This window comes from Anas platyrhynchos, chromosome 18 (genome assembly GCF_047663525.1).
Source record: "Anas platyrhynchos isolate ZD024472 breed Pekin duck chromosome 18, IASCAAS_PekinDuck_T2T, whole genome shotgun sequence".
Classification (NCBI taxonomy): domain Eukaryota; kingdom Metazoa; phylum Chordata; class Aves; order Anseriformes; family Anatidae; genus Anas; species Anas platyrhynchos.
Genome location: NC_092604.1, coordinates 10,039,060 through 10,174,732, shown reverse-complemented (window position 1 = coordinate 10,174,732; position 135,673 = coordinate 10,039,060). Strand labels below are relative to the sequence as shown.

Below are 135,673 nucleotides of genomic sequence, written 5' to 3'. Positions count from 1 at the left end.
TTTTTTTATGTTTTCTTTCCTTTCTTTTTTATTTTTTTCTTGCAGGAGATGTTGCCTTAAAAGTCACCGCTGGCGATGGGGGCTGGGGTCCCTGCCCCTTCTGTGCAGCACGGGGTGGCCGTGGGTGCTCGGCTCTCCTGCCGCAGACCCCACTGAACCCAAACCCCGCTCCCCGCCCTGCCCTGCTTTGCTTTGGGGTGCTCCATGGCCTCACCCGCACCTTGCCATTGCTTTGGGCTCTCCCAAAATGAAGCCAAACCACTCCGGGAAGCCACCATGAGGTGCACCAACCCCAACACCAACCCCATCCCCATCCCCGGACCCTCCTGGGGGCTGCCTGCCACTCACCTTCTGCCTCGGGCGATGCCCAGCGCCTGGCCCCGCTCTGCGCCACCCCAGCACCTGCCCAGACTGAGCCGCCTGGCCCCGCTCCTCTCCCCATTAAATACCCGCGGGTGCTAATTGCTGGCAGCGCATACCAGAGGCCGGGAGGCTGGCGGGGAGGTGGCTGCAGAGGCGGCCGGGGGCACGGGGGGGACGCTGATGAACGCGCCGCCTTCGTGCGCTGCCTCGTTTGGGGGGGAGGCTGAGCAGGAGCAGGGCTCTCCCTTGGCTTTGACGCAGCGGCGATGCTGGTGGGCAGCAGGGGCTGGTTGGGGACATGAATGTCCCCCACCCCTGGGGCTGTGCGTGCCCACCTGGGGCTGTTGGAGGTCCCGGAGGTGTGCGCAGACCCCACAGGGTGCGTGCGCGCCGGTGGAGGCCCCCAAAGCCCCCATGTGGAAACACACCAAGAGCCCTCCTCGGCACCGGTGCCAGGACGTGGTCCCAACAGGGCTGGGTTCCTCCTTCCCCAAAAAAACACAGCAGCTCAGCACCATCTCCCCCTGGGCTCGGGGGCCCTGTGGGGTTTCAAAGGGTTGCCAGGACGGTGCCACCAAGTCCCTTTGTGGGGCTGGGACCCACCCGATGGCACCGCAGGGCGGTGGCCCCGCAGCGCGAGGTGGGCACGGAGGCGGAGACGCGGGGTAACGATGAGTTCCTTTTATTAAGGAGTTCCCAAAGTCCACACGGACGGCGCTGGACACCACTCACACACGATGGAGACTTCACGGCACGGCAAAACAACACGACCCCGCGGGGAGGGAGGTGGCGAGGCGCCGGCCCCGCGAGCCACCCGCGCTGCCCCTTCCCGTCCCCAGCACGAGGCCGTGGCCGTGCCGCCCCCACTGCGTCCCCGCTGCCCCCCTGGCCACCCCTTGGTAATCCTGGGGAATCCGGCACCTCGGGGGGTGCCATCCAAACCAAACTCGTCCAGAGTCCTGGGTGAGACGGGCAGTTACACGGGGAAGTGTTACTGACACGCTGCGCACACCACGGCCCCCCCCACAGCCCCCAGGAGCTCCCCACGATGGGGACACCAAGCACGGGCTCCGGATCCTTCTCCCCGGAGGCAAACGCTATAAAACTGGCTACGTCTAATCCACGGAAATAAACGAGCTGAAAGCAAAGGTGGGGCACGGCCGCCTTGCTGCCCTCCCTGCAGCCCCTTCCCGGGGATGCCGGGAGCCCCTGGGGTGCTGCTGGGGGGCTCCTGCCCCCCGTGTTGGTTGGGGAAAGCACCGCGGAGCTCCCCAAATCGCCTCGGTTCAGGCACCCAGCCCGGCTGGCTGCCCGGGTAGGGATGGAGCTGGGCTGATGGTGGCTGCTTGTGCTCGGAGCTCGTCCCCATCGAGTGGGGAAATGTCCCCGGCAAAGGGCAGAGTTGGGGGGGGCCGAGCACTGAGGGTCCCCGCTCCCCTGGCGGGGCAGGGGGATGGAGAATCGCCTGGCGGCTGAGAGGGCTCGTCCAGCTCGTTGAGGGGGAAGATTTAAAAAAAGGAGCACGTAGGGAAGTGCAAAGCTGCCGGGAGGACGAGGCTTTGATCTCACGGTGCCCGCAGTCCCCAGGCAGCGGGGGCAGTGGGGGCAGCGGGGGCTGTCCTCCCCTCCTTGGGGTGCTCCGGGTGCGCTCCATGGGGCAGGGTCCGGTGCAGGGGCTGCTCTCCTCGTTGCTTCTGGAAATATCACACAGGGTGCAGGGGTCCCGGCTTCCCCCTCCCCTCCCTGCTCCCGCACAGGCTTTGTTGGGGGCTTTTTTGGGGCAAAAGCCCCCCTGGAGTCCTTGCCAGAGCCTGTCCCTCTCCCCACCACCACCCATGCCCAGGGGGTCGGGGTTGCTGCACCCCTGGGTGGGTCGGGGCTGAGCCTGGCTGCGGCGGCAGCCCCGTTATCAGGGCCCTGCAGATGCTAAGCCCCACTCAGGGCTGCTTTCCGCAAAACCTTAATGGGATTTGAGGAAACGAAAGGCTTTGAATATCTGCAGGTGCAGAGCCGTGGCTCATCGGGATGGAGACGAACGCGGGGCCCCGGGCTGGGGGCTCGCAGGGGGAGGCGTGTGCTGGCCGAGGCGGGGGGGATTTGGGCAGGGTCACAGCTTTTGGATGGGGAAAATCCAACGTGAGGCCCAGCAGGTCCTGTCGGCAGGGAGGGGCTGTGTGGGGCAGGTGCTGGGAGGCGAGCCTTCCTCGCTCCCTCCTCCTCCTCCTCCTCCTCTCTGCTTCCCCAGTGCCTCCAAAACGGCTCCGTGCCGTGCTCGGCTGCAGGCGCCCGTCCCTGCAGCGCCGTGCCCGTGGGTTCGGGGTGTCCGTGGGCAGGGACAGGCGGCCAGCCTGGCTGCACACCCCAGCCTGGGGGGGACAGCGAGGTTTGGCCGTGTCCCCCCCTGCTGCCAGGACCAGGGATGGGGAGAGGGGAGCGTCCACGGGGTGGAGAAGGAGCCGCAGGCGCGGTGATGTGGGCACAGGGGCTCCAGCCCAGCAGCGCCCTCCCCATCCCCAGAAGCGCTGTGGGGGCTCTGTGGGTCCCCCCGAGTGGCCACCAGGTTGCCCATAGATGTCCGTGCCCACCGTGGGGACAAGCAGAGGGGACCAGCCTGGCACAACCTCACCGCTCAGCCCCCCCAGCACCGCTCCCCAAATCCCCGCTGCACCGCAAGCGGCTCGGGGAGGGGGCACCCATCTCGGCGGGGAGTGGGGGGCACGGGATCAACACAGACACCTGGGGAAACAGCCGCCAGCCCTGGGGGATGATGCTCCTGAGGGACCCCGGGGGAGGACGGCAACCTGGGGTGCGCTGGGAGGACGGGGACACAGGGACACGGGGCGCTGGGGAAGGGCAGGGGCTGGGGGGGGAGCTCGTGCCATCCCCTAGTTCTCCTCCCGGACAGGCCGGATCTTCATCTCGGTGAACTTGAGGGAGTACTGCCAGCCCGTCCAGGAGGACCACTCGATGCCGTCGGCGTAGGAGCTGTGGTGGCCCTTGAGGTACTGCCCGTTGAGGTTGGAGGTGTGGCAGTTGCGGTACCACCAGGCGCCGTGGTAGAAGGACGCGCAGTTGTTCTCCGAGTGGTCGTTGTCCAGGTCCTTGGTGGTGAACTTCATCCCGTTGTGCTTCAGGAAGGAGTCTCCTGATGCAGGGGAAAGGGGCCGTGAAGGGCTCTTCCCACCCCTCTCCCTGGGGGTCCCACACACCCCCCCCCTGTGGGGCTCCCCGGTGCCGTACGGGGCGCTCGGGCTCACCCGCTGTGCCGATACCCAACCGGCAGCCGCTCTCCAGCTCCCAACCCTCTGCAGATGCAGCCCCAACAAGGGATTTTGGTGCCCTGTGGGGCCACGCACGTTCCCGACACCCTACCTGCCGTCCCCGAGTAGTCGGCGATGGACACGGGGTACCCGTCCTCCTCGGGGTCGACGGAGAAGAGCCCCACGCCGAAGCTGCCGTAGTGCGCAAAGGCGGTGCCGTTGTCGAAGTCCTCCAGGTCGATGCGGAGCTCGTAGGTGCCCTGTATGGTCAGCACGTGGATCCGCTTCAACCCTGCAGCAGGGGGACGGGGTGAGCGGGGGGCACCCGGGGGGGATCCCCCAGGAAAGGGGCACGGGGTGGGACGCAGCAGCTCCCCCCCCAGCCCCTGCTCCGCTTGCCAAGGGCGCGCATGCAGCTTCCCTGCCTGCTGCTGCCCCTTTGCAGCCTCCCCGCGTGTTGTGTGTCCCCCCCCCACGGCCAGGCAGCGTTTGGGGGTTTGGGGTCAGCCCTGTGCGGAGGAAATCCGGCCCCAAAGGGGCTGCCACCCCACGCACCTAACCAGTGCTCCCCAGTCAGCTTGCCGAAGCCGTCCCGGTACGCCTCCCAGCCACGGAAGAAGTTGACTGAGCCGTCCTCCCGCCGCTGGAACACCTGGGGAAACACCGGGGGGGGGTCAGCCACAGGGTGCTCCGAGCCTGAGCTGCTCCCGGCTGTGCTGCTCCTCGTCCTGCTGCCTCATTAGGCCCAGGTACAAATTAATTCCTGCCCAAATTAAACCCTTCGGGCTCGGTTATTCCATGGGGATGCCGGAGCGAGCAGATCCCAGGCGATGCTTGGTTTTTATCCCCCCCTGGGGACAGGAGGGTGGCTTCAAATAGGATTTAACCCCATGCCCCACCTGGGGGACACCTCAGCTCCCCGTGCTGCCCAGACCCAGGCCAGCTCAGGGCTCAGCCTGTTTTTTCTGTCTGGAGCCACCCCTTTTCCTCTCCTGTCTGCTCATCGGCGTTTCACGCCCCGTGCGTTTCCTCCCCTTTTATCATTATTTTGAGTTTGATTTATTGACAGCAAGCCAGAAAACGCTGCTCCGTGTCCGACCGCTTGAACGTAATTAAGCCTCCAGCTCCAGATTAATTGCATTAAACTTGGCCGCCCCAGCCTGCCTGCGGGGGAATCGAAGCCGGGGGGACGGCCCCACAGCGCTCAGCTCCCCAGGGTGCTGGGGGGCTCGGGGGGCTCAGGGGGGGCTGCCCAGGGCTGAGCCCCCAAGCACGGGGGCTGTCCCCACAAGCAGTGCCACCTCTCCAGGATGCTCCCGTCCTTCTGTGGCTCGCTGCCATGGCACACGTGGGATTTTTACCCCCCTAAATTGGTCACTGCACATCCTGGAGCTGCTCTCCACGGGGACGGGCCCCCAGCTCCTGCCCCCTGTGCAGTTTTGGGGCTGGGCGCTGCCAGAGCCGCCCTGCGCAGGGGCAGCGCCATCCTCGGCGCGGCGCTGATCCTGCTGTACTTACCTTCTAGAATTAGAGCCTTAATTTTTATCCCCTCGTTGAGCACTTGAGAAGCCGCGGCTAAGCCCGTTAAAGGGGCTTTCTGGGCGCTTGGCAGGCGAGGGGGTGGCGCGGCTGGCTGGGGGCCCCCCGAGCTGATTTTCCCCGGCCAAGGCTGGCTCCGAGCGTTGCCGCGTGGGGAAGGCGACAGCGATGCTCCCGTTTAATCGGCTTTGACCCGAGGTTGTAACTAGGCCAATTGTCCGAGGGGTGCTCAGGAAGGCGTGCGGGACACGGCTTCATTAGCTGAGCCTCGGCGCGCTGCGGTGATTACCGAGGTGCCTGCAGCTTAGGGCTGGCACGGGGCTCTCCCGGCACCGGAGCAGCCCTCGGTGCCCCACGGTCCCCAAAATTGGCTTTGAGAGGCTCCAAACATGCTGGGAGGGCTGGGGAGGGGGTGCCAGATCTCCCGCAGATCCTTCTGGGTCTCCTGCGCCCTCCTCGTCACCTCTTGTCCCTCCTGCTGCGTGCGCCCACCAGGCAGGGATGCGATGGTTTTGGGTGAGCAGCTCGGGGGGATGCTGCCAGGGGGGACGTGGGGACAGCTCTGGGATGGGGGCTGGGGTGAGAAATGGGCTGGGGGAGCAGCCTCACTGCGCTCACAGCGCGGGCTCCCTGCTCTTTTCCTCCCCATGAAATATGCATCGCCCCCTCTTAAGCAAAAAGGATTTCCTTCCCCGCTTTAAAGCCCAGGCTGAAATATTCATCGCCCCGGCTCGCTGCCTCCTCCGGTCACTGGGAGCTCACCGGAGCGAGGCAGACCCCGGGAAGGCACGGGCCCAGAAAAGTGAGTGAAATAAAGAAAAAAGGAGCACCAGCCTCTGCCTGCAGCCGGGCTGGGAAGTGTCCGTGCTGCAGCCCCGGTGCTGCTGCTGCGAGGTTCGCTCAGCCCGTGGGCATCGCTGCAATTAAACCCAGCTCTAAGCACAGGGCACGGGGGACAGAGACCTGGCCACGCAGCACAGCTGGTGGCAGAGGTGTCCCCAAGGCTGGTGGCACCCCCAAAATAATGCTGTCCCCACCCACATCTCCACCTTCGTGCTGCCCTGCTGACAGCGAGTGCCCCCCGGTGCTGCCAGCTCCCTTTTCGGGCAGGATCTACTTTTCAGCTGTGCAAAATACACGGGAAACGGCCCCAAATTGCTGCCATCGCTCACAGCGAGCTGGGGAAGGTAGGGAGTGGAAAAAGCATCCCACGTCCCCTGGGTGCCCAGCCCCGGGCTGGATGTGGCCGTCACCTTGTGCCGCGGGGCGCAGAGCCGTGGCACGGGGAGCTGCACAGAGCTGTCCTGGGGACGGGGAGCAAACGGGGACCCTCAGGGCGAGGGGACGTGGTGGTGACCCCGTGGGGACGGGGAGATGCTGGTGGGTGACCCCGTTTGGGGTTTAGGTGCAGCGGGGCATCGGCACGGCTCTGCCCCTGCCCTGTCTCCGCAGGCTCCGAGCCTCCCTTGCAGCCTCGGGCTTAGCTCAGCAGCTCCTGAGTCAAAATTGATTCAGCTGCTTCCACCCACCCACCCACATGCAAATAAGCCCAAATGTCAGGAGTAATCGCTCCAGAGGAGGAGGAGGAGGAGGAGGAGGAGGGGAGGGAAATTTCCCAGGCTCTGCACCACGGCACCCAGCCGGGGCTCACCTGGAGCCCCCCGTGGGCGCGTGCCCGTGGACCCCAAAATGTCCCCAGCCCCAGGGGAGATGGGTGGGATGTGTCCCCCCCCCCCAGACCCACGAAAAAGGGAGGCGAACAAGGCTGGTGCCGTGCCTCGAGGCAAGGAGCCGGGGCGAGTGTCTCGGTCCCTGTCCCTGCGGTGCCGGGACTTCGGCTCCGTTGTCCCCAGCTGAGGCCAGGGCACGTGGTGCTGCCTGGGGTAAAATCATTCACTTTGCACCCTCCCCAGCCCAGCTGGAGCCCTCCCAGCTGCAGCAGCTTTAAATAAACCTCTGAGTGGCTGCCTAATCACCTTGGGCTGCTCTTCAGGCAGCTCCTGAGCGCGTGGCTGGGGGAGGCTGCGCGTGGGGTTGGCCGGGACCCCCTGCTCCGTGGGAAAGGAGGGGGTCCCCCTTTTCCTTCCGTGCACCCCCAGGACCCAGGGTGCCTGTGCCGTGCCTCTATTTTCCCCGCTGGAGCTGCTGCTACGGACCCGGCTGTGCACAACAAGTTGCTGCTGCCTGGGGTGGGCTCCGGGCAGAGCGAGGCCGAAGGCTCATCAGCCCCCCGAGGGCAGGGGGGCTAAGCTCCCTCCTGGCACCGCTCAAAGCTGCTTAGGGGAAGCAGATCGCGGGGATTTATTTCCTAGAGCGCCCAGCTGGAGGGGCTGGAGGGGTGGCTCGGCTCAGCCAGCGTGTCCTTGGGGGGGAGGCTGCCTGCCCCTGAGGGTCAGCACCCTTGGGTCCCTGCGGGGTGGCACCCCGACACCCCCAGCAGTGCCCCCCTGGATGGGGGTGCCCAAGGGGACCTGGCTGAGGAGGGTCCCTGGGTCAGGGGGCTGTGATTGCGTCCCCCCCGCCTGCTCTGTGCCGCATTACTGCGATTTTGGGGCTGTCGCGGCGCTGCAGCAAAGCGAAGTGGACAAGGCGAGCTAATCAGTGGTGCAGGCGCCCCGGGGTGCCCCTTTGTCAGCTGAGGCGAAACGAGCTGGGGCTGGGGGCGTCCCGGGCTCCGGAGGGGGCAGGGAGGGCACGAGGCTGCGCTCTGAGCTTCCAAAAATGCTGTGGAAAGCCCCGGTCGCCGCCTTTGGACAGGGGCAGGGGGATGTGGGCTGTGATGGGGGGCAGAGCAGGCGTTCGTGGCTCACAAGCTAATTTCTCCTGCTGCCCTCATTTTGGGCAGCCTGGTTTTGGGGAGCTGCCCGAGCACCCCACCTGGGGTTGGTGGCTCCCTGCTGCCTGGTTTGCCTTCACCGCCCTGCTCCGTGCGCAGCACCCAACAAAAGGCAGCACGGAGCCCGGCACGAGCTCACACCACCCAGCAAGACATGGGGATGGGGTCAAGCAGAGCCTTTTGCCCCATTTCATCCCATCCTGGGGCCAGCCCTGCTGGGAAGGACGGGCTCCATCACGGCACCAAGCTCCATCACCCAGCTCCAAACCCCAGCAGCGCGTCCTGAGCCGGTGCCAGGTCCTGGTGTGCAGCCAAGCCCCATCCCCACGTCCCCACGACGCATCTCGGTGCCGAGAGCGACATCTCCAGCCCACAGCCCCCTCGTCCCCGTGTGGGGACATGGCCCCGCTCACCGTCCAGCCGCCCCCGTCCGTCGTCATGTCGCAGTAGACCTGGAAGCCCGCGGGGTCGTGCGTGGGGAAGATGGAGTAAATCCCATCCTCTTGCTGTCCGCTCGCGTAGATGTCAAAGCAGTCCCGGGGCCGGGAGCCTGGAGCGGGGCGCAGGGATGGGGTGGGAAGGAAGAGGGAGGCTGGTTAATTAATGAGCTAATTTCATGGCTTGCCATTTCTTCCAGGCTCTTGACCGTGCTGCCAGCTCTCGTTGCCTCGCTCTTTCCAGCCCTTCTCCTCCGAGGCTCGGGGGAAGCAGTGCTGGGGGGGACACAGCCACCACAGGGCAGGGACCGTCCCCAGGACCCCTGCGATGCCCGGGGCCGGCGGGTCCCAGCTGGGGAGGAGGGAGCCAGAGGCAGCTGCAGGCAGGGCACGGACACGCTGCCGGCCCCAGGGCCATCTCAGCCTCATCCCAACCCACGGTTTGAATGCCACGGAAGGAGAAAGGTGACTTCTGCACATCTGTGGGGAACAGGCAGAGGTAAAGGGGCTTTGGGGCTGGTTTCACAGGCTGGATAGCTGGGGCTGCGTGGTGAAAACCCACCCTGGGCACATCTCCCTCCTGCCCAGTCCCCCCGCCGCACCCAGTGCCCTCCAGGCTGGTTTCCCCATCTCGGGTTTGTTTCCCCCTCCCTTTTCCCCAGGTAGGGACATGCTGAGGGCCACCCCATGGCAGCACCCTCTCCCCGGGTGGGACAAGGATCCCATCTCACCGTTGGAGCAGCCGCGGGGCCGCGCTCCCCGTGCCGGGGCTCGCTGCAGGTCGGCCTTGAGCCGGGGCCGTGCGCCGCCGCGCTCCTTCTGCAGCGTGTCCAGCACGTCGCTGACGGAGCTCACCAGCCGAGCCATGTTGGCCTGGCTCTCCGAGAGCAGCTGCGGGCGAAGGGGACACAGGGGAAGGTGACAAGTTGTGGTTAGGTGGGATTATTTTAGGTCCCTTCCACCCACAGCAGGGCGGCTCCTCCGTCCCCACGCAGCGCGGATGCTCTGCGCGCTCCCTTGGTTCTCCAAACGCCACCAGGCAGGGTGCAAGGTGGGGGACACAAAAGCCACAGCAGACCCCAAACAGCCCCTTTGGGTGCTTTGCAGCCTGGTGGGGTCTTCTCCAGGCTGGAGAAACCCCCGGCCCTTGGTGCGCCGGTGCTGCCGCCCCGCGGGCGCGCACAGGGAGCGGCCCTGGGGGACCTGGGGTGGCAGCAGGAGCCGTGTCCTGAGCCAGCCACCGGCTCTGCCGTCCCCCGAGGTGACCCAGCGGGGAGAGGCAGGCGAGGTGAGGGCAGGCGGGAGCAGGGCAGCGGAGCTGAGGAGGTGACAGAGGGATGGGCAGCCAGCCCTGAGCGGGACCCGCAGCATCGCGGCAGCTCTGCCCGACCCGGGTAAGGTTTTGGTGCCATCCAGGAGGGGTTGGGGCGGTGAATTGGGGAGGGCAGGGGGGTGGTTGGTGAGCAGGGAGGGGAGAACCCCCCAGCACGGTCCTGCTGCCCGTTTGGGTATGCCCAGGGGTGCTGAGCCAGATCTGGAGCAGGGAGCTGGGCACGGGGACCCTAAAAGTCTGCAGCCATCGGTGTGGCATCACCCCCAGCTCCTGTCCGCTGGAGCTGCTCCCTCCACACAGACCAGGGGCCGTGCCCTACAACCCTGGGGACACCCAGGTCCCCAAGCAGCACCGTGGAGCCGTACCCACCTGGATGAGCCTGCCCTGCTCGCCCTGCAGGGCGCTGAGCTCCTGCCCCATGGCGCTGTGCCCTTTCTTGAGGCCGTCGCAGTCGGCGCGCAGCTGGGCAGCGTGCGCCAGCAGCTTGGCCACCTCGTCGGCCACGGTGACCAGCAGGGCCTTCTGCTGCCCCTTGGCAGCCTTGGTTTCGGCGTCGTGGTCGGAGAGGGCGCGCAGCAGGGAGCTCTGCAGCCCCTCCAGGCGCCCGAAACCGCCCGCCTGGTCGGGGCAGTTGGGGTCGATGAAGATGTTGATGCGGGAGCTGTCGGCTTTCTCGATGGTGACCAGGGCGTTGGCTTCCTCGGGGTTGGTGCTGATGACGGGGGGCGGCTCGGTGCCGGGCGCGTGGTAGTGGTTGATGAAGAGGATGGCCCCCGTCACCGTCACCGCCAGGAGGACGGCCACCGACAGCAGCACGGTGCACAGGACGTACCCGCAGCTCATCCTCTGGGGACACACACACAGATGCCAGCGGGACCCATCCGGGTGGACCTCAGGACCCCCCCACCCCGCTGCCCCTCCGCCACGAGGTGGGTTCAAACCCTCAGGGGGCAGGAGCTGGGTTCACCCCTGGGGTTTGCACCTGCTGCAGGGCGCTTTTGGCCCCGTGCGAAGCCCAGAGGGGGAGCTCTGCCTTTGTGCCCCGTTTTTGGGCAGGCAGCCCCCCCCAGAAGACCCCCTGGGAGAAGTTGGGTGGCACCTAGGGGACAGCAGGGAGGCCAAGCTGTGGGTTTTTCCTGCAGGGTGATTCTCCACGTGGCTCGCATCCGTGCCCATGGGTTGGACCCACACCTCCGCGACGGGTCCAGCAGCGAGGGAGGTGACGCTGTGCACCGGAGGGGGGGGGACACGGGGACCCCAAGGACCCCCCGGGGAGCCCTGCGGCTCTGCCAGGGCTGGAGGGGGCACGGGCGAGCTCAGTGAGCAAAGCTGCTAAAACCGCCTGGGAGACGGGGGGGTATGAAATAATAACGAGAGCGAGCGGTGCCGCGGCCGCGTGCTGCCACTCGCATGTTTTATTGAACAGGCGATGCTCAGCCAGAACAGCCCCAGCTCCAGGGAGGTGCGTGCGGGCTCCCGGCTGCCCTGGGCGTGCACAAATTTGGGGAGAAACGGGGGGAAAAAACACCTCCTGTGAGCCCTGGGGAAAGCAAGAGGTAAGCACGGGGCGTCCCCAGCTGGAGCCACGCTGCGCACCGCGGGGACCTGCTCCCAGCGGGGAGGTCCCCGCTCCAGGGAGCCCCACGTTCCCGTCCCCTTTGCACCGTCCCTGTCCCCGGAGAGGAGCAGGGCAGCTCCCAAAGCCCTCAGCTCACGGGGAGAGCCTCTCCTCCTCGCACAGCCCCACGGTGATGCTGCCACCCACCCCATCAGCTCCCGTCCCCCCCCCACCCCGTTCCCATTCCACCTGCGGGACAGAGGCTGTGATTTTCCCCTGACCCCGGCCGCAGCTGTCAGAAGGAATTGCAGGGCTGCCAGAAAAGCCGCCGATTCGCAGAGACAAAGACGACTTTCTCCGGGAATGAGAGCAAAAATTGCTGCATCTGCAAAGATTTCCCAGGCCCTGTCCCCTCCCGTGCGCATCTATCTGGAGTGACACCTTCCTTCAAGCACCCTTCACTCACGCTCCCGCAACCATTTGCATTAAGGTGACCCCAGCTGCGGTGGATGGGGAGGGCTCAGGGGGGGCCCACGGCTGCCCCCCAGCCCCGGGGGATGCTCCGGGTTTGTTCCCTGGTGATGGGAACGGTGGGAGAGCCACCCCGCAGGGAGCACCGTAAGGAGGCAGCCCCAAAGCCTCCTGCTGTGTGCGTCAGGAGGAAATGTCACGGCATTAAGGGGAGCTTTCGGCAAGCTGGGGGGGTGCTGTGTGCTTCTGCACGGGGTGGGGACAGGGACAGGGGCTGGGGGGCTCATCCTCAGAGTGCTTCTGCCCACGGGATGGGGCAGGGGGCATCGCTGGCAGCCCCATGGGGACATTTGGGACCTGTCCCCTGCGAGCACAGAAGCAAAAAGGATGGGGATGGATGGGGGTGGATGCTGAGCACAGGCGCTCGGTGGGATATTTGGGGACCTGTGGGACGAGCAGTGACAGTGCCACCACGCCTGTCCCACCCCCAGCTCTGCACCCTCCTGTCCTGCACGCGACTGCTCCCAACCCTGTGTCCCCCCCCCCATTGCTGATGTCCTGCTGGGACCCCCGAGGGACCCGGCTGCCGGCGAAGGGCTTCCATCCACGGAGCCACCTGCATGATGTGCTGCTTCCCATGGCCACAAATCCCCCATGGGCTCCGTCGCCACAAGCCTGTGGCTCTGCCCAGGAGCTGCACCCACCCAGCTCCTCTCCAGCCTTCGAGCCCCGGCACTGGGGGGGCAGCAGGGGGGGGGGACGCGGCCCCTCTGCTCGCAGCCGTGCGGTGACAGCTTTACAGGGCCCCCAGCATCTCGCTGGCAGGTTGTGTTACCTGGCAACCTGCGGTGGGGAGAGGAAGGGAAACTCAGCCGGCGGCACCAGGAGCGCTCCTGGCCGGGTGGGGGTCCCCCAAGCCCCCACCCCCAAAACTCGGCAGCACCACAGCAAAGAGAGAGAGCTCCCGGCATGGGGCCCTGCAAACACCTCGTCCCTCAGGGCGCCGAGGGATTCTGCTGTCCACTGAGGGGCTTGGAGCTCCTGGAGCTTCTTGGTGAGCTTTTGGGCAGCCGTAGGACATCCCTCTGCTGGATGACACCCTGCTTGGTGGTGTCCCCTTGCCATCAGGCTGGAGCTCCCGATGTCCCCAGATCACTTCTTCCTAAGGAGCGAGTGGAGCTGCTTCACCTGCAAACCTGCTCCGGGTGCTGGGCTGCGAGGCCGTGGTGGTGCCAGTCCCTGCTCTGCCCCCCATGGGCGCAGAAGGCCGGTTCCCCTCATGCTGGATGCACGTGGAGCACGGAGGAGGCAGCCCCAAGGAGCTGGCGCTGAGGATCCTGCTCCTTTTTGGCCCTCTGAAGGGCTGAAGCACCCAGGAGAGCCAGCATGGGTGGGGAGCAAAAGCTCCTGCACCCCGAGCCCTGGTTTGGTGTCTCCACTCGTGGCCACTGTGCCCGTGGGGTGGTCCCAGCAGCACCAGTGCCCAAAAAGTGGCCACACTGGGCGCAGGGTGCACCGGCTTCAGCACACGCAGCCGGAGCAGAGCCACGGGGAGTGAAGGGCAGTTGCTGGTTGTCCCCAGGCAGCCGGGATGGGGATGGAGCTGAGGACGGAGAGCAGTGCTGGGAGAGGCTGAGCTTTGCCGTGGGGCAGTTTTTGGAGGAGGAGGCGCCCTTTGCTCCAGCAGCTGCTGCTCTTCGCTGTGGGCTCTCCAGGCAGGGCCATGGGGAGAGCTCTGGGATGGGGGCAGCGACTGCTGGGGGCTCCCCTGTGAGCTGTGCCCCAGCTGGGTCCGATCCAGGCTCCCAGGGGTGCTTCACAGCACAATTTCCATCAGCCAGCCCCTGCTGCTGGGGCAATCTGCAGCCCAGCCACCCCATGCTGCCAGGTCCATCTGGCCCCAGAGGAGCCCCAGGACAGTGGGGGCTGTTCCATCCCCACCCAAAGGCAGGGCTTGCAGCTCCTCGTGCATCCCAGCTGCTTGTCCTGCTCTTCCCCTGCCCCCCTCCAGGCTGAAGCAGCCTCGCTCCAGCCCCTCTTTGCCCAGAGCTGCTCCCCGTGGGGCTCGGGGCCGTGCTGGAGACATGTCCCAGCACCTTGTTGTGCTCCCTGCCCGTCCCAGCACCCTGCCCTGCTTCTCCCAGAGCCGGCACAGAGCTGAATCCTGCTACCTGCTCTCCTCCGTGCTCCCAGCCCGCTGCTGCTGCTCCTCCAGCGCAGCACGGCGCGGGGAGAGGAGCTGCCTGGCTGCGGGCGAGCGCGCAGGGACAGCTCTCTGCTGGAGCCTCGGGGAGCTGGGAGCAAACTCTGCCTCCTCTGCAAAGCCCAAACAGCTCCAGGCTGCGCCATCCAGCCCCGTGTGGGGCCAGACCCATTGAAGGGGTGGGCGAAAAGCAAGCGATGGACGTGGGGACGAGCGTGCCCCCGCTGTGCCTGCTCCCCGCAGACCCTCTCCAGGCAGCGGGGTGCGGAGAGAAGCCAGGTGATTGAGGCTGCTGCTGCTGCCTCCCTGCTCCCAGCTCCATCCCTGCCTCTCGGGCTGTGTCGGGACCATCTCCTTGGTTTCCCCCAGCCCTTTGCAGCCCCGCTCGCCCACGCACCGTGCGCCTTTGCCCCCAGCCCTGCGTGGTGTGGGGTGCGAGGCAGCCCCGTGCCCCAGCCGTGCCCCCCTGCCTGCCCCACGGCTTTGGGCTCAGCTGGGGGATCCGACACACGCGTGGATGCTGGAGCAAGCAGCATTTGGCACACGCACGGGCACCCGTGTGTCACCCACACTCTGCCACCACCGCCGGCCTGTCCCCCAAAACCTGGCCGCCTGCTGCCCAGGAGAAGGGGCAGGTTGGGGAGGGAGGGGAGGGGAGGAAATAAAGGCACGCAGCCGGCTCTGGCTGCAGCACGGCCGCCAAATCCCCTCCAGGAGGTGATTTCGGAGGTGATGGAAGCGGTGGAGCAGCGGCGTTGTGTGTGACAGCCCCGGAGCGGCCAGGGCGCACGGAGGGATGCGCCCCCGGCTGGAAATAAAGCACCGCGGGGGGGGCTTCACGGGAGGCAGCGAGCCCGGAGCCTCCTTTTGGGTCCTTTTCGGGATGAGGATGCTCGTCTCAAGGCGGGGGGGAGCCTCTCACAAGCGGGGCTGCCCAGGGCGAGAAGTTGGGGAGGGGGCCCCCCCCCCACCGTTCCACCTCCCCCTGCCGGGTGCCGTCCCGCCGCCCCCGGCTCGCCCCGTACCTGCGCTTTCTCCTGCTGCCCGTCCTCAAGTTGCGAGGCTCCTCCCATGGTTTTCCACCTCTCGTTCCCCATCGCGCCGCAACTTCGGGCCAAGTCCCCGAGCCCCCTCCCCGGGCGCAGCAGCCCCGCAGCCGCCGCCGCCGCCGCGCAGCCGGAGCGGGAGGAGGAGGAGGAGGAGGAGGAGGAGGAGGACGGGAGGAAGAGGAGGGAGGAGGCCACGGGCACGGACGCGGGGGTGGGTCTTCCCTCCCGGCAGCCCCGCCCGCCCCTCTTTCCCCCCCCCCTTCTCCGGCCGTGGGTAGGGGGCAAAGGGGCGAGCGGTGCCCCCCCCCCCCCTCACCACCACCCTGGGGTGCCCCCCTCTGGTCCCACCGCTGCCCCCCCTCACCCCCCCCCCCAAGGCACTGCTATGAGGGGGGCTCCTCTGTGTGCCCCCCACCCCGCTCCAGCCGCTCCGGAGTCACTCCGGATTGAAGCCCCCCCCCCTGGGGACAGCCCGGCTGCAGCTGGAGGAGGCGCAGCAGGTAAGGCAGGGGCTCGGAGCAGGGTGGAGAGGGGGGGTTTTGGGGTGTCCCCTGCCCCCTTGGGGCTATGGGGAGGGGCAGGTGCTGGGTGCGTGGCCCCCCCACCCCATTCCCAAGGCCATGGTGCTGGGGGCAGCAGCTCGGGGGGCTCGGTGCCACCCTGCCCCACGGGGGGGGGGGTGTCCCTTAGGGGGTCTGGGCAGAGCGGGGGGCATCTGGATCCCCCCCAGATAGCCTTGGGAGCTAAAGGGGACCTGCTACAAACCCCCAGTGCTGGCTGGGGGCGCAGCAGCAGGGCCCCCACCCTTTGGAGCTGCCCACCGAAGCACCGCAAGCGGGGCGTTTTGCCCAAACCTTGGCGTTTTCAGCCCAAAGCGGCAGTGCCGGCCTGACTTCCCGCCACCTCTCGGAGCAGGGCTGTGGGTTTTTGTTTTTTTTTTTTTCCTTCCCGTACCCTGGCGGCACCTCCCTTTAAATCTTTCATCCGCCGCTTGTCTGACCTGCGGGCAGGAGCGCTGCTAAGAGCTTCTCAGGAGCATCCTGAGAGCACAGAGGGCTCAGCCCTGCGTCAGGCCGGCTGGGGACCGGGGGGGCTGCTCCCTCCCTCACTGCCGAGAAACCCCTGGAGACCTCTGAGCAGGGGGGGCACAAGGGGAAGCACCCCCAGGCCGGTGCCTCGAGCCGTGGGTACCCGAGTGCCCGCTGTCCCCTGGCCAGGAGCAAAAAATGCCCATGGTCCTGGTGATGCTGTGCGGATTTACGGGGTGCTGCTGGTGGCCACAGCCCAGCTCCTTCCCCGCTGGTGGCTTCTCTGGCTGAGACCGGGCAGCTCGCTGCACCAGTGGCGGGTTCGTGTCCCCCCCCCCCAGTAAGCAGGGAAGTCCCCGGAGGCTGTTAGAGCTGAACTCCGAACAATAAAAACTTATCATTAAAAAGAAATGTGTCTTGGCTTCATGTGGCCTGGCAGCGCGGGGAGGAGTGATTCAGTGGCTTGTCAGCCCTCGGTGTTAGGCACGGCGAGCTGAGCAACTGGACCCTCTCCAAGTCCAGCAACTCATTTTCTGCAGCGGGAGCCGGGGCTGTGCAGGGAGCTGGCGTTTAATTTGCAGCCCAAACACACCTTGACACAACCCCCAGCGTCGGCACGGGTGCTCGGGAGCCCAACGGGGTTGGGTGCCCGTGAGGGTGCGGGCGCAGGGCGCATGGCTGCCAGGTCCTTGTAGGCGCGTGTTTTTTTGGGGAGCCCTGCCCATGCACGAGCGAGGGGCCGGTGGGGACGCTGGCCATGCTCATCGCTGACTCACGCCGAGCTGTGTCACCTCGTGTCACCCGTCACGGGCTCTGCCTGGAGATGTGGCACTGGGGATGTGATTTGGGGTGCCCCGGCTGGCTGAACCCCACGGCTCCATCCCCATCCCCTCCTGGGCTCACAGCCCTGCAGCTCCTTCACCCCGGCTCCTCTCGGGGGCACTGCATTTATCCCCAACATTTCATCTTTAAAAGCTTGCCCAGATAAAGTGGTCCTGGCCCCCACCCCCCAAGGGCTGTGCGGGGTGGGATGGAGCCCCCAGGGTTGGGGTGAAGGCTGTGGCCGGGCACCGTGGGGCTGGGAGAGCTCCGGGGGGATCCCTGTGGCACGGCAGCAGCTTGGTGAGGTGGGGAGGGGGCTTCTGCTGGCAGCCCAGCCCGGATCGATCCACGCAAGGAGGGGATGATTCATGTCTCAGGCTGTGGCCTGAGGGTGAAAACGGGAGAAGTGTTTGATGTGAGGATGCCGGTCCTGCTGGGAACTGCGGCTCCTGTTGGAGCTTCCCTGCCCCGAACAGGCTCTGCCCCTGCTGCCCGAGGGTCCTGGGCTCAGCCTGGGGCAAAAAAAATTACCAAAGGATCTTGGGATTAGCTCTGTGCGCTAAAATACGGTGTTTAAAGACAATTTTTTGGATGCTGTCTTGCATGCAGCTGTTGAAGGCGGCGAGCAGAGCTGCTGTGCGTCGTGGCTGGCAGGGGCTGGCTCCGTGCGGGGTGGCCGTGTCCCCGGTGGGGACAGAGACCCCCAGGGAGCGGGGGACACATGGGACAGGGCTCGCTCTGCGTGCCCAGCACAACACGGCACCGGAGACGGGGCTGGATTTTGGTGGGTCCCAGCAGGCTTTGAAACCTGTGGGTTTGGAGCTTTTGGCGAGGGGCTGCGGGGGGCAGAATCCCGCATCTCGCAGCCATTTCCCCACCGAGGTGCTGGGGTTGGGGAGGTGGGAGAGGGGGCTGCCTGGAGGCTGCCACCTCCCCGGGTAACTGCGCGCTTTCCTTGGCCGTGTGCCATCGGAGCCGGAGAGCCGTCGCTGCACACACACGGCGTCAGACATCATCATAATATTAATAATGAAAGGGCAGCTCCTTCAAAGATCTTCGCCCCTGCGCCGCGCGGCTGGCGAGAGCGCAGAATGCAAAGGAGCTGCGTGAGCCTCATCCCAAGCAGCTGCAGGGGGGGGGAGCACCGGGATGCCCCCTGCCCGCCTCCGTGCTTCGAAGCTGGGCTCGCCAAAACCCACCGGGAGCCCCCCCCCCCCCCCCGGTGCTCTCCCCACTGTGAATTTTGCTGCGGGGGTCCCCAGCTCCTGTCCCCCGGTGCCAAGCCTTGGCAGAGGTTGTGGCCGGAGCCTGTCCTGCGCCCTGCCCAGCGTTCAGCGGTGCCACTCGCCGTGCCAGGGGGATTTCTTTCCATCAATCGACGGCTCAGACAAGGAGGTGTCTGGGGCTGGAGGCACAGCAGCCCCCAGGGGGGTCATCTCCTGTCTTTCTGGGGCGCAGGGATGCTCTGGCACCCCCCTGCTGGCAGTGCCAGAGGTTTTGGTGGGGCCACGAGGAAAAGGGGGAACCAAAGCATCTCTCGGAGGGAGGCTGGGGTGTCCCCAGCATCCCCAAGCATCTCTTCAGCTCCACTGCCTGCAAGATATTTGGACTGCAAAATAAAACTCTTTTAGCCCCCAGTTTGGCCGCTCTTTGGGTGGGGTTTCCCCAGGAGGGTTTCGCTGTGGCTGCCCTGGTCTGGGAAGGAAGGAGCCAACCCCCTTGTGCTGGGCGCAGACCCCTGTCAACAATTCCCACCCATTCCCACGTGCTCTCCATACATTTTGGGGGTCCCGATGGGCAGCAGCAGGGCCATGCTCGTACACCCCAGGGAGCACAGCACCAGCAGGAGCCTGCTGTGCCCCCAGTGCCAGCCCTTTGTGCCTTGCTGTGCAGCCCTTTCTCAGTTTTGTTTTTTTTTTTTTTTTTTCCATTTTTTTTCCCTCTCCAAACACAACAAAACCCCCAAATCCTCCCCGAGTGAGAAGTCTCTTTTTGTTCCTTTTTTCCCACTGCTTGCTCTCGCCGCTCTCTGCCGCGGCAGAGTTATCGATTGGAGCTGATTCCCTGTAATCCGCCCTTTCTGTGAAGAGTTGGCATCCTGGAGCCCCCCGGGGGGGTGGGCCCAATCCTGCCCCCACGCAGGTCTCGCTCCTCTGCCAGGCTCGGGGTGCAGCGGGGCACCTGGGTCCCCCCCATCCCATCCAAGCAAAGCTGGGGGCCAAACGCCAGGTGTGGGGCTGGCACGCAGGGTCGGGCTGTGAAAAGGCTCTGATTTGGGGCAGTGCCATGGGGGACCCTATGGGGTGGGTTTCTGGGGCACCCTCCTGCCCCTCCTGTGTCCCCCAGAGTGTCCCCCCCTCTCGTCCCCTCCTCGCTGCCTCCCCATCTATAATTACCGCCAGCAAATGGGCCGCAGCTCCGGAAAGCGAGGAGGGAAAATATGTATGTACATAAAAAAAAAAAACACACCACCACCCAAACAGCCAAAAAAGCCTCCTGAAAGCACAGCACAGGCAAGGTTTTAATTTAAAACCTTCTCCTGCATGAAGAGCAGCAGCCCGGGCCATCTGGAGGAGCATCTGCAGGTGCCGGGGAGGCGGCGCTGCCTCCCCCAGCTCCCCGGGGAAGGGGCTCGGAGCTGGCCAGGAACAACCCCGGGTGCCCGCGCAGCCCTGGCCGGGGGCTCCCTGCCCAGCCACCGAGGTCTCTCTGCTTAATTGTTGTGTGCGCAGGAAAAAAGTGATTACGAGTCCCAGACGCAAGCTGCGATAGCAACCGAGTTTATTGCGGGAGATTAATTCCGGGGTTTTAATTGAAACTTCGGGAGCAGGGCAGGGAAACGTTGGCCAGGGCTGGCAGGAGAAGGAACGGCCCAGCCGTGCCCGCGGCCATCCCCAACCCCATTCCCGCTCCGAAGCGGCACTCGATGAAACCCCAATTAGCAGATTACTCGTCAGAGGACTCGTCCATTGGCTGAGCATCGCAGCCAGCATCCTAAAGCCCGAAATCTCCTAGCAACTCCCCTGCTTTGCCTCCCTCCACCGGGCCCTGCTTCCCCGGCCCCCCCTTTGGCGCACGCAGCACCCGGTGGCTCCGGAGACATCGGTGGGGGCCGGCAGGGATCTCACCCCCTGCACAAATCCTCAGTGATATGGGAAAGGTGCTGGTGCTGCATGGCTGGGCTGCACAAAATCCTCGGGTTTATGCTTTGATGGCAGAGGTTTGGTTTCTAAACCTGTATCGGAAGGCTTCGTCCTCCCACGTTGGAGACGCTGAGAAAAAAAAAATAAATCAGGGAACCCCAAATCGTGGCCAGACCTCGCAGCTCCTGCCCAGCCCCAGGAGGGGAAGGCAGCCCCCTGGCTTCAACACCAGGCGAATTCCAGCCCTTGGTGGGGAAGTGGATTAGCGGCAGCGAAGCGGCTCTGCTCCTAACCTCTCCGCAAATAAAAACGTCCTTGAAAGGGTAAAATCGCGGCAGGGCGCAGGGGGACGCCCAGGGCCAGGCTGGCTGTGAATCTCCTGCCCTCCCCGTTTCAGTCGGGATCATCAGTGCTTCCCAATCCGTTTATTTCGGGTTCAGAAGGCTGGAAACAAGGGCTGGAAAAATAGCATTTTGTTGGTTGGGAGTTAATATTTGATGTGGGGAAAAAGGGAAAAAAAAAAATAGATTTTTTTTTCTTAATGCCTTAATATTTACAGGCTGGGAAACGCGTCCACAGATCAGGGAGCGCTGAAAAGGATAAATCACTTCCCTTCCTTTAATGTGCTTTGTTGTGCTTTATCTAAAATACAGTCATAAAATTACCAAATTGAAATTTTAAATGGGGGGGGAAGGGGGAATATCTGGAGGGTTTGCTGCTGCTTCTGTTTTCTTATTGCCAAATAAAATACAATTAAAGCAACGTTTTATACGCCAGCCAGCTTAGCGAACACTGGCTTTCTGACGGCACTTTTTTTGTGTCAGCCAATGAAAATAAATGGTGCGGGATTACCAGCGAGCATCCCGCCTCTGGGGCTGGAGGGGGGATCGGGAGCAGCAGGCGTTTTGGGTACGAAACGGAGGGATTTGGGTCCCGCTCCAAGTGGAAATCTCCAGGGGTGTCCAGCCCGGAGCGATGCGCTGCCTCCCCAGGGCTCCCAGTCCTCACCAGCGCCTCCCAGTTCAGCCACTGGTGGGGGGGGACAAAGCCACACAGGGCTCCCAGTGACATCGGGGTGGCCCCAGCTTTTCCCCCAGGGTTTGTCCCCGCTCTCGGCTGAAATCCCTGTGGAAATGGGATCGGGCACCGCTCCCCAGGGGATGCGAAATCAGAGCCGGTGTGGGGCACCACAGAGTGGGATAAGGACACGGCAGATCACGTTATGGGGGTTATTTCCCCTGCTTTAAAGTCTAAGGTGTGACAACAGCTCCCGATTTGTCACGGAGCATCCTGCAGCAGCTCGTGTGGATGGCGAGGGCTGGGGGCTGTCGCCGAGTGCTCGCAGCTCATGGCGGTGACACCGGGCTGGGGGGGGTCATTTGGTGAACGAGGGGGCTCCGGTTCCTTCCCAGGGTTATGGGTTTAGCTGGGAATCTGTCTGGGGTGACCATCTGGTGGCATCTGTGCCGCTCAGCTGTCACCCCCCTCCTGGCAGCGGGGACACACGGGGTACCCCGTGGTATTGGGGTACAACGGGGATGCGCACGGGGCTCAGGACCATGGCACAGGGGGTAGGGGGCAGCCGTGCCAGGCACGTCCGTGGCTCCTGCCGCAGTGGGGACAGACGGACAGACGGACGGACGGATGGACAGATGGACAGGTGGGCTAGCATGGGGAGGCAGGGCAGGACGCACAGCTGAGCCTCCTTAGCAGACGAGGTGGCCTCAGGTGATGCCAACATCCCATTAAGGGGGTTTATCAAGGGAGGCCGCCCCTTTTAGCTGAGATGCTGCTTTTGGGCTGTGAGAGCCTCAGCTCCTGCTCGTTAATTAGTGAGGCTGCGGGGAGGTTTGTGCTGGTTGGCCTCAGCGAGCAGCCGTAATGTGATGGGTGATTAGGGACTCCCAAGCTCTTCTGTGGGGGTCGTTAAGCTACGGATGGACTCGGGCAGGGAAAGGGCATTTTTGGCTGTGCCCTAAAACCAGCTGGTCCTGCACTGCCCCTGCTCGTGGTCCTGATGTCCTGGGCCATCGGGAGGTGAGTGATGGGTGTGCGTGAGATGGAGAGCTGGCCAGGCTGAGAGAAGCTGGGAGGTTTCTCTTCTCTGTCTGGCAGGCGTGGAGAAAATCTGGGCACGGTCAGCCCCAGAAAGGGAGCGTGTCCCCATCCCATCCTCCTCTCGCCCCCTGAGACGCACAAATGCTACGGCAAGGCAGGGACCTGGCAAGAAATCAGCCAGGTTTTTGCCTCCCTTCTCCCTCCTCTCCTGCCTTGGCAAAACTTCCTGCAGTGCCGCAGCATCCTGCCACGGCGCGGTCTGCTTGGCATCGCCTGTGCTGTATTTATGGCAGCGTTAATTAAATACCCTCTGCAATCAGCGCCACGCACGACCCTGCTTCCCGAGACGAGGCTGGGCTGTGACGTGCCATCACCGAGCAGGAATGTGACTGCCGCCGTCCTGGGGAATCTCTAACGGAGATTTACTCATCCCAGGCCTCCCATTTCTCCGTTTCATGACATTTCGCAAAGTTCAGGTTTACAAAATAAGCCGCCACAACGAAGGGATGCTCCAGATGTTATTTACTCTCCATGCGCCACCTCCTGCTCGGTGGGGTCTTTGTCCCATTCCCTGTGGAGCCGAGGATGGGGTACCAGCCCAGGGCCACCACATCACCCCACTGCGAAGCCCCTGGTGCTGGAAATTCTCGCTCTGTGCCCACCTCGGTGTGCGCGGGGAGAAGCTGAGCTCTGCGCTGTGCTCCCTCTAATCCTACACCCATCACAGGGGGAAGGATGTGCTTGGAGCAGGAGGATGGAGCACGGTCCCGATGTCACCCTGGAGGATGCAGCACGGGGAGGTGGGGCTGCTGCCCCTCCAGTGGTGCCATTTGGGGTGCTGAGCCGCTCTGCTTTTAGGAGTAGACGAGGGCTAGAAGCTGGTGAGCTTTCTCCTCGGGGTATCTTGGGGTGCCAGAGCTTCCCAAGCTGCTCACAGCACCTGTTGGCATCCCGTACCCAAATCCTGGTGACCAAACCCTCTGTCCTCTTCCTCGGGATGGAGCTCACCACGGGAGCCTCGTACTCAGCTACGGGGAGGGCAGCTCCTCCTTTCTGGGGAAGGATCTGCTGGAACCCAAGCACTTGCCCGTGGTGTCCACCTCGTGGTGCCCAGCCCTTGATGTATCCCTCATCATCCCAGGCTGCCTCCTGGTGCCGGGGTCCCTCTGGAGGGGATGGAGCTGTTACAGGTCCCATGCTACAGAGCCATCTCTGCCCTCCAGGTGGTGGCACCAGGTCAGGGTGAAGCTTGTGCCCGTGTACAGGTGTCCCCTGAAGCCCTGCCACACTCACACCATCCCTGTCCTGGCTCTGTTTGGGGCCGTGGGAGGGACGGGGCCGCGGGGTCTCGCACACCTCGCTCCCAGCCCGGTGCCTGCCTTGTCAGGTCTGATCAGGAGGAGGATCAGTCGGCCCCGCGCGCTCTCTCCAGATTTAATTAACGGGCCTTTCATCTCTACCCTGAAGGAATCTGCTATCTTCTGTCTTCTTAATTAACGTTCATTAAGCAAATCAGAAGAACACTTTCTCCCCACCACCTCCATGGATCTTAACCCTTACGAGGTGCCAGGTCCGTGCCAGGGCAGGAGGCTCCTGGGCCGCGAGGCCAGCTCGGGTGGTGCCTGGACACAGGAGCCTTGGTCACCACGTCTCTACCTCGCTTGGACCAAAGAGAAAACCCTTCTGGGTGCAGAGGGCTTCAGCTGAGGTCAGGCCCTGCTCTACTGGGGGAAATGGGGAAATTCCCAGCTCTGGCTGCTCTTTTGGGCATCCCTGTCCGAGGCAGTCCATGTCCCAAATGACAAGGGGTTTCCCACAGCCTGCTTTAGCTCTTCATCCCAGCTGGGGTGAAGCTCTCCTGTGGGAAGGGGACACATCTGTGTGGTCGGGTTTTGTTGCCAGAAGTCACTGTCCAAACCTGGATGGCTTCATAGTGCAGGAAAGTTGGCTCCAGCATCTTGCTCTCAGGAAAAAAAAAAAAAGAGGTTATTTAGATCTGCTCCTGTTCCTGTGGCCTGAAGTTGGACGTGGTGGCTGTGGGGTGCCAAACCCACGCCGTGAGAGCCCCTCTCCAGCACCCAGCTGGCAGCCGGAGCGCACCTGGCGAGCCTCACCCATGCGGGCTGGTGGCAGAGATGCTCAGGGCGAGCACCAAGCTGCAAACCCTCTTTATTTTCTTCCCCAGAGCCCGGCAGTGGCTTTGCCATCGGCTCCCAGGCATCAAGGCAAGGCTCGGCGCTGGGAAATTCGCCCCCCCCCCGGCGGAGCTGTCAGGGCCGGGTCAATATATGTTAATGGGGCTTGGAAGCGGCGCTGCTGCCCGAGACCTCTGATTCACAGCTCCCCTCCGGTGCTTTCTCCCCGCAGCGCGCACGGAGAAGGAGAATAAAATAAATAAGAGTGGAAGGGAGAGGGAGGGAGCTTAAATTATAGATGAGGGCTAAGTTGCCCGTGTTTCTGTGGGCAGAGCGGGGGCAGTGGAGGGGTTCCCCTGCGCACCCCCTTTCTGCTAATGCACCCAGTGTGGAACGGGGCTGGTGCAGGGTGCAGGTGGTGCTGGTGCAAGCCTGAGTGAGGTTTCCCTGGCACAGGGTGTGTGTGCAATTGGTGTTCCTTGCTGAAGGGGTTCGGTGGCCATCTGGAGTCTGGTTTGGCCACCCCGTGGGGACGTGCCCTCGCCCTGGCAGCAGGCAGGGTGGGCCCCCACCTCTGGGTGCTGGTGTGGGGGCACTGGGTGGGTCACAGATTGGTGTGGGTGGGGAGCACAGGGGTGGTGCTGGGTCTGCTTCAAAGCCTTTCCCACACCTCCTCGTGGGTTTCAGGCTGGTGACCCTCCCAAACCTAAGGAAAAACCCCGTGTTGGGAGGGAATCCCCACGGGCTCACCCCCGGTGCTGAGAAACGGAGATGTTCAGCTCCATCTCAGCAGCCAAAGACCCAAACGCAGCCGTCCCCAAAGTGATGGGGTGGGGACGCACCAGCCAGAGGGGTCCTCAAGTGCCCAGCCCCACGGCCTGGGGACCAGGGTGGCGTGTGGGTTGCTCCCACCCCGCAGCCCAGCGTCGCATGCAAAGCTTTTGACATTCCCAGCAGCTTCCACAAGATGGACCTCGGAGCGAGAGGAGGTGCCGGGCATGGGGGGGAGCCTTGTCCCATCCCTTCCCATCCCATTTTGTCCCATCCCTCCTGCTCCCACCGTGCCAGCCGGAGGAGGCTCAGCGTCCTGCGAGGCGAGCCTGGGACATGGCACAACCCGGGGGGCTCTGCCTGCTGGCCCTACTGGGGCTGGGGTTTGGGGTGGGGGGCTCCCCAGCCTGCTACGACCCCCGGGGCCTGCCCCGTCGCTGCATGCCCGTTTTTGAGAACGCCGCTTTTGGCCGTGCCGCTTGGGCCACCAACACGTGCGGCTCGCCCCCCGAGGACTACTGCCAGCAGATGGGGGCTCGCCACGCCAGCCAGCTGTGCCAGCGCTGTGACGCCGCCGACCCCCGGCTGCACCACAACGCCTCCCTCCTCACCGACTTCCACAGCCAGGAGGAGAGCACCTGGTGGCAGAGCCAGTCCATGGCTTTCGGCATCCAGCACCCAAATTCCGTCAACATCACGCTGCGGCTGGGTAGGCGAGGGAAGAGGAGTTTGGGGACGGGGGGTGCTGAGCCCCCGGGTGCTGGGAGGTGGTGGTGGGAGGTGGTGGTGCTCCAACAGCCCGGTGCTGGTTTGGGGGGGGAGGTGGGATGCTCCACACCCCCGCTTTTTGGGGTGCGAGTTCCTCTTTGTAAAGACCGTGTATTTTTGTGGAGCGGGAGGCAGGCAGGTCCCCGTGCCCTCACCACTCACCTGGGAGCCTTCTGCGTTTTGGGTAAGCGCTGGGGTTCCCCATCATCCCAGCACATCACTGGGGGTGCCCCATATATCCTGGGGAAGTCACAGCTCTGCAAACACCACGCAGCCCCGGCAGGTTTCCCCAGCTGAGATCTGACCCCTCTGTTTTAAATATTGGGCAAGCCGCACGTTCAGGGGGTGCGTAAAGCCTATGGGATCATGCCTGGCATTTTAAAAAGTTTTTATCTTTTTTTTTTTAATTTTTTTTTTCCCCCTCTCTACATTTTGCTGCCATCTAAACTATCTTGGCTACCAGCCAGCTCTGTAAAATCTTCATTCTCTGCTGTCTCCTGCCATCTGCATGCTGAAGGGGGGTAGCGAGGGGCTGCAGCAGGAGCGGCACAAGCAAGGAACGGGGCCGGCCGAGCGCTGTGTGGGGTCGGGGGGTGGCGGCGGGTCGGTCTGTGCCCTGCGGTGACGCTGAGCTGCCCGGCTGGGTGGAGGTCACCCCGTTCCCAGCCCCCTGTGTGTGGGCAGACATCTGGTCTGTGTCCCAGGCTGGGCAGGGATCCCCACCGTGTGTGAGAAGTGAAGCTGGAGGAGCCGGCCCTGCTCCTGCGCACCCCGCAGGAGGGGACCTGCCAGTCCCTCAGCCAGGATGGGGTCACCCCAAAATTGGGTATGGGTGATCTGAATGCAGCTGGGACGGCCGAGCAAGCCCCTGGTGCCCCCAGGAGCCATCCCCAGGATGTCTGGGTGATCTTGCAGACACTGGTCCTGGCTCAGCACCCCGAAGCGTGCGGGCTCCTGGCACATTGTGCGCCCCAGACCCCAAGCTCAAGGCTCGCTTTCCAGCCTCTGCCTTCCCTCTGCCTCTTCTCAGCCCCTCTGTGGGCTGGCGGAGCCCTGGTGCACCCTCCACTCGTGTTCCCCATGGAGCCTTTTGTGGTCTCATATGAGGCCCTAATGCCGCACCGAGCTTGTCTTCAGCCCCCGCCAGCGCACCCTCTGCAAACAGACCTGGTGCCCCTTCTCCCTGTATGCCTCGTATATCTCTTTATGCTAAAAAGTGCCATTTTTGTGCCCAGCACATTGCTGTCTGACCTTTCCCAGTGCCGCTGGGCCCCATTCTTGTCCCAGCTGCAGACGATTTTCTCGTTGTTTTAATGCTTTCATTTGGGTTATGGAGGAAAAGCCCCAAAAGCTGTACCGAGCCCAGCCCCACACCCCTGGGACATGGCCCTGGACACATCCTCGCACCCATGGCTGCTGTGAGGGGTTTGTGACCCACGTGGCGTGTCCCCAGCAGCCCGTTTGTCCCACTCCGACGTGACCAGGCACCTTGTAGGGCCCCCAGCACCATTACCTGGGGAGCTTATTAAACAGGGTTTGGAATGAATTGGACGAGACGTGTGTTTACCTGTAGGCTGTTGATTGGCATTAATTAGATTATCCTCCCTTAAATCTCGCTTCTCGGCAAGGCTTCAGCTGTGCCGTTACGGTGCTCAGGCCTCCGAGCAGATCAATAACCTCAACTGCCTGTGGCTGTTGCGTTTCCCCTGGCAGGGAGGAACCCAAAATATCTGCAGGCTTGCGAAGGCAAAAGGCAGCAGAGCGCCTCGGGTGGCTCCTCGGCAGCTCCCCGAGTGTGGATGTTGGTTGTAGGTGTGCCTGGGGTAGGGAGCATCTTCGTGTCCGTGGCCCTGGTGTTGATTTTCTTACGGGATCTGAGCCTCCTGGAGCTGGGGCTGGGGGTGGCTGGGCGCACAAGGGGACGTGGCTGTTCCCTGAGCTCCTCTCCAAGCTCTCCCACCCCCAGCATTTCACCAGCTATAATTTCATCCTTAGAGGAGGCGAGCAACCACTTTGCTTGGAGATAAAGTAACTGAGAGGGGAACACGGGAGTCCTGGTGCCCATCCCCTCCCTTGGCCACCCGTGTCCCCATCCCATGGTGTCCCCATCCCACGGCGCGCCCAGCTCCGGGCTGTGCCCAACCTTCCCAAGCAGGAAAGTGACATCCAGCCTGCGGTCACGGGCTGTGTTTGGGATTTCTTGGGAGGAAGCGATCACAATTTGGCTGATTCAAGGGATTGTCTGGAGAAATCACGCGTTCAGCCAGGACAACTGCAGCGAGCTTTCTCCGCCCCAGCTCCAGACCCCGAGCTGGCCCCCCTGGCCCTCCCGTCCCCCTCCCTGCAGCGGGGCCGCCTGGGGCAGGGGCTGTTTATTGACACAGCTCCCAGCTCCGGCCCTCTCCCAGAGGAAAGTGCTCGGCGAGGTGACTGCCCCGACCCCTCTGTTTGGGTAGGCGTCCCCCGGGGCCGCGCTGTCTGGGAACCGGCGCCCGCTGGGGCTCCCCGCGGGGTCTGGGGCAGGGGGCACCCCACAACCATCAGCGAGACCAGGGCCTGGCAGGTTTGGGGAGAGGTGCAGGGGAGCAGAGAGGCAATGGGGTAGCCTGGCCGTGCTGTTCCATCCCCTTCCCAGCCGTGGTCACCTCCCTTTAATCCTGTGTCCCCCCGCATCCCTGATGGGAGGCAGCTGCTTTCCCCAGCGCCGGTAGCCGGGGCTGGCTTGGCTCCCCCACAGCCAAATCGCGGTACATATGCGACAGAATTCATATGGGCCCAATTAAAGGCTTGTTTTCCTAGTCCCGGAATAACCCCTCTAACATTCCCAACTCATTATCTTTTCAAATAAAGCCAAAACCTCGCAGCTAATTGTTTTGCACTGTCAGGAGCGGCGCTGTTATGGAGCAATCCAGTCTTTGAGCCGCTCCTTCATCTCTGGCAATTAAACGGTTCTGATGTTCGCTTTGGTATATTTTTCCCCCCTTTTGGTAAGACTTTCAAGTGATTTCAGAGCTGTGCCGGCCACTCTAGGGACTGGCATCCTCTCTTTGTCTTCAGCCCAGCAAAGCCAGCAGCAGTGCCAGACCCCGGCGTGCAGCTCCCTGGAGAGGGACCGGCCTTGACCCTCTCCGCCTCTCCATCCTGTCCCCAGTGCAGCTCTGGAGATGCTGACGAGTGCCGGGGGCCTGATTCTTCCCACCCAGCTGCTGGGCAGACCCCGGCTTTGCACCATCTCCTGGCCCACGCAACCTTCCCAAAGCCTCCACGCAGCGACCAGGAGGCTGCAGAGGGGGCGGGAGGAGATTTGGGGCTGGGCAGGATCAGGGCTGCATCGAGCAGAAGGTGGTGAAGGGCAGCTGGGCAGGAGGAAAGCAAATTCTGCCACTTTCTGCTGCATGGTGCAGCTCTTTGTGCCTCCGGAGATGCAGACGGGGAGGAAACGGGTGGGTTTCGGGTGGAAACGGCGATTGTAGGGGATGCGGGCTGGGGGTGTGCTCGCTGGGACCAGCACCATGGGGCCGTGCAACCCCTCTGGGTGCTCCCCTACCACTGCGGTGAGGAGAGGGGCACGGGACAGGGAACTGGGACGATTTTGCCCCTGTTCCTGGAGACCTTTGTGCCAACGGGGCAGGAGACGATGACGGTGCTTTGGGGGGGCGGGGGGGGTCTTTCCCTAGGCAAAGCTTACGAGATCACCTACGTGCGGCTCAAGTTCCACACCAGCCGCCCCGAGAGCTTCGCCATCTACAAGCGTGGCCGTGCCGACGGGCCCTGGGTGCCCTTCCAGTACTACAGCGCGTCCTGCCTCAAGACCTACGGCAAGCAGCCCAGGCACTACCTGAGGCCGGGCGAGGACGAGCAGGTGGCCTTCTGCACCGACGAATTCAGCGACATCTCCCCCCTGAGCGGGGGCAACGTGGCCTTCTCCACCCTCGAGGGCCGGCCCAGCGCCTACAATTTTGACGGGAGCCCCGCGCTGCAGGTGCTTGGGGTGGGAGAGGGGTGGGTGTAGGGTCACCGGGGTTTGGGGGGGGAGAATCCGTGTTGTTCTGTGCCCCCCGGATGGGAGGGGTGCTGGGTGAGACCTGGTTGGGGTGGGGAGCTGGTGGCCCCGACCCCTCTCCAAGACGCCTTCCCCATGTCCCCTGCAGGAGTGGGTGACCGTCACCGACCTGCTCATCTCCCTGAACCGCCTCAATACTTTTGGGGACGACATCTTCAAGGACCCCAAGGTGCTGCAGTCGTACTACTACGCCATCTCCGACTTCTCCGTCGGCGGCAGGTGAGGGGTGGCCAGGCGGGATGGGACAAGGCTGCAGGGTTGGAAACTGTCCCAGGAGCGTGTGTGGGGCTTGTGGCAGCTGCTCCCCAGCTCAGCCTTGTTTAATTGCATTTTTGGGGCAAATTATTTAGATGGGAACACAGATTCTCCATCTGCAAACTGGAGCTGGCAGTGCTGGCGAGTGCCTTTCCTTGGGCAGGGGGTTAGGAAATGGCCATCAGACACCACGCTCCACCCCGGTGCGAGCCGCCTGCCCCCAGGCAGCGAGGCCAGGGATGCTCCCAGCTGGCCGGGAGCCCTCTTTGCTTTCTGCCCCTCCTGGGCTCCAGCATCTGGAGCTGGTTAGCGTCCCGCATGGGCCACCCTCAGCGTGTGACCTCCCAGCTGGCCGGGCCGGCAGCACCTCAGGGACAAGGCGGGCGGCCTCGGTGCGAGCACAACCCGAGCTGTCACTGCCCCACGGCCCCAGCAGCGTGGGCAGTGCCCCACTGCATCCCGTACTGGTGCTCAGAGCAGCTCGTCCCCATGCTGGGGTCTTTTCACAGGTGTAAATGCAACGGCCACGCCAGCGAGTGCGCGCCGGACGAGACGGGACGGCTGGCGTGCGTGTGCCAGCACAACACGGCCGGCACCGACTGCGAGCGCTGCCAGCCCTTCTACCAGGACCGGCCCTGGGCTCGCGGCACCGCCGAGGCCGCCAACGAGTGTCTCCGTGAGTGGCACCGGGGGCTGCGCACAGGCTGGTGGCGTGGTTGCGCTGGGAAGGAAGCGCCTGCAGCGTTTTGCACGGCTGCTGCAACCAGGGAGGGTGGATTTGCACCCCAGGGCCCCCATTCACAGCATCACCCCAAGGACCCCGCAGCATTTTTTCACCCCATGATTGCAGCCATCAGCCCCAAGTGCGGTGCCGTGCCACGGTGCCACACTTTGAGCACCATCAATACCTCGTGCTGCTGCGCCGAGCATCCCCTCCACCCCAACCCACCCCCAGGGCTCATCCCCGTGGCCCTCGGGGTCCCAGCCTTTGCTGACCATCCCCTTCCTTGCCTTCCCCCCCAGCCTGTAACTGCAGTGGCCGCTCGGAGGAGTGCTTCTACGACCCGGAGCTGTTCCGGAGCAGCGGGCACGGGGGGCACTGCCGCCACTGCCGCGACAACACGGCCGGGCCCCGCTGCGAGCGCTGCCGGCAGAACCACTACCGCTGGGAGCCTCAGGCCGCCTGCCAGCCCTGCCACTGCCACCCCGCAGGTGTGTGGGGTGCTGCTGGGCACGGGGAAGGTGTGGGAGGGAAGGGTTTGGTTGGGGATGTCCCGTTGTGCTTGTCCCAGCGGTGTTGTACCACCGGGTTTGGGCAGGCTCAGCTCGGGGATGGGGTGGGACTCTGGAAAGGCTCAGGTAGGGGTTTATGCCCCGAGGAGTCAATGTGGCCATAATTCCCCATCTGCCCACTGCCCTGCAGGGATCTGTGCAGCTTCCAGATCATACAAAGCTGATTCCCCACACCCCCATCACCCCAAGAGGGTTAATCCACCCTACCCAGGGCAGGCTCCTCACCATAGCATGCGTCACCGAGCCTGGCCTCAGGAACAAGGTCCCCCTGTCGCCCCCCTGGGTCTCCCCTGATCTGGGGATCGCTCAGGCTGGCCGGGTCCCCGCAGGCTCCCTGCATCCCCAGTGTGACAGCTCGGGGACCTGCACCTGCAAGGCCAACGTGACGGGCTGGAAGTGCGAGCGCTGCAGGGACGGCTACCACAGCCTCAGCCAAGGGGGCTGCAGGTGAGGGGGAGCCCGGCCGTGGTTGGGGGGCACGGGATGGGATCGGGGATCGTCTCACGTCTTCATCTCACCCCATCCAGACCCTGCGCCTGCGACCCCGCTGGCAGCGTGGGCACCTGCGACCCCAACACGGGACACTGCGCCTGCAAGGAGAGGGTGGAGGGGCACCTCTGCAACAGGTCAGCACCGCGGCACGGGGGTGGGAGTGGGACCGTGGCCCCTTTCCAGGCTGGGGTCAGTGCAGAGTAGGGATCTTTGCTGCTGTGGGGCATCGCTGCTTCCCCAGCCCCTAAACACAGCCCCTTGCGGGGGGATTTGCAGTGGAAATCCTGTGGGGTCGCTCCTTATGGAGGCTGGGGGTGCATCCCTCTGGATCACTGGGACTGGGCTGACTTGGAGCTGCCACCACTGTGGTCCCCTGCCCCTGCCATATGTTTTGTCCCCATATCCAGGTGCCAGCCCGGCTGGTTTAACCTCCAGCCCCACAACCCCGCCGGCTGCACCAGCTGCTTCTGCTACGGCCACTCGGCTGTCTGCACAGCAGCGACCGGCTACGAGGTGACCCACGTGCGCTCCGACTTCAGCCGAGGTACCAGGGCAAAAAATGGGGGGCCCCAGCTCCACAAGGGCCCGGGCTTCTCAGGGCATTTCTCCATCCTGTTGTGCTCCTGGGGCTGGGCACAGCTGCTTTGGCACACTACAGGAACACCTTAAAAAAAAAATAAAAAATGGGTCAGATAGATAAAAATTAAAAGGACAGAACCCAGTGGGAACTTTTCCCCTTTCCCTCTCCTCTCCCTGCCTGCAGCCAGGATGGAGCAGGGGGGGGGATTTTCCCAGCCAGGGCTGTGCGTGGCTGCCGGAGCTGCGTGCGTGCGGGATGCTCAGGGAAACCCTGCCATCTGCCGCGCAGCACGGCGCGTGCAGCACGGGCACGCCTCGGCACCACCACCAGCACCTACGGGCACCTGCTGTGGGGTGCTTCACCCACACCCCAGTGCTGTGGGGACAGCGAGCCTTTATCCCGTTTGCAGTTAAGCCCCGCTGCCGGTTGCTGTCCTGCTGTCTTGCACAGCCTTGAAGAGGAGCCAGGCTTTGTGCCGCGTCTTCCCCGCTTCCTTCCTGCAGCAGTCTCGCCAGGCTGCTCGTTTAGGGACGGATTTTTCCAAACCTTGGGGCCAGGCTGCAGGGCTCGGTGCTGCCGGGTGGCAGCGATCGGTGCTCCCGTAGCTCCCCCAAACGCTCCCAAAGCTGCAGCTGGGCCGGATCAGCCGGAGGTTTCCTGTGCTGCGTGGAGGGGCCAGCAGCCCAGACAGGGGTGGTTTGATAATCCAGGGCAGCCCTCTTGATATCCGGGGGGGGAAACATCCAAGTGTTTGTCCCGGGGGTGCCAGAAATAAATAATCACCGGGAGTGGGGGAGAGTTGAACCCGTTTCCGAAGGGAACCAAGGTAACGCGATGACGGCCGCCTCGCTGTGCTTCCTGTGCTCTCCAGCCCACGGTAACTTCTGGACTGCAGCACAGGCAGGGGGGCAAAAGTTGAAAGATAACAATTTCCTCCGAATCTAAGAAAACAAACAGATGGGGAGGAGACAGCGAGGGCTGCCGTGAGAGCACAGAGCCCGAGCGGAGCAGGGTGCTGCAAAGCGCTGGCTCCTTACGAAACCCTGGGGAGGTTCAGGGGCAGGGATGGAGCCCCGAAAAGCAGCACCCTGGGGTGCTGGGCACACGGGGGGTTTCACCACTCCCTTTTGCCCCTGCACCACCGCTGTGCTCTTCCTGCAGGGCTGGAGGGCTGGGCGGCAGCAGCGGGTGCCGTGGCCGTGCCTCTGCGCTGGGCTGCTGGGGAGGTGAGCGCCGAGTGGGATGGAGAGGAGCCGCTGGATTTTCTTGCACCAGGTACGTGCTGGGCTCCTGGGGTCCTGCTCTGCTGCTGGGCCCCCCCGGTTCTCTCGTGAGACAACCTACTGCTGAACTGGGTGGGTTGGAGCTGGCCCTGCTGCAGGAGGGCGACCAGGCTTCACCTCCTGTTGATTCTGGTGGGAACAGAACCGTGCCAGGGGCTCCTGAACTGTTCCCACCCGGCATCATGGGCACGTCGCGGGTACATCCACATGGGTACATCCACGCCCTTCAGATTTTCCTCCTCTTTCCTCTTGCAGAGAAGTTTCTGCAGAACCAGCACCTCAGCTACGGGCAGCCCCTGACCCTGCTGCTGGGAGCAGAGGGGAACGGGACTGGGACAGAGAGCAGGGTGCCCCAGCTCCGCGTCCAGCTGGTGCTGGAGGGCGAGGGGATGGAGGTCACCATGTCCAGCAGCGAGAGCCAGCCACGGGATGGAAAGCAGGCTGTCACCTTCAGGTACCTGTCGTGGTGCTTTGGGGATTCTCGGGTGACTTAGGGGACACTTGGGGATCTTGCCAGGGCTACCTTGTGCTGGGGGTTCAGCTCCGCTCCCAGACCCCCTGGGGGTTTCACCGTGTGCCCCATCAGTGGGGGAGCTGAGCTGTCCTGTGGGGGGAAGCTGTCCCTCTGGCTGTCCTTCCTCCCACACTCCTCTCCAACAGGCTACATGAGGCTGAGGAGGGCACGGAGCCTTCGCTGTCGGCCTTCAGCTTCCAGCGCCTGCTCTCCAACCTGAGCGCCCTCCGCCTCCGCGTGAGCACCGGGCCAGGTGGGTGGCTCCTTGGGTGTCCTGTGGGGACTGGGATGGTCTGGGGACAGCAGAACAGCACTGAAACAGGGACAAGAGGCACCCACAGGGATATTTTGGGGTCTCCCGTGGGAGTCTGGAGTATTTCTATGCAGGATGGAGAGACGGGGCTGGGGCTGTGCCATCCTGGCCTCACGCTGCTGTCCCCTCTCGCAGGCAGGCTGGTGCTGAGCGAGGTGCGGCTCACGTCGGCTCGCCCCGGGCCGGGTGTGCAGGCAGGCTGGGTGGAGGAGTGTGCGTGTCCCCCGGGATACAGCGGGCAGTTCTGCCAGTCCTGCGCTCCCGGCTTCAAGCGGGACGTCCCCTTCGGTGGCCCCTTCGTCGCCTGCGTGCCCTGCGCCTGCAACCAGCACGGGGACTGCGAGCCCCGCTCAGGTGCGCACCCCCAGCCCCTCTGCCCCATATCGTGAGATGTACGGGTAACAAATCCTTGTCTCTGCTTATTCTGAGGGATGCTGGAGACTATCCTGGAGGTCACCATGGCCGAAATTTGCAAGCTGAATTGCTCTCCTGCCAGCAACGTGGATGGCTTTAGTCAGGGGAGGGGAGGATTGTCCTGGAGCTGGAGGTGGCCACACGAATCCGGCACCAGCCTCGCTGCGTGGCACACATGGCCTCATGGCCCTGCTGGTCGTCAGCTCTGGGGAAATGCAGATCAGAGGCTCATGAAATGCTGCCCTGCTGCCTGTCCATCCCTGCAGGAAGCAGCAACTGAGATCGGTGCTGGGAAGAGCTTGGAAAGGAGACGTTTGGTACCCGGACAGGGCCCCTGGCCCAGGCGCCCTCGCTGGCAGGCTCGCTGCGGAAAGGAACAACAATAGCTTATGGCTGGGATGGGAAGGGCTGCAAGAGGCGTTTTCTTCAGCAAGTGCCTCTGCCCTGCCAGTGGAAACACAGCAGCGGGGCTGCAAATTCGCCCCTTGTCCGGACTGGGGCTGGCACCGCCAGCTGCACAGTGCCTGGGGACAGGGCCAGACCTTTGATGTCCCAGCCCTTGTGCTGCCAGCCCGAGCCAGCCTCCACACTTCCCTTTGCTGTTTTTTTCCACTCCTTTCCGCCACCCACTTTTCCTTTCTTTTCCATTGCCCGGCTCCTCCCAAATGTGGGGAAAATGGAGAAATGCCCGTTCCCTCCCGCACCACCCGCCTGGTACGACCCAACCCCTCCTGCTCCTCTTCTCCCTCTCCAGTAAGCAAAGCAGCTGCTTGGAGGTGGCGAGTCCTTGAGCATCCTTCCTCCTTCTCCTCCTCCTCCTCCCAGCTGACTTGGGATGGCCGTGACTCACCGGCTCGGCTCGCAAGGAGACGCTCGCTCCCTGCTGGGTCGCAGCCGCCTGCTGGTGTTTTCCATGAGAGGGGCCGCGCGGGCTGGAAGCAGGGCTGCTCGTCGCTGAGAAATGTGGTGTCGATTATTGCAGGCGCCAGCAGACTCTGTGCACGGTGGCGGGGCTTTCTGCGCTCCCCCTCATCCCCTACAAACCATCCTCCCCCAGAGCAAGGACTGGGCAGAGAGGGGAAAACGTTCTGAGTTTGGTTGGGAACACACAATCCCCGTGTGGCCCTTTGCCTGGAGCTGCGCGTCCCTCCAGCACCCACCTCTCCCTTTTTCCTCCTCGCAGGGCAGTGCCGGTGCCTGCACAACACAGAGGGGCCCTCCTGCGAGCGCTGCAGCCCCGGGTTTTATGGCAACCCCTTCGTGGGGCGCTCCGATGACTGCAAGCCCTGCCCGTGCCCCGACCGCTCGCCCTGCACCGAGGTGCCCGGCAGCGGGGAGGTGGTGTGCACCCACTGCCCCCCGGGGCAGAGAGGTGAGCCCGGGGTGGGCCAGGGGGGCTGCGGGCAGCCCTGCTCCCTCCCCATATTATTAGTGGGACCCTCCCACTAATTATTTTTCCACCTTCCCTAGGGAAACGCTGCGAGCTGTGCGACGATGGGTTTTTCGGGGACCCCTTGGGGCAGAGGGGCCCCGTGCATCCCTGCACCCCCTGCCAGTGTCACGGGAACGTGGACCCCAACGCCGTGGGGAACTGCGACACCGAGTCCGGCCGGTGCCTGCGCTGCCTGCACAACACGACGGGCGAGCACTGCCAGGAGTGTCAGCCGGGCTTCTACGGGGACGCGCTGGCCCCTAGCCCCGCCGGGAAGTGTGCGCGTACGTATGGCTTGGTCCTGCTCCCCCCCATCCCACCCCCAGCAGGGCAGGCAGAGGGGGTGCCCACTGGGCTTAGGGGCTGATGGATGGACCAGGTTGGCCCCAAAAGCTCAGGAATGGCTTTTTGTCCCCTCTCTCCACTGCCATCCTCATTCCCCGCAGACATCCTGCTCTGCAGGGGCTCAGCCCCAAAGCCCTATTTGATGAAGGGATGTGGCCCCCTACAGCACAGGGGGCTCGTCCCCCAGCCCCTATTCCTGCTGTCTCACCCGACAGCCCCTTATTGGGATGTAAGCAGTGTTTTATCTCCCGTAGCTTGCGATTGCAACCCCAATGGCTCAGCCCCGGGGCCGGAGGGCTGCGATCCCAGCACGGGCCAGTGCCGCTGCCTCCCGCACGTGACGGGCAGGACCTGCGGGCTCTGCCAGCCCGGCTACTATGGGCTGCAACCCACCGTGGGCTGCAAGAGGTGCGTGTGGGGCACGACAAAAGGGGCAGCAGGGGCTCCTGCTCTTGCTCCTTGCTGCCTGCTCATCGCTCTCCGCTCCTCGGTGCCAGCTGCGAGTGCCACCCGGCGGGGTCGCGGGACAGCGGGTGCCACGCGCTGACGGGGCAGTGCTCCTGCCAGCCGGGTGTCACGGGGCTGCGCTGCGACAGATGCGACCACGGCTTCTTCGGATTCTCTGCCAAGGGCTGCCGAGGTAACCGGAACAGGGGACACCACCTCGGTCCCAAAATTGGGGCTGGCAGCCGCAGTGTGATGCCTTCCTGTCACCGTTGCAGCCTGCAACTGCTCCCCGCTGGGCTCCGTCACGCCGCAGTGCCACGAGAACAGCACCTGCGTCTGCCGCCCCGGCTTTGTGGGTTACAAGTGCGAGCAGTGCCAGGCCAACTTCTTCCCCGACCCGCCGAGCTCCCGCTGCCTGCCGTGCCCCTCCTGCTACGGGCTGGTGAAGGACGGGGTACGGCCCGCGCCCTGCCGAGGCGGTGAGGTGCCCCGGTCCCCGTGCCGTGTCACCGTGCCCCACATCTCGCCCACAGGCTGACCGGCTGAAGGCGAAGCTGCAGGAGATGGAGGAACGGCTGCAGACCCCAGGCTGTGATGTCCCCTCGGGGCAGTCCCTGGTGCTGGGTGATGCGCCCCGGGGAGACGGGCTGCCCGGCAGGCACCTCCTGCAAGGTATGGGGCAGCACCTGCCACCAGCACGGGGGCAGCAGAAAGCCTCCTGTCACCCCTGCAGGGACGCTGTGCCCCTGGGGGGGTTGCCCAGGAGGGGCTCTTTTCCCTTTTTATCAGAGGGGGTGCTCAGGCTCAGGGTGGAGATGCCGCATGCAGGCACCCAAAAGTTCCATGCACTGCCCGCAGGTGCCCGGGCCGTGCTCTCCATGCAGGTGGGGCGGCTGGCGGGGGTGCTGAGCACCGCACGGGGCCGTCTCAGCAATGCCAGCCAGGCCAGCGGCTGCTCCGACCACAGACACCCCAAAACGTGCGTCCTGCTGTCAGAGATCGGGGCCGTGCTGCAGTCAGCGCAGCGGGAGGTGCTGCACGCTGCCGACACCCTGGCTGCCACGGTGCGGGGTTCGGGAGGCTCCGGGGACTGGTGGCTGGGCTGGGGTGGGATGCCAGTGGCACAGGAGGGGTGAGAGGGGAAGCCTGGGGTCCCCGTGAGTGTAGCCTCGGGGTCTCACTGCTTCTCCTTGCGTTTGAAGGAGATTCCCCAGGAAATCCCCCCGCAGCCCACCAACTGGAGCCGCCTGGCGCTGGAGGCACGGGCACTGGCTGAGAGGTACGGGGGCATCCTGCACCATGGCACTGCAAGCCTGGCGCTGTGATGCTGGCACACAGAGGAGGCTGCCTGCCTGGCTGGGGGATGTGGGGTGGCCTCTCCTCCCCAGAGGACACCTCTCTGGGTGCCCTTCTCCCTGCAGGCACAGGGATGCGATGGCACAGGTGGAGGCGATGGTCGGGAGAGCGCTGAATGTGTCCAAAGCCAGCCACGAGCTCCTGCAGGGCCTGCTGGAAGGGAGAGCGGCGTGGGAAGCACAGCGTGAGCTGGAGGCCGGGTGAGGGCTGGCAGCAGGACACCACAGCCCCTTGCCCGTCAGGGGCAGGAGGACTTGGTCGTGGCGGCACTCTGTGCTGGGGGTGTTTCAGGCCCTTTCCCCCATGCCCAGATCCCAAGCAGCCACCGGTGCCTTTGAAATGCTGCAGGGCCCCATCCTGTCCCCATAGGTACGAGGAAATCCAGCGGGCGCAGGAGGAGCTGGGCACTGGCATGGTGGAGGTGGCAGCGGAGGCCAGGAGGGCTCTTGCCACCATCCAGCAGGCAAACGCGGACATGGCCGAGAAGCTCCTGCAGGCAGCTGCTCCAGGGCAGGTGAGCAGCACCCAGCTCCCACCGGGGAGCAGCTCAAGGCTCCTGCTTGTATCCCTGCCTAATTCTTCCTCCCGGGCTGGGAGATGCCCTCATGGAGCCGATGGGACCTGTCGCCTCGCAGCAGGCACTGATGGCACAGGTTGGAGCCCTGGTGCAGGACCTGGGGGTGCTGGAGCAGGCGGTGGGCACGCAGGAGCTGTCGGCGCAGCGAGCCATCGCGGCGTCCCGCACCCTGGCAGCTGGGCTGCGCCGGGACCTGCAGGGGACTCGTGGCTTCACGCAGGTAATCGCTGCTCACCCGCGGGGGATGTCCTCGTGAAATAAGCCATGGGGACCCCCTGTGCCAGGGGGGGCTGTGGGCACGCAGGGTGCATCCCTCTGCTGCCTCCCACCCGGGGAACGGGGGCTGGGGAGCCCCAGCCCCTCTGCTGCAGCAGTGGGTGTTTTGGGACCCATAAAGAGCTGGGCGCAGCTCTTTGTCCCTTCCCCAACCTCATTTGTGTCTCCAGCTGCGGGACCGAGCTGGCTCTGCCCGCAGCCTGGCCACCTCGGCAGTGTCACGAGGGAAAGCTGCGCTCTCCGGCACGGAGTCCCTCCTGGCCAGCTTGGAAGGTAAAAGGCTCCTGCCAGAGCACCCCTGGTCACAGCCTGGCTCTTGCTGTGCTGGGAGCCCGAGGAGAGAAAGGGCTGGATCAGTGATGGGGTCGGGGTGTTCCCTGCAGGCATGAGGAAGGTGCTGGGGCATCGGAAGGGCCAGGCTGCCCTGAGCAGGAGGATGGCGCATGTGCGGGACAGGACGATGGTGGAGGCCCAGAAGAAGATCAAACAGGCAGAGAAAATGCTGGGAAACTCCTTGTCTGTCTCCACCGCAGCCAAGGGGACAGCTGGGGAGGCCAAGCAAGTCGCTGGGGAGAGCGCTAAGGTCTGAGCGGAGGGATGTGAATGCGGGGAGCAGGACCCCCTGGGTGTCCCCAGGTGACTGTCCCCATCTCTGTCCCTTTGCAGAGGGCACAGGTTGTGCTGCGGGGCAGCAAGCAGGCTCACAAGCACACCGTGCAGCTCGCCATGCGTGCCAATGAAACCCAGCGGGAGCTCGCCCGGCAGGAGCGCATGGCTGAGGAGCTCAGGGGGGGCCTGGAGGAAGCAGAGCAGGTGAGCCAGGTCCCCTGGGGCTGGCTGTGTCCTCCTGTCTCCAGCCAAAGCCAGGAGGGGTTTGTCTGCAGCCCAGAGAATCGGGATCAACAAAGCGTGGGGAACGCCTTGGGGCTGTTTCTGGGATCTGGCTAAGGGTTATCTGTACCCCTGATCCTGGTGTCTGTGTTGTAAGGTGGGGACAGAGGTGAGTGAAATGGCCAAAAGCCTCCAGGAAGCCCGGAGCTCGCTGATGAAGGACATCAAGACCCTGAACGACCTGCTGAGCAGCCTCGGTGAGACCCTGCGCGAGCGGGTTTGGGCCCCCTGTTGGGCTTGGGGACAGCACTGTCCATCTGTGCTGGATGCTCCACGCTGGAGATAGCTCTGGGTTTTGGCAAAGCTTCTTCAGGGGTCGTGTCAGAGAAAGCCCTTGTGCAGAGCAAACCAGGGGTTGCTGAGCAAAGCAGGATCAGAGCAAAGTGCTCGTGCCTGGTGTGGGGATGCTGATCTCCCTTGGCATCTCCAGGAGGAGCAGGCAGGCTTAAAGGGTGGAAAGCATCACACACACGTAAAGGAAAGATGTGCTTGGGCCCTGCCTGGAGCCACAAACCAATTTTTTTTTAACCTGTGATCACTGGAAGCCGCCCTACCTCCATGCCCCGCTGCACCCACTCCCTTCCACCTGCCTCCTGCCAAGGGTCAGATCCCTTGGAGCAGGACCAGCCCCTCTCCTGCCCAGCTCTCTGCCTCTCACCCGCATCCTTCCCCTCATCCAGGCGACCTGGAGCAGGGCACACAGGTGGAGGCGGCGCTGGGAGCAGGGAGGCTGCAGCTGGAGAAGCTGCGGCTGCGCCTGGCCGCGCCGGGAGCCCTGGCCCAGCGGCTGAGCCGGCTGCAGCAGGAGGCGGCGCAGCAGCAGGAGAAGATCCAAGCCTTCGAGAGCGACTTGGCCGAGATCCGGGCTGACAAGAAGAACCTGGAGGACATTTTGCGGAGCCTCCCCGAGGGCTGCTCCGAGTGGCAGTGACAGGGCGCTGGCTGCTGCCCCGACACCCCCCCCCCCCGGTCACCTCTGTGCCCCCCTGCAATAGGGACTGGCAGAGCAAAGGACACCTGCCCTCACCAGCATCGCTCCCTCCTGCTGCTCTGCATGTTGCCCTCGGTACAATATCACCCCCGGGTACTCACCCACACTGGTTCAGTCTCAGCATCCCGAGTGATCCTCAGCATCCTGAGCTCTCGGGAGGGCACACAGCTTGCTGGCTTCCCCAGAGCAGGGAGCTCACAGCAGGGAGAGCAAAAGTGGGGCTGAGCAGAAGCAAAGCCGGGCCCTTAACCTGGCAGATGGGGGCATCCTCTGCCTGTTGCATCCTGCTGTTGGTGCCGGATGGGGAGCAGCTGGACACGGCCAGTGCCTGCTGGTGTCCCTCCCACTGCATGGCACGGAGGTCAGTGGCTGTGTTGCCTGTAAAGGAAAGGCATCCGGGTGGTTCACCCTGCCATGCGTGGGCTGCTCGATGGGACTGGGCAGGCAGTGGAGCTAGGTTCAGCTCCCCCCCCTTGCACTGGTGGTGCTGGCACAGCAAAGTCACGCCTGTAAGGTCAGAAGCGAGTCCCCCGGCTGGAGCACAGTTCACTTTTTAACTCGCTTTACCTGTGCTCTTCCACTCACGGTGCTGGAAACCAGGCTTGCTAAAGTCTTGTGTAACGCTCTTTGTAAAACCGCTGCCACAGACCTTCTCTCTGTGCCATCTCCTGTGGGTCCAGGGCTCTGGAAGGGATTTTCCTACCCGAGCAAACCTATCTCCCTCCTACCTGCACAAAAGCTGAGTTGGGGTGCCCGAGCTGCAGGAGGGCAGTGGTGGGGGCTCCTCTCCTACAGCCCGCTGCCAGCTCTGCAAAAGCAAAGCCAGGAGGCAGCGAGAGCAGCGTGAGGCGGCTGGGCCGAGAGGCAGGGAGCCGCAGCCGCTCACCACCTCCCTGGGAAGACAATTACACGCCATGATCATCACACACAACAGAAATGTCAAGCCTCTGCCTCGCGCCTGCTGCTGAAAACGCAGCATCCTCCCTCCTGCTCTTCCTGGAACTGATTTTTTTTTTTAATTTTTTTTTTTTATTTATTTTTTTATTTTTTTAGCTGGTGACGCCTGCCTAGAGCTGTATCCGCTAAAAATCCCGAATATAGCACACAGCTGCCCATCCACCTGCGTGTGAGACAGCGGGAGGACTGCAGGCTGGGCCCGTGCTGGCTTTCAGCGCAGCTGAGCTGGGGTGCTGGGGCTCCTGAAGCACTGGGTTGCCCCCAGTTGGGCTTCTCAGACAACAGCTTATTTATTTTATTTATTTATTTATTTTATTCGGCTGGAATAACACCCCTGGGGTAGAAATAACACCTCCTGGGCCAGAATAACGACCCCCCTTGGCAGAGTAATGACCCCCAGGGCCAGAATAACGCCCCTTAAAACAGAATAACGCCCCCTAAAACAAAATACCACCCCCAGGGAGCACTGACACCCCCCGACCCCACTGCAGGACGCCTCCAGGGAGCCCCGAGGGGCTTCGGGTGCCCCCCCAGGACCGCTGAGGAGCAGCCCCCCGACCACGTCCCGCCCGTCGGGGCCGCAGCCGTCGGCTCCCCGACACCACGGAGACCCCCCCCCGGGTACAGGGCTGGCTTCCCCAAGGGGAAAAAAGCCTGAGGTGACCCTTGGGGGGGATAGAAGGGGTTAAGGGCGGGGGCGGGGGCCCGGCCCGGCCCTACTTAAGGCGGCGGCGGGCGCGGGGCGGCTCTGTGAGATGGCGGCTCCGCGCCGGCCGAGCGGCGGGGGGCTGAGGAGGGCGCCTCAGGACGGGCGGCTGGAGGAGATCAACAAGGTGGGGAGGGGTCGGGGAGAGGGAGAGGAGGGTGAGGAAGGTGAAGGGGGGCGAGGAAGGTGAAGGGGGGCGAGGGGGAGTGAGTGGGGTGCCCGCTCTGTAAGGGGTAGGTGTTCCCCCCCCCCCCCGCTCGGGGGGTGTTGGGTGTGGGGTGAGGGAGGTGTATGGGGGGTTTGGGGGGCCTGCGTCCACTGTGCTTGGGGGATTTTGGGGGTCTGTGTCCCCTCTGCCCGCTCCTCCAGCTCCATGCGGTGCTGTCCAGGCAGTTCTGCGTGCCTGTGGGGCTGGGTGCTGTGGAATTCCCCTGGGGAAGGCACCCCAGCAAGAATGGGTGCCCTTGTTCTCCCAAAGGGCTTCGCCCTCCTCTTTGCCGTGTCCACTGCCTCAAGTTCCCCTCTCAGGAGCCAGGAGCTCTCCAGACTCGCTCTGCTCTTCAGCCACAGCAGGACCCGTGAACACACAAGGGAACACGGGGCTCTTGGGTGTCCCCCAGCCTTGGGCAGGGGATCGGTGACTCCTGGCACAGAGCAAAGGGGTCCGGGCTGCCTGCCCCCGCTGCACGTCCAGCCTGGCTCATGGAGGTGGCTCTGTTGGTGACCCTCCTGGTTAAGAGTTGTTCAGGGGGTGAAAAAAAGGCTTTAACCTCAAAACTATCAATTATGGGGCTTCTAGGGTCACTTCTTGGTGGGTTTGGTGAGCCCTTGGTGGTACAGCTGGTGGCCTCGTGGTGCTCCAGGTGGAGAAATCAGAGGCACACAAGACGGGAGCCCTGAGGAGGTGGTGGGCTCCTTGTCCTTGTGTTAACAGGGCAGCAAAAAGTGTTGGTATGCACGCCCAGCGGGGTGAGACAGCCGAGGTGGAGGCTATGTAGGTCACTGGGGAGGGAATTAGGTGATTAGAAACCAGGAGGTGCTGCCGTAGAATGGGAGCACTTGGCTAAAAAGGGGCTTTTCAAACAGGCTGCTCGGAGCAGGTGGGATAGGGCCCCACAGAGGGGAGGTGAATGGGCCCGAAGTGTCCCTACAGGGGACAGCTTCCCCTTGGGTTGGGAGAAAAGGGGTGTGCTGTACCTGCTGCTGGGAGCAGCCATGGGGTGAAACAGCTCCCACCTCCCTCCGACACCGAGCTGATGCACGGACCCAGGTTGACAGCGTGCCTGGAGCCTGGGAGGGGGTTTCCTAAGCCCTGACAAGCCCCAGGACTGCAAACTAATAAAATACTCAGAGTGAAAACTAATCCCACAGCCCACATTCCTATCGGGTGTCATCTCGTTGTCTCATCCCAACATCCAGCTCCTTCCCAGCCCTGTTTTCCTGGCCGCTTTCTCCCCCTGAGCTCTGTGGGATGCGGGTGTTTGGCAGCAAATGTCCAGAGTGCACACACGCTGCTCCAAGACAGCTGAGCCCAGGATTGAATTTTCATTTCCAGCCTGAAGCTCTCCTCTGGGAACCCCTCTTGGCCATTCCCTCCCTTCCTGGGGAGCGGCGATCACATTGCTCTGCCTCGTGCATCAAGGTGGTGAGCGTAATCCAGCACAGATTAGTTTCAACCTGGCTTTACCCTCTAACGCACGGGGCTGCAGGGAGCTCAGCCTGCGGGAGAACAGGTGCCTGCTTCTTGCACCCAGGGCAGGCACGGACATCCCTCAGCCACTTCACAGCCTCTGCAGGCTGGGCGGCTGCCCTCGGGCACCTAAACAGCCTGACCAGAGCCTGGTCCCCCCATCAGAGCCCTTTAGGGGGGTGAGGAAGGGTCTCCTTTGCTCAGGTTGTTTTACAGGTAGCTGAGAATCGCGTAGCTGCATTTGTTGGCCTGGAAAAGTCTCTTTCTCCAAGAAAGAGAAGAAGCAGGGGAGAGGCCGGGGCTTATTTTTAAGCAGTTCTTATTATAGAACAAGCCCCTTAAAATGGGAGCATTAGCAAAGAAAGGGCTCTGGGAGGACCTTCGGCCGCTTGGGCAGTGGCTGAGTCACAGGCCCTGGGGACCGCATTCCTGCGCGTTCCTGTGAGCGCTGGCCTTATCGCAGGGCAGCTCGCATACAATGCCAGGGTGGAATGGCCTTTGAAATACATCCCCCTGCTGCTTCCTTCAGCTCGGAGCAGCTGCAGCTCCTGTGGGTGAGGTGCAGGGGGTCTGGGTGCTGGGTGCGTGCCCGGTGTCACCCCTCCTGCTCTGCACCGTGCTGCCAGACCCCGGGCACGTGTCCCCAGCCATCCCGCATGGGTGCAGCCTTCCCTTCTGCTCTCCTGTCCCCTGTCCTGCAGCTCTCTGCTGTTTTTGTGGGGTGAGAATGAGGCCACGACCTGGTGATGTTCTGGCTCAGTTCTGGTGCTCAGTGGGATTTGGCAAGTTCCCTTTGCAGTGGCGGTAGGTAACGCGACTCTGCTCTCCGGTGACTTCTGCGGCTGGCTGAGCCCCGGCCTCAAAGCCCAATTGTGCCTTTGTGCAGGGCTGGCACTTGATACCCCTGGGTAGAAAGAGCTGAGATAAAGGAAAGCGAGTTCACCAAGGAGAGTGAAAGAAGGAACTGGGAACATTGCTTCTCCCCACGGCTCTCAGCTTGAGTTGGTGCCCGTGGTGACAAGGGAAGCCTGTGTCATGCCAGTTTACTTGGGGGGGGTCTCTGGTGGCCCGTCAGGAGGGGCTGACACTTGTGTCCAGGTGGGCTTCCTACCTTGGCTTGGCTGCACAGAAAGGATTTGGTGAAGGGTGGGCTGCGGGTGGTCTCATTACCAGTAAGTGGTGCTGCCCCAGTACTACCAGTGCCGGAGATCCTCATCTCCTGGGGACCCCATCCTGCCTTTGTGAGCACAAATAGCTGGTGAGAAACAAAGGCACTGAGCAGGAAGCAGCCTCAGCCCTCTCCACCGCAGCCCCCGGAGGGGTTTTGTGCCGGACAAGCAGTGCCTGAGCTGTGCAGATGTTAATGATTTCTGCGCTGAAGAATGCGGTGTTGTTGCTGAGCACAGACCGAGGCGTTGCACTGCGCGGGGCTGGGAGGTGTGGGAGGGCAGGGGCAGGACCCAGACCTGCTGCTGCTGGCTGCAAGGGTGCTGCTGGCAGGGTACAGTGGCGAGGCTGACCCTGCAAGCTCCGTTCTCATGGGTACCTGATGGGTTTTGAGGTGGAGTTAGGAACAAGTGACCAAAACTGACCTGGGATTTCCTCCCCAGCCTGAGCAGAGCGATGGGAGGAATGGACAGATAGTCTGAGAAAGGGGGAGCCCTGCCCCTTCCCTCAAAATACAAAATACCTGTCCTCTCCTGGCTGTATGACATCCTACAAACTTTGCCTGCTCTATTTGCCAGCCCTGAGTTCACCTGAGAGTTTAAAGTCTCTGAAATGAGTGCTTTTTGCAAGGAATAGGAGTCCTTGGTGGGTTTGGGTGCCTGGCCCTTGTGCTGGGCATGCTTGAGCAGAGGTTGGGGGGCTGAAACCTCGGGTGAGCAAGGAGGGGTGCCGGGGGGTGTCATGCAGTTATTGAGGCCTGGTGGGGTTTGACCCATTGGAAGTCTCCTGGCACTGAGGAGTAGATATGGCCCTCTGGGATTTGGGTAGGTGGTCTGGGTAACGCTGTTTCCTTTCTTTAACCTCGGGAATACTTTTACTGTTTTAGGAATTCCTCTGTGACCCGAAGTTCAGTGATGAAGAAGACCTGGAGGAGAAGCTGGCGGTGTTCAAAGGTGAGAGCTGGTGGTCAGGCAGCCTGGTCGCTCTGGACACGTTATTTCCCTCAGCACTTAACTTCTTACCAGCCTGAAGTTTTCTGCTGAGTAAGTCATACGGGACGGAGCCGAGACAGAAACCTTTCCCTTGCTTGTGGAACTTGATGAAACTCCCCAGGGGTGGTTTTCCCACCTGAGCCTTTGCGCTTCCCCCTCTTGCAGGGCAGGGACATCAGCATGCAGACATCCTGCCTGGAGGCTGCTATTGCTGCAAAACCTGCTGCGTGGGCAGAGCCCCCCCCGGGAGCAGCGAAGGAGGGAAGTTTCTGTCTCAGTACCTAGACAAGCTGGCTGGTATAATGCACAATGCAGTAGCTGGACTTTTTTCCAGTGAGTAGGAGGACCTCTGCCCACAGAGCAGAGGTCTCAAATCCTTCCTGAAGGAGCTGAGGCCCTTTTTCTCTCCAGAATTTTCTGCAGCCTGCCCTGGTCCTTCCCAAACCCCTCAGTACCGGAGCCAGCAGCACTGACCTGTGTAGTCCTGTCCCAACCAGGTCTGGCTCCAGACTGGGGCATAAATTTGGGCCACGTGGTGGCAGAGGGACAGAAACAGCTCAAAAGCTTGGTTTCGGTGTTCAGAGCTTGTCCCTGAGTAGTTAAAGGCCAGGATTCAGCAGGGCTGCTCCGGGTGCAGCCAGTTTCTTTCCGAGCAGTGGCTGAAGGCAGTCACTTCCCCCACGGCCTCTGAGGAAGCATGCCTCCTGCGTCACGGTGCCCTCAAGGTTTGTCCTCAGCCTGGCTCTAGCCAAATAAAGCCTGACCCCGCTTCCATTTCAGGCATTGCCTGCTATTGCCCTGTGAATTTTGGCTTCGCAGTGCAGCATGGAGGAAGCTGGCTGGGGCTTAGCGCTCCTTTACCCTGCTAGGAGCCTCCTGTGCTCCCCCATCCTTCTTTCTGTTGACTTCTTGTGTGGCTTTGACTTCTGGCTGCAGCCCTGCGTTATTTTCCCATCCCAACCGGGGCTCCTCAAACACTGCAGCCGTAGGGTCGCAAGGCGCAGAGTTCCCTGTAATAAGAGCCCCTGGCATCTCCTCCTGCTGCCTCGGGAGCTTGCCTCCGTGGCCTGTCCCACTCTCCCAACGCCTCCTCCGGCTCCTCCGACAATCGGCTCATTGTGTGGTGATGGGGGGAGTGTTTCTTCTCCGCCACCCTCCCCACAGAGAGCCCTGGGAGCCCCTGCACGCTCCGTGCTTGTGTCAATGCAGTCGTGAGGGGAGGGATGAGGCATGGCTTTGCCCCCCCAGATCCCTGCAGCTGGGGTGGGAGGGAAGCACGGGTGTGTGAGCCGAGGCTGAGCGCACGGTGATGTAAAGCTGCCTCTGTTCTCCACGCTCCTGGCTCAGCGTCAGCTGAGGAGAAAGGAAAACACGTGCAGGGCACAGGCGCTGCGGAGCAGGGTGTGTGTCCCTGGGCGCACGCTGGGGATCCCGACCCCTGCCTGGGGAGGTGGAAGTTCATTTGCACAAGGTCATTGCAGTGGGGCAGAGCCTGGCGGGCATCCAGCATCACTTCAGCCCCTAAACAGATGCGTGACAGCCCCGATTTCATCTAGGGATGGTTGCTTAATGCTCAAGGGGGATCCTTGTTGCTGCCTGGAGCAAGCACAGCTTTGGCTTGTGCCTGGTACTCCTGTAGAGCTGTGGTGTTGAGCTCCTGACAGCAATCCACAGCTGAGACCCAGGTAAATTCATGCCTCTGCCTCCTGTCCGTGGCTGCCCTTCACTTCAGCTTACCCAGCTCCTTCCTTCAGAAGCACGAGTCCTGGGGCGCGCTCTGATGTGTGAAATATCCCTTCTTCCCTTCGGCTCCTGAAATTAGCCTGCCACTTCTCAGTGCACGCTCGTCTGCTTGCTGGTGTTCCCGGAGCAAAGGGCTCTTTCCCTTTGGGGGAAGTTGCAGCCTGGGAGCTCTCACTTAATTTGAGCCCTCGGAGGCTCTGCTGGGGATTGAGTGCTAACTGCAGGGCAAGTGGAGATTTCTCCAGCTGTGTACGGATGGCTGGTGGCAGCAGGCATCTTGCTCTCTCCATTTAGCAGAATTGAGGTTAAGGTGGGGGCCCCCCTGTGGCACAAGGAGCCGCATGGTCTGTAAGACAAATCCTTGCCTGAAGAGCTTATGTGCTAAATGGGGAACAGCTAGCCGGGGGGGTAGGAAGCACAGGTGTGCCTCTGAAAGATCAGAAGCTGCCCAGGACTAAAATCCTGATTTCCTGGCTCAGAGCAGTGCTCTGGCTGTTACGGCACGCCAGCTTTCCATCCTGCAATGCTATCCAGGCTGTCTGAGCAGCTTCTGCCTTTCTCTGAGGATGCTGGAGCCGCCTGGTTTGGAAGGGCAAACAGCCTGCTCCAGTGTCACTGCTCCCTGGCGTGTTCTTGGCCTCACCCTCTCGACGTGGTCCTCGAGCATCCCCGCTGGCAGGTGTTGCTCTGGGAGCACAGCACGGCGCTGGGAGGGCTGCGGGGTTTGTCCCTCACTATTGCAGGCAACCACGTCACCTAATCCCCCTCCTAATCCGATCAAGCTTTTGTCTTGGGAGTGCTCAGGGTTTTGCTTTTCTTGCTACTCCTTCTGGGAGGCTGTTCCAGAGCTTTGTTTTTCTGGCTGGAAGCCTTTTAACGCTTCTCATGGCTAGCTGATAACTTGTTCTCATGCCAGTGTTTTCTTTCAGCTCAATTGAAAAGCGGCCACAATTAAAGAGCACTTAACTGTGGAGCCCTGGACTTGAGACAGGGGTGTTAAAACCAGGTCTTGAGACTGTCTCCCCCTGAGCTGTTTGCGTTCTGCAGTGTATCAGTCATATCCCCAAACCTTCTGTTTCCCTGCTCCGCTCAGGCAGAGCTCCAAAGCCCTGCGTGCCCCCTGCTCTGTCTCCCTGCTGGAGCAGCTCTGACCTGCTAACTTGTTTCTGTGTCTGTTCCAGAGAAGTACATGGAGTTTGACCTGAACAACCAAGGCGAGATCGGTGAGTGACGCAGGGACGCTGTTACTGGGCTGCAGGAGTGACTGCCTGCTGGGATGGTGTCTGCTGCTCCCCTCTGCATTGCTGAGGAGGAAAAATACATGGGCTGCTCCTGGGTCTGGCCTTGCTGGGCTCCTGAAACCCAGCCAGGGGCTTCCTGGCTCTCCAGCCCCTGCCCCTCCACTTTCTCAGTCTCTCCTCACCTGCTTCAGGATCTGAGCTCTTCTTGGTCCTGTTTTCCTCCTGACTCTCTGCTTCTTTCTGTTCCAATCGTCAGCATTTCCAGAGGAAATGCAGGCTTGGAGTTCCCTGAGTTCTGCCTGGCTTGAGGCAGAAGCTGTGTAAAGCCACGAGCAATTCCAGTGCAGGGAATCTCTTCCCTGTGGGGGGAAGGGAGCAGAGGGGAAAATGGGAACTGGGTGTGAGTCGGGCCCAGCAGAATGGCCCTGCTTTGGGGCTGGAAAGCACCAGTTAGGTAAAAATACAGGTTTCTCCAGGCCTGGAGCAGACGCCTAAGTGCAGGCGCTTGCATGCTGTGCCCTTGCAGGAGGCTCCTGCCTCATTCCCCTCCTCCACCAGTCCTTGAGCTGAAATTGAACCTGTGGGGAGCTGGAGGAGCCTGGCTCCGGGCTGCAAAGCCTTTCCGGGAGGGAAGGGGCCGCAGGTCCTGGCGGCACAGTGCGAGCAATGGAAGGAAATGGCCTGTGGCGATGGGCAGGGGTGCCTGCTCCCAGAGCCTGTTTGTCTCCAGCTTTAACCCCGGTGTTGTTTTCCTCCCCCCTCCTCGTCCTTGTGATTCTTGGCACCGTTCTGAGCTCAGCAGCAGTGTCCCTGTGTGCCTTTGGATCACTTTGGGAGTTGTCCCTTCTCTGCAGCGCATGGTGCTTTTATTCTCGAGCTGCACAAATAGGAAGCGATGCTCCTCACTGCCAGTACGGCAGTGGGCTCTGCTGGGGGCTTCTCTCTGCTTTCAGCTGGCAGCTTCGTGCCATCAGTTTTGGGAGGGTCCAAAAGCGAGGGTCTGAGTTGGGAACTCCAGCCTGTGCCCCCAGGGTTGGTCTGGGCTCAGTGTGGTCCCCTTGCCACAGCACCAACGCCTTGCTCTTGCAGATCTGATGTCTGTCAAAAGGATGATGGAGAAGATGGGGGCTCCGAAGACCCACCTGGAGCTGAAGAAGATGATCTCTGAGGTGACCGGCGGGGTTAGCGAGACCATTTCCTACCAGGACTTCGTCAACGTGATGCTTGGCAAGCGCTCAGCTGTACTGAAGCTGTGAGTGCCCTTGGGAGGGGACGGGGGAGAGGCTGGAAGCGAGCAGCGTGCTGGGGGAGCTGGAAGGGCAGCAGCTGCCCTGCCTGGTGGAGGTGGAGCTGTGCGTGTCCCCTGGGCCTGGAGGTGACAGGAGGACCCTCACGCCACGGGAGGCAGGACTTGAGCAGGGAACGGTGATCCTGCAAACCCCAGCCGTGCTGGTTCCTGTTGCCCACAGGATGCTCCCTCCTGCCCCGTTTTGGAGAGCTGGGCAGTATGTGGAGAGGAGATGTGCCTCAAACAGCTGGCGTGTGCTGGGAAGGGTTTTGTGTTCCTGGCTGCCAGCACTCGCCTCTCACGGCTGCCTCTGCCCTCCTGACAGGGCTCCGAGAGTCCTGCTGTACCAAATGGCTTCCCAACACTTGCTTGGCTCCTGCTGCTAGCGGGGTGGGTTCTCTTGGCTCCATCTCTGCCCCATTGAAGCCTGGCTTTTCCTTTCACAGCCACAGGGGCTGGCCCTGCTTTTGTTTGTTACCGCCGTGAATAGGAGCTGCTCCTCTCCATCCCGCTTGCCCCTTTCTGAAGGCAGCTTTAGAAAGGCAGCCAGCTTTCTCCCAGGTTGGGAGGAAGGATACTGGAGCTTGTTCCCTCCGAGCTGGTACGTGCTTGCTGGTGGTCTCTCCTTTTCCCCACTGAGTGCTCTGTCTGCATGTTGGGATGCTCCACTTCCAAGCGCACGCACTTCTGACACCCTTGCCGCTCTCTCCATTGAAGCAGGCTGAGCCTGCAGCCTGTCCCTTATCATCCATCCTTCCTCCCAGCTGCAGTAGCTTTCACAGATGGGTCCCTTCTTTTGCTGACAAACAGATGCCCCTTTGTCTCTTGGACTCTGTTTGGAGCAGGAGCAGAAATGTAAAACTCGTCCCGAGAGCAGCGCAGTCCTTTGATCCGGCGTGGCAGCTGGCATTCCCAGCGTAGCTGCAGTCCTCAGGGAGGAAGACAGCGCTGGTGGTTGCAAAATGCTTGGGATTCTTCTAGCTGCTGCCTTGCTCCTCGTCTCTGCCCTCTCTCCTGGCTGTAATTGCTGTTGCTTGCTTGATTTGGCTTCCGAGTGTTGTGCTGTATGGTTATACACAAGGTGGGCCAGGGCTGGTGTTTGTTTTGACGCATCAGGAGCACTTGGCATGCAGTGTGTGCCCAAGGGATTTCGGAAGTGGCTGTCTAAATAAAATGTGCTAATCCTCTGGGCTCTGAGAGGGAAACGGGCAGAGGCTCTGGGAACGCACTCCTGGAAGCTGCTGGAAAGGCAAAGCTGCCTGCTGAGCTGGCAGCACTGCCCTCTGTTGGCTTTCTGTCCTCTGTTAATTATCAGATGCCCATTGTATAGAAGGCAGATGCTATTTTTCAGCAAATAAGATAATCCCACCCCCCTGTGATGAGTGAAGATGCACCTGCTTTTTTTTTTTTTTTTTTTAACCTGTATTATCTGTTGTGTTTTGCAGGGTTATGATGTTTGAAGGAAAAGCCAATGAAAGCAACCCAAAACCTTCTGGTCCACCTCCCGAGAGAGACATAGCCAGCCTCCCTTGAAGAGAGCAGGCTGGAAAATTGGCACTGTTTGCTTTGCTGGCCTGTAACAGAGGTTACCTGTGCTTTGGTACTCTTTACTGTGGACAGTCCTAGTTTTCAACTAACCTGCCTTAGAGGAACAGCAAGGGAAGCTGGAGTCCCCAGCTTGGATCTTTCTGCTGCATCTCTTAGCTAACGATTTGTTAGAAGCTGTAGCACCAAGTGTACTGTGAGACAAAAAAAAAAAAAATCTGATCTTACTCTTTCCTCTGCCCTTCCTGCATTTCTCACATGAAAAGGAGCTGCTTTCCCCCCAGCTTACAGATTAGAGCTGTGCTTGTCACAACAGGTTCCTGAAGGGCCTTTCTGCCAGACACAGAGTGCTTCCCTGCTGGAGCCCCTACAGCAGCTTTGTTGGTGCAAAGAACTAAGTGCCTTTTTTGCTCTGTCGTGTGCTTCCCAACTTTGGTTTAGTTCTTCCCTCCTGGCTTGATCAAGCCTAGGTCAAGCTCCCACCTCTGTGGCCTAGGTGTGTGCAGGGTGAAGGTGGGGAGGTGCACTGACACCAGAGATCTGCTGGCAGGGGCTTTAAGCTTGGAAGTGGGCACGGCTCACTGCACAGAAAGGCTTCTGTGTGCTCCCTGGGTTCATCCTGCAGTCAGATCTTGGGGCTGTGCCAAGAGAGCTGTTTAAAACAACAACAAAAAAATTGTTTTCCTGTGTCCCCATACTCAGATCCTTGTCCCAGATCTCAGTGTCCCCATCAGCCCTGGGAGTAAGTTCTGCACAACCAGCATGTGATGTCCTTGATGTGCCTGGGTCCTCTACTTCTGGAAGACCCTTGTCTGCTGCTGAGGCTAGGATGTTGTAAGGGAACATTTCTTTAGCTGCTAAATTCCGTGAGGACTTTTGTTTGGGCTTCACCTTGAACCAAATGCATATCACAGGTGCTTAGACTAGGACCAAGGTGCCCTTCTGTTCTGGAGGCCCGATTATCAGGCCCTTCCACTGTAGTTTGCCTTAGGACAGGGTCAAACCTAAGCTGTCAGCAGGAACGCGCTCTGCAGATAACCCTGCAGCCAATATCCTGCTGGCTTCTACCAGAAATTAGATTAGCAGTGGGCAGGAGTTGTCTTCAGGTAGGAGCTGTTTGACTGCTGGCTGCAAGGCAAAGACAAGAACCCTCTACAGGATGCTATAAACCAAAGGCTGACAGACTGGAGGAGTCTGGCAATCCTGGTGGATAAACCCATGTGAAAACCGAGGTACTTGGAAGCTAAAGAAATGAGTTCTGCCAAGGCTCTCTTTCAGCTGAGGGAAAGCCACTGACCCGTTTAGCCTTAGATCTTTCCCCCTGCCCCTTTCTGGTTTGCTCTGCTTTTTCCTTGGCCTCTGAGACTTGTTGATCAACCATAGCAAGAGAGGCAAACAGCAAGGTAAGTCACATCCCTGATCTGAAAAGGGGCAAACTGCAACCCTATTCTGGGGAGGGGAGCCCAACACCAGCACATGAGGATGATTAGAGCTAATCTATGGTTGTCTTCCTAATAAATCTCCGCTTAAGTCTCTGACCAGGAGCATAATCTCTGAACAGGTAGTTGTCTTGTCCGTCAGGTGTAGAAACAAGCCTGCTGTTACGCCTTTGCAGCCCCTCAGGAAGGCTTAGGGGGAAACAGAAGCTTCAAGTGAAAGGAAGCTGGGTGACCAAACTCTGAGCCCTGCAAGATTTTTCCAGACCAGCTAAGGATGAGGATCTTTCTTCATGCAGCTGCTCTTTCTGATTTTGCAGACTTCTCTGCATGTGTTTCAGCTTGGTCCCGTGGGACTATTGGGCACATTTTCCTGCTATGTAAGCCCTCAAGCTTGCAAAGAGTGGCTGTAAATGCAGAGTAAGAGCTGGGACCAGGTGTAGCTGGGACTGTGCTATCCACGCTCTGGTTATTGCAGTGATTCTTGCTCTATACACAACTTCTGGAATCCAGATGTTTGCTCTTTGCCCTTCCCCATTTTTTTTCTTAAATGTTCTTGGCAGCTTTTAACTTTTTAAAATCACAGTTTAATAAATTTTAAAGGAAAATACAGATGATTAACTCTACTAGGCTTATTGTTCCTGCCAAAGGCTGCACTTTTATTTAAAAAAAACATTCTCACTACTGTTTGCATGAAAACCAAAACTGCAATGGAGAGAGAAAAATTGTAAGAGCAGCACCAGTCTACTTTGAAGACTGAAAATAAATCTTTTGAAGCTATACTGTGTGTCAGTGTGTTTAGTTTAGCTTTTCGGAGGCTTGGTCCAAATGATTGGCTGCAGATTAGTTGAGCTGTTTTCCAAGTTGGTTAATATAAACCCTTAAATAGATCTTGGTTTGCACTGCCTTGATCTGATCTTTATCTGTGTAATAACTGACCGAATGCCTTTGGGTTTGTGTTACAAAATGCAGAGGCCACCTCCTGAAAGCCAGCCTCTGATTTTCTCTAAAGAAAACAGGTGGGAGTGCTTGTTTTAAGGAATGACTTGTTTATCAGGAGCAGACACTTGCAATGCTTCTCATGTAAGATTACTTTTTTTCATGCTCTCTGCTCTTGAAGCAATTGCCTGAGGTTCTTATCAGACGTGAGTTATCAAAATGGAAACCGGGCTTCCTGGGGGAATGAGTGGGTATGCTTTATCCACGTGTTCTTCAAAAGGACAGAACTGCCCTGAGATCACAGCCCTGTCTGCTTTCCGCTGCCCGTTAGCCTCTAGGAATGCACCTGCATTTCTGTGCTGTGTGTGAAAGCTGCTGTTGTGTTAGAGGGGAAGAAGAAAAGGATCATGTGGGAATTTAGATGTGGTTTGCCACGCTTCAGGTCACTACCTGCACGTATCACTACTGTTACCTCTGTGGAAGTCCATGTCTTTCTGATCTTAGATAAAATGCAGTGCAAGCTCCTGGAGCTGGGAACAGCCTTTTGTGCTGTGTCTGTGTCACCACAGGGCTAAGCGTTGGGGTGATGTGCTCCCTGGGTGGGAGGTGACCCTGTGAGCTTCAGCTGGGAGGAAGCGAGGAAAGACACGTGGATATTAGGAAAAACTTCTTTACTGAAAGGGTTAGGCATTGGAATGGGCTGCGCAGGGGAGTTGGTGAGTCACCATCCCTGGAGGTCTTTACAAGATGTTTAGATGTAGAGCTCAGTGATATGGTTTAACAAAGGACTTGTTAGTGTTAGGTCAGAGGTTGGGCTGGGTGACCTTGGAGGTCCCTTCCAACCCAGATAACTTCATGAAGGACAGCTGGGCCTTGCTCTGACCAAGAGCTACTTTCCTGGGGCCTCAAAGCACCATAAGGGTGCCTTCCCTTCACAGTGCTTCATCGTTTCCACCTCAGCGTGTGCCTGGTGGTGCACAAGGACCAGCCTCAAGCACCAGACCACATTTACCCCCATGAAGGGACTGGGGTTTCCTTGGGGCTCCAGTGCTGTTGGACCCATAAAAGCAGCACCACAGCCCCGTGGAGGTTGATGGGCTGGGAGGGAAGGCTCCGGCTTCGTTGGCAGCCAGATCTGTGCCAACGCCTGGCCCCGGTGGGTCCCTGAGGGCTGTGGGGTCCCCTCAGCGCCATGGGGTCCCCTCGTTGGGGTCCCCTCATTGGGGTCCCCTCATGGCTTTGGGGTGTGCCCTGCAGCAGCCCCCCGCCCATAATCAGCACAGACCCGACTCAGGAACACCCAAACAGCACAAATTTATTAACTTTGATTAACCACAGCCTCGGCATCCCCCCCCACCCCCAGCAGCCGCCCCTTATTTTCCCCTCCGCCCCCCCTCCCTTGGAGGACTCCTCCCCCGGATCATAGAGTAGCGCGGCTAGAGCGGCCCCGCCGGAAGCGGAAGCGAGCGGAGCTTCCCCGGCGGCGGCGCTGAGGCGGCGGGGGCCGGGCTGGAGCCATGGGGGACGACATGAACGTGATCCCCGAGCGGGAGATGAAGGCAGGGCGAGGGCCGGCAGCCAGCAGCCTGTGGAGAGTGGGGGGGCGGCCCTGGGCACGCAGGGGGTGGCAGGCTGCCGGGGGGGAGCGGTTATGGGGGGCTTGGGGGGGTTCGGCCTAGGCTGGGGGGGGGCACCGGGGGTGGGGGAGGGGCTGGGGGGGGCTTTTGGGGGGGATCCTCAGGGGTTTGGGGGTGTTTGTGGAGGGCTGGGGGGAGAGGCTGGCTTGGGGTGTGGTGGAAAGTGGGTTTGGGGGAGCCTGGGGGCAGGAGGGGCTGGGGGCTCTGCTGGGTTTCTTCTGAGCTGCAGGGGGAGGCTGTTGGGGAGCAGGGAGGGGGTTCTGAGGTCTCCTGGGGGGTTCTGAGGTCTCCTGGGCGGGCCTTCTGTGGGGAATCTGCTTTTGGGAACAGTGCTGGCTGTGTGTGTGGTTTTCTGCCTTTGGGCAGCACGAAGCCGAGCATTGCTGCCAGCCCAGCCTGCCCGTGTGTGTCCCAGGCTGTGTGAGCAGGACGGGGCTGTTTGTGCAGGCTGCTCGAGCCTGTGTGGATTTGTGCAGCTGCTTCCTGCTCAGGCACCTGGGCTGCTCGTTTTGCAGAGGGTTCTGAGCTCCTGCAGTCCTCCTAGGTTGCAGAAATGCATTTACTCCATGCTTTTTTTTTTTTTTTTACTCCATTTTTGGCAAAATGAACCAAAAACCTGAGGCTTGATTTGAATTAGTGGTGTTAGATAGAGTGCTCTAACTACACCTTGTGCGCTTTGTAGCTTTAAGGGAACAGGTTTTATTCTATCACATTTTATCTTTGCTATGTTCCCTTTTCTTTCCTTTTTTCCTCTTCTGTGACAATTGTCTAGTTTCAGGCATATTTCTGAGAGGAGTTAGATGCCTCAAGTTCAGCTCCTACAAGTTTTATGAAAACAGGCTGTTGGGTAGAAGAGAGACACACCAGGCAAAACTGCTGTGTGATCTCTGTATTACTTAGGGAAGACAGAAAAGGTGATAGGTTGGCCAGTGGTAGCATGGATGTGGGTGTTCTGCAGCTCTTGTGGAGAGACTTTCAGCTTATTGTCTTAGAGAAACCGAAGTGAAGTCTTCCTCTTCGTCTGCACGCGTACAGCTATGTCTGCTCTCTCCCACAACAGGATTTTCAGTTCAGAGCACTGAAGAAGGTCCGCATCTTCGACGCTCCTGACGATCTCCCCAAAGAGCGCTCCAGCCTCCTCGCCGTGTCCAACAAGTACGGGCTGGTCTTTGCTGGTGGGGGAACCAGCCTGCAGATCTTCCAGACCAGGAATCTTCTCATGCAGAATCAGCTGGGAGAAGATCCCAATAAAATCGGTGAGGCGCGTTTGTGGCTCGTGGTCGCTGCAGAGACAGCTTTGTGTGGGTTTCATGCTATGGAGCTCTTGGCTTCTGACACAGTCCTCGTTGTGGTCTTTGGCGCATTTGAAATTCCTGTGTTTTCTTGTATAAGAAGGCAGGGCCAGTATTTGCTGTGCCTCTAACTGAAATGAAGTAGAATCAGTGGGATCAAGCCACCAGGACGCTGGTTGTGCCTTTTCAGGTTCCAGTCACATTTGGGTACCTGCTCTTGTGGTAGCCAGTCTCTGAGCCGTGGGCATGTGTGTGCGTCAGGGATGTAAGCGAGTGGAGAGGGGGACACAGTTCTCACACCAGTTTCTCTGTTTGGACTGTCCTGCGAGAGAGGAAGCAGTGACTGTTCTGCCACCTCAAAACCAAAGTGCATTTGGTGGCATAAAAATTTGCTGGCAATGAAAACCACTTGGTTTTCATTCTCATCTTGTCCTTAGTAACTGTGCTACCCAAAGTTCCCATATGCACTGCAAGGAAAACCTAAAATACGTCTGCTTAGTTGTTCTTGCAGATTACTGAGGAAGGAAAGGGACATTTTCTTTTCTGAGAAATTTGAGAGACTCTGGAGATTGTATAGATAGAGATGAAGGGGTTTGCCTTCACTCAGTGCATTTGCTGCATCAGCTCTGACAGCTGCTGTTTGTAGGACTGTCTGTTAAGTGACTTTTGCATAAACTTGTCCTTTCTGTGTTGTTTTAAAAGTTTTTGCTCTTTAAATTTGTACACTTCATCCTATCTTACTTGCCTTTTGTGTTTCAAGTGGAGAATGTCCAGAGTACCGTAGTTCCCCTGAAGTTCCCTGTGCAGCACTTGGCTCTAAGCTGCGATAACCTCACGCTGTCGGTCTGTATGATGTCCAGTGACATCGGTTCCTTCATCGGCTTTTTTGATGTCCGCACATTCTTTAATCAGGTAAAGTACATGCAAAGTTGTTTTTCTTTTTTTTTCTTCTTTGACCCAGATTAGAACACAAGAAGTGTCATGCCTCGGGTGGGATTTTCTGCCTCTCTGTCTTGTAAAGGAGTTTAATGAAAAACTCAAAACATGCTTTGAACTCTTCCCGGGATGGGGCATCCACAGCTTCTCTGGGCAGTCTGGTCCAATGCCTCACCACCCTCAGAGTAAACAACTTCTTCCTACTGTCTAATGTAAATGTACCCTTTTTAGCTTAAAAACTGTTACCCAACTTATTTCCATCAGTTGTTAATTTATTGGGGAACCAGAACTGCTTTGGACTGTGACTTTGTGAGAACTTATTTTCATGCTCTGTCTGACTGTCTCAAATATTCGTCTTTTGTAAAAGGCGAAACAGCAGAAACGTCCCTTTGCTTATCACAAACTGGCCAAGGACTCGGGAAGCGCAGCGGTGGTCAATGACCTGAAGTGGAACCCTGCTAGCCCCACCATGGTGGCCATCTGCCTGTCGGATGGCAGCATCTCCGTCCTGCAGGTCACGGACTCTGTCAAAGTGTACGCCACGCTGCCGTCCTCTGTGGCTGTTACATCTGGTGAGTGGCAGCCTTGGGCGAGGTGCAGAATGTTGGGCACTTGGGAATAGAGGTGGGTAGGCGTAAGAAAGTTTGTCTCAGGGAGGTGGTTTCTTAAAGAATAAAAGAAATTGCAAACAGGAAGGATTTAAAATCCCTAAGACTCCAAAAATGGGGTGTGATGTAACTGCTCTTTCCCAGTTGATTGGAGGAGCTGCAGCCAGCGAGTTGGAAACCACAGGTGTGCCTGCCTGTGGTTTGCAGGGAAGCGTAAAAATAAATCTGTGGTAATCACCTGTTGGGTTTTGATCTGAGCATCCTTGCTTTCTCTGTGACTGGATGATTGCCACGCTGCCCTGTTTTGATCCTGAGCAGATGTGGTGTAAACCTAAACTGCACTAATGTAATCACATCAGTAATTAGCACCGTGCCCCCCTCTCCCAGATTTAGCGCAATCTGTGCATCTTTGTTGCAGCTCTGATATAACTTCTAGGCCTCTCTCTTCAGTTTAATTTGTCCATATGTGCTTGTGCCAACTGAAGCATATGTTTAGGATGTAAGCTATTATATTCCTAAGTGGCTGTGAGCATCCCCCACAGGGCAATGTAAGGCTGTATGGCTGCAGGTGTGAGGGAAGTTTAAACCTGTCTGAAGCTTCACTGGTATGCTTGCTAAGAAATTCAGCTCTTCTTGCTGTCTGTAATTGAAAAGGCAAATTAATTGTTCAGCTTTATGGGATTTTGCAAAGGAAAAATGCACAGTTTTGACTTACTGGTCCTGCTTTTGTGGGATCTTGTAACTGTAATTTCCTTACTGCTGATGAAATTCTCTTTTTTGCTTAGTGTGTTGGAGCCCGAAGGGAAAACAACTGGCTGTAGGGAGGCAAAACGGCACTGTGGTGCAGTATCTGCCTGTAAGTATTGATGCCAGTAAGACCTGATGTCTGCTCACCGGTTTGCAAAAGGCTTTATTTCCTTTGCATCTCTGTCTAAAGAATTTGGTTGGGTGGCATGGGCCATGTGATGATGCCCATCCACTTCACTGTTATTAAAATGTCTTAGACCAATGCTGGGTTTAGTTTGATGTTTGCACCCACTACTTAAATGTAGTGACATCAGAGTGGCATGCGATGAGTGGTAAGCAGTGTGTTAGTTGCTCTAAAGCAGTTCTCTGGACTTTCTCCAAAACTTGCAGTTGGATTTGTTTGGGGTCTTTGTATTTAATATTGTTTTATTTACAGAATCTACAGGAGAAGAAAGTAATCCCTTGTCCTCCCTTTTATGAACCAGAAAATCCTGTTAAAGGTATAGCTTCTTATTTTTAAACTTGCTTCCTCTTTTAAAGTGTCTTTACTCATTCATCCTCTGTTATTTTTAGTTACAGCTGCTGTATAGTATCCTGGTTACATAATTACATAATGCTTTTTAATTATTCGAGGGGAAAAAGCTTTATCTCTAGGTTGTATAGAAAAAACTAACTGTGGGCCAAAATCCTTGTCTATTGCTAAAATGCTTTAAATATGCATTTTTAAAAATTAATTTTTGCTCACTGATGTAACAGTACTATCACAAGTAACTTCCCTTCAGCATGGAGATTTCTGGATATAAATCCATTCTCCTGTTTCATGCAATTTTCGTTTCTTCATTTTGGCTCTTCAGTGTAGTGTTAAGATAGTAAGTTTGGAAAAACAGAAGCACTTCATCTGGGTGTGTCAAAATATTACCTGTTTTTAGAAACAGTGGTGCTGTTTGGCCCGTGATATCTCGAAGCAAATCAAATGCATGGTTTTGGTTTGTATTTAGAATTCTGGGATCAAATAGTTTTCCTGCTAGTATGACTGATGCTTTGCAGACAGATCGTTGAAATTCTTAATCTTGGTAATTTAGAGGATAGCATGTTCCTTATTTGCTAGCAGTCATTACTTTTATGTGCTGGACATGGTTAAAATCACTGTATGAGGAAGTATTCTGAAGTGTTTCAAGAGGTGTTTGTTTCCTTCTCTTCCAGTTCTGGATGTGCTGTGGATTGGCACGTACGTCTTCACTATTGTGTATGCAGCAGAGGATGGGACACTGGAAACACCTCCAGACGTGGTCATAGCCATATTGCCTGTAAGTGCAAACACGTCTCAGCTACAGAACTCTTTGTTGCTTTTGATACTGTCAGAGTCTAGTACTCTCTGACCAAGTTCTTTTAGGTATTCCACGCACAGAGGGTGAAATGTTTAATATCAGATTCTCTTACTGGAAGGTTCTTGATGTTACATGGGACTTCAAATTTAGAAAACTGACACAGATACTGATACAGGCACAATACAGCAGTTGCAATTTATGGTTAGATCACAGTACAAATATGGTTCCGCTACCTGTCTCTGTGTGCTCACTGTCATGACGCTGGGTGTCCCCAGTTGCTAGGGAGGAATACGTGGTTTGAAACCAACTGAAGTCCATTCCTCTCTTTAAAATTCTTATCCGAGTTGTTTAGCTTTTTATACTATTAAGTTGGGCTGAGCCCCAGGTTGACTTCCACCATGCTCTCTGGCTAAAGCTGGGAGACATTCGCATCCTTTTAATGAACTCCAGAGAAACTGGGTTTACACCACCAGGTGATCCATTCAAAAGGTGACAGTTGGGTATCTAAAGCAAAGGCCACTCCCCAGTTCCATGTGGGTTAAGTCAGCTTCTTTGCAACAGCTGTGGTCAGTCACAGATCCTACTGTAAATCTTGGTTTTGGTGTTGGACAGGGACTAGGTGGAGGAAGTAATATCTATGTGGAAACTTATCAGTAACCTGTTTTCTGATGACATCAAATTATGATGTGAAGACTTAGACTGAAACAACGCTCAGGAAAAAACCTTACCTGATGTAGAGTCGTAATATATGTAACAGATTTTTGTGTGTATTTGTTTAGGTTAAGGATGTTTTGGGGCCTGATTATATTGGTAAGGCCCTGGTAAACTTTTTCTTGTCCCTTTATCTTTTGGAGGAGGTTTTTTTTGTTTTTGATGCCTGTTCTCTTCTGAAGTACATAGGCAATTATTGCTGTACCCTGTGACTATGATGTACTTATGTTTTATGTGAAATTATTTGGTTTCTGTACTGGAAGATAAATTATCAATGTTGGCCTTACAGAAAAAGGAAGAGAAGAGACCGGAGAAGTTTGTGAATTTCATGGAGCCTTGCTATGGGAGCTGCACAGAGAGACAGCATCATTACTTCCTCAACTATGTTGAGGAATGGTGAGTTGCATGAGTTGTGGCAGTCTTTTCCTTGTTGTGTATGTCTGAGTCATCTAAGATTCTCCATGTGTTGTTTATCCCTTCTGTAAATTATGTAACACCCGATTATGAGCCAAATGAAATTACAACTTTGAAAATGCTTTATTTTATATATATAAAGTACAGCCTATTTTTCTCGCGTGCTTTATCTCCATACTGACATACTCATTTGTCTGATGAGAATGTATGTTATCTTCATACAGGTACATAAGATTGTTTAAAATCTACATGTATTGTAACAGTTTCCCCTGTCACACGTTTTGGGAGGAACAGTCAGTTTCATGTTGTTATTGTAACTTTATTATTAGATATGAATATGGTGATGATTAGGGGAGCTGGGGACCTTGCCCTGGAGTGTCATATTTGTGTCTTTGCTTACAGGGATTTAGTTCTGGCAGCTTCAGCAGCTTCCACAGAAGTGAGCATCCTAGCAAGGCAAGGAGATCAGGTAATATTTTTCTTCCTGTTGCACTTGTGTGTATGTACCTCCTGTTTCTTGAAAATCTAAGCAAGTAAAACCTTTCTAGAATCTGAAATATAACAAAATGGTATGCTTAAAAAAATCAAATGCCTTTCTTTTTACAACCGAGTTGCACAAAATATTAATGTAAATGTAAGCCTTAGGTGACCAGAAGATGAGTGACACAAAGGAGAAGGGATAAAAAAACACAGTATGCTGTGAACCAAGTACCCCAAGTCTATTTTTTGTGATTTGGTTGGTAATCTAAAAATGTGGTCAAATTTGCTGGAATAAAAAATGATTCATATGAGGTCATATTGAGGTAAAACATTGACTATTTGTCCTTGAGTCTGACCTCAACTCTGCCATACATTGCTAGGGAAGAAACCACAGACAAATCTGTGGAGGGCCCTGATAATTCTGACATTTGTTTACCTGACAAGGCAGGTAGATCCTCTCCAGCTTTTTTACAATCGCATCTTTCAACTGTAGTAGACTAATGTTCTGAATAAGACTGAACACAGGAAAGCAGTAGTCGAAATAATATTTTTGCTTCTTGCAGAACTGGGAGTCATGGGTTCTGGAGGACTCCAGCAGAGCAGAACTTCCTGTGACAGAGAAGAGCGATGATACTTTGCCTGTTGGTGTTGCTGTGGACTACACCAGTAACATGCCCATCCCAATCAGTAAGTGTTGTTAATTTTTCTTGTGGAATAGTCCAACGGTAGAAATAAAAGATTTTTGAGGGGCAGTCTGGTGCTTAGGGTCCTGGGAGATGGTTCTGACAGAATCTGTCCTGCATCTTTATAGCAAGCACATAGCACGTGTGTGATTACCTCTGTGTAGGGATTTAAATGGCAAGGTGTTAAATACGGTTCTTCCTGAAAGGCTGCAGCAGACTGGGATGCTACAGTAACAGATGTGGAAGAGAAAGCACCTGAGCTATGTCTGTTTTTTACAGAAATGGGGTAGCAGTGAGTTTAAAGGGGTCATATTCTAACATCAGGGATTTCAAACTGCCTGTCTGACTTTCCCCATTATGCTCATAACTTGTGTCATTTTGCATAACTGTTTGTATTAAGTACATCTACGGTGATCTAAAGGACAAAAAGGGGTTAGTTTCAAAACCAGAAAAAGCAAGGATCGTTGAGGTGAATGTGTAGGTTTTAATTCCACATTAAAGCACAGAGCCTGTACTGACTGAACCCTGCTGTGCTCTGCATCTAGCCAGCTGCATTATTGCTGTACCTTCTGTGCTGCCTGAGGGCTCTTCAAAGCACATTGTCAGAGGCTGAAGCTGAAGATACATCTGAGCTATTGTGCTGTACCTTAGTGAATTCTGAAAACTCTCCCTTGAAACCCAGAGGCGCTGAAATAAAGATGCCTTCAGGCAGAGTGGAAGGTACTGCAGTCAAGAATTCCTGAAGAGCACAGGAGGGTGCCGATTAACTGTGAACTGCAGCAGCCTTTACCTGAATGAAAACTACAGCAGGGAATTGAGGTCAAACTGTGTACTTTAACACAAAATTGAATTTGAAGTATTTTCTTTGTTAATCTATACAGTTATTGGATTAAGGAGTCTGTCAGAACAGCTTTTTTTAAGCCTAGGTTGTGCTACCTCAGTTTATAGAAAGGTTTTTGGAGAAGCTTGTTGCTGACACATTCTGTGTGTTCTCACAGAGTGTAATCAGCTGCTTTTTGGCTGCACATTATTTGGCTTTGCAGTTCACAACAAGCTTGGATTGAAAAGAAACCATATTTGTCCTGGAGCATGTTTCCATGTAGAAACTGCCCTTCCCCAGCAAGAGCCAATAGAGGGAGTGTAGGCACACCCTGTATGGGCCAACAGAAGAAAAAGCACCAGTGGAAATTATAACAGTTCTTCCTGCATCCTAGATTTACTTTTTTTTTTAATTAAGTATACTTAAACTTAGAGAAAAAGTTTTAGAAATGTACAGAGTAGGTCAGGGCCTTCAACTGTCAGCTGCACAAAATGGAAGTATTTTATATCAGAGGTTCAAATTACCAGACTTGTTTACAGGATTATTGTTTTTTATGTTGGCTGTCTTTACACTTGAAAAGCATCCTATCTAGCAATTATTTCTTACCTTAAGAATATTAGTGGTCTATTAGGATCCAGTGGAATGTGGAGAGTTGCTGACAGGAACTGAGGGTTGAAGAAGGGAGCAGCATATAGCTGAAAAGAAAGGATTACCTGAAAATATGAAAATGCTTGGCACAGAAATTCATGGGTGAAGGTTAGGCTTTGACAGTCAGGAAATTATATTTAATTGTCAAAAATAACCTTTTGTCTTTCATCCATGAATTTATAAAGTATGAAGTCAGGGATAGGTAAGAATAAAGAAGGAAAAAAAATATACGGGGCATTCAGGGGGAAGTACGGGAACAAAGATATAAGTTAAAGCAAGAAGGCAGAAATGTAAGAAATGTTGTGGTAAGCAAGTCACGTGCCAGCAGGAACAAGACAGGAAACTTTGGTTGCAAGGCTTATGTGTATGGTCTCTGGCAGGTGATGAGAAGACCCTTCCTCCAGCACCCGTTCTGATCTTGCTCTCCACGGATGGTGTACTCTGCCCATTTTACATGATCAATCAAAACCCAGGGGTCAGATCGCTTATCGTGACCCCAGAGCCATTGGTGACAGCAGGGGAGAGAGCGCCAAAATCAACAGGTAAGGGCTCCAGTGGGCTAAGGAAACTCTTGCATTTGTGCATCTTTTTTTGTAAGTTTGGTATTCTGACATGTATGCAGTCACATTAAACATTTTTTTACTTTTCTTTATAATGATAATGGAAGCAATTCTTGGGTGTTTTCTGCTCCCAGGAAAGTTCTCCATCTTCTGCACATCTGAGTGAAATTATTTAGTCCTGTTTACCACAGGAGATCTCAAGCACTTTGCAAACTGCAGTTAGTTTCTAATGTGCAATCAACCTTTGGGGAACGGGGCCAAAGCACTTCTACATGTAGGAGGCCCTTTGCCCAGCTTTGGGGTGGTGTGAGTGAAACTGCAGTAGCGTCTAGAACTGCAGCAGTGACTGCAGGCTCTGCTTGGTGACAAGGATCAAGACCCAGAGCAGGGTCTGCACACTCCCAAAAGGAGAAGGGTTTTCTTCCATGTGTTTTGCCATGGGAGGCGATGATGTAAACAGAAGTGTTTGGCTGCAGCAAGAGCTTATTTAAACAATAGCTTTCTGCAGTGCTGTGAAAACAGCATTAGCAGGTAGGGCAGTAGCTTTTTCTGAGTGTGTATTGGTTGTGATATGCAACGTGAAGTAAGCAGTTTCTTATGCTGGCGTGTGCAGGTCAGTTGGTCGTTCTGCTTTTCTGCCTGCATGCAGTAATTGCAAACCCACCATTTTCTTACATAATTCCAAACTTACGTCTCCTCCAAACAGAATGCTTTTGCCTGGCAGTCTGCCTCTCTGCAGTGCTGGCTGGCTAGTGTGCTGACAGCCTGTTTAATTTGAGCTGGCAGGAACCTTATCAGAATCAGTGGAGAAAGGTGAAGGCTTTTCACAGGAAACTCCAGGCCACAATAATCCGGACAGACTTGGGGAAACTAGTATTGATAATGTCTCGGGGTTTTTGCAATTTCTGTAACAATTGTTGGGCATGGGGACTGGAAGCCCTGCTCCCTCTTCTCTCTTTCTCACTCTGTGGTCTGTCTAATGAGTGAGATAGTACCTAACTGCCCCATCACGTAGCGTTTGGCCTTGCAGTACCTTCTTCCATTAGTCAGTGCAACCAAATGAGTCTTTTCTTTACCTGTTTATCTTCCCGCAGGAAGTACTGCCGCATCTCCGACCACTCCGCCGACTTCTTTAAAGCCTGACACGGTTCCAGCTGTTGCTCCTACTGCCCCTGCCTCAAGTCTGCCTCCAGCAGGAGGTGGAGCAGCTGCTTTTTCCTTTATGCCTTCAGCTGTGAAGCCACCCGGCACTACAACCAGCGATCCTCCTCCTTACCCCTTTTCCACTGACACCTCCAAGCAAGCCGTGGCTCCCAGTCCTGGAACAGGAACATTCTCCTTCTCCTCTGCTTCTCCCAAGTCATCTGTAACAGCTGCTCCGTCTGCCACCACTGCAGCTACTGCCACCACCTTCTCTTTTGGATCCATGAGCTTGAAACCAGCTGCAGACAGCTCACCTGGGCCACCACCCTCCACAACACCCATTGCGCAGAAGTTGTCTTTTGCCCCTTCAGCTTCTTCAGTCAAAGTGAACCTCAATGAGAAGTAAATATGAAGATAAATTAGATAATGTGGTAGCTGGGTAGTTGTTAAATCCCTCCAGATGTGGACGGTGTGTGGTAGTTCTGAAGGTCACACAGTAGTTTCTATCTTTTTGCCCTGACAGCTCTTTTCTATGCTACCCAAAAAAGCACTGAAGCAGCCCCTCTTTATCCAAGATATAGGTGTCTTTGGCTGTTAAAAAACAAAAAAAAAAACAAAAAAAACAAACACCCTCAGTGATTCCCATACTAGAGGTGATGTTCATGGACAAAATATTAGTTGAGGGAGTTGCCAAAAGTTATATTGGTAACTTACCAAATTATCAGACTTTTTTTTCATGTCTGCTTCATAGGCATGAGACATTAATCCAGTGCTGTGGTTCAAGGTGAATTGGTTGAAGAACTCTCCAGGGATGCTAGGATTCGAGTTTTTTTGAGACTGATTTAGTATGTTGCTGGTAGCACGATTTTCTTTCACTCTTTGTTGAAGGTTCCTTACCTCTAACCTAGAGTCGCTTGCAGTGCTGGGCAGGAGCTGTATCCATAGTTGATTTTTTTGTTTTCCTACTCCTGTATTGAATAGAGGAGATGCCAGACTTTTTTTTTGTTGTTGTTGTTCTTAAATAGATGCATGCTCAGTGAATACAGGACCTGAAGTCTTCAAAGCTTGTTTGTGCTGAGAGTTCATGCCAGCTGAAGGATAACTGATACTGATTAGAAACTGCGCAAAATAGATTTGAGTGATGAACATTCTCAGGTTTCATACACCTCTCTTCTGTCCAACTCCCAAGACTTACCTCACTTTCTCAGAAAGAATGGTTCAAAAGGCAGGGCTATGTTAATTGGAGTTGCAGTCTGTGGAGAGCAATTTTCATGTAAATGTATCTTAAGAAATTTCTGATGGTTCAAATGATTATTTTTTTTAATTAGGGCAGTCTTTGCTACACCGGCATCTGATGGTGGCTCTTAGGGCTTTTTAAATTTGCTATTTTGTATATAAAGCAAATGATACGGTTGTGAATTGGCTGAAAATTTAACTTGGCTGCCTTGAGGGCCTGAGTTTGAAGATGAATGGAAGTTCATGTTCTCTTGCAGAATTTCTCTTTGAACTTTGCTGCAAGGTTGGAACTGAAGGGTGACTCAGATTTACTATATTTGGTGCTTTTGTGCAAAATGATGAGGTGCATTTTGAAGCAGGGTAGTAGTTTTTGCTGGCATTTAGTTTTTGCTCACTAGATCTATGGTAGCAGACTTTGTGGTTCCACATATTCAGAAATATCCCTGAAGGTGCCTTCCCACCATTTGAGCAGCTGCACTTGTGATTTTGTATCTAGAGCATAAGTTATTGCTGATCCCTGGGGTGGTTCATTTGTTAGAGCTTAGTGGTTCATTTTTGGATGGAGAGAAGCAGCCAGGACTGGTTCAGATCTGAAAGATGCCCTGTGTCTTCTGCAGGTTCTCTGCTGTAGATGCCTCATCTCCCACTAGCAGTGGTGGTCATGCCAGTTCCACGATGTTTTCATTTTCCAACAATTTAAAAACTGCTTCTGGAGGTCCTCTGAGTCAGTCCACGCCACCCTCTGCCTCTCCTACCACACCACTGAAGGCTTCATCCCCTGCACCTGCCACAGGTAGGAGTCTGATGCATCCTGTTGGGAACAACATATTACAAACAATGTTCTGAAAGTTTTAGAAACTAAATCAACCTCACCACATCCTTTATTTTTTCTGCTGCATTTACTGATGCGGTAGATCTGCACACCATAATGCTGTGATTAGTACTGAAACTGAGAATTTTCTCCATTTGTGCAGTTTGTTCCCCACAGAGCCATGTGGGAAATAATATGCTCAACTTCTTAAGTTCTGCCGCAAGTTCTGGCATTTTCAGTGCCCCACAATATAGCTCTGGTTAAGAATGTTTCTGGGCAGTCAAGCAAATTGGTGCCCTGACTTGCATCTGGAGCATATAGAGTTCAGTGTTCAGAAGCGAGTTTAAATTGTATCGCATTCATCTGGTAGCAGAATAATATTCCACCTCTCACCTGATTGTGTGATTGGGAATCTTGGGGTCCTTCAGGAATGTGCAGCCAGATATTTGGGAGTAACAGCTGTTGCCATTAGCAGAGAAATTGAATGGGAGTAAATGTGCACCTGGGGAAGATGTTTTCTTTCACTAGGGCCTCTACCTCTATCGCTGCTGGATTTGATGCTGGCAATTAACCAGTCTGATCACAACCAGTTTTCTCAAGCTTAATGTAGGTTCATAAATGACCGTTTCTCTTTTTAAATTCTAGTGGCACGTCCTGCTCAAAGTATGCCTTCAGGTTCTTTACTACAGAAGACAGCCAAAATTAACTCTTCGGCAGCAAAGCCAAGCTCTACTCCGGTAATGAGAATTTGAGTGGATTTTTTAGAGGGGGAATGCTTTCTGTTGCTCATGAATTGCTTAGAATTCCTTGGACTGAATGAATATTCCTAGGTCCAAGAACTAGATAGCTTTTGACATAAAATACATAACTTAGCTAATCAGTGGGACTAAAACTATGTTCTCCACATGACTTTGACGAACTTTCATGTATGTTGCCATGATCGGAGTTGTAGAAATTAATTCTTACCGATGCTTTGTAAATGAGGTTGAACTACTTTCCTAGCTAATAAGCAGTCAAGATTTGTCTGGATGGTGTTTCTTGAGAGACACCAGCTTTGGATAACAAAATCAAAACAGTAACACATAGCAGCACACAAAGATTTCCTGTGCTCTCACAAAGCTTTAGCCACGTATCTTCAGGTAGTCTGCAGTGCTACCTGGAATGTGCACGTACTTTTCTTAGTATAGAGTGGAACAAATATTTATGCTTATGACAATTGCCTCCCTAGTGACTGCTGTCTGAATGGAGCTCTAACAGCAGGCCTTTTTCGATACTCTAGACTCCCTGTTGCTAGGGCTATATTCTTAATATTGGAGTGAGGTTGTTTGTTTTTTTTCCTCCAGGGCAAATCATCAGTCCCCAGCGCTGCTTTAGAGAAGCAGGTCCACCAGTGGAAGGATTCGGACCCTGTCATAGCAGGAATCAGAGAGGAGGTGAGAACTTTTTCAAGCATTTTCTTCATTTTAGAAGCTGGAAGACCACTGTATAGAGGCACAGCCATTTCTTTTCAGTTCACGTGTATTTTGATGAGGTCTTTCAATAGTTTAGGAATCAGAATGGAAATTTTTCACAGCATAGTCAACCTGTTTGTGTGTCCTGTTCAGTCATCTTTAATTTCAACTGCTGTTCTGGAAAAATTGGGTATTCCTTCCTGTTGCTGTGCAAGAAGAATTTCCTGCTTTTCCTGTAAAGTCAGAGGTCTTGATGGTGTTGTAGAAACATGATCTGTGACTTTTATTTCAGACCCTGCTGTGTTTTAGTGGCTGTACTTTCTTCTTGACTTTGCAGATTGCACATTTTCAAAAGGAGATGGAGGAGCTGAAGGCCCAGGCTTCCAAAGCCTGTTTCCAAGTGGGTACTCCAGAGGAAATGAAAATGTTGCGAACTGAGTCAGATGATCTTCATACCTTCCTCTTGGAAATTAAAGAGACAACAGAGGTGAGCATTGTGTCTGAGCATCTTCAAACTACTTAACTGCTCAGCAATGACTGTTTGTCACCTGGTGTTTCCATTTAACCTGCTAGCGCTGAACCAAGGTAGATGGAACCTCTGAATATGCTGCTTTAGCATGGGGGCAACATGTGCATTTGTTCTTTCAGACAAACCTTTGCAGGAGCTCCTGTGTTAGAGATGGCAATGAAAATATGTTACTTTGAACCTTATCCCATCTGTTCTGTTTGCAGTCACTTCATGGAGATATTAGTATTCTGAAGACAACTTTGCTGGAGGGATTTGCAGGGGTAGAAGAGGCTAGAGAGCAGAATGAGCGGAATCGTAGCTTGGGCTATTTACGCTTGCTCTATAAGAAACCCTTGGATCCCAAGAGTGAAGCACAGCTCCAGGTATGAAGCATATTAACCAGCTTCTAATCTAGAGGTTTAAATGAAATAAGTGAGACTTCTGTGTGCAGGTGCCCAGTGGTTTTGTTCTGCCCTAGGTAATTGCTGTTCTGACACAGTGTGGTAAAAATGTGATTAATTTTGTTTCTCCGAGTTTGCAGCATATCCTTAAAATCCTCTGCTAAAGCTTCTGTGTTGTTGACATTAGCCAACATTGTAATGAGACAAAATTCCTGCTGACGGGAAGTATCTCACCTGAGATCCAAGTCCGTTCTAATCCTAGTACCCGACTCTTGACTCCCTGTTCCTTCTCAGTCTGTAGTGTTTGTTCAGGGATTTCAGCTAAAGGAATATCTTTTCAACACGTTGTGGAAGAGTTCTTGGAATTACTTGCATCTAAAAGTGCCTTTTAGAACAACTTGATGACTTACTATGACTTACCGAAATTGTGTGGTTAATTTTGTGGATGACTGAGCCTAAAGTTAAATGATACTCTAAAAGCTTGGGCATAAAGGAGAAGATAACCAGCAGTTCCTGAAGAGGCTTTCAAAGGCACGAAAGAAACCGGGGTGAAGCACTGAGAGGGCTATTTTACCCTAGGCAAAATAGGCTGAATGTGCTCTCCAAATGATACTTGGTCTTTTGTACACTGATAAGTTCTCCTTAAGGAGTTTGACTAGCAGGCTGAAGACATAATTGAATGTCGTCTTTCTTACAGTAGGAATTAAGAACGTGCACGCAGTTACTAGGCATCAGCTGACATGAAGCAACTTCCTTTAGGTCTGATACATAATTTTCACCGGGACTCTGCAGATTGATTCAGTCTTAATTTTCTGCCTTCTTTGTCTCATTTTCCTGTGACTTTTCAAGCTTATCCTTGTGACTTGAGAGGGCTGATAACCTTGAAAGGCATACTTCACTCGTGTAGACAGACAATCACGTGGAAAGAACGACAGAGTAGGAGGGAAGTGGAAATGAACTGGAATGTAAGGAGAGAGTTTTCAGGTCAAGTTTCTGGGAGTTTGTTAGAAAGACAGCTTGATCTGACATAAACTTTATTCAGTTTGCATCACCCCTCTTCTCCTGGCTCAATAGTGCTCTCTTGATCAATTTATTATGCTAGCTTTAAATGAAGCTTCTTGAAAAAAAAAAAAAAAAAGACCCTGAGGCTTTTCTGATATCCGGCCATATTGACTTGCTGCTCAGAGAGCTGCCGCTGTATGATGTTTAATAGCTGGAGAGGAAACCTGTGCTTTGTAATGTGTAAACTAAGCCCACAGTAGTACTGGATTTGGTTTCAGGTTGGGTATGCCATATTTAAATTTCATGCTGTATCTTGAAAATGGTTGTCATGGAATCCTTCCCAAACAATGTTACTTGGCTGGTTCCTCATTGCATTTAAGGGAACATTCTGTTGAGATGGGCTGAAACCAAGTGCAGTTTCCATTTTACGAGATTGGAATTAAAGAGATGTTCGTGCTGTGACAGGTTGGAGGGATGACAATTATGAGACAGAAGGCTGGTTTCATTTAGGGAGCAGGTCTTGTAGCCAGAGATCTCTGGCTTAGTTGTGCCAGTTGTGCAACCATGTGGTCATGGATAAGTCACTTTATGCTCTCTGTGCCTTATTTTTTTTTTTCTACCTATAAAAATCAAGTTAATTCCTTGCCTTAATGTGGGAGTTATGAGCATTCCTGAATGCTTTCATGAATCATAATCTGTAAATGCTGGTATCCCAGAGCCATGTGAATAGCGTGCCAGGCTTTGATCACCTATAATTGTTAGATGCTTCAACAGTGTAAAGTGGGAACGAGTGACTCATCTGTTGGAAATAAGGTTTGAAATAAGGTTTGTTTTGTACAATGCCTGATGTTTGTACCACCCTTTCTGAAAAGCCCTGGCAGTATTTTGCAAACAAAGTCTTATTTCTAGTGTAGAGTTGGGATAAAATGGCTGGGCCGAGCATGTTACGTACTCCTCTGCTAATTAATAAATAAGTTTTCATTGCGTTGAGTTCTGTTGTGCTGGATAAAACTTTCCAGGCAGAAATATGGGAAAGTGTCACATGGCGTGGACTGAATGAGCCAATGGGTCTTCAACTTCTTCAGCTGAAACAGATTTCTGAAGTCAATTAAAGTCTGTTTTTATTTTACATGGCAGGAAATTAGACGCCTGCACCAGTATGTGAAGTTTGCTGTCCAGGATGTGAATGATGTTCTGGATTTGGAGTGGGATCGGCACCTGGAACAGAAGAGAAAGCAGAAGTACGTAACTGAAATTGGAATACAGAATTGTGAGGAACTTGTCAGTGAATCAGATGTTAGTCCCTAATCAACAGACAAAAGTCTTTTTCCATTTCATAGTCCAGTCTTTTTTGAGGGATTTATGATTAAAGCTCAGCTAAGATACCTAACTGGCAAGCTGTAGGTTCACACAACTTGGCTTCATGAGTTTGTTATGTGCTTGCTGCATCTCCCTGCATGACGTAAACAATGCTTATGGAAAAACCTGTAAAATAAACTCCTTAGGGACCAAGCACACTGGTGATAGCTAATTAAACCTTCCTAATAGATAACATCTTCTAGTAAATGAATAAACTTTCAGCATATCCAAAGGAGAAATGTGCATTTGAAAAGAACAGAACTGCAGGGGTGCTCAGACCAAAATGTGTTCGACTTCATGGAGTTTAAGTAACTGGAACCAACAAACAGCTTTCTATAGACGTGTCTGCTTGTGGCCAGATATGTAACATGGTCTTTATCCATGTCTCTTGATTTGCTGTCTGAAGGCGTTTGATTGTTCCTGAGCGAGAGACCTTGTTTAACACCCTGGCTAATAACCGGGAAATAATCAATCAGCAGAGGAAGAGACTAAATCAATTGGTGAACAGCCTACAGCAGCTCCGATTGTATAACCAGACATCTCAGTGGAGTGTTCCCAGCGATACTTCTTCTCTTAGCAGTGCTCAAAGGTATGTGAAACGCCAGTTTGTGAGTGGTGTTGCCACTCTCCTCTTGTCCCCAGCAGCATGCAAGGGTGTGTCCTCCAAAGAATGATGTTTTGTGGATGTGGTAGGGGAGAGCAGGATGTCCTAAATGGGTACTGAGCTATGGCCAGGTAATACAGAAGCTCATTGTTTATATTCTGTGATGAAGTGTTTGCTTATCAGAAATTTCCCCTGAAAGTTACGTTTTTATAATAGTGTAAACAGGACAATTAAACCTCTGGGTTGAGGCACTGCTGTTTTTGTCTGAATTTGGGGGAAGAAATGAATGGCTCTTTGACTCTTCAAAGTAATTCAAGCAATGTGTGTTTAAATAGAACAGTTGGCTCCTTTAGATACTGTGCTAAGCCAGTGGTTCTAGTGACTCCTTTTGGCTCTCTTTGTTCCTGCTTTGGTTGGTTTCTTTCTGCTGATTGTGTTTTTTCACTGCTCTGCCATGTCCCAGTTTCGACAGTGACCTTGAAAGCCTGCGGAATGCCTTGATGAAAACTACCTTGGAATCACACACCAAACCACTGCCTAAAGTACCTGGTAATGTCTTTTCCTGATATTCACAGATAAATGATTTTATTTATTATTGTTTACTTGCGCTTTGGTATAGACTAATAACTTTTTTATTTTCCAGCTAAATTATCCCCTGTGAAACAGGCACAGTTGAGGAATTTTCTAGCCAAGAGGAAGACTCCACCAGTTAGGTCTACAGCTCCAGGTAAACCTTTAGCTACCATAAAAGTCTGAAATGCTTTCTAGGAGGGTGACTTATCTGCTGTGGGCACCAGTTTTTGGCAGTGTCTTGCTTCTCAGTGCCTTCTTCTCCCTCCCTGCTCCCTCATCTGCTCTCAATAAGAACTTCCTTCGTTTACTGTCTCACCGAAAGTTGCTTTTCCTGGCAGTTAAGAAGTCAAATCCTAGCAATGTAGGGTTAAAACAGGCCAATAGAAAAGCATCCTAAAATGGGATGTATGTCTGTTCGGCTGGATGGTTCCCTCACTTTAACACACATGCATGATTATTTTTTTTTTTTTCTTCTGGTATTGCAGCAAATTTGTCCCGATCTGCCTTTTTGTCCACAAGATACTACGAAGAGTTGGATGAAGTCAGTTCAACATCCTCAGTTTCCCAGTCTCTGGAAAATGAGGACCCACAGGTGGCAGACCAGGAAGAAGAGGCTGCTCCAGTCCAAGTCCCTCGCCATGCCCCTGTGGTCCGTACTCCGTCTGTCCAGCCTGGTTTGATGGCTCAGTCTCTGCCCTTTGGGAAGCAGCACCCCTCCCTGGGTACTTTGTGTGAGTTGTTTTTGCAGTCTCCTGTTCTGTACGTGTTCTTGTCAGTATCTTGAAGCACTGGTAATGGATACAGTGCTTCAAGTCCTGGATTAATGAGATTGCAGCATGCAGGTTTATGTTCCCAAGTTTCCAGAAGTAGTTAGCAGAGCTTCATTGACTGTACTTTTTTGACAGCCTGTTACTTTTAGATTGTACTGGCTGTAGGTGGCACTGTCTTCCTTTAGTAATTTGCCTTAAGGGCAAATATTTCTTAAAATAATGCCTCAAAAACCAGGAGACTGAAGCACTTCTGCATTTGGTGGGAATGGACTAAGTGAGCCCAGAAACAGTATATTTTGCATATGCTTCCTTGTCTGAGAGGTTTTTTTCATCTCTGTAGCCAGAGAACATGAACCTCCCTAAATGAAAAATAAGCTGTCAGCAGAATTGACTGTAACAACAAACTGAAAGTCATCTAATGCATTGAAATGACAGCTGCTTCGATTTACTTGCTGAATTCATTGGAATACTGAAACTGTCTGTGCCAGATAGAGTTGATTGTTTAAAAAGCATGTGGGTCAGCCTTGTCAGAAGGAAGCTGTGTACTCGCAGGAACTGCAGTTCATCAAAGGCTTTCACATCTTTCTGAGTTGAAGAGATACAATGAGCTGTAATATTTTTGTTTGCATTTATAGTGCCTACATCTTCAAACAGAATCATACCACAAGGGGCAGACAGCACAATGCTTGCAACAAAGACTGTGAAACATGGGGCCCCTGCTCCCACCGTCACTGTTCCAGCACCACAAGCAGCTGCTGCAGCAGCTCTGCGGAGGCAGATGGCTAGCCAGGCCCCAGGTAAGAGGATGGCTAATTATCCAAGTGACCTCTGAGCATTGGAATGTGAATTTCATGGGAATTTAGTGCTTGAAAAGGAGAAGACCATCACAATGCAACACATCTCTGTATGTTGCAGCCTCTGAGCTATCCAGTCTTTTTTGTCTTCCTTCTTCCTGTAAGCTACTAGTACAAAATACCTGAAAAACTCCCACTTCAGGTTTCATTGTACCCCTTCTGATCTGTGCTCTGGCAGAGAAGTCAATGACTTAAGAGATTCTTGCACAGCTGGAGAACCAATTGATCTGCATGCAAGAAACTCTAGACACTGTTGGAAAGCAGAGAAATGACATTGCTGGCCCATACTAATAATTCTTTCTGTTAGCTATGCAGTTACCAATGTGTACTGTAAAACAGTTTTAATATTGAAAAGTTAAACTGTTGAGTTAAGCTTTGGGTATCTTTGTAAGGTTCTGAGTTGATACGAGAAAGGTTCCCCAATTTAAGCTTTTTTTGTTTGGTTTTAGACATTCCTGGATGCTTCTGCAGTATTGTAACATCAGTGCAGAAAAGAAACAAAATTCAGTTACTGGTAGAAGAATTAATTTAGTTTATTTTCCTTGCCCAAGGAGAGCATAAGTGCACAAAATGGACTAATGATGTGAATTCTGGCAGATGCTGGGGTGTAAGTAGGTAGGTCATTCCTGTTAACCCATGATATTATGATGTAGGTAAGGGACAGTTAGTAAGTATAATTAGATTTGGACAGCCAACAAGGAAAAATGTATGAGCTCTATGAGAAGCCGCCCACTTCTTTAGTGTCCTTACTGAAGGCTGAGATGGCCAACAGTTTGGGCGAGATATACCATATACCTTCTAGAAACTTACCTGGGTTTCTTCTGGCATTACTCTGAGACACTATCTTGATTGCAATGCTTAATATGGAGAAGATATTTACCCCCTTTTTTTTTTCCCTTAAAGCTGTAAGCACCTCCTTGACTGAATCAACTCTGAAAAACGTTCCTCAGGTGGTAAATGTGAGAGAACTGAAGACTGGTGCATTGACTCCAGCCGTCTCTGCAGTAATAGGGTAAGTGGGTTCTCCCCTTTTTTCTGGTAGCTTTTGCTTATATTTGCAGTAGAGCGCACACACCAGTGGGGAGCAGCAGTAGTACTTTATGTGTTCTGACTTATCTCTAAATGTATCCACTTTACGTTAAGCCTTGAGTTTGTGTAATGAAAGGAAGAAATACTTTCTTTCCAGGTCATTCGAGGATTTGCTAATGTTTGGCATGAACAAGCAACAAGACCGGTATTAACATCCTTCTCCACTGGTCTATAAAATACATTTTAGTGCATTCCCTCCTGGTGGAATCTAGTGCTTTGATTGCTAACATGCACTTGGGATCTGGTGTCTCTCCAGTCACCTATACTGTTCTGCCTCTTTCTGTGAGGGAGGTGCACCTCTCTGTCACCGTCCTTGGTCTGTGGGCTTAAGCAGTCCAGTTCTTTCTACTTCCTTGTCTGTTACAGAGAAAACCTCTGGGGTTAAGCCTCTCCTTTCTGTTCCCTGACTCTCACACAAAGAGAAGGAGAACTGCACGCTTGCTTCTTTTGAAACTTGTTCTTGAAATAAGAATCTTTACCAAAGGGCTAGGTGTCAATAAAGGCTGATCAATTTGAAAAAACATAGAGCTGCAAAGCTGTCATCCTTGTGAGGAAATTATGAATGCTGGCTTCTGGAATTTAACCTTGAATTTAAGATTTTTTCATGAGTTAGCTGTAACTCTTGGCTTTCCTGCTCTCTGCCTCCTACAGACAACAGCCAGCTCAGCTCATTCCAGAGATGTCTGTCTTATCAACAGGCTCTGTCATCAGCCACAGCACTAGTCTCTTTCCCTGTCATGCTACTGACCTTGAAACTGTCTTTGCTCCATGTTCCTACCATTGCTTAAGACCAAGATAATACGTGACTTTTTCTGGGCTGGAGCAGCAAGGGCATTACTGAAAAGCCTTGAGCAAACTTGGCGTTACTGCACTTATGTCATGGTGCAAAGGCATTAAAACCAGGATAAATCATCATCTTTATCTGATTAAAGTCCATGTGGAGCTGCAAATGCTTTGTCCACATAATTGGGGGCTATACGTGCAGCTCTCAGGATGACTTCTGTTATTACATTACACACTTGTTTAAAAAACAGAAACATACTCTTCACTGTCAAAGAAGAAAGTGAAATTCTTGTGGTGCCCACAGCAGCCTTTCAAAAATGGAACAGTCTTACACTGGTGGATCTCAACTGATGACCTTGAAAGTTAAGCCAGGGATTCTTCTGCATTTTAATTAGGAAACAGTTTGGGATGTGTTTACTATTGTATTTTCTCCTAAAAGTGGTAAACTGGTTGAGGGCGTGTGTGTGGATGTAATGATACCTTTTGAAAATTAAATTTTCCAACAGCTCTGCTTGAGAAATTTTGCTAAGAACAGCATTATGGCAGGAAAGAGTTCTCCACCTGCTTTAAATGGGTTATCTGTAAAATTGTTTTAAAGAGTCTCCTGTCTCCATCAAATCTACAATGAAAAAAGTAAAGAGTGCTGGCTGTGCATAGACAAAGACATGAGTGAGAAATACGTATCTGAGATTGGTGTTCACTTGAACTGTAGATAAAGACCTGTCTTACTTTGAAAAAGCTTTAGACTCACAGTATCGATTGATCTCTCTAATGTGCAGAGCACCAGATAGATATCTTGAAGGCTTTTTACAGTCTTTACAGTCTTACAGCTGACCTCATAAAAAGTACTAACTAAAAATTCTACCCAAATGAACCTGCGCCTGCCAGTCAGATTGAGCACTAAAATAAAGAGCATTCACCTAGCAAAGTTAATACATTAGTTTTTGTTACTTCAGACATACTGGCTGTCTTTCGCCACCACAGCACACTCTTCAGGTTGTTAAGCAGTAATGATTTTTCAGTTGTTACCAGTTCTGCAGTGACCTTTGACTAGATATGTTGGTGGTCTCAGTCCAATTATTCATATAAAGTCTTCAAACTGAAATCGAAACCAGCCTCTGTATTGTCAGAGAAGTTGTGGGTCAAGTGATCTTGAGACCTTTCTGGAAAAAAGGTGCCTCCCTATCATGAATTTCACAGACCTTCTGTGCTTCATTCTTTGTCCAGGGTTTGTATGAACTTGAAATTTAGAGCTGCATCTTCCCAAACTGGGCTCTTTCCAGTGCTAACCTGAAATTTCTGAAATGTGTGCTCTTATACTGTTCCGTCTGGGCAGAAGGTAAATCCAGGCCATGCAACACAAAGAGATCTAGTTGCTGGAAGGAAGGACTTAATAGAAATGTGAAGATCTTAAAGACATGAAACTCAATCTGAGATAAATCATTGTTGCATGCATGTGTCTTCTTCCTTTGGAATGCGGTAGGAATCTTCTGTGAGCTAGCCTGTAGCTGACCAAATAGTCGATGCAATCTGGGAGTTCTCGTGCTTTGAGACATAGAACTTTTAATGCCCGGATTCACCAGCTGTCTGGGGTTTGTGACAATTGGCCCTTTCTAAAGGATAGAGATCCCTTATTGCATTAGGGAACACCTGGCCTGTGTCAAGGTGGAAGGACTCTACTTGGGTAAGAGACCAAGAGAATGCAATCAAGTATTGAATTTGTTCTGCTTCTGGCACTAAGCTGGTGAGCCACAGACTTGAGGAGATGTTAAAACTAGATGGCTGTTATAGTGATTAACTGCATTTATGGCCCACAGCATGTAGGATGCTTCACCTTAGAAGCAGCTGTTATGCTGCAGTAATTGTGGACTCTGCTGTACAGTTTATTTCATGGTCAAAATTCCAAACTTAAGTTGGAGAATGTAGGTTAGTCTTATCACACTTCTTGTCATGACTTCATTAATTCTTATACTACACTTCAAAGACATGAAGCACTATTTTTTTTTCTTCTTCCCACAGCTTTCGCACCTTGCTCAGCATTTCTGAGAGTTGAATGTACTTGCGTGCACTTGTCTGGGCTCTGCACTATAAAGGAAGCTTCTTACATTTGTTATCCACTAGGCATAAAATTGTAATCCCCTTACCTGCTGATTTTTCATCGGATGCTCGTAAAATAGAAAGGCTTGACTCTCCTCAGAGATGAGTGTGTGGAGAAGACTTGATCACTTAAGTCTCGAGCTTTAAATGCATTTGCAGTCTTCCTTTGTTAAATGTGGCTGATTCATTTAAGAGGTTTATTCCCTAATCAGATTTGTTCATTTGGAGTTGTGTGTGGAATCTTTAATAACGGTGGTTGTTTGAGACTTATGGAAGCTGTGCTTTTTGAGAGGCAAGCAAATTACTTTTAGAATAATCATTCATTTAACATTTTAATTTTTCTTTTTAAGATCATCGGTTCCTCACTCTGCAGCCCAGGCAGTCCACCAGGTTTTGGCAACTGTTGCTACAAATCAAGCTAAACAGGTATCATGGTATAGAGCTCTTTTCCTTTGGATCACTGTACCTGGGCATGTTCAGTAGTGCATGCTGGGGTGTAATTGTTGGTGAACAGGTAATCTAACAGTCTCTTTTCACAGCTTGCCATACATTCTTGGCAAAGCATTTATTTATCTGTGACCTTGACAGGGTGGTGTCAGGTTTATCTTTGTTATGTCTTGCCTTTTCTCGCTTTGGAAGAATCTTGCAGTTTTCCAATGGCCATGGCCTTGCATCAGTAAGGGTTGCAGCTAACAACAAAGTAAACTGTGTTAAATGTACCCAAATTTGACCAAAAAGAAGCGCCAGGTAATCAGGGGAGACAGTTTCCCTATTTTATTTTTATTAATATTTTATTGAAAACATTTCTTAATGGTGGACAAGCTGCTAGGTTTTATTCCCACACATTGGAAAACCATGCCAGCAGTCTCTGTCTCCTGGAATCAGTGAGCTGTTGCACATGGAGGCTTACCAGCCTCTGGAAGAGAATTGTTGAAAAAGTTGAGTAGTGACCCTGTATTTAACTGTAAAGACATCTGGACCCAAGATGGGAGGTTCTGCCAAGTACTTGCTCTAGTTCATTTTCAAGTCTTTGCCTGACTCTCATTGTATCAGACCAAGATCAGAAGGGCCTTTGTTAATCCTCAGACTGTGTTGACCTGAAGTGTTTTTGTTTTCAGACACCTCTAGCAAGCTCACTGAAGGGACAAACTTTACCTTCCTCTGTGTCTGCACCTTGTCCTATGGTATCTACGCCTGGTCCAACGTCATCTGGCAACAAAATCTCGGGTGAGTTCTCCATGGTGGAGCTAGAAGTAAGGCCTGAGTGTCTCTTGCCACCTGTCAGGGTGTACAGTCCAGAGTATGAAGATGGGAAAAAAGGTCTGCCTCCATTGAGAGGCTGCTGTGCTAATACTGAGGAGGAGAATTTGAAAAAACAAAGTACAGAATAGCAGGGAAGAGATGTTGTGTACAGCCCTGTATTTTGTCTGAGTGCCTGCATGTAGAATTCAGTGATCCTAGAATTCAGATTCCTCTTTCAGAGTGGTCTCAGAATCTGTAACCTTTAACAAGTAATGCTGAAAGTGCATCAAACCAAAGGCTACTGTTTTTTGACAGCGAATGAAAAACATCTGTCTTTCACATTTTATTTTTTAAATGTGAGAAGATCCTGCATTCTTGCAGGAAGGTGATTACCTCCTGAAGTAACAGGAATAGTTTTTCTATATGCTGTGCTTGACTTGAGTATTTCTAGACTATAGGTTTCAGCACTGTAGGAATACCTGACCTAAGCTTGCACTTACTTGCCTGAAATAAGTTAAGTTGGGTGCTGGCTCTGCTGAGTACTAGGCTGTAGGACCAACTTTAAAATTCAGATTCTGTAGTCTCACACGTTTTGTTTAGAAGCTTACAAAGAAAGAAACGTTCATTTAGTGCAAACGAGGGAAGAGGAAACTTGGGAAAGAAATGAATTGATTTTTAATGTGTATTAGATGATAAAGCTTGCATTGGACATGGTTTTATAAGCCTCTTGCATAAACGTCTGAAATTCATCTCTATTGCTTTTCTGACTTTAATCTGTGGATGTAGGTTGCCTTTTAGCCAGGGGTGAGAAGCAGCAAAAATAGTGAAGAGTTGTATTTGACTGTAGCAAACACTTCTTAAATTTTGGTTTATTGAAAACATCAGCTCTTGAATTTGCTCCATTTCCTTTTTACTTGAAATATGTTTTGATATGTTGATGAGAGATTTTACCAAGGATTTCTTGATTTTTATTACTTTTATTGTCAAGATAGTAAGACCTCTCTTTGTTTTAATCAGATATGTTATTGCCTTACATCTTCAAAATAATTCAGATATTCTGTGCTGTTGTAACACCAGCAGGAATGTTTCTGTGCAGAAATATGACTTAAAGTGGCAAAGCCCTTTGTTTCAAATTGATAAAATTGCAGACTGTATGGAAACTATTCCTTCCTTTATTATAGCTGGATGATATGCTGCTGTCATCTTTTTTGTAATGTTTCCTCTTGTAACTTCCAGGACAAGGGACAGTAAAAACAGTTACAGCTGTGACTTCTACAGTGACATCAGTACCAGCAACAACTGCACAGCTCAACAAGGCATTCTCATTTTCTTCTGTGGGGTCTGTATGAAGTTTAATATTCCTTTGTGGTTGAGTATGAGGGTGTCAGCTGTTCCAGCAAGTGTTACCTACAAGCTGCATGGTATTGAAAGTTTATGAGAATTTGACATGATATTGTGTCACTTTGAACATCTCAATCTGTAACTAATCAAGAAAATGAAGAGCAAATAAGGCTAAACTGGTTTATTTATAGTGGGCTGTTGAACAAATCATACGCTGTGTGTAGTGGTATTTCTCAGCTATCTGGTAGGTTGTTAGGTGATGATGTGAGATTAGAGCAATATGACCATGGTGAGTGAAAGCACTAGCTCATGGTTGAATGCACTGGGTTCACTGCCTGTCTTTGCAAGTCACCACATCTCATAAGAGTCAGAGAGCATACACTGTGTGTCTTGTATCTTGGCGTTAAGGAAGAGGCAAAAGACCTCAGCTGTTTTAAAACTCCATTCTTAATTTAGTGACAAAGAGCAGTAGCAGGAAAATCATCCCAAGCAAGTTGTGCAGGGATGTGTGAGAATGAACTTTGGCTTCACAGTGACAAGACAAGACATTGAACCTTGGAGGTTTCTACTTCCAGAGTAGAGTGTGAAGAAATTGGGTATGATCATACTAACACTCATCACCTCTGAAGATAATTTCCAAATAATTTCCGTATTTTTTCTAACCTGGGCATACCTATACAGGTTTCCAGTGTTTGCAAAAGCTTTGAGATACAAAGTGCTGGAATTCCCAACTAGGACTGGAAATATGTTCTAATGTTCAAACTTGCTGAATTGCTTTTTTTTTTTTATTTTGAAACAACAAGACAAATTCCATGTTGTGTCTTGAAAAGTAGTCTGTTCATGAAGGTGACTAAAGAGTCACCGTGCCATCTCATGATTTGTGTTACACAACAGTAATACAAAGCAAGGCACACGTTATGAACATGAATTTACTCTGAAACCTCTTACAGCTTGTTTTGCAGGGATTGAAAACAATATTTCTTTGATTGTATTGTATCTTTGAGGAAGAGCGGTGACTCCTTTGAAATAATTGTTTGGGATTCTGCATATTTAGCTATCTCATACTGAAGTTTCTCTTTATGAAGCAGGTAACACTAAGCATTTCAGAACACACGCATACTTCGAAATGATTTTTCATTCAGTCTTAACCATTTCTACATTGTTTGTCGAGTGGATGTTATCTAAACACTTTGCAGTACTCTTCAAAAGGCTAAAATAGTCTTCTTGAAACACTGCAATTCAGATTCAAAAAACAAACCCTGCCTTTGTCCCAGGCTGCAGTGCCTCAGTTCTATAAACCATATCCTAAATACAGTGCTGTTGTTTGTGGTGTCTTACACATTCTATCAGGAGCTGGCCGTTGAGAATCAGAGGACAAGGCAGTGTGAAAGCAAAAAAAAGCCTTGGGGAATGAAGGTCTCTGGAGGACTCTAGTGCTCATTGTGAAAAATCACAGTATTTTTGCAAGACATTTTTATTGTAAAATAGTCACAGAAACTAAATCTCTGTCTTGTTGTGAGTGATCTCCTTTTCAAAGGATGGTAGTGTTCAGTTATTCCCCTTTGTATATGCACTCTCTTACCATTTCAGGTTTTGAAATTTTAGGTAAGCTGTAGTCACTGCTACAGCTTCTGCTGTTGCTAGTCTTCCAGAAGTTAGAAGGGTTTGGTTCATTGTTTAGCTCCTGAGTTTAATGAGGAAGAAATATACAGCAGAAATTAAAGAATATGGGAGGATGAGAGGTGGTCAAAAAAAAATCTGAATTCTGACTGTCTTCAGCCCTCTGGAAGGTTTGTTGGAGGGGAAGCAAATGGAAGCCTATCTGCATGCATGCTTCTCCATCTAGTTGGCAAAACTGTTCTTGCGCACATGTGCCTGTGTGTCTGACTTAGTACAAACTTGTACAGGAAATCTGAGGCTCAGCATTGTGTTAATCATAAGGTTGGAAGTTTCAACACGTCAATCTCAAAGTCATTCTTTCCCTTTCTCCTCTTTCCTGCTAGGTCTGGGTTTAATTTTGGTGTTGTCACATCAGCTACTTCATCACCGACACTGCCCAGCCTCGCTTCCTCACAAGGTTAGTTTGGAAGAGTGTGCAGACAAAATCTCTTCTCTGCTACGAGAATGCTTACTCTTCCTAATTCATTTGGTTCTTGTTTTATGTTGCACTTTTATTATTAAATTTGCAATAGCTGCAGTAACATTGTGTACGTATGTTGGATTATGCCCTGTAATAGACAAAAATCCAGGCCACCTGCCTTTCAATTAAGAGTAAGCAAAATATTTGCTGCCAAGAGCATCCAGGAGGTACTCACTTATGAAAAGGGGTATGTGTAGTCATGTCCTCTTCTCTTTAATCTGTAGATTAAAAGTTGCCAAAGTGGTCTGACATAGAAAGCTGTCATGAAGTGGAGTGAACATTTAGTTATGGAAGGGGAATATTAGGTGTAGCTTTTTGTTACTTATAAAATTGAGTTAAAAATATGTGGGCTGCCTTTCCATTTCATAGGTAGATCATGTTCACCTGATCTGGAAAAAGGGGCCTGATACATCTGCTTTTGTAATAGTTTAGAAGTTTACTGCCTCTAGTTTCAGCCTTGAAAAAGAGGTTGTGTGCTCAAAAGTCTTCCTCCCACCCTCCCTCAACTCCAGTGCTGTTGGTTACTCTGATAAAAGATAACACCTCTGGCAACAAATCTTGGCTTGCTTATATCCCTAGATGGTCGGCCACAGCAATGCTACTGATACTCCATTGACCTTAAGCAGAGAGAACTAACATGGCTTAAAATTTGAAGACTGAGTTAACCTGAAACCTGAAAGTTTAAGTAAAAACACAGATTAAAGGAGGATTGGGAGGGGCAGGAAATGGACCTGTAAATCACAGCATTGGGTGAGGGCGGTTACCTTACTCTACTCCATGGCAGAAGTGCCTTTGCTTTTGTTAGCTGCTGATGGAAGAAGAACAGAAGGAATTTCAGTGCCCCAGAAGGAAATAAATGATGCTTTTTTTCAGTGTTGGTAATAATATAGGGTAAAAGACAATCGTAGTGCAAGTGCTAAGAACTTTTTGATCACTGAGTTGATCTCTATGCAGATTTCCTGTACCTTGTCCAGATTGATCCATGGTCCAAACACCAATGCAATGTCTTCAAGCCAGAATTTCAGTGGTGCTCAGAAATGAAATGACAATTCATCAAGTAAAGCTGGTTTAGTCTCATTTAAACCTTCAGCAGTTTCACACTGTTGGATAGCAGTATATCTTAAAAGTGCTTTGGCAACTACATTTGTGAGTTTTTCTCTAGTATTTCAAAGCTGAAAATGGACTGCATAGAAACAGTGTTCAGTGCTCTATAAATGGTTGAATTCATACAGAAAGATTTGATTCTGACAAAGATTTTTTAAGTACTGAAAGTACTTCTATGACCTAAATTCTCTTCTGAGCCATTGGTTTACGCATAGAATTCTGTGGTGAGTGTCAGGAATTGTTTTGCTGAACCATGTAAGAAAGGGTAGAAATGGTGTTATATACAAATGGTTTGTAAGTAAATGATCTTTGTTATCTGGCTGTTGAAAAAGGGAAATAGTCTGTACTCAAGAGAAAAGGATGTTTAAGTGGGAAGCTGGGGAATAGAAGTAACAGTGTTACTGTAACCCCATCCATAACGGCTTCAGAAAATGTCACTGTTGTAATACTGAATGCACGTGGAAATGACAGTTACCTGTTTGCCAGGAGGCATTATGGTTTTTAGGCAAGAGCATTGTCTTGCAATCTGTAAAGCACTAAACCTTGCTGCTATTGAAAAAATGATGAATCAGCTTTGCATACCATAACTCAATTTGTACCTTCTGTATTTCACTGACAGCCCCTGCTAAGGAGTCCAACCAGCCTGATTCATTTTCGCTTGCTGGGGGTTCCAAATTTGGAGCAGTCCCTGAAAGCTCCTTTGCTTTTGGCTCCCTCAAGCCAGCAAGTGCTTCAGGAGCCGTGGCAGCAAGTAGCCCTTCAGCAGATGGCACTCAGTCAAACAAACCTGCTGCAACAGTGTCTTCTGCTCCCTCCACAGCCCCTGGCAAGTTGGATTTCTCTCCATCTAAGTCAGGGGATCACTTGTTTCAGAGCAATCTATCTGGGGAGACTCTTGGGAGCTTCTCAGGACTACGTGTTGGCCAGGCAGATGATAACATCAAGACCACCACAAAAGCACCATCCGTCAGTGTTGCAGGAACGCAGTCAACTAAAGCATCAACAGTACCTTCTGGGTTTACCTTCGGTGCCCCCCTGTCGTTAGGAAAGGCTGGAGAAGCCACTTCTTTGTCTGTCACATCAGCAGGCACAGCAACCACGGCCGTCAGCACGAGTGCTACAGGCGGCCTCTTCGGCAACATCCAGATAACCAGCACAGGGTCTTCTGGGGTATTTAATCTTGGAGGCTCTAGTGGAAACAAACCCACCTTTTCGTTTGGTCTTCAGCAAGCAAACAACATGAGCACATCCACCTCTACCCCTTCCACTCTCTCTGCTTCAACGTCCCTCTCGTTTGGAAACTTCCTGAGTTCATCACAAACTGCTGCCCCTGCAGCAGCATCTAGTAAGGGTGGAGGAGATGCCAAATTATTGCCTGCTTCAGAAAAACCATCTGAAAACGAAGCTGTAGCAGCTGGGTCTTCACCTCCAAGTACACAGTTGCCACAGCCACAGGTACAGCTCTCAGAGTCCATCAAAGAGCCCACTTTACCCCAGGCAGCAGGTGGGGACACCAGCACTGTGGACTCCAGTACTGCATCAGTAGCACCTCCACCTGATGCCGTTGCTACTCCAGCTGCTCCCACAAGTGATTTGAAGGCACTGGTGCCATCTGCTGCCTCTGCGTCCGTCCCACCAGATCAGAGCATCCCGGCAACAACCGCTGCGACAAACATTGCCTCTCCTGCAGAACCCACGAGTACGTTGGCTGCTGCTTCTGCTGATGTCGCTACGTGTGTTCAGAGTCCAGCTGTTGGTGCCTCTGTGTTTGTCCCTACATCTGCAGGCTCCTCAGTGTTCGCTCAGCCTCCAAATTCCAGCTCCTCTGGCTCTGCGTTTAGCCAGCCTACCAGTGACACAACTGCCACTCCTTCCACGCCATCAGTTTTTGGACAGCTACCAGCAGGTACCACAGCATCATCTCCCTTCGGGCAGCTCACCACCAGTACCTTGTCCACTGCCACTGCTACCACGCAGGCTGCCAGCACGGGGTTTGGTACTTCTGCTTTTGGCACCACCACTACTGGGGGCTTTGGTCAGCCGGCCTTTGGGCAAGCACCAACTTTCGGGCAACCAGCAAGCAGTTCTTCCAGTGGTTTCACCTTTAGCCAGTCTGGATTTGGGACAATGCCTGCCTTTGGTCAGCCGGCGGCTTCCACTGCAGCCTCGAGCAGTGGCAGTGTGTTCGGAGCACCGGCTAGCACCAACAGTGCGAGCTCCTTTTCCTTCGGACAGCCATCCCCCAGCACCGGGGGTGGGTTGTTTGGACAAACCAGCCCTCCGGTGTTTGGGCAGAGCAGCACCTTTGGGCAAGGGGGCTCTGTCTTTGGTAGCACCGCCGCCGTTACCACTACTACATCATCTGCTGGGTTCAGCTTCTGCCAAGCTTCAGGTAAGAGCAAACCGCAGGGAGATGCAGCATTCCAGCAGTGCTGTCTGACTGAAGTAAGAAAGCAGTATATCACTGGGAAAAGTAGGACTCTTTTTTTTTTTTTAATGCCTTTTTCCCCTATAGCACTTGATGTATTTTTTTCAATTAGTAAGAATAGGAGCTGCAGCGCACGTGAGGAGGAAGCTAATGTTGGAGACCAAAGAAGCTTTTGCTCTGCTTTGATATTCATCAGGAGGCCACTGAATGTAGCCTTTTCAATCTTGTCTTCCTCTTATACTTTCAAGTCTGTCTAGACTTAATTTTGAATTACATATTGTGCTGTATATTGGCATAAGAATTGGGTTTTATTCAACATAGCGTACGAGTTCTCAAACTAGTGTGTTGTAAATGGCTACACTGAAGTCCCGAGGCAGTTCCGAGGCCATAATCAAGGGAGTGAATAGAGGTGCAGTGCTTCTTTCAGGGGGCTGCAGAGTCCACGCAGCAGTGGATGTATAGCCAGGTATGTTATTATATCAGGATCTGGGATGGCAAAAATGTGTTAAGCCTTCAAATTGATGGGATAATGAGGAACTACAGTGTTAAATCTGCTTTTGCATTCGGAAGCACCTCAAATATAGCAGTAACATAACCATCCGCTACCCGTCTGCACAGTTAAATAGAATACTTGCAGAGGTCAAACCTTCTTTGTCAGTCCTTTTGTTCTCCCCATTGCTGCAATATATTGTCGTGTTTTTCCAAAGCTTTGTCTCTAAAATCTTTAGAGACCTTCAAGGGAAAAGTGAAAAGTACATAGTAATAATAGGGAACATGTATTTTCAAGGAAGAAAAACTAATTAGGCTCATTTAATTAAAAGTGATGGCACTGCAGGCAAACTGCTTGTTCATTTTAACTACAGTAACAGAGAATAGTTAAATAGGGGGAAGTGAACTCTGCTTGAGAAAGGTGTTCCTAATTATAGCAACTGCAAGTTTTATTACAAAATGCACATTTAAGTGAACTGGGAAATGGAATGGGGAGTTCTTTTTTTAATCAAAACATTTCATTATCTATAAAAGAAATCTTTAGGTAGCAAAGCTCAGATCCCTCTCTACACAGGGGAAATCAAAATGCTACAGTGCTTGTTCATGACTTGCAACATTATTACAGCAATGTTAACAGAAATCCAATTCTTTTATGTTGGTAACAATAATCCCACAAGTGAAAAGGCCTTTTATTTTCTGTTTGTTTTTAAATTGGAGAGAAAAGGACAATGACTTTCAAACAAACTTTCAGTGGAATGCATTATTTGTTGGCATATACTTTAAATTTGGCCAGCCTAGGTACATTTGGTAACATCATTTGGTTCCATGTGTTTTGGCATGGGATACCCAAGGTGTTGCCCTGTTCTGGACTAGTGTCACCTTCCTGAATTGTCTCATATCCTAGTAATAGTTCTGGTAACTTATTCTCCTTTTCTTTTCTTGGCAGGCTTTGGTTCAAGCAACACAGGTTCTGTATTTGGGCAAGCAGCTAATACTGGAGGCACTGTCTTTGGCCAGGCAAGTATTTATTGTGTTGGCAGAAACAAGGGACTGTTACAGAGTGGACTTGTCTGGGTACCCTACCTGCTTCTAATAATAAATAAATAAATAATCAAATATGACATAGTCTGTAAAGATTGTCTCCATCTGTATTGAAGATATTTGCTAATGTAGGAGGCACCAAAGCAGCACCTGCATAAATGTTTTCCAAGGGGTATGGAGAGAAGAGCATCTTACAGGGAAGTTAATGTAGGGGTAGAGTATAAACCTTTATTCCCTGCTAAATGGGAAGTGGAGTGCTCTTGGACAGTATGGAGGATTTTTTCAAAGGCATATTTTCCTATATAAATAAGATTTGAGAGTAACTCAAGTCAGATTTGAAGGCACTGTGTGTTTGAAGAGCCTGCATGCTGGTTCATCAGCCCCTGCATATGCTCAGGGGAATAGGCCAAACAGGAGAATCACCCCAGGGACATGTGCTGCTTTGACTGCTCTTAAAATCCCCTTTCTGTCCTTGTGTTCTAGCAGCCATCTTCTTCCAGTGGAGGCCTGTTTGGAGCTGGAAATGGTGGGAGAAGTGGGGGTTTCTTCAGTGGTTTGGGAGGAAAGCCAAGCCAGGATGCAGCCAATAAGAATCCTTTCAGTTCCTCCAGTGGAGGATTTGGATCTGCAGCTTCCCAGAGTAAGTGAAGAAAACAAGAATACAAAATGTGCCCTGATTCCCATCTGCTTTGCGATCCCATCTGTTTTTCTGCTGTTCTTTGTCTTTTACTAAACTCTATGTTAACGTGAAAGGCTTGTAGGGCTAGCAGAGGCATACAGTATGCATGATGTGCTCTTCTGTAGTTTTCCTTCTAGGTTCATGGAAAGCAAGTAGGGCAGCAGTTGCAACAAACAAGCAAATGCAAGAAGTGTGAAGAATATTTATGTTCCTTAGGGAATTCTGTGGCCAAGTGCTTCTTTAAAATCAAATGCTCTAAATTCCTGTAATTGAATTTCTGTTTCCAACTTTGTCGCAAGTTAGAAAGCTTTCTTTATTTTCATCTGCCTTAACAGTGTAAAAATCGTTGAATCCCATGCTCAAGTGAAGCCAAGTCAATGTATATGGTGGATGGGCAGTTTCTTTAGCTTTGTCCTTAAAATGTTTGTCTGTTTGCAGTGCATATAACATTTTATCAAAACTTGCTTTAATACGTGGAAAGCTCTTCAGTAATTTTTCTTGTTTAGAAGATGCGAATTTTTTTCAGTCACGTTTGTAGTAAAGAAAAATAAATACATTCAGCAATTGTTTTGGGTGGTGTCTGCTTTGACTAGAAAGCAGAACTGTAGAGTTCATTTTACCAGTTTTTATCCAGATTTGGTAGATGGGGTGGGTTTCTCACAGGCAAGCTGTATGAGCATTGTGAAAGCTGGGTAGAGGAGAGAAATTGTATTAGTCCTCTTTGGGAGGAGAAGCTCAGCACTTGCCCTTTCTTTTGCTCCAATTGCCAGCTAAAAGGCAGCAGTCCATATGGGTGTTTTAGCTAAATCAATCTGCGTGTGAGGTGCCAAACCAGCCCTCCCACATGTTGCGTATTGCCCAGCCAACCAAGCTAGCAAAAGGAGGCACGGAGAGTGGTTAAGTATACAGTAAGGTTACCATCAAGTTCCTTTGCACGAGGGACTTTAAAGGGCCTGTTAGAAATCCTTTCTTAGAACCTATAAATGATTCACTGTTAATGTGAGAATCAATCACTTCCAATTAGTGTAAACGTTATTTTTTATAGCCAGATTCAGATTAAAAATACATTAGTCTTGAGTTTTCTGGATTAACAGGTCTTTGTAATAATCTAAAATTTGTGCTGAGCTGCGTATATGATGTTGTAGCTGCAGCAATGAGTTTGAAATGCTGGGAGACCCACTCGTGCCTTCCATATGCAGCTTTTGCAGATCTACCATTGTTACATATCTTTGTGTCCCATAACAGCTATTCTTAACGACTTTTTAGCTGTGGCTTTTGTTTAATTGAGGCTGCCTGATTTTGTTATTTCATCACCTGTGAATTAGATTTGGCAGTAAGGGAAAGCAGAAGGCTAGAAAGCATGAAGGAGGTGAAGCAGTGACTAAAAAGTAAAAGTATGGGAACAAAGAAGAGTTATAAAATTAACTGCACATGGCTAAAAGTAGCACTTAAAGACTTGGGAGAGCAAATCTCTTTATTACATCTTTAATGATCCACTGACCTCAACCATTAATACCAATTCTCGTTAACTTAGTCTTCCTTTATTGTAGTATTGGTTTTTGTAATGAAATAAATACGTGGTTCACCAGAGAAAAATTTTGATTATTTGTGTCTTGATGCCTAATGGTAAATTGGTGTGCGTTACGAGCTTCACAAGTGTTTTTTGTCTCCCCAGATTCTTCTAGCTTATTTGGAAACAGTGGAGCCAAGACCTTTGGATTTGGCAGCTCATCTTTTGGGGAGCAGAAGCCTACGGGCACTTTCAGCTCTGGTGGAGGAAGCGTGGCATCTCAAGGCTTTGGGTTCTCTAGTCCAACCAAAGCAGGTATCTTGTCATCCCACCCTTTATGAAATGTAGGAAATCTCACAAACCTTCCTTTCTTTTTACTGTCATCTGCCCCCCCAAATTGCCTCAGGGGTAGTGGTGACATGTTGTTCATTGGAACTGAACGGCAAAATGCTCGTTTTTGTTTATTATCAGGCAAAAATGGAGAGACAGAGGTTCAGAGACAGCAAAGCTCTCCTCTGTCCTCAGACCATTCTTAGAGTGAACACTGATGATGGTAGGTGGTGTTCTGCTCCAGGAGGGTCTTTTGAAGCTTCATCCCTAGGGGAAAGCAGGGGGAGGCTTGGTCATCTCTGAAATTGTCTTGAGACAGTGGTGCTTAAGAACTCCCTTTGGAGAAGTGGTGCTTGGAGAGGAAGCACTCTGCTTTGACAGGAGCTGTGCTCTGTGTTAGTGAAGTGGCTGAGAGCATAATGATGGTGCTATCAGATCCAGCAGCCATTTGTAAGGTTTCTCTTAAGTGTTGCATTCCACTTGATAGCCAGTTGAGTTTTTTGTCTCCGGCATACCTCCCATCTGTGTCTGTTGCCAGAGGAGGAGAAGGGCATTGCTGAAGGATGCTCTTATTTTTCTTTTACCCAATGACTGTAATCTTGCTTTTGATTATTTTCATTTCTTGTTTTTTTTTCTTTTTTTGAGGTGGGATTTTTTGAGAGGTTTGTGCAGAAGAGACATCCAATTAAAAAGAGCCCATCAGATCCTTCCAACTTTTGGTTACGTTTGCTAAATATTGGAAGAAATTGTGCGTCTTCCCCTCTCAACTGCAGCGGAAGGATTTACTTGATATGGATCCCCTTTTCTCCTGAATTCATTACTTGGATATTTCACTTTTCTTTCTTCACTAATTGTTAATATGTATTGCAAATGAAAGTGTATCCCAAGCAAAGCTTCAGCCCCTGTGATAAATACTCTAACTTCCTAGAGCTAGAGGTAACAAGATATCTGATCTATGTTTAAATAATTCAGGCCTAGCATTTATATTTTTTTTCCAGACCTTTTGTGTTTACAGCCAAACAGTATCCATTACCTTGTCTCATGGACTGGAATTTCACCCAGGGTATTAAAATGTGCGGTGCTATCCCAGTCCTCAGCCCTAGTCAAACAAAAGAGCAGGTGTCCTTCGCATTCCACGGTGTCAATTAGAAACAGGCCAATAATATCAGTAGATGAGCATGGGGTAAAATCATCTGGGTAGAGGTTTGTTCAGAGCCGCAGAAGGCAGCTAAACCCTGAACAAAAGTTGTCAAGGGCAGAGTTCAGTTCTTGGTGTCCTGCATGAATCTCGCAGTTCCTGGCATTTAATCATTGCCTCTTAGTTTCCACCACTTAAGTCAGCATTAGATAATAACCTGTCTGCTGAATCCCCTTGTATCACTGGAGCACCTCAAAACCAACTTACTATTTACTCTCTGATCTTAAGAGATGAGAGGAGCCTTCTCCATTACACCAGGAGAGTTCTTCCAGTTTAAGCACTTCTATGCGTCACTTTCTGTCCTCAGGCAACTCGTATGTCCTTGAAAGGCTTTAGATGAGACCTGAAGCCAGGCTAAAACACTGCCATCAAAACACGGCAGCAAATGCTCATGAAGCTGGCCTTTGCAGAAGCTTTTTCATCCTGCATTTTTATATGCAGTCCCTTTGCACAGTAACTTGTCTAACTGGTGATGAGCAGAACTTTGCTTTAAAACTGCCTACTTAAGATTTTTTTTTCTTGGTACATGCTAGTTTTGTGCTGAAGGATGGTTGTCTTTTATAACAAACCATCAGTCTATTATTACCTGCTATACATGTTTACTATAACTTGATTATTGTGCATGCTTGCTGTCTCACAGCTAAGTACTGGTCTTTTTATGTAAAGCAAGTAGAGAGATTCCTTTGCACTGTGCAAGCATGGATGATATAATTCCACCCTGTAGTACAGCTCTGGAGAATGAGTTGATATTCAAGTGTTCAGCAGGCCCAGAATGTGGTGCTCTGTGGATAGTCTCTTAATTTGGTTGCAGTTCTTTACATGTATTGGGTACTTTTCTTATCCCTGACTTTTATGTAACAAATTATCCTGCAGTTTGGAAGCTTTGTGGCAGTTACTTTTAAAAATAATGCTGTGCCATGTGACAAGATGAACAGCCCTATTATAGAGGTTGTCTACTTGAAAATCTAATTTTTCTTCTTTCTTTCTGCACTATTGTTTGCTTGATATTCTTGTCCCCTTTTTGCCTCTGTTTTGCTCAGGTGGCTTCGGTGCTGCTCCAGTGTTTGGCAGCCCTCCCACTTTTGGGGGATCCCCTGGGTTTGGAGGGGTGCCAGCATTCGGTTCAGCCCCAACCTTTTCAAGCCCTCTGGGCTCGACGGGAGGCAAAGTGTTCGGCGAGGGTACAGCAGCAGCCAGCGCTGGAGGATTTGGGTAAGCCAACCAGGGTCCAGGGTTTGGGAAAGTAACATCCTTGCATGACAACTACTCTTATGCTTAGTTTCCCCTCCGGTAAGGTAAGGAATGTATTCTGTGCCTGAATGCTAAGCTGTAAGTGTCCTTGTTTCTGTCCCTTCACCCTGCCCCACAAATAAAGAAAAAAAATCCAAAAAGAAAATGGCATAAACCAAAAACCTTAACCCCAAAGGAAATAATGTGTATGATCTCATTTTAATGCTGAAACTACTTTGAGTCTTTAGCTTTACTGATTGGGAAAAGGGGGGGGAATATGAGTCATCTTGTGTGTGTAAGTGAAGGCAGGAATATTTTCTGTGCACACTTGATGTGTTCAAGTCTAGACCTACAAATTATGCCAAGCAAGGAAAGTAACAAATCGTCTGTGACGCTGTCTAGCCACCTTATCCACTTGTGAGATTTGGGCTGGAGATACTAATGAGAATTCAGCCTGTTCTCTCACCTTTGGAGGGTGGGAGGAGGAACTTGTAACAGCCTGTGGTCCCAGAGTGATTTGTTTTTATCTCGCATTGATTGTTTTTTACCTGATTCTTTACCTCTTAAGCTTGTGCTTGGCACCAAAGTAGACAGTGCTTTATTTACTGAGATAAAGAAGGAATAGAGAATTTCAGACCTTGCAAAGCAACTTGTGTAATAGGCAGCAAACTCACCTCTTCGACACAGCCACCAGCAAGCAACTCTCCATCATGTCCTATCATTATATTGAGACTGAACAGACCCAATTATAAACAGAGAAACTTGGAGTGAAAAAAGGAAATGGGTTATCTTCCCAATCTTCGTGTTTCCATATTTCACAAGTGTTTGTCTTTGGTTTGGGAGGAACTACCTTTTACGTAAGGCACATTAAACATCCTGAAGTGTACCCGTTGATCCCCCACGAGGTCAGGCAGATACCCATCTGCCATCCTTGAGCTGTGGGAGGCTTCAGCTAGGTTCTTTAGCAACGTCCTGAACTCTGGTGCAGCAAATTGGCGAGTCCCTTTGGAAAAGTAAAAACAGAGGCAGCTTTATTAGATCCCCACAAAGAAGGATGCGCTTGTAGAGATGACTTTACTTCAATTGGTATTTTTGTTCAGTTCCCACTTTCAGCCACTGTGCTGCATGGTTTTGTGCTGAAACTGGATGCACTCAGTGAAAATATTTGAAGTTTAAAGATGGGAACTTAAAGCTTAAAGTACAAGGAGCACTGAGATGTAAATGGAGGCCTTGCATAAGGAGTCTGCAGACTCAAGAAAGAAAATTCAGTAGCTTAACTTGTGGGAAGTTTGGGGAGTGTCTTCTCTATTAGAAAGGTGCAGCCTTGGTCTGATACTTTCAGAATTGCCTAAGGAATTTGATTTTCACTTTAAAAAAAAATCAAAATAGTGTGTGCAAAATCTCCAGACAACCTTGCAAATCTTGTTGTAAAGTTTTAAGCAACTGTTTAACTCTGGAATATAATCTAGCATCTGTGCAAGACTTTTAAGATCCCACATCCAGTGAAGCAAGTACATTGTGCAGTATTAGCTCCAAGCTCCTCAAAACACCTTGCTAACTTAAACATGTGGTTCGTTGTTCCTTCAGTTCTGAAGAATCTGCATCACTTGATAAATAACTTAGGTACCAAAAATAGAAACCACTGCACTTCTGTAAAGTCTGAAATTCAGACTGTTTGTGATGATAAAGGTTTTGCTTTCATAAACTAACCTCAAGTGCATCTCAATTCAGTTTTGTGTAGGAGCATTACAAAAGACCTGAAAATCTGGGTGAGATAGGTATAAATTGTTACTAGGCAATGACTGTATCTCACGTCTTTTATATGTTAAAAAAAATATCCATAGCCTAAACTGCTTCTCTGCTGTGCTTAGCTTTTTTTTTCAACAGACAGCTTCTTACAGTTGCAACTGGAAGAAGTAGTTTGAACCACACTTCCCTGTCACTTTTCACCACTGCTTCCTTTCACCAAGTAGACATGATTTGTGTATTTCATGGCATAGTCCTGAGGAGACAGAGCACTGTAAAAGCCTCTTGTTCTCAAATGCATTCCACTACCTGGCTCCTTTTTTAATAAAACAACAAAAGCTGTTCTGTCCTTGCTGAGAAAATCACATTTGAGGCTCGGAGATGAAGCTGTCTGCAAGCTGCATGGGTCAGGAGCCAGACCAGAGGTCCAGGGGTTGGTTAACAGGGCCGGAGGTATAAAATCACTAAACCACCCAGAATAGCTAACGCTGTGTATGGAAGTAGTGTGTACAGTCAGCTGCATCTAGGATAGGAGGGATGACGTCCTTTACCAGGTGAATTGCTTGTCACACTGCTACAAGGGTTGTCCTGTATCTGGAGAGATATGTTTTGATGTTTTCGTTGCATTTTTTTTTGTATCTCTCTTCTAGATTTGGATGGATGGAGAGGTGGGTTAATGCGCTGTCGGTTCATATTTTCTCTCAGGAATGACAGAGCGTGTGTGAAGCACAGCCTTGCAAAGCTGGAACACCATTTAACTTGGCCCCAGTCTGTGCAGAGCAGGACTCGTACTGGATTAGCGTTCGTAGCATTGTGCGCTTGCAGGTCTCTTAGAGGAGCTTGTCATTTGAATAGTTTGTGTCTGCATTTCGCCTGGTTTAAGGGAGAAACACTTGAAGCTTCTATTTGAGTGCACCTCTTACATTCAGAATTGGAAGTGTATGTGGGGGGCAGAGAACTATAATGCATATCATGGTCTCATTAGCGTGTCATGCTGATAGCTCTATAATGCTTGGTTGGATAAGTGGGTGGAGAAGAGACCAATTTCCATATATAAAAATGTATTTCTTTTTTCAGTCCCCAAAAGCAATTAGGGAAATAATCCAGAAGTGGTGGGGAAAAGTGCTAGGTAGGTGCAGATCTTCAGGAAAGCAGTGGAGCTCTGTGTACTTCCAAAGGGGCTGGGGAGAGAAAGGAATTGAGAAATCTGCAGACAATCTCCATGGGCAGTGAGTAAGGCACTATCCGAAAGTTGTAATTCTGAGTTCTGTAGTTGGGCTCTGCTTTATGCTCTGACCATGAGCAACTCGTAGCAAATGGCTGCTTGCTGTCGTGTTTGTGAAATGAAATGGTGCTGTACTTCTGAGCTTGAAGGGTGAAAAATAACTCAGGGTGAATTAAGATACTGCGTTTGATGGCTGGGGTTGGTTTCGCCAAGCGCTTGAAAATGTACCCTGTGTAAGCATGAACACATCTGCCCATCTCCCAGGTATCCATTAAGAAAGGGAACTGAACAGACATTCCAACAGTCCTTCCCAAACCAGGAAATCCGTTTCCAGAATGAACAATTACAATTCTTCGTATCAAGGGGCCTTGCTCTTTTGATGTATCCTTGGTCTAAGGAATGCACTGTTTTCATTGTGGGTGTGGGGACAAACTTCCACTATATGTGAAATGTGCTTGTAAACACAATTTTTCTCTTTAAACTGCAGGTTTGGTGGTACCAGTAGCAATACAGCATCATTTGGCACGCTAGCAAATCAAAATACCCCGACGTTTGGATCGCTGTCACAACAGGGTACTGGTTTCGGCACGCAAAGCAGTGGATTCTCAGCTTTTGGGACAGTTGGAGGAGGTAGGAAAAGACACAGTATAATGAACCTAACATGTCGTAGGTCTCCAGGTTTCCCTGGAACTTGGGTGTGATTGCTTAGCTCTGATAAAAATCTGTTTGAGCCTGGTCCTGCTATAGAGAAGTCATTGCGGCAGAAGTCAGCTTCAGGTTGGAGTCTAGTGTCTCCTCAGGCTTAATCTCATGATTTCCTCGCAGCAAATAAGCTGTGTGGCATGTGAATAAATCACTCTTCTTCTGCATACTGCATCTGATTACTGCTTTTCACCCCTTTTTGTGGAGCTGTTCTTTCTTCTCAAAGGAAAATGTCGAGAAATAATACCTCTTCAGTAGCATATGCATGGGTAGCTGTATGCAAGTACTTAGTGTCAAAAGAACATGCACTGCAAGATTGAGCTAGAACACCAATAGCCTTTTTTTTTTTTTTTTAATCTGATCAAGTTCAGTGAAGCAGCTTTGATTTATGCAGGGCTGAGAACAGGGCCTTTGAAAGAAGATGCATTCATTGGTGGTCTGTCACCACTGGCTTGCATTAAGCACAAACTCCATCTTCAGAAAGCAGCCCTCTGTTTTCATGGAGAGGCAAATAAACCAGGCTCATTGTATGCAGTTGCTACTAATAAATGAACATAGCCGATTACCAGTGAAAGCAAAGCACTCAAGAACAGAGGCAAGTCAGTTTTCTTCTAGATGGAGATTTGACTTCCATTGTTTGCCCATCACTCTTTCCCTAGCCTAAGGCAGGAAAGAAATGTTTTTCAATCAGTGTGTGGGAGGGGACGTTTACTACACATCTTAAGCATTCATTTTACCTTTTAACATTGATTTTTTTAATCTTGCATTTCTTTCAGGGTTTGGTTTTGGATCAACTAACACGTAAGTAACATCTTGTGTCTAATTCTTTATTAAAAACACAAATAGAACCAGAATAGAATAGTTGAATGGTGTACAAGAGAAAGTTTTGAAAGTAGCACTAACATACTAGTTCTAACTTCTTTCTTAGTGTCACTGCAGAGAGCCCAAAGTCCATGCTCTGAATGTGTGCTTCCCAGTGAGGTTAATCTCTCATATAAGAGAGACGTGATGTGTTTGTTCAAGCTGTTTGTGTGAATCCAGTATCTACTCCATTTGTCAGGTTGAAACAAGGTGTGAAATGAATCACTACCTTTCTGGCTGAATTGAGATGGTGATTTACAGTTAAGCACTGGACTAAGGGCTGAATGAAGTTAGCTTTGTGATCCACTCTACCACTGGCTTGCTGGATTATTTTAGCAAGATTCTTAAAGTTTGTTTCCCTGTCAAGTAGAGAACATATATCTCTCCAGATGGTTGGCTCCACAATAAGCATAATTATATCTAGCTAGCATGTGTTGATGCAGTGTCAGGTAAAAGATGCTGGAAAAATCAACACCATCTCAGAGTAAGCTTCTGATACTCAGGGCACTAGAAGAATACAGCCTGAGGGAGACTCGAACACTCATTGCTGTTTTTTTTGTTTTTTTTTTTCTGCTCCACAGATCTTCCTCTGGATTTAGTGGATGGAGAAGCTAAGAACATCCTGAACTCTCCCGTAGAACTGTGCTGTAGCTCCTGCGTTCATGAGTCACCTATGTGATCAATATCCAAACAGCTTTTGTGTTAAATACAAATTCTGACTTAAAAAAAAAAGAAAAAGATTATGCTTATTTTTTATGCAAAACTTGTTCTCTATATTAAACTATTTTATCTGCCTTGATATTATTTGTGTTGAAAGGGGTTTATCTCCCTGGATCTTGAAGAAATACATGTACGGTATGATAACCAGTTGCGTACTGGTAGCTTGCTGGTAGCTTTGCTTTTTGTTGTTCTTCCTTATGCCCAGACAAGGGAGTATCTCAGGTTTGTTTCTGATACAAACCAGCACACGTTTCTTTGAAGCAAATGACCAGTTATCCTAAGCTCTTAAGAAGGAGCTAAAGTTTGCCCTGCTAATTTTAAGTATAGGATGGGGCACATGCTTATCTCAGTGAAGTGCTAAAACTGAGTCATGTGTGAGCCAGAGGCTTAGTGGAGAAATAGGAAATTATCTGAGAAGAAACTGGCAGCGTGCAGAACACGTTCCCATGGCAGTAACATTCAGCAAAGAGGTGGGAAGTAAAAGCTTTCTCGTTTTTACCTTCCTGTAAATTTCACAGAACTCAGAAATTGGAACTCAGGTTATGGGGAAAACTTTAGGCCCCTGAATTAGGAACGTGACCTCCATCCAGAGGCATTAGTGATTTTGCAGCTTATGACTTGGGCTGTTGGTGTCTACCATCAGCTGTTTTTTCCTAACGTGTATGAGATTGTACTTTTTCCCCGTAGCTCTTAGCTTCAGTCAATAACGTTTGTGAAATTCTCCTATGTTTATACCCGAACATATTGAGCAAATGTTTTAAAGAATGCCCTGAAGGCGTTCTGGACAAACACTTTTTCTATTTGATGCATCTGACCTCCATGAAACCTCTAAATGATGTAATGGGTTTTTGTTGCACTGTGAAAAATGCATTTGAAATAATGGTTTATGTATTAGTTGAATACATGCAGATTGGGTGATTTTATCTTGTTGGTCCTAATAGGACATTTCGGGGTACTTCTGCTTTTTCTATTTTCAGCAGAAACATTCAAACGTTTCATTTTTTGAATAGCATGCAATACGATGACAAGTGTCATTTTTGGGTTTGGTTGGCAAGTGGGCATGTAATTTGGAATTGTAAATAGCTGATAATTGCTTGTTTTCACATCCAGTGTTATGAACTAAACAATTGTATCTATCAACAGCTCCTGAAGAAAGCACTTTTTTTTTTCAAGTCGACCTAAAAAGTTAGCATTCAACGTAACAACTCCTGTCCTAGATGTAGTAAGTGTCCTTCATATCTCCCTGCACCTGGGAATGACACGAGTTAGGTTCCCTTTAAAAAGGAAGACCACTGAGATGCGGTGAGTGTTGTGTATAAGGAGGGCTTATTTTTAGATGTGGAGAGGCTTTGCAGGACGCGAGGCGCTCAGGCTTTTACATATGCCCTGGATTTCTGAACCCTGGCACGCGGCATGTCGTGCTCAAGGCAGCACTGCCGTGCAGGTTTTGTTCTTCACCTTTCCTTCTAATGGAGGAGGGGGGCTGCCAGCAGCCCTGGGACCACAGCACTGGGACGGAGATGGAAAAATCACTGGTTTGGAGATGGGAGAAAAAGCTGGAGAGAGTGACGTGTGCGCTCCCAGTGTGTCCTCCTTGACCATACAAAATTTCTTAAGGCCTAGAGGTGATATCGCTGTTCTGTTTTCCTTCCTCTTTATAAATAGCAGCTGGCCCGAACCACTGACCTTAAATTCTTTGCGTTAATCTCCCATCGCTGTGGCATGCGACACCTCCTAGCAAGGCCGTATCAGCTGTGCTCCCCCAGATAGCGAATAAACCTCTTGCTATGGAGAAGCTTGGCTTGGTAAGAATGCGATGTTGGCATGCTGAGCCATTTAAAGTTTCTCTTTTGGAATGATGGGAGCAGTTGGGGGTTGTCCCTGCTGTGCTGTTTGGTACCTGCTTAACTCCCTTTCCCTCTGCAAGTGAAAGGCCAGAATAATTACTCCAGATTCTGCTCAAACGAGTTGTTTTCTTACAGTGCTTCTGAGATCATGGCTGAAACCAGCCAGCCCCCTGAACTATCTGCCCTTGAGAAATGGGTGCTGCTCCTGGTTTCCATAGCAGCTGCTGGAGGAGCTGAGCAGCACAGCGGCTGATCGTGACCATAAGCCTACAGGAATATGCACAAAACGGCAAAGTCAACTCCGAGAAGTCTGCATTTTTATTAGATGACTCAAGAGCTTGGCGAGTGTGTGCGCTGCCTGGTTGGTGGCTGCCAGGAGCTGTTGCGCTCTGTCACCGGTGTTGGGTGGCCTGCGATCTCGTGGCCCCCGTCCAGTGCTCGTGGACAGATGTCCACCAAAAAACAAAGCTGCTAACAAAGTCAGCTCCCATTGTGGCAGGCCTGGTGAAGAAGCCAAGGACTAACAGGGCTTGGAGCCCTTATGTCCTCAGCTCTGTTGTCCGTGCTGGTTGATCTTCAAAGAAATAATGGCAACTGCTCCAGGACTGCTCAGAAGGAGCTGATCGCTTTTTCTTGTGGTTGTGCCTTTTTTTTTGCCGTATCAGTAACAGAGGAAATCTTCCAAGTCTTTTCTCAAAGGTGGAGATTCTTAATCATTTTCGATGCAAGAAAACCAGTTATTTATTTATCCCCCTCGCCCGAGATGTTGAGTGCTGGTGATGCTGTGCCGTGGCAGAGCTCTGGTGGTGGTGCTACAGACGTGGGTGGGGGGAGCCCGAGGCACGGGGAGGATTTCCTCAACCTCAGAGAGACCAGGCTGGGGATTTCTGCTTCCTCAAAGGCTGAGAGAGCAACAAAGAAAAAAAAAAAAAGGCTTTATTTTTTGGGATGGAAGGGATCACACGTAGCTTGATCACAAAGAGGAACATTATTCCATCTCTTGTCTTAATTGTTTTTGCAGTATAAGGTTTGGTGTTCCAGAAGGTGGGTGCCTCATGGAGTTCTGGTGGTCTCGCTGTGAGCCCCTCGCCCTGTCTGCCCATGCCCCTATCCCTGCCAGAGCAGGCCCGCGGGCTGAAGCGATGTTTTATTTATCCCTTCTTGGTTTTCATGGGGCCTGCCCTTGTGCATCGCTTTCAGCATTTCATGCAAGGGAAAATAACCCTGCACGAGGCTTGGGCACGGCAGCGTTTGGTGGCGCTGAGGGAGTTTGTTCCTAAATAAGTCACGTTGAGCCCCAGGGGCTGGGATGAGGCAACGGCAGCTCGGCAGGGCTGAGCAGCCCCCCTCCAGCAGGGAGAGGAGCCCTCTGGTCCTCCTCACGTCCCCCTACGAGACCGTTCCAACTTTCATGGGCACTGGAGAGGTTTCTGGAGCAATTCCAGGGAGAAGGGGAAGGCCCCAGGGACTTGGAGCCATTGAGGAAAAAACCGAATGTTCCCCGCTGTGGGGTGAGCGTGGACATCTCGCTGTGGTTTTCCCCTCTGCACACCTGCGTGTGCCCGTGCAGTTTCGGCTCAGCTCCCTGATGGGCCCCAGGGTTACTCAGCGCGTTTCCTGTCTCACACCGTCCACACCTCGTTTTTCTGCAGCTTTCAGGAGGTCGCAAAGCTCCTCTGCAAGCACGTCTGGCTCCTGCTGGAACGCCTGGACTCCTCTGTGCACGCCTTTATCACGGGTGGGCACAAGTTGTGCAGCCAGCGCCTGCAGCTGAGCTCGCACCGCTTCCTGCAAACGAGATTTGAATCAAGTGCCTTGCCAGCCAGCTTCTTCCTCAAATAATACAACCGGGTTCTCCATGCACCCAGCTGCTCTACTAGGCACCAGGAGCTCAGGGCCGTGGGCTGTGCTCTGCCCTCAGTGCTCTGTACTCCTGCCTAAGCACAGCATCCTTCTGGAAGCACCCTCTTTTGGATAAGGGGGCTGGAGTCATGCCGTGCTTGAAGAATTGGGCTGGTGGGAAAGGGTCTGCCTTGGGCAGCTCCGCTTTGCAGGTGCCAGGAGCTTCGCTGCTGCCAACATGCTGGGTTTAAATGGGTGTTAGGACACCAGCAAGGTCAGAGGTGAAACAAGCCACTAATATATTCTGAAGGGAAATGCAGAGAGCCCCAAAATTACGGATTGTTCCCCAAAATTACGGATTATTGTAGTTTGGACCTGGCTCTCCAGCGCTGCTCTGCTGTGTTTGCCAGGGCTCCGCACCCACCAGGCTGCTGGGGGCACTTGGCTAAGTTTCAAAGGCAGCCTCAGGAGCCGTGATGCCGGCTGTTGGAGGAGCTCTGTTTTAATTGTGTGCACGCAGCGCATGGCACAGCACGGGTTCTGAGCAGATATTTCAAGGTTCTGCAATCCATGTCAGTGCGTTGCTGAAAAATATTTGCTTTAAAGCTTGAAAACAAGGAGGAATAAAATTGGTGTTTGCAGCTGCTGCATGTGCACAGCTTACCGAGATGTGAGATAGAAGAAATAGGAAACAAAACCTGATTTGCGTCAGCAGAGGGAAGTCCCCTGCAAAAAGTTCTGGGCAAGGCCGGTGGAGGCAAGCAGGGTATTTCTGCAAATCGAGGAACCGTTGCCTGTCTGCTTCAAACCAAGGTTAGAAAATCACGAAGCGAGCAGTAAAACCTCTAGAAAGGTGCGGCTTCAGCTGGAGCCTCGGCATCTGTGAGCGCACAGGCAGTGGGGATTTATTCCAGCATCACCCCGGCTCTGCTGGGTCTGGCAGCCGACGTCCTTCCCCCTCTCCTGATCCTGCCAGGAGGTTTTTAGTGTCTCCGTGCAGACAATAAGTGCCCCAGCGTTTTCAGGGTGTCACCCAAGCAGCTGTGCGCTGCCTCGGATCCCCTCTCCCCCTCCTCCCTCCGAAAGTAGGACATCTAAATTTAGCCTGCTATCAACAGATGAGGCTGGAGAGTTTCCACTGTGGAAACGAATCCCACTCAGAACCTGTCCTCCCTTCTGCGCGGGCTCCATCCGTGCAAATTCCTCTTCCCGAGCTGTGCTCTCCCCTGCTCTTCGCTTCCCCCCTTCCCCTGCAGCGTTTGTGTCTGTTACGCCGCTGTGTGCTGGCGTAGCCCCGCCAAGCCGTGTACGTGGCTGTTCATGTTTCATGCCCACGTGCACCCCGGCGTTTTGCAGGCTGGGAGCAGCTTGGCTGCTGCTGGCAGAAGCGTGCAAAAAAGGCTTTTGGGCTACAAAGGCTGGCTAAGACCTCAGAAGGGTGTAGCAGGCTCTCCTTACTCCAGGCAGGTCGCCTCTCTGCAGATGCAGCATTTCCAGCTACTGCTTGTCTTCTGCTAAAGCAGCAGCAGGGAGCTGAGCTGTGGAAGTTCAGCTGCTGTCTGCCCCCAGAGCCGCTCCAACCACAGCAGCGCCGTCCTTCCATCACAAGGCACGCGGCAGCCTGGTAATGAAAAATGCAGGATGCTGGCTGGTATTTTTAACCAGAAACCTCCTCGCTCTATCTGATGCAGCGTAAGAGCTGAAACAGAGAGAAAATGCGCTCCTGGTAAACAGGGTGTTTATCAGTCTCGAAAACGTGAGCGCAGAGGTGGTGGAACTTTTTGGGTAAAAACAGCCACCGCCCTAACGACACCAGGCAGACGCATTTGAAAATTTCACTTTATTTTTATTTTCTGTCTGTTATAAAAGCAGGGTTTTGTTTTTACATCGCCGTAAGTGTCCAGACTTGGTACATCGTGGTTTTGTTTTCACAGTATCTCTGCAAGACCAAGGACGATTCTTATTGCTGCGCCGCGAACCAGGGCAAGGATGGCCGGGAGGACGCGGTGCTCGGGCAGCCCTGGGGTGCTGCCGGGGCCGGCCTCGCTCTCTGCTGCACTGGCTGAACAGATCTAACCCTCCCCACCACTGCTCGGTACCTTGGTTCGCTCTGCTGGGCTCCTGGGTGTTGGGAGCTGGAAGGTGGGGAGAGCAGGAGCGGCGCTGGGTGCCGCAGGTGGGGGCGGTGAGGCTGCCGGCCCCGCTGGGCTGGGGCAGTCTCAGGTGCAGGGTGCCCCGTGGTGGTGCTCCATCACCCCCCCAGGGCATCCCCCTGCACCCTGGCTTGGCTGCACAAAGCTGCCCGAGCAGGAGCTCGCTTTGCCTCTGCTTGGTGCAGGATGCCCTGGGTCCCCGTCCTAACCAGCCCCACGAGCAGCGGTGTCTACAGCGCCCGTCACTTCCAGCCACTGTTCCTCTTGTATTCGAACGATCTGTCCTCGTCAGTTTTGCAATGAAGCAGCATTGGAAAGACATCACTTTTAATCACAAAGCATGAAATCTCGGGAGAGGCAGCACCCCTTTATCTGTGCTGCGTCTGGTGGTGTGAATGGAGGTGGGGGGCACGTTTCAAACTAGGCACGGGATAAAGGCGTTCTTTGGGAGGGGAGAAGTCCATGCAAAGCTGACCCCGACGTGAAATTCGAGTTTTATATTTACTACTCAGCTGGGTCTGTTCAGTGCAACAGGACAAACTAGCCAGGAGGTTAGCATTGAATTGCATGGATGCATCCAGTCCACCAGGTAGAGGGAGGAGGAGGAGGAACCAGATTTACTTAACGCACTGGGAGAGACTGAGTCCAACACAAAGCTAAGTGGAAAAGGACGTAGGTGTTCCCTGAATGTGATTTTTGGTGACTGAGAAGAAATCTTTCCTTGGAATTCCTTTGTGCAGCTAATTAAGACAACCGGGTCTGCTTTTTTCGACCCATGCTGACATCAGTGAGAACTGTAAGTACTCAGCACCTGGAGACAAAGTGAATACCAGACATAAATACCCCTTCTACTCCCACCCACGAGACTGCCCAGAGTGCATCTAAGCAGTAGCCAAGATGTGTGCAAGTGTTATCAGCTATTCCCCCACAGCTCCCGTTTTGTCCTCTTCTGCGTGTATTGCCTAGGAGAAAATACAGACAAGTCCCGAAGGGCTGTGCCAGTGGAGCTGTAGTTAGGGTTTGAATCCGTGTAAGAAAATGGAGTTTAATAGAGAGAACGACTGTGCAAGTCAAAGCCTCCCTAGCCTCATCCTTTATAGTCCCGAAGCCTAGATTTAGGCAACCTTTGGCTCGTGGATTTAGGTTTGATCCAGTCCGTTTGTCTGCAAGCTGCTTGTGATGCTGGACTTCCTACCGTGAAGATCTCCCCCGCTGAGGGGGGAGAGGGCAGCTCGGCAGCTGAGCATCTCTGGAAGTGGTGCGAGGAGGAGGATGGCCTGCCCTGGGCATGGGGTAAGTCACAGGGACCCCGTATCCTTGTCTGCTGGTTTGAGCCTGCCGTGGGGGGGGACAGATCTTCTGGGCAAGCTTTCCCCAGGCAGGGGAGATGTTGAACCTGTTGCCCAAGTAGATGATATGGCTTTGGAGAAACAAGGAGGGAGAATTTCTTGTTGGTAATGTCCCGTGTGGAAGATGAAGGGAGCAATAGCAGCAAATCGGTGCCTCTCCGAGGGGAGGCCTCTCAGGAGCCCTGTCCGGACCAGCTAGGCCGGGCCAGGCTCCGATCTTGGGCGCTGAGCTCTCCTCAGTCCTAGCTCCTGAGGCCTTTTGTGACTAGGAGGAAGAAATGTTATCTTAGTGGAAAGAGCTGCAGAGGGAAGGGGAAGTGGATTTCCTCTGCCCGTGCCCCGTGCCCGTCCCCTGCCAGCTGCCTCCCCTCGCCTCCTTCCTCGGGAGCAGTGCCTCTGCTTATCTCTGGAGCCACCTGGACACGGTCCTTGTTAAAACCTACCAGTCCTGCCTCCTGCTCCACATGCACCTTATTTCCTGGAGGATCTATACCCCATGCTTTCCCTGCTTGCACCACCTCGGGCCTTCTCCTTCACTACAGAGCCCTGTGCCCCCACCAGTGGGGACGGTCCCACCAGCGGTCCTGCCTGTGCCCCATTCCTGAAAGTCGTGTAGATCATGAGGTCATTTGGAAGAGAATGATCTACCAACCCCAGCATGGTTTGTACTGGTAGGAAGAAGAGTTTTTCGTAGGTTTGCTTATAGTGTTTGCTAGGAATAGGTGCCTGTTGGTTTTAGACGTGGCCGTTCCTGAATTCTGGCTGTTGCTGGGTAGATCTGGTCGATAAAATCTGCCCTCGCTTACACCCATGCATCTCCCCAGTGGCTCCAGAAGGATCCCTTTTACATCCTGCTCTTCTTACAGCACTATTGTTTGGATTTCATGGGAATATAGGGCTGCAGCACCTCACCCGACCACCACCTGTGCTGAGCTGGGCGGCAGCAGGCCCGTGGGCTAGCCGGGCCGAGCATCCCCCTCTCCCCTTGTGGCCACGATTCCAGCTGTGGGCCTTGCCTGTGAGATTATTCCACGTTGTAATGCCGATGGGAGACTGGGAACAGAAAGCGCAAGCGGTGCGAGCTTGCTCCCTATCCCTTCCGCGAAGCAGGAGATGGCCTAGCAGCTCCCACTCAAAAGCCATTCTACAGCAGGTTTATTTGCATTGCTTTGAAACTGGGATTACTTCCATGCTTCCTTGTTCCATGTTTTAAAACCAGGAAGATTTATTTCTCTTTTGATCACGCTTTGTGCCCTTTTCATCAGCCTGTGACATGCTCACAATCTATTCCTTGCTCCAAAACTTTTTCCCCAAAAATTCTGTAGAAAGGACATTCTGCCTGGTGATATTTTTTTGTTTGTTTTTTTCAAACATAGCTTTAAGGCAAAAGTTTGGCAATGCAAAGCAAAGTCTACATAAGGCCGCATGACTTGGATTTGCAACTCAGAACCTTACAGCTTAAAAAAAATAAATCCCTATCTTAAATAGTCAACTTTTTGCTCCAGGAACTTGTTTCGTTCTCAACCAAAATGAAAAAGAAAAAAAAAAAAGACTCTTAAAATCCCAAATAAAATGTTCTTATTGTTCTGGGCAGTCTGGACAAGCTAATGAGACTGAAGTTCAAACAGTAACTAAAGTAGGGAAGAAAAAAAGAAAGCTCTACGGATAGACATCAGTGTTAGTTTCTTCCCTTAGGAATCCAGTGATGAGACAGACCCCAGTCCAAGGTCTCCTCTTTAGCTTTAGCACAGTGAAATCCGTCCCAATGGGAGAAGGTAGAATGGTTGCATTTGTTGAATGACTAAAAAGTGCATTTTGATTTTGCTCAGATTACACGTGTTATTATTCTAATACCTAAGTGATTGTTTTGCTTTGTTTCTGTGTTTGATTGTTTGTTTGTTCTCCCTTCTGGTGCCGGGACGCCAGGTTTTTATTATCGGTGTTTCGGAGGTATCACCACAAGCGGTGGTCCATCCTTTGGCCTCCACATGAGTACCTGAGCATCATTGGCATTGGGTTTGACAAGGGCACTGGGTGGTATTGGCTCATTCTTGCTAAGGACCTGGGGCTGCTCTTGAGCAGAGGGCTCCTGCAGCTTGGCACGCTGCCCCAGGGGTCTGCTGGGGTTTACCTCTATGCCCAGCCTCATGCGCCATTTGATAGTCTGCAAGGTCACCATCTCGTTGGTGGCTGTGTTGGTGGCAACCAGCCAGGTGGTGAAGCTCTGATCCCGGTGAATGCTCGTGAGCTTGGCCACGTTGCTCTCGCTGACGGGCACGGCCCACGTCACGCTCGGGTAGAAGTTGTCGTTCATGCTGATGTTGAACTTGGACTCCTTCTTTGTGGGCCCCACGATGGTGCAGGTTTCCGTCGTGTTCCCATACCAGGGGTAGTTCACTCCGTCTGAGTCGCTGATGGCCTGGATTTTACCGTCCAGTAGGTCTGGAAGCTCCCAACTTGACCTGCCATCAATCATCAACAACGAGTTATGGATAATGCATTAATTAATTGCTTTAGAAACACGTGAGGCTTCAAGGAAGGAGAGGAAGTAGTTGTTAATGTGCTCCCCCATCAGCTTTTACTGGAATTTCTGCCCTCCCTGCAGGCAGAGCTCTTCCCTGCCATTAAAAGGGTGTTTGCAGATTTCCAGGGCTGATGGTGAAAGTCTGACCCTACAGGACCATGAGCTCCTTTCCGGGACTGGCAACAGCTGGGGACATGCTGGTGTCTGAGGGAGGCTGTAGGGGGAGGTTTTTGGGGAGCCCCAGCCCCTAGAAAGCCCAGCACTGCAGGAATCCCCCTCAGGTCCTTGTTTGGGGGCAGAGCTGGTGGGCTCTGGGTTAAAGGACAGGGGAGCTGGGCTGAGCTCTGAACTAAGACCATTCTTGAGGACTCAGCGTGACCATAAAGCTTCCCTGCTCCTTGCTACCTCCCGCCCCAAGGGCTCCTGTTTCTACTTTCAGCTCTGACTTTCTTTGAGCCCCGGCTGGTAAAACACTTCTTATCTTTCTGGGTGAGCCGCTGGCCCTTCCTGCTGTCCGTGTGGCGCTGGCAGTGTAACCCATCCCTCTGCAGCCCTGGCAGGAGCCCGGTTCAAAGGCTGTGCGCAGGGCTGGGATGAAGTTACGGTAATCAGAGAAACAGAGGGCAGCTGGCTGTAAGGCTGCCCCGGCCCCTCGCTGGTCGCCCTGCTCTGTGCTTGCGAGGCTGGCAGAAAGGTCACACTTTCTAGCAAGAAAGTAAAGTGAGAACAGTCCTCTGTCACCTTACAGAGCTGGTACAGAACTGTTTTGTTTTTTTTACTGACTTCTAATCTAATGTTTAAATGGCCAAGGAGAAGTAAATGTCTGAGCTAGAAAAAGGGGGTAGATATTCGCAGCCTAATGGTCTGAATTTTGGGGTAGACCTGTGTGGTGCCAGGAGTTGGACTCGAAGATCCTTATGGGTCCCTTGCAACTTGGGATATTCTCTGATTCTGTAATTCTAATGGCACCAAAACAGCGCGACCATGGCCCACGTGCTGATAATTTGAAGACCTTTTTTTTATGACCCAGGCTGGCCCTGTGGCTCAAATTCACCCCGGCCACCTCCTACTCCTGCCAGGCCCCGCAGATGGGTGGCACAGGGAACGTCCTGCTGCCGGGGCTGGGAAAGGGGACACGGCACAACAGCTTCCCTGCTGCCGTCTTCCCTTGCCCCTGCTGCGGTGCTCAGGCTCCAGGCTTTGTGCTGAGATGCTGGGTTTTGGGAGGGGAATGGAGGGGCTGCATTGGAGCTCACCAGGGTGCTTGTCATGGCCTTCACCCAGAGCACGGTGTTGCAGCTTAAAACAGCCCTTGGTTGGAGCCGGGCGAGGGACAGGGAGAGTGTATTGCTCCCCTGGTCTGTGCAGGGTGGCGTGGGATGAGCTGCTCCTCTCCACCACCTGGCACTAATGTGGCCATCTCGCAAGGCTGGTTGTTAATTAGTTAATGACCGTGAAGTGCCTGCGTGTTTGTAATCACTGGCTCGTTCGCTCATCAGCTCTAAGCATCTGGCTGTAGCTGGAAGACACCTCGCAGGATTTATTTCATGTTTTTTTTCATGGGAGTGTGGGCTCCTGAAAAAGTCTCCTGTGGGTGCCAGGGCGGGCGTTGGGCTGAGGCTGCAGTGGACACCGGGCTGGGGTGTGAGGCTGCAGGATGTGAGGCTGCGGGATCAGAGCTGCCCACTACGGCACTGGGCTGCTGCAGCCTTCTGCGCCCGAGCCTGCAGCCAGCAGGCAGAGGGAGTCCTTTCCCTGGAAGAAAATGCGTACCCAAAGCAGCCAGAAGGAGATCCCCGAGCTGCCCTGCCAGGAGCCCTGCTCCAGCCGGGGGATGCTCACAGGCTCCCCTCCAAATCAGAGCTCTCCAGGCTTGCTGCACCCCTCTGCAAAGAGACCCGGGGAGGGAAGAGCTGGTGGGGCTCTGGATGGACTCGGCCGTCCCGGGGAAGATGAACCAGAGGGCATCGGCCACCGAGCTGGTCCCTGCCATGCAGCCTCACCCCTGAAACGTTTCAGGGGCTCGTTCTCTGCTTACAGCAGACCTTTTAGGGTCATTTTCCACAGGCCTGATTCTCAGCTTGACTGCGGCCCGGGGATGAGATGTGACAATTTCCTGGAGGCTCATGTAAGTGACAGATGTGGCGTGAAGGTGTGGAGATGGAGGCTGCGTGGATGTTGCGGTGCCAAAGCGGGCTGTGAGGGGCTGATCCCCCCAGCCTGGGCTGCTTCCTGGGCAGGCAAAGGAAGGGCAGGACAGCCACTAGAGGCTGCTTTAAAAGATGGGGATCCTCCTGGAGCTTCCTGCCTCCATCTCCACTCCCTGCGAGCACATCCAGGCTGCAGGCCCTGCTCAGGGCCCACACGGGAGCAAGGAGGGGGAGCAGGGCCGGGCTGGGCTCAGCAGGCAGGGGCAGGAGGCCACTTGAAGAACCGACATGGTCCAACCTCAAACGAAACCTTCCTGTCAGCCCCAGAGGCTGTGCTCAGCGTGGCCTCAGCGCCCGCTCTGCCTCAGACACGGCGTGGGCAGGGAGCGGGAGGAGGAAGCCGGCCTGCCTTGCTTTGAGCAGCGCTCTGGGCCTAATTTGAGCGACTGCGGTTAACCCTGAGGTTTCAAAGCCATCGCACTTATGTGCAGCGCTTAGTAAAAAGGAAAGAAAGAAGTGGGGCCTTGTGAGGATCCCATGACTGGACCAAAAGGAGAGGCTGAACGACGGCTGCCCCTTGCCTGCTGTGGCAGTAGCCTTGCCTTGCAGGGCTTGTCTGTGTTAAGTAATGTGCCGGCAGCCGGCCTCTGGCTGGCTTTGGGAAGAACGCTATGGAAGGATCTCTGGCTGCATCAGCATCTTTCTGTGATGGTGTTGAGCCAAGGAAAGGCCAGAAAGTGCTCAGTAAACACTTTGCTGACAATAGCAGGGAGCAGGCAGGAGAAGGCACCCACCTATCTGGTTTCATCGGCTCACTAGGGCTGAGCAGCTCCAAAAGCGGTAGATTCCAGCTTGTGATAGCGACGAGCTTGTTCCTGCCGCTCTGAAACCTTCAGTCAGCACCAGCATCACCAGAGACCAGAGCATCTCTCCCTGACAAATGTCCTCTTGCTACCAGGAGGAGGGCCTTTGAGCTATTTCTCATGGCCCAGCAGCAGCCCTGCCGCTGATAGCCGTGCTGCTTTAGGCAGCTTTACCCCCCTGCTTCCCATTCAATTACATTTCTTCCTATTCTGCTACAAGAAACCAAGCCCCCAGCATGTGCTGGGGGAGTCAGTGTCTTGTGCAGTGGCAGCAGCCCCAGGCCCAGCAGCCTCTGGCTCCGTGCATCCACGTGGGTGCAGCGAGCTAACCCATCCAGGCAGGCATCAGGCACCCGTGCAGCCTCAGCCCCTGCACCTCAAAGCCAGCTCCTAATCAGTCACAGGGCAGATGAGCTTGCAGAACCTTGTGCTTTCCCGTGCCCTTCCTTTCCACCAGCTCCTTGACTTAAAAAGCCCTCCTTGGATGCAGCCCTTGCTTGGTGCAGGCAGAGCCATTGCTCCCCTGACCCCCTGCCTCTCTGTGTCAGGGTTGGTGACTGGATGAAAGGAGGAAAACCTGATATTCAGAGCTGCTTAATTTGAACTTGTCCTTTACAGTGTCTCTCTCACCTACTCTGGCACGTCAAGCAATCCCAGCCAGGGTTACAGTGGAGAACAGGAAAGAAATTTTAGATGTGGTCGCGGTCTCGCCAGCCTGTCCTCCAGCCGTGTGCCTACCGAACCAGGGTGCAGGTAGTCAAACTTCAGAGACCTGACGCTAAGCGACTGGGAGGGATTGCTGCTGGTTTAGCTGAATGGGCTCATGTTGGGGCTGGACAACCTCTTTAGATAGGGTTAGAGCCACAGGCCACACAAGGGCAGCAAAGCCTTTCCCTCAGCCCCTCTGGAGGGGCAGCTACAGTGATTTGTCCTCAGCTGGGCAATGCAACCAATTTTTAAATCATTTTTTTGGTGAATCCTTTTTTTGGCTGTTTTCCCTTCCAAGGACCGGGGCTCTATTCTTTTGACAAGTCGCTTTCTCGAGTTCATTGTCTCTCTGCTGCAGGGCATGGAAGATTTAATCTCGCAGGAGAGAGATGCCCGTTAAGCTGCAGCGACGATGCGGTGCTGCCCAGCCATCCTGGTGAGCCTGCCGGGGGAGCAAATCTACCTGAAACTTCCCAAGATTCTCAGCTGATTGCATTCAAACTCTGATTTATTTCTCGCTCTGTTTTGCATATCACCATCTGCGCTGCTCCTCGCACGTCTCCATGGAGATGAAGAAGCACGACTGGGTGATGCCGTCCCCGACGCTGACGTGGGTCCCACAGGGTGCCCAGGAGATGCTGCCCAGAGCTGGGTCCTGCTGGTCCCGTGCGGGCTGGACCTCTGCGGCCTGATCCTGATGCCCCATGTTGTGCCTCCCTGGGGGAGGAAGGTGCTGCTGAGGGTAAAACCCTGCTCAGGGTGAGCAGTAACGGCAGCACTGGGACTTGGGGGTTTTCCCCAGTTCTGCATTGAGAGAGGTCAGAGAGTGCTTCCACTTCCTCCTGCCAAGGGTGCTCGTGTTCCTGCCAGCACAGACTTACAGGCAAAATAACCCCAGCATTTATGCGTGAGCTGAGCTTTAGTTATTTTCCTCTCCTTCCATTTAAAAACGCTGCATTTAGCCAAAAAATTGTCAGTGCAGCTTTAAACGCGTGTCGAAATTATCCCCTCTGTATCTAACATCCGTATATGAGTCTTATGCACAGCTCCATCTGCTCCAGTATTTCTCAGCTGTTTCTGTCCTCAGCGTAAGGGCAGCTTGTGCACAGCCACCAACTGCAGCGGGCAGGAGTGAAAAATGGATCTGAAGCCTGCTCTAAGCACTGAAGCCCAGGTGGACCAACTGATGGCATTTATTTGGAGTTTTCTGTTTACCTGTTACCACAGTAATTTAAAAAAAATATATAATAATAATAAAAACATTGTTCCAGTGGTGTCTCTTCATCATGGAAAGCTGGGACAAGCAGTCCGTTGGCATAAATCAATGCAGCTCCATGGAGGTCAGTGGAATTATCTTGACTTGCATCAGCTGAAGGCCCACCCTTTCAGACAGGTTTGTGTCCTGTCCCTGGCTCTATCGAGGTCTCCCAAGAGTACGTTTCGATGGCATTGAAAGAGGCCTTTCTTCCCAATCACCTTTATTTACAGCTTTCCGATGGTGACACATGTAAAGAAGCCGGGTGGAGGAGCAGGCCAATCCTGAATTGGGGCTGGGCAGCTCTTCGGTATCAGTGAAATGTGCCTGAACCTCCCAGGGAGAAATCTTTCTGCTTCCACGACTTTCTGGATAATGGCTCTCCTACACATCTGCAGTGTTTAATTCTGACTACCTGTTTACAGCTTTTGGCTGAAACTTTTGTCTATGGCTCTCAAAGCATTCCAGCAAGGGAAGACTGTACCAAATCCTCCCTTAAAAATAGGGAAACTTGGGTGCAGAGAAGTAAAGCAACATGCCTGGGGTTGCGATCCACAGCAGCACTGTCTAAATAGCTCTCTGCCCTGCCCTCCTTATTCCAGTGGATGCGAGCTGTATTTATACACACCGGACTTTTCTGTTTTCCTTGCAGCTGCTTGCTGAAGGCAGGACTTCTAAATGAGCCCGAGAATTACACATGCAAATCCCGAAGGCCTGGAACTGGGAACATCTGAGCAACAAATTGTCCTTGCTGAAGATGGTTTTGGAGCCAAAAAGCCTACAGATCTCAGGCCTGTTGTAAGTACTTCTAGCATCAAGGTAAGCTCCTCTGCTCCCTTACGGCTCCTGCTTTTGCCAGGTGCTGGAGTTTGCATCTCGAGGCACTTTCTGCTTGAGCAGGGAGAGGACACGGGGATGGGGTGGGAACAGTCTGTGGCTTATAGCTGCTCCTTGGTGTGCCCTTCCCCACGGCCTGCATCTTCCAACACGCATCTGCTCCGTGCCTGAGCTGCTGAACCTCTGCCTGCATCTGGGCTTGCAGGCAGAAGGCAGGCAAGGGCTGGGATGCGCACGCAGAGCAGATGCTCAGGCCTCCAGGAAGGCACTGCACCACGTCTGAGTTTGCCCTGCTCTCTAGCCCTCCGCATTCCCACCCTCTCTCAGCCCTCCCTATTCCTCTATTTTTTATGTGAATGACTCGTGAGCGGCCAAGCCAGCATCCCCCTCCCGCAGCGCCCTGGGGATTAGCAGCCAGGAGGGCTGCTTAAACCCGGCCTCTGCATCCTTCCTCCGTGCTCCCCGAGGCTGGGCAGCATCGGGGCCCCCAGCCAGTGACCCCACTGCAGGCAGGGGGCTGTGGGGCCGGGCAGGTCCCTGCTGCACCCGCAGGCTGCCTGGCACCGTGAGCTGCAGAATCGCTGCTCTGTGCAGGCATTTGGCGAGCGGCTGCTGCCGGTGTAACCGTGGGCCAAAGCCTGCAAGGACGGTTGGTGAGCAAACCGGCGGGGGAGCAGTACCGGGGGGGGGGAGGACTCCTCGCAGCAGGGAGGTGACATTTTAATTTGACTCATTCTTGCCTCGCTATGACTGTCTGACCAGCAACACGGGGGGGTTGGAGTGCAAACAGCCCCTACTTTCCTCCTACCTTACCTAGACGTGCACATTCTCCCTCTTACATTATCCAAAATGAGGCTCACATAAAATTTTGACCCTCCTCCAAGGTGATGCAAAGGGTTAAATCATCAGGGGGGTTAAATCCCCTTTGCTCTCTCCATGCGGGCTCCCCAAAGCGAGCAGGATTCCTCCTGCGCTGTCAACGTGCACTGCCAGAGCTGGGGGCTGTGGCGCTGGCCGCTGATGGCACACTGCAGCAGCAGCACGGCGTGCCACAAGTGTCAGCCTCCGGGCTTCCCCGGGGCTCGTCAATGCGCAGTTTGAGCCGGGGAGGGATGCAGAGGAGAGGAGCCGGCGCTCAGGGTCCCCCCCCCTCGTGCCAAGGGTGTTTCAGAGCGGGGGTGCCCTTCGCAGGGTTGAGGGAGACCTGGGATCGCAGACCTGGGATTTCAGCCCCCCAGCAGTGCTGCTCAAAAGCTTTTGGGAGATATGGTGCTGCTCTGGGTCACCAACGGAGCACATTTTGGGGTTAGCGCTTGAGTACATTCCCCTTAGAAGAGAAGGACACCCACTGCTTTAAAAGGTGCAGGCACAAGCTCTCCTTATTATTTTTTTTTTTTAGCGTAGGAGAAAGTCCTGTTAAGTTTCAGAAGAGCTGGCTTTTAATATCAAACCAACTGGGTTATTGACTTTGGCTTAACCCAGCGCTCCCCAGCCAGGCCGTGGCTCTCCTGCTCTTCCTTCCCCTTAGGCAAATGCCCCCGCACGCGCTCTGGAAATACTTACATGCCCTGCTCCCCGTAGTGATTGTAAAATTCCATGTGGCTGCACGCCTGGATCCAGCCCACGATCCAGGTCTCCTTCTTGGGGATGGGGGGCACCAACACTTGCGCAGAGGCTCGGAAGTGAGGGGTCCGGTAGCGCAGGACCACGCTGGAGGACTCGTCGATGCTGGTGGGAATGGGATCGATGGACGCTTTGACTTCAATCACTGAAATACTTTCCCGGAAAACTTTGGATTTGCAGCTAATACTCTGAATACAGCCCATGGCATACCCTGAATACAGTCCAACGCAGCTCCTAGGGTACTCCAGCAATCCTGGGGAATATTAGGCATTGAAATTATCTGGTGCTAGATCAATTACAGATCTTCTTGGGTTGTAATCTCAGAACCGATATCCATAGGATAGAAAATTCATCATGTAAAGCCTTAATTTGAGTATCTGTCTTACAAGCACTGCTCCTATTTTGAGGTTAGCTGCACTTCAGAAGCAAAAGGGCCTTTAATTATTTTTTTTTTCCCTTTTAATGACCCTTTAAATCGTTCACTCAAACAGTCTTTGGGTTAAAAAAGAAAAAAAAGAAAAGTCTCTCGAGTTCAATAAATAACGGTGTTGTTCTTAGATGGTATATTTAGTCCTTCCTTTTCTCAGATGCGGTCTGTCATTCCCCGTCAGACATCGGACTGGCCGGTATTTCCCTTTATTCTTTGGATGAAAAGCAGAATGTTGATAGACACATATATATAAATAATGAAATAGTTTTTAGCCCCAGCTTGTCACAACCGGTGTGGATTTCCACTTCCTGACTTGCAGTTGTTCACAACTTCCTTTCGCACAAAATTACAATAATAACAGAAAAAAAAAAAAAAAAAAGGCGACGGGTGGAAAATGCAAAAAAAAAAAAAAAAAAAAAAAAGTAGCCCAATCTTCGATTTTGGAAGCTCCTCCGCCAGCGCTGTCAGGGCTTCGGGTCGGTTCTTTTCCCTCTCCTTCTTTTTTTTTTTTTTTCTTTTTTTTTTTTTTTTGGTTAATTCCTTCCCCCTTAGAAATAGCCGGCACCATAAATCCCGGCGGCGCTCGGCGGGGCTGTGCGGCGGGGCAGGAGGCGGCGGCGAGCCCCCCCCGCTGCCCCCGCCCTGGGGCCGCTCAGCGCTGCACAATCGCCTCCCGTGACATCCCGGGGGGTGGGGGGGGGGGTCCGGCCTTCCTCCTCCTCCTCCTCCTCCTTCTTCTCCTGGGCGAGCGGCGTCCGCAGGGGTGTCCGACCTTCCTCCTCCTCCTCCTCCTGCTGCTGCTGCTGCTGCTGCGGGCTCAGCCTGCGGGGCTCAGGGGCTGCCGCCGGGGCTGCCCCGCACACGGGGGGGTGCTGCGGGCCGGGGGCTCCCCCCCAGCATCCCGCCGAGCCCCCGGCGAGCTGCCGGGCTCACCGCTGCGGGGGCGAGCAGAGCCGGGAGAGGGGCGGGTGGCTGGGGAGGGAGGGAGGGAGGGAAGGAGGGAGGAAAAGGGGTGGGGGGGGAGGCTCTTCAGCGATGGATTTTTTTTTTTTTTTTTTTTTTTTTTCTCTCTTCGCCTTCTCCGCTGTGTACCCGGGGGGGGTGGGGGGGTGAGAGGAGCAGGATCGGTGCCTCCGCCTCTTGGCTGCCGCAAGCTTCCTCCTCTCTCGCCCCGCGCTCCTCATGCAGCCGGGGACGGCGCCGGGTTGCGGCGGAGCAGGGGGGAGCGGGGCGGGGGATGCTCCCCCTGCACCGGCAGCACCGGAGGCATCGCGGCCGGGTCAAACTTTGCCGCAAGTCGCCCCCTGGTCCCCGCCGTTGTCCCCCCCCCTCCCCGGGCATCCGCGCCCCGCAGCCGCCCCGGCGAGCAGCAGGACAGCGGCCGGGCCCCCCCTGCCCCTGCCGGCCGCCCTCCGCCGCTCCCTCCCTCCCATCCCTCCCCCTGGGTTTCTCTTTTAAACTGCAGCTGTTGGAGCTAGCCCTCCTTTGCAGAGCAGCATTTCCTCCCACGCGGCTGCGGCTTGTGGGTAATGTAGTTTTTTTTTGGAGATACGGGCTCCCCCCTGCTCCCCTTCTCCCTTTCTCTCTCCCCTTCTTTCTCTCCTGCTCGCCTCCTTTCTCTCTTCTTCTTTCATCTCTTTCCCTCCTTCTCTCTTTTTTCCTCTCCTTCCCTCTTGCTTAAATGCCATGTATTTTCTCTTCATTCTGCAGATGAAGGTTTTTCTCCCCCAGCTGGAGCTTGGCTGACAGATCCAGTGCAGGCACAGCCTCTCTACATGCAAAACCTGCAGCTCTGGGCTGGCTGAGCTGCGATTCCAGCAACCAGAAATGCAAAGAAATGCTCTTGGCAGCAGCAAAGGGACAGAGGAGCGGGTGCTGAGAGGTGTCCGAGGTTGCAGTGGCCTGTGGGGAAGTTGTAAACCCCTGGCACGGATGTTTTGAGGAGCCCTGCGGCTGGCCTTGCCTGCTGACCATCACCCAGCCGAGGCCGTGGCTTGCAGAGAGCTCAGCACCGGGTGAGGTGTGGGTGCTGGGGCGCTCAGCGATAGCTGCAGGGTGCTGAGCATCCTCACAGCTCCACGTGCATGCACCTTGACTCTTTTCTGAGTGGGAAACCTGGGGGAATGAGGAGGAAGGATGGCTTTGCACAGAGCAAAGTGTCCTTTATTTCCTCCTGCCCCACGCTCACAGCAAGCAGGATTAGCTCACACAGTGCGTGGCGTTTTGCAGCATCCGTGCACTTGTTGTCTGCCCTGCAGCAGGTAGGAAGGACTGGAGCTACTGGGTAATCCTGACAGGAGAATGCCCCAGGATGAGGGGAGGCTGCTCCTGTTGGCTCTGAGGTCCCAGGGGGGTCCTGCCCTCAATGCTCAGCCTTGTCCATGAAGGGCACGGGCTGCGGGGTCCTCACCTCCTGCCCTTTCCAGGCTGAGGCACTGCCATGGCATTCACAGAGCCCTCCAAGCAAATTGAGAGGCAGGGGGTGGACGAACCATAGGGTAACATTATGGTTTCCTTCTGTGTGTTTCTCAAAGCATTGGCTAAATATTTATCTGTGTTAAGATTCGTGGGATCTCTGAGAAGGGCACCGTCCTTGTTCCTAGCCCCACAACAGAAAAAGAAACTAAAAATGCGCTCAAGTTGCAAACAAACAACTCAAAGTACAGGAAAAGACTGAAATGAGCATCTCCAAATGAAAAAAATCCAGTTTCTTCAGCAACCTCCAGAAGGTGCTGAAATACTTTGACATCTCCAAGACTCTTTCACACTTTTCAAACAAGCTCATCACAGTTTCCCAGAGCATTATGTGTTGGGTGAAGCTGCATGTTCTGAGACTCCAGCTTCACCGCCGCTGCAGCCAGGTCTTGCTTCAACTTTGGCAATCTCTGGTGTTCTGGTCAACTAGGAAATTGCATTATCTCAGCCTAATTAAATCAGCTTTTCATCTTCGGCTGGAGCTTTCCTTGTTTTTTTGGCCATGCCCATCTCCATCACACCATCGTGTGATTAAGGAATTAGTGCACTTCGCCCAAGAGCGGCTGCACTAAGCTGTGTGCAGAGCAGCTCCTGTGCCTGTGAGCCTGGTGCTCGCTGATGAAATTGCTGGAGATTGGCTTTTGAGGCCAAGCTGTGATAAGTAACAATTAGGAGCATCTGGCGATGCTGGGAGTTGCATCTCCTTCTGCTGGGCCCACTCCTGCTGCTGCTCCCCCGGCAGCGTGGCCCACCTGGTGCTGTATAAACCCCACAGGTTTGCCCCAAAGGCAGGTTCTCCCCTTCCTCATCAGCCATAGCAAGGGAAAATAACCACCACAAATGGGACACCGAGCTGTTTTCTCTCCTGTTCCTTTCAACAGGGGCATTTAGCAGTGCATTCACCCCGGGCTGTGCTTCCTCCTCGTCTCCTTCCCCACTGGTGGCCGGGGCTGGCCCCTGGTGTGTGCAAGGCAGAGCAGCGCCCTGTGCCTGCTTCAGGGGTCAGAGGAACAGACAGGCACCGGACAAAACGAGCTCCCAGTGCTTTCAAGGTATTTTTTCCCTGTGACAGCTCCCAGGGAACGTGCTCAGTAATAGCTCAGCATCCCCGGCATGGTGAGGGGACGAGAGGCGAGGAGCCTTTCTATTTCTGCAAGCTCCTGGCCACCACCACGTTAACCCTCTGCTCACAGCCACTTGCTTGCGAGTCGCCCTGTGCTGCTGTGAGCTGCAGAAGCTGTGAGGCTGAGCAGCAGGGAGGTGACAGCTATGGCATAGTACAGCCACAAGTCCCGATAGTCCCGATATCACACTGGCCGCTGTCAAGCGGGCTGAGATCTTCCACGTCCCTCAGAGCCCTGCAGCAGGGGACGGGGACACAGGGACGGGGCACTGACCTGCCTGATAGCAGAGGAATGCAGCTGTGCAGGCAGTGAGCAAGCAAGAGCTGGTAGGTGCTGGGGTAGCACCATCATGTGCTGCTGGGCTGGCTCAGCCCCAAGCAATAATTTGCTGCCTGAGCTGAAAGGAGCTGGTGGTGCTGGGCTGGGGAAGGAGGGGAAGAGCTCTTCCCACGGCTACGGTCATCATCACAGGCTCGGGGTAAGTTCCCGGAGGATGTGGTTCAGAAATCGGTTGCTGTGTATTATTTTCCTTTGGTTCATAAGCAAAACACAAGGGTGAGCAAAGGCTCCTCAGCACTTCCAGCACTGATTTTCTTGGCCAAATATTGCAGCAGCCTCTTTGGGCCTGTGTCTGTCAGACGGGCATGGGCAGAGAACTAGCTCAGCTAAAGTATTTTGGGAACCAAGGGTAATAAGTGCAAAGGAAGTGCAAAGTTTTTATTATCTTAGAAAGCCAGGACCACCCTCCATTTAGCACTTAGGCTCTCCTGTAGGTTTCAGATAAGGCTTTCAAAGATATGTGGATGTTTCCCAGTGTTACCTCTTCTAATATTGACCTTTATAATTTTACGAAGGTAAATACCACTGGAACCAAGAGCCGTGCCTGTGCCGCTGCTTGGTGCAATATTCATCCCTTCCTCACCCCCCTGCAGGACTCCCCAGGGCCTGGCACAATCCCACAGCACCCAGCCCATGCCGTGGGGACCCTTCCTCCTCGCCGAGCCCCGGTTCCAGCTCCGACGGGGCCGCTGCTGGTCGCAGCCACAGCTCGGGGACGCGGCAGCGCCTGTCACCTGCTTTCAGCACCGGAGCCGCGATGCTGGATGACACGGCAGAAACGTGTGCGGTATTTAGGGCACGCTCAGCGCCGGGGGCAGGGGGATGGGAATTCATTAGCGGCGCCGCGTCTCTTTTAATCAAGAGGCAGGTGCTGCTTCTCCTCGGGCTGCGGGCAGGGGTGGCGGTGGAGGAGCTGCGGGGATGCGTGCTGAGCGGGGGGAGAGGATGGGGCTGGTGATGCTCGCGAGGTGTTCGTGCCAGGGAGAAAGGAATATTACTTAGGGTGCCCTAGCAGGGGTGAGACATAGCAGGACGGACAAAACCAGGAGATAGCCGGGTCGGGCCCCTTGCAGGGAAGCCCCCAAGCGATGCCCAGCACAGAGGCTGGGAGCCAGGCTGCATTGCCTGCCCTGGCAGCCACCACAGCACCGTGATCTCTTCCAGTGCTGATGCGCTGATACTAAAATATGAATTACTGTGCCAAAAAAAACTACATTTCCCAGTTTCCCTTGCAGCCCAGGGGAATAAGCAATTGGAAGATTTAAATAGACCAGACCAGAAGCAACCAACCTTTGGCACAAAGCATTTCCCTCCTCTTCTTCCAATCTATTGGCTGTTTAACCTTTTTCCCTGGCACTGGAGTGGCTGCCAAGCCTGGCATTAACTTTCCTTCCAAGCTTGCTAGGCCCATGAAGTAAACAGCCATGTGCATTCCTTACTCTATATTTAACAGCTGCAGTCTGTGCTGGGGGCAACTGCAACAGAGGGGAACCTTTGTAGCTTCCCAAATCCCCAGCTCGTGAGGGTGGGAGTGGGGGAAGCTTTCCGCAGGGAGAAGAGGGATTTCTCTGCGTCCCGGTGTTTGTAAAGCAGGTTCCGTTCGCGAGAGACTGCAATGCCAGCATCCCAGCCGCGGTCCAGGGCGCGAGACAGGAACAATGTCCTGAACAGGGCTGAGTTCCTCTCCCTGAACCAGCCCCTGAAAGGGACCCAGGAGAGCAGGAGCCAGGGGAGGAAGCAGAGCGGCCAGGCGGGAGCAGCCGGCGCCCAGAACAGCAGCCCCAAGGAGCGGAGGCAGTCGCAGCAGCTGCCCGAAGAGGACTGCATGCAGCTCAACCCCTCCTTCAAGGGAATCGCCTTCAACTCCCTGCTGGCCATCGACATCTGCATGTCCAAGCGGCTGGGAGTGTGCGCCAACAGAGCCTCCTCCTGGGGAGGCGCCCGCTCCATGATCAACCTCCTGGGGATAACGGGGCACGGGATCCCCTGGATCGCGGGCACGCTCATCTGCCTGGTGAAGAGCAGCACGCTGGCGGGCCAGGAGGTCCTCATGAACCTGCTGCTAGGTGAGTGGCAAAGCTCCTTCCTTCCCCGCCGGGAAAGCCCAGCCCTAGTCACAAGGGACAGCGGCATCGGGACTCCTCCTCTGACTGCTCCCACCGCCGGCGGGGTCAGGCAGCAGGCAGTGACCTTTTGGGTGAATGCGGCACTTATCAGCCACCTTGGCAGCTTTGGGACGGTGGGAGATGGATGCTGCAAAAAGTTTTCTAAGGGGGTGGAATGGATCCCGGTAGCCGGCCATCCCTGCAGGGCAGGGGCAGATCTGCGGCCCCGATGAGGCAGGGTTGGTCCGAGTCGGGCCAAGAAAGTGTCTGTGATGTGCAGGTGGATACCAGCAGCAGTGCCCTTGATTTATGGTCTTCTGCCTTGCTAGTTGGTCAGGTTGGGGAAAACATAAAGATTTTAATCTTAACACGTGGATCAGAGAGAGAAGGTATCCTCAAGAGAAAAACATTTCTATCCCCTCTGCACCTCCTTGTGCAGACCCTGGCCCCACATCTCCGCAGCTGCTCGGAGTAGTCCCATCCCCTTCCCTGCTGCCTCTTCATCTCACATCCCTCGTCCCAGGAGGACCTTTCTTGCTGCTGGCCCCGTTTCCACGCGCTAGCTTGACCCAGAGGCTGTTAGAAGGGATCAGATCTCTCCTGCCAGCCCCTTTTTTTTTGTGGGGTGGTCGGTCTCCTTTCCCCTGCGGCCTGGGGTGTGTGGGGGGAGCTGTGCAGGGCCTGACCCGGCCCCATGGCCCCACATCCCACCACAACCATGCTGAGCTCTGTGTGCAACTTTCCCCACATCCAGGCCGCAACCCACCCTGCCCAGGTCCACCTGAGGCACTTGCTCTTCCCTCTCTTCTGCCTTTGGCCTGTGGTCTGGTTATCACTTTTTTTAATGACTAATTGCTAGCTCATCTGGCTGAGGTCACCCCAGCATTTCACCCTCCCCCAAAAACCAGCCCGCGGAGCTCCCACTTTTGGTCAGCACGAGGAATTGACGTTAGATTTTGGCCTTTGCTTTTTAGGGAGCTTGCAGTAGGCACCTCAGGAAAGGGACGTCCTGTTCTCAGGGACTGCCTGCGATACGATACGTTCTGCAGCACGGTCCCAGCTTTTTTTTTTCAGAAGTTCTTCCTTCAGAGAGGGCAACGATTGCACGGAACTGGCTTGAAAAGCTCAGTTGCGGCCTCCTTTTCTCCCCTCTGCCTTTGAAGGAGCCTGTCCCCGTGCTGTGACATCTAACGAGGGGAGGCCGTGGCGGGGAGGGAGCCGGAATAGCATCGGCGTGATGCAGAGCCCGCCGGTGTCAGCAGTTCTCCCAGGGGCTGCCCGGTGCTCTGGGTCAAACCCTCACTGGGAAAAGAAGCCCTGTTTAAAAGGGCATGAGCATGAAATAGGAGGCGGCCAGCATCAGCCGGCACAGTTTCCAGAGGTCTCTTGACCTGAGAGCCTTTGACAATTCTGGAGCCTGAAAACCGACCTCTTTGACTCCAAAATATTTGAGGTCTTTATGACGAGCTAATGCCTCTTTTGGCTTAAAACCAGTAAAGGTCTTCTCGCTCTTCCACTGCCATTGAGGAGGCCAAACACAAAGCCAGCTCCAGGTTGCATCGAAACTTTGAGTGTCGGGTGATGGCTGGGAGAGCTCAGTCCTGCATTTTCGGGTCTCCTTGGTTCAAAAGTGCTGCCCAGGGCAGCTTGGGGACTCCACAGTCTTGGTTCCTTGCTCCCTTCCCTTATTGCTGCCTGCCAAAAGAGAAATGGGTTAAATTGTGTGAAGGGCTAGCTCACGGCCTGACCTGACAGCTCTGTAGGTCTCGCAGCCCTCCAAAGAGTTTCCTTTGAATTTTTGGGTCGAACTGTGTGGTGCCAGGAGTTGGACTCGATAATCCTTGTGAGTCCTTTCCAATTTGGGATATTCTCTGATTCTTTGTCCCCCCTGCAGACCACGCTGCCTGGTGGCACTGACCAAGGTGCCCGGAGCCTCTCTCGTCAGCATCCTCGGCAGGACTCGTGTCACCCTGCAGAGCAGGATCTCTGCTGCGAGCGTGGCCTTGGCTTGATATTTAAGATTGCAGTCAGGAGCTCCTAGTAGCAGAGCAGCTACTGCCGTAACGCCTGCATTGCTGATGGACGGAGGAGTCCAGCAGGGGAGCGTGGGGTTGGCAGACCCAGACCAACCATGAGATGCGGTCCCTTGAGCTGATAGGAAGGGTGTGATGCTGCATCTGGCATCCCGGGTCCCTCTCACTGTTTTTTTTCCCTGGGTTGAGACCCAGCAGGCTGTGGTGTGAAGCCCTTTTGGCTGGGGACAGGTCAAAGGGAAGGGAGCATCCCCGGTGCTTCCCCTGTGTCCTGGAAGGAGGGGAGCAGGGAAGTTGGGGTTGTCTACAGCACCCCTTCTTTACCTCCCCCGGCTCTCCTCCCTCCCCGCGGCTTGCTCAGGGTTTGATACATCAAGCAGAATTTCTGATGCAGTCTCTGGGCAGGGAGCCAGCCCATCATAGAGCACTTGTTTAGGATTTGCAATCAGGCTTTCAAAGCGAGGAGACAGGAGACTGCTGAAATGGGACCGGGAACCTGGCAGGAGCACCACTGCAGATGGAGGGGGGGCACTTGCGCTGGAGGAGCTCTTGGTAGGATCTTTGCCAAGACGCGTGGGAGCATTTAGGGTGAGGGGTTCTGACCTCCCTCCCTAGGGTGCTCCATCCCTCCCAGCTGCTGATGTTGATTAGCAACCCCCAGCAATGTTTTCCCTCCACAGTTGTCATCTGTGATGGAATTTATTGATTCTCCTTCTCATCGTAATCTTTTTCCAGCAAATGCCAAACAGCCAGAGAGGCACGGTCACAGCCTGTTACTGAAAAGATGGAAGAAATCAGATATCTGTGCCCACTGTCAAAATCTCTCTGCCAGAATGTGCTTTCAGGAAGACTGGCTCAGTGTTGCCAGCCCTGGCTGTGAAAGAGTCAGGAAGAAAGTCTGCTCCCCCTCTGCCACATCGAGAAAATCGTGACTCAGGAAACCCCCCAGTTTAAGTTTATTTTAGTTGTTTGCTGGTGTTGGGACTTTTAGGACCATCCAAACTTCCCTCTGCAGGGATTTTGTGAGAACTGATGTGCTTAGAAAATCATTTGAACTTTACAATCGAGCTTTCAGAAAACAGGCATAAAGCTCCCACTAAAACAACCAGAGCTGCTCTAGAACCAGACAGAAAAAGCGTTAAGCCCTGAGGGAAAGCAGTACCTTGGTTTCTGGTTCTGATCCATCTGGTGAGGATGTGGATCCAAATTTAGTGATTCATTGACTGCAAAGCCAGCAAAGAACATTTGGATCATCGATCTAACCCACGGCTAAATACAGGCGGTAGCACATCCCTTAATTTATTCCCGTTCAATTTGCTAAGGGAAAAAACCCAAACACTCAATCAGATGTAAAATTTCAAGTGGCGGTGAACTTGTCAGAACCATTTCTGTATTACTGCAGTGGTAGGTGTTCTCCCCGGCGCCTCGCTCTTACTTTGACTGTTCCCTTCCCTCCGCTGCCTCTGCATACCTTTGTCTCTTCAGCCGAGTGGCTCTTTTATCCAGCATCCCTTCTGCCTTTCAATGTTTTGGATGGTGCTCAAGTCACCTCTTCACCTCCTATTCATTAAGCTGAACAGCCTGATCTCGTTAGGCTGATGGGCTTTCCAGATCCAGGCACCTTCTTAGAGTGACGGGGATGGAATATGGTGATCTACCCAAAGCGGTGCTTTCGGTGAAGTCCCCCTGTTGTGTTCAGAGCCAAACTGCCACCCATCACCATGATCCTTTGCATTTTCAGCTGTGATCCAGCTGTGTGCCTTTGTAGGAGGATATCTGGTTGGTTAACGCTTGCATGTGGATGTGTTTGTGTATGGTGTGAGATACCTGGTTCAGCTTTGGTCATGGCTTTGTGAAATAGGTTCTGAAACCTGGTGGTGGCTGTGTCCCCGTGTCCAGCTGTGACGTGGGCAGTGGTCCTCACCCATCACCTGCTGGCTCTGCAGCCTTTTCTGACAGCTGGGCAGCTCGCTGCTGCTGCCACCGAGCATTTATCTCCACCCGGGGAAACAGTGGCACGGGCACGTCGTGGGGAGCAGCTGCAGGATGGGTCACTTGCTACATGGGGAGGAAAGGAAGGGAGGCCAGGGTCACCTCTCCAGGCCTGGAGCTTGGCCAGGAGTCGGTCCTTGCTCTCTCCAGCCTTCTCCCTGGATGCAGACCTAGCGCTAGGCTGGTTGGGAACCAAGCCATAATACGCTGAGGCACAGTCCCCTGCAGCACTGGGACTTTGTCGTGAGCAGAATGTATGTATTTATAAATGTATTTGTATTTATAAATATATATAGGGACGGGGCTCTGCAATCCGCCCATGCAGCCTGCAAGCAGGAGCAGGCTGGCAGGAATGGTAGGTCAGGGAGGAAAGAGAGAGATGAAATGTCCTCACCAGGTCCCCCGAGACCCCCCTGTCCGTCCTCTAGCATCACGCAGGTACTTCGTGTATGGGGATGCTTTCCTTTGGAGTCTGTGCGGTGAAAATTCAGATCGCTGTACAGCCCGGGGCTGTTAAAGGTCACTGAGTAGATTAAATGCCCAGGCAGCACGGACGAGCTCATCCCGATGAGCCTCGGGGCTCGGCAGCCCAGCCCCAGCAGAGAGGACGGGGAGCTGCGCTGGCAGATGGATCAGTCTGTGCGCAGCGGAGCTTGCTAAGCTGAGAGCCCCAGAGATGGTTTGGGGCCAGATGTGTCTTTTTTCCCTTTCATTTTCCCACTGTGAGGCCGGGGATTTTCTGAGCTAGACGGGGCAGAAAGCATTTCAGCGGGGAAGGAGCAAGCAGCCTGGGAGCGTGTCCCCTGCTTTTGGGACCGCTCCCAGCCTTCTGCTCATCCCCTCCCGTGAAGCTGGACACGTGCAGGAGGCTCAGCCCCAGCCCTGCTGCCCTGCCAGTGCCCGCTGGCATCTCAGCGGGGTTGCAGCACATCTGCCCAGAGGGCAGGAGGATGCAGGCAGTGAGTAACCCAGCGTGACCGACCCATGGTGGGTGCCGGAGGGCCCAGCCCGACATTAAATACTCCTCTTCATCGTGTCAGGCTGTAGTGAAAGTCCCTGGTTATTTGGTGCCATCCTCCCGTATCCCTGCTGAGCTCGGGCAGCGTGACTTTTCCCTTCCTCGCCTGCCTGCTTTACAGCAAGTGCATTCCTCTGCAGGGCAGGCAGTGCCTGCAGTGTCCCTTCGCGCAGAGGACAGTCAGTGACAGCCCGGGGCCCGTTTCACAGAGGCAGGAGAGGGCTCAGGGGATATTTCCAGGGACCAGCACAAGGTCTGTGCCAGCCCCTTGGTGCTGCTCAGAACCGAGGTCTTACCCTGCCTGTTTGGTGCTGGGCATGGCGTGAGCCCCACGTCCCCACCTGCAGCCTCTGGGGCACTGCAGGGAGCTCAAAGCCCAGCTTCTGTGCGGAGCCAGCAGGCAAAGCGTTCCCCGGTCTGAATGCAGATTGCAAGAGAAAAGAAGTGCGAGGGTTGCTGAATGGGAAGAGGGGGAATAAACAAGGGAAATGAGTCATGCTCGTGTCTGTCACTCCCCAGCAGCTTCCCCGTGCCCCCGCCGCAGCGCTGCGAAGGGACGAGAGCTGCCTGCCTGCTGCACTGCCAGCCCTGCCGGGGCAGCTGAGCAGGGCTCTGCCCCGAGGGGCATCCCTAGAAAAGGGTGAGGGGGGCTCAGCCCCGACACCTCGGCAGGAGCAGAGGCCGGGTGGAGGTGCAGAAAGCAGCGGGATGAGCATCTGGAGCAGCAGGGACACTGGTTGGGTACCTGAGTCCAGGCCAGGCTCGGTGGAGGACAGCGATGGTGAGGGGGGAATCGTTTCACCTTTCTCTTCTTCCTCCCGTTGGCAGAAAGCTCCGTGATTTCGCCTAAACTGCAGTTCTGGTCGCAGCCTCCATCCCTGTGCACGCAGGGCTGCTGGATGACCTCGCTGCGCCGTGTCCTTAAAGCGCCGTGAGATGTGGATTGGAGGCCCTGTGAGCACCAGAGAATCAACCCCTGATTTTAATTAATTAATTAATTAATTAATTAATTTGCCATTTTGCTTTATTGAAGGCAGCGGGGTGTAAGCACGAGCCTAAGCAGCGCTGAGGCTGAGCTCCGTGCGTGCTCATCCCCGGGATGCTGCTGCAGGGAGGCATCTCCTGCACCACTGGCACCAAGCGCGGGGACATCGCTGGCTCCTGCAGCCCTTCTGGGAGGCAGCTGGGTGCTCGTGGCACCTCGTCGTGAGCTGCTCAGCTCATTTCCTTCATCAGCGTGAGCCCTTGTCACTTCAGCCACCCCCTTGTCCCCAGGCCATATAGAGCCCCAGTAGGGCAGGCACGCTCGGTGATGGGTGCTGAGCTGCAAACTGCCCAGCACCCATGGGGGATTTGCAAAAGGGCCGAGCTCCAGGCAGCCTGTACATACACTCGGGGCTGTTTCTGATCTTCTGGGGCATAGCAAGTCTGTTCTCAGTCATTGGGGGTTTTTTAATTAACTGCACAATGCTGATTTCTGCCATTCCTTCACCTCCCTGTGGCCACTTACCCCAGCGTGCCCTGCACCCAGCGCCCAGAACTCTCTGCTGCTTGTTCAGCCAAAAAATAACCTCCCCCAAAACGCTGCAGTGCCTGATTCACTGCTTCGTAACCGTGTCGTGCCATCTGTGACTTTCTGTCAGTTCTTGCACCTAATGGTACCGTGTTTGGGGAAGTAAATGAAGGAGAGGAGTTCACTTCCAGAGGAGTGAGGCTCGTCCAGCTGCCAGCAGCTCCATGGGAGAGCGGGTGTGGGTGCTCTGAAACCTGCACCTTTATTAGTGTCAACCAGTCAAGGCTGCAAACAGTTCATTTTCCAGGTCAGGGAGCCTGCAGGAGATTTGGGAAGATCGTTTCAGAAGCAGTAGGATGAGGCATGTAAGTAAAAACTGAACAGTTAAAGTTCAGAACTAAATTTGGGGAAATAAAACTAATTCTACTGGTGGAGCAAAAGGAACCGTTTCGTAGGAAGGGTGACATTTGTCTGAAGTTGGCTAATCTGGGAAGCAAAGCACCTTCAAAGCCAGCGTGGCTGGGAGCACGTGTGTGCTCCACGGGGCCGTGTGGCCTCTGGCACAGTGGGACCGGGGACAAAACAGGCGACAGGCTTCTGCTGCATCCAGGCACGGAGCTGCTGCCTGCCTCGTCCCTGCTTGAATATGGGCAGGGGACAAGTCCGTCTGCTGCTGCACCTGGGGGCTGCCGAGCTTGGGATGTGCTCGCTCTCTGCCTCTCTCATGTCACCAAAATTCCCCTTTTCTTCTCCCGTGTGCCCAGCTCCTCGTGGCTGGGCTGCGAGCTGGCCTGGCTCCTCCAGCGGTCCCATGTGCACAGAGTCCTGTGGGTCCGTGCTGCAGGAACAGATGAGGCCAAAGGGGTTTTTTTGGCTTTCTCCTGTTTTTCTCTCCCCCAGCACTGCACCCAGGCTGTTTTTCAGCTGGGGTTTTGGTAATGTGTTTGTATTAATGGCTCGGCTGGAGTCTGCCTGGCCCCTGGAGATGCTGCCTGGCTCCAGCCCGAGCAGGCGATGCCCACGGGCAGTGAGTGCTGCCCCTCGCCCCTGCCACGATCACAGGGGACATGTCAGGGACAGGGACATCCAGCTGCTTCATCTCCACGTCAAGGAGAGGGCTGGGAGCTGCCTTGGCTTTGCTAAGGCCAAACTTGGAGTTTGTCCTTGTGCCCTGCCTGCACAGGGTTTGCTGCTTCTGCTCTCCGCTCCTAATGGGCTCCTAACGTCTGGTGGTAGGAGCAAGGCAGATAATTGTTTTCCTTCTCTTATTAATAGATATAAAATGTCTGCCCAGGGGGCTCGCTCTCAGCTCATTTACTGTGCGTCTGATGCCAGATGTTGGCTGTTTACGATACCAAGGTGATCTCTGATGCTAAAATTGTCGCAGTCAGGCAAGCCTCGCTCTCCGGGTTTGTGCTTTAAGGAAGTTTGGGATGCTAATAGAGCTTGGGGTGATCGGATGGTTTTGCTGTGCTTCCCTTAATAGCCAGGGCAGAGGGGAAACTGTGGAGCTTTTGAGACAAACATGAAAGGAGCAATGGGCGAGAGCAAATCCTTCCTTTGGTGGCTTTGCTGTGCTTTCCATCCAATTCTACCCACGTGTGTGGGAAGAGCATGGTGTGAAAAGCTTATCACTACAGCTCCCTGCTCCTCTCATCTCATCTCAGCCCTCTTCGCTGCCCGACAGCCCCGGCCATCTCCAGCAAGGTCAGGCCACTAAATCAGCACCAGGCTCCTTCCAGGGTCCCTCCTGAGGCTCTTTTTCCTCCAACCTTTGGTTCTCCCAGCCTGGACAACGTGCACGGCCCTATTTTAGGGACAGGGGAAGGGTGGACCACGGGTGAAGCTGCTGGTCTGCAAACAGCCAGGGCCGTGGTTGGCTTTGGGTGGCCAGCGGGCACCTCGGGGAGCGCAGAGCCCCCCCTTACAGCTGCACTGCCCACGGGTGCTGCTGATAACCCCCCCCCCCCCCGCCTGGAGGAGGATTTTTTTTGCGCTGAGCTGAAACAGCAGCAGGGAAAAAGTCAGCGGAGCCCGAGTCCAAGCAGGTATGTAGGTCAAGGAACTGCAAGGGGACAGGAGCTGGGCTGGGGGGGCTGAGCGATGGCAGCGTTGGTGCCTGCTGGGCGTTGGTTGTGCCCCCCAGCAGGGCGATGGGAGCCCCCCACGCCTGGGGCCAGGGCAGGGGGTGCTGCTGAGGCTGCTTCCCCCGGGCTGTGCAGCCTGCAGGGAACAGAAAGTGCAGGGGGAAGCGACAGAAAAAGCACCCGGTGGAGCAATCTTGGTTTTGGTTCTGTTTTTTTCTTTTAACGGCAAATTAACCCCCGGTTTTAATGCCGCCGTGCCTTCAGATCATGAAACAGGAGCACATGAGGCTTCCTGCTTTCTGGGCACCGTTTGATGAAAATCTAACCTAGCAGCACCGAAAGTCCATTTGATTCATCCTCTGAATGAAAGGGGCACAAAAGCAGCCCTTCGGTTTGCTATCCGTGCTCTCACCACCCCCGTGCACACACACACCTGCCTCCCTCAAGCTGCCCTGACACCACCTCTGACCAGAAAAAAATATTTTGGAAGTGCAAAATAAGGACGGGCAATGGCCAGTTTGTGTATTTGAAGTGTTTGTGCCCTGAGCTTCGGGCAGATTTGGTGAGGGAAGGTCTGTAGGGGGTGCACCCAGTGTCTGGGACCCTACGGGGTGCTCCGAGGGGAGCGGGTGCTGCCCCCCTGCCTTCCCCCATTCAGAGCAGGAGGTGCCCGCGGCGGTGTGAGTCTCCTTGGCATCGCCGTCAGGAGCTGAAATCAGCACTCTGCCTAATGAGGAGGGCCGGGGAAAAGCAGAGGAGGGGATTTAGGAGAAACGAAAAATCAATGCGAGGAAATAAATTGACAGGGCTGTTGGCCGGGAGAAGGGGGGTGGGATGAAGAGGAGGAGGATAAAGTGCTGATGGGTTTCGCTCCGGAGCAGTTAAGGACAAAAGGCGATGTGGTGCTGAGTCCTGGAGCTGTGGGGACCTCGTCCCTGCTGCCTGTGCTTGCTGGGGGGGTTTGTTCCCCCGCCTGCCCTTCTGGCATGCAAAAGGGCAGGCAGGGGGGATCCCTCTTGGCTCCACATCCGCACCCCCAGGTGCTGTTTCTAGCTCAGGAGCTCTTTTTCTTAATTGCATGCCTTTTCCCTTGGCTCTCCATCTCCCGATGCTCTTTTCTTAGTGAAATCCAGCAGCTCGGTGCCACCCGGCTCTGGGCAGGGGGAGGCGTGCTGCTTGCGGGTGACTTTGTGGTGGCGTGGGGTGACCGCACGGTGGGCACGGATGCGTCCTGGTGGCACGGGACAGGGACACGCAGCCTGGTGCTTCAGGAGGAGGGCTGACAGTTTCCATTTTAGCTTCGCCGATCCTTTTTTTCTTCCCCAGGCAGGTCGCTGGCCTCTGTGGTCAGGGTTCCTGCTCTGTGTGGTGGTGATAACGGCGCTCGCCTGCTCATGGGTGAGCCAGGGTGGGGGCAGCAAACACCCGGGTGCTGATTTGAGGGTGCCGGGGGCTGCCTGCAGCACGCACCAGACCAGAACTACCACAACCCTCGTGCGCTCTGCTGTGAAAACCACCCCTGCCTTTTTCTCCTGCCTCTGACCTCTCCTCCTCGCCTCTCGTTTCGCAGCCCTCCTGCTGGACATCGTGATCGTGGCGGGCCTGCAGAAGCTGGCCAAGCGCAAGGGCCCGTACGACGTGAGCCCCGGTGTGTTGGACTACCTGACCATGGACACCTACGCGTTCCCGGCCGGGCACGCCAGCCGGGCAGCCATGCTCTCCAAATTCTTCCTCAACCACCTGGTGCTGGCCATCCCCCTCCGCATCCTGCTGGTCATTTGGGCCCTCTGCGTGGGCTTCTCCCGCGTCATGATCGGACGGCACCACATCACCGACGTCCTCTCCGGCTTTGTTTTCGGCTACTTGCAGTTCCGGCTGGTGGAGTTGATATGGATGTCTTCCAACACGTGCCAGATGTTGATATCCATCTGGTGAACGTGGAGGGCTTGGTGCCTTTGCACTGGGAACTAGCAGATACGTTCAGAGTCTCCCTCCCAGTATTTTCTACGTGTTGTTTGTCGGAAACACTTGTCCCTTCCATGAGTAGTGGTGTTTTTTAATGTTGCTTCCCCCCCTGGAAAAAATATATTCTAGCAATGGGTCTGGTTGTAGCACCCAAGGGCCGGACCTGTGATTTCGGCCGTATTCTCAAACTATATTTGGACAGCAACCAAATTAAGCTTTACATTTGAGAGAAGCGAGCTAAGTGTCTGCCTTGGGGTGGCTCACAGCAGCACCACGGCACGTCCTCAGCATGGGCAGCGCCTGAGAGCCTCCTGAGGACACGTTCGGTAACGTTTTTGAGGCTAAATGATTTGGGCCGCAGTGCTGCGACTGTGTCCTGTGCAGTCAGGGCACCGCTGGCGTTTCGCAGTTAATAAATAATCCTAAAAATCCTGCCCGGCTTGGTTCTTGTGGTGAGGGAAGGGACGGAGGCCAGCTGTGTGACACAGACACGGTGCTGTTGCTTTCCCTTGTTGCTGTTGTTTTCCCCTTGTTGTTTCTCCCCAGCTGTCCAGGTAACGGCCACGCTCAGCATGTTGTGGCCGAAATGGCTCACCTCTCACGACTGGCTCAGAAAATCCATGTTGTGCACAGAACCATCCCGTTCTCTGTGGTTTTCCTCTCTTTAGAGGAGAGTTTGGTGTTTGCTAGGTGGCAGGAGACACTACCAGACCCTGCACCTTCCCTGGCTGGATGCTTCAGCAGATGTGCCTGTCCTCCTGTCCATCCCAGCTGAGCAAAACGCACCTGGTTTGCAATGCCAGGCAGCAACGAGATGGGTCCCATGCTCCCACCCCTCCCCAGGGCTGGGGAGCCCTCTTCTTGCAGGGGAGGCCGGCGAGAAGGAGTTGACGTGCAGATAACGCCGGTA

At 53.6% G+C, this 135,673-nt stretch overlaps 7 protein-coding genes across 16 annotated transcripts in view; 4 read left to right on the top strand and 3 right to left on the bottom strand.

Moving 5' to 3' along the window:
• Positions 1–779, bottom strand: part of QRFP (pyroglutamylated RFamide peptide) — a 3,241-nt gene extending 2,462 nt beyond the window's left edge. The window contains exon 1 of the mRNA XM_072025516.1: positions 699–779. Coding sequence (XP_071881617.1) covers positions 699–779 — 81 coding nt within the window. The remainder of the gene's footprint in view (positions 1–698) is intronic.
• Positions 780–1,212: 433 nt separating this feature from the next.
• FIBCD1 (fibrinogen C domain containing 1) lies at positions 1,213–15,193 on the bottom strand. The gene is made up of 7 exons (XM_027471021.3): positions 15,026–15,193; positions 10,138–10,614; positions 9,167–9,326; positions 8,412–8,548; positions 4,179–4,275; positions 3,736–3,915; positions 1,213–3,508 (listed from the first exon to the last, which is right to left on the bottom strand). The coding sequence occupies exons 1-7, from the start codon at positions 15,095–15,097 to the stop codon at positions 3,249–3,251; spliced, it is 1,383 nt and encodes a 460-aa protein (XP_027326822.1). The 5' UTR covers positions 15,098–15,193; the 3' UTR covers positions 1,213–3,248.
• A 10,071-nt stretch (positions 15,194–25,264) lies between these two features.
• On the top strand, positions 25,265–41,944 carry LAMC3 (laminin subunit gamma 3). Of its 2 annotated transcripts, none has more exons than XM_072025153.1 (28): positions 25,265–25,715; positions 29,452–29,756; positions 29,926–30,056; positions 30,602–30,768; positions 31,116–31,304; positions 31,715–31,832; positions 31,913–32,011; positions 32,285–32,421; positions 33,619–33,732; positions 33,996–34,194; positions 34,401–34,507; positions 34,703–34,921; positions 36,165–36,353; positions 36,452–36,697; positions 37,013–37,166; positions 37,256–37,398; positions 37,481–37,659; positions 37,739–37,877; positions 38,064–38,269; positions 38,408–38,484; positions 38,627–38,761; positions 38,931–39,075; positions 39,200–39,358; positions 39,585–39,687; positions 39,798–39,997; positions 40,081–40,227; positions 40,403–40,502; positions 40,986–41,944. In XM_072025153.1, the coding sequence occupies exons 1-28, from the start codon at positions 25,343–25,345 to the stop codon at positions 41,234–41,236; spliced, it is 4,731 nt and encodes a 1,576-aa protein (XP_071881254.1). In that variant the 5' UTR covers positions 25,265–25,342; the 3' UTR covers positions 41,237–41,944. The 2 variants fall into 2 exon arrangements, with proteins under 2 accessions (XP_071881254.1, XP_071881255.1); XM_072025154.1 differs by having other exon boundaries at positions 25,267–25,715; positions 39,197–39,358.
• A 987-nt stretch (positions 41,945–42,931) lies between these two features.
• AIF1L (allograft inflammatory factor 1 like) lies at positions 42,932–54,841 on the top strand. The gene is made up of 5 exons (XM_027470841.3): positions 42,932–43,086; positions 46,703–46,769; positions 49,733–49,774; positions 50,882–51,044; positions 52,526–54,841. Exons 1-5 carry the CDS (start codon positions 43,009–43,011, stop codon positions 52,611–52,613), a joined length of 438 nt encoding a protein of 145 aa, XP_027326642.1. The 5' UTR covers positions 42,932–43,008; the 3' UTR covers positions 52,614–54,841.
• Positions 54,842–56,402: 1,561 nt separating this feature from the next.
• On the top strand, positions 56,403–101,673 carry NUP214 (nucleoporin 214). Of its 4 annotated transcripts, none has more exons than XM_038188010.2 (37): positions 56,403–56,559; positions 57,698–57,893; positions 58,690–58,841; positions 59,233–59,437; positions 60,259–60,329; positions 60,657–60,720; positions 61,424–61,527; positions 62,549–62,655; positions 63,076–63,142; positions 63,717–63,840; positions 65,685–65,846; positions 66,959–67,409; positions 68,861–69,036; positions 69,700–69,791; positions 70,398–70,487; positions 70,843–70,992; positions 71,238–71,396; positions 73,554–73,657; positions 74,182–74,364; positions 74,843–74,928; positions 75,023–75,106; positions 75,438–75,683; positions 76,358–76,519; positions 77,480–77,588; positions 77,763–77,810; positions 80,896–80,971; positions 81,664–81,772; positions 83,024–83,126; positions 85,132–85,205; positions 86,992–88,764; positions 90,236–90,306; positions 90,817–90,970; positions 92,685–92,834; positions 95,088–95,259; positions 98,736–98,878; positions 99,727–99,751; positions 100,393–101,673. In XM_038188010.2, exons 1-37 carry the CDS (start codon positions 56,518–56,520, stop codon positions 100,424–100,426), a joined length of 6,318 nt encoding a protein of 2,105 aa, XP_038043938.1. In that variant the 5' UTR covers positions 56,403–56,517; the 3' UTR covers positions 100,427–101,673. The 4 variants fall into 4 exon arrangements, with proteins under 4 accessions (XP_038043938.1, XP_038043937.1, XP_071881562.1 ...); XM_038188009.2 differs by having other exon boundaries at positions 90,814–90,970; XM_072025461.1 differs by lacking the exon at positions 77,763–77,810.
• Positions 101,674–106,045: 4,372 nt separating this feature from the next.
• FAM78A (family with sequence similarity 78 member A) lies at positions 106,046–119,072 on the bottom strand. Its single transcript, XM_005013235.6, has 2 exons — positions 117,623–119,072; positions 106,046–110,184 (listed from the first exon to the last, which is right to left on the bottom strand). Exons 1-2 carry the CDS (start codon positions 117,883–117,885, stop codon positions 109,656–109,658), a joined length of 792 nt encoding a protein of 263 aa, XP_005013292.1. The 5' UTR covers positions 117,886–119,072; the 3' UTR covers positions 106,046–109,655.
• PLPP7 (phospholipid phosphatase 7 (inactive)) lies at positions 118,571–135,195 on the top strand. Of its 6 annotated transcripts, none has more exons than XM_072025463.1 (6): positions 118,571–118,588; positions 119,823–120,373; positions 121,469–121,639; positions 122,566–122,837; positions 123,644–124,116; positions 134,369–135,195. In XM_072025463.1, exons 2-6 carry the CDS (start codon positions 120,197–120,199, stop codon positions 134,731–134,733), a joined length of 1,458 nt encoding a protein of 485 aa, XP_071881564.1. In that variant the 5' UTR covers positions 118,571–118,588; positions 119,823–120,196; the 3' UTR covers positions 134,734–135,195. The 6 variants fall into 6 exon arrangements, with proteins under 6 accessions (XP_071881564.1, XP_071881563.1, XP_071881565.1 ...); XM_072025462.1 differs by lacking the exon at positions 118,571–118,588 and adding an exon at positions 119,238–119,638; XM_072025464.1 differs by lacking the exon at positions 118,571–118,588 and having other exon boundaries at positions 119,687–120,373; positions 122,644–122,837.
• The last annotated feature ends 478 nt before the right edge of the window (positions 135,196–135,673 follow it).

Bases quoted from the DNA above. Each gene is read 5' to 3' on its own strand.
- AIF1L (XM_027470841.3), top strand. From the start codon at position 43,009: ATGGCGGCTCCGCGCCGGCCGAGCGGCGGGGGGCTGAGGAGGGCGCCT. The intron at 46,770-49,732 runs GTGAGAGCTGGT...TGTCTGTTCCAG, and splicing joins GAAGCTGGCGGTGTTCAAAG to AGAAGTACATGGAGTTTGAC. The intron at 51,045-52,525 runs GTGAGTGCCCTT...TGTGTTTTGCAG, and splicing joins CGCTCAGCTGTACTGAAGCT to GGTTATGATGTTTGAAGGAA.
- NUP214 (XM_038188009.2), top strand. From the start codon at position 56,518: ATGGGGGACGACATGAACGTGATCCCCGAGCGGGAGATGAAG. The intron at 58,842-59,232 runs GTAAAGTACATG...CTTTTGTAAAAG, and splicing joins TCCGCACATTCTTTAATCAG to GCGAAACAGCAGAAACGTCC. The intron at 63,841-65,684 runs GTAAGTGTTGTT...GGTCTCTGGCAG, and splicing joins TAACATGCCCATCCCAATCA to GTGATGAGAAGACCCTTCCT.
- FIBCD1 (XM_027471021.3), bottom strand. From the start codon at position 15,097: ATGGGGAACGAGAGGTGGAAAACCATGGGAGGAGCCTCGCAACTTGAG. The intron at 9,327-10,137 runs GTGGGTACGGCT...CTTCGCCCGCAG, and splicing joins AGCAGGGCAGGCTCATCCAG to CTGCTCTCGGAGAGCCAGGC. The intron at 4,276-8,411 runs GTGAGCGGGGCC...GTGTTTCCCCAG, and splicing joins CGGACGGGGGCGGCTGGACG to GTGTTCCAGCGGCGGGAGGA.
- LAMC3 (XM_072025154.1), top strand. From the start codon at position 25,343: ATGGCACAACCCGGGGGGCTCTGCCTGCTGGCCCTACTGGGGCTGGGG. The intron at 31,305-31,714 runs GTGTGTGGGGTG...GGGTCCCCGCAG, and splicing joins CTGCCACTGCCACCCCGCAG to GCTCCCTGCATCCCCAGTGT. The intron at 34,508-34,702 runs GTGGGTGGCTCC...CCCCTCTCGCAG, and splicing joins CCGCGTGAGCACCGGGCCAG to GCAGGCTGGTGCTGAGCGAG.
- FAM78A (XM_005013235.6), bottom strand. From the start codon at position 117,885: ATGGGCTGTATTCAGAGTATTAGCTGCAAATCCAAAGTTTTCCGGGAA. The intron at 110,185-117,622 runs GTAAGTATTTCC...GATTGATGGCAG, and splicing joins CACTACGGGGAGCAGGGCAT to GTCAAGTTGGGAGCTTCCAG.
- PLPP7 (XM_072025463.1), top strand. From the start codon at position 120,197: ATGCACCTTGACTCTTTTCTGAGTGGGAAACCTGGGGGAATGAGGAGG. The intron at 120,374-121,468 runs GTAGGAAGGACT...TCCTTTCAACAG, and splicing joins TGTTGTCTGCCCTGCAGCAG to GGGCATTTAGCAGTGCATTC. The intron at 122,838-123,643 runs GTATTTAGGGCA...TTTGTAAAGCAG, and splicing joins ACACGGCAGAAACGTGTGCG to GTTCCGTTCGCGAGAGACTG.